Source organism: Notolepis coatsorum (genome assembly GCF_963971535.1).
Source record: "Notolepis coatsorum genome assembly, chromosome: 9".
NCBI lineage: Eukaryota > Metazoa > Chordata > Actinopteri > Aulopiformes > Paralepididae > Notolepis > Notolepis coatsorum.
This window is the reverse complement of record NC_140173.1, coordinates 110,118,317-110,262,495: the sequence shown is the minus strand read 5'-3', so window position 1 is coordinate 110,262,495 and position 144,179 is coordinate 110,118,317. Positions and strand designations below refer to the sequence as shown.

Sequence of the window (144,179 nt, the reverse complement as noted above, 5' to 3'; positions counted from 1 at the left end):
CGATAGCGGTACGACTCTGAGGCCTAATCTGGTCTTCGTGCCAAAGAATATCCGGAGCTCTTTTCGCTCCCGGGATATTGTGATTCAGGCGTTTCATCCTCCTCCTCACGCTAGTGGGTTGGAGTTGAGCCTCCACCTGTCGTGTCCTGTCCGTGCACTGAGGGTTTACCTTAGTCGCATGCAGGATCTCAGGGCTTCCGATCAACTGTTTGTTTGTTACGGTGGCCCTCGCGCGGGTGAGGCGCTGTCCAAGCAGTGCCTGTCACATTGGTTGTGCGAGGGCATTGCCCTTTGCTACACGTTGGCTGGATAGGTTCCCACCGGGGGCGTCAGGGCGCACTCCACTCGTGGTGTGGTGGCCTCTGCTGCCCTGTTGGGGGGGGCCTCGGTGGAGGACATCTGTGCTGCGGCCTCCTGGTCCTCCCCGAGTCCTTTTGTTGGTGGGTGCATTTGTTTTGTTTCCCAGAGCACACTAGGTGCTGGAGATAATGATATATCTAGTAGGCAGAGTGAGACACAGTGATGTAACATTCAGAATGAATGCTTTTGTTCCCGAAATACACTAGCCTGGTCTGCTAGCGTTAGCTGTTAGCAATGACAGCAGCCAGATAGCTCACTTGTTGGATTATCACACATTCCACGTAACGTGGAAGCTCAGACATTTCAAGCATCAACAATGTAAATTTAGGAAATTAATGCTTTTGTTCCTGGAAATAATGTTAGCCTGCTGCGACTCACACATGTCTAGCTGTTAGCAGCCAGCCAGCTAGCTCGCTTGTTTGATTAAGTCATGTTCGCTATTAAGTAAAAACGAAATCATATGTTAACATGGGACGATTTACGATTAGTAATCGAATAGTTTCCAGTGACTATCGATTAGTAGTACGTTTTTTGGCCCATCCCTGGTTGCTACCTCAGCTAACATTACATAAGTAAGTTACATACATTACTGTTCACAGCCCTCCAGGCGTTGCTGTCGTGGTAAGACCTGGTCGTCGTACAAACAAGGTTTGTTAGAAACTGCCAGAATTAGCTTCTCCATTATCGATTGGTTTGTTCAATCTTTTTGAGAAAAATCGTAGCTTCAGAAACGCAAAGTGTGTCATTTGGAGAAGACGCCTGTCGCAACAAAACCACTGGAGACCAGAGAAGAAAGGAGCAGGCGAGTTTAAAAAGACGTCCAATGAGGTTGGCGGCTGGGTGGCGCAGCGGACATTGCGCTCGTCACCAACGCAAGAGACACCGGGTTCGACTCCGGCTGTCAGCATTGCCTCCGGCTTGGGCCAGCCGTCATACTAACTCAATTGGCAGAGTTAGCGGGTGGAAGTCGATGGGTGGTAATCTGGACATTGTGGACAGCAACTCCTACAGGTCGGTTGGGGACGCCTGCACAGCAGAGACAGGAAATGGCGGGGGTAGTGTGAGCCTCCCACACGTTACACCTCGCCAATGAGAGTCCGCGCTGGCAGGTGAAAAGATATGACAGGCTGCCTCCACATGTATCGGAGGGGACATGTGATGCAAGGCTTCTATCCTCCCTACAACCGGCCAGTGGGGGGCATATGCGAGCAACGTTCAAGACAGGGGAGGGGAGAATTGGCACAGCGGAATTGGGATGGGAGAAAAATTGAAAAAGAGGAGAAAAAGTGGATAAAAAAAAGACGTCCAATGAGATCACAGCCTCAGATCACCTGTCCACCCAAATGTTTTGAACACTTAACTGACAATGAATAAGAAGAGTGGGTTCTGTTGCTGCTGGACACGGAGGTTTATGAAAAGCAGCGTCTCAGAATAAACTGTGTTGGAGACAAAAACCTCACCAGTTACTAAACTTGGGTTTAATCTTAAACTCTTATTATATTTTGTCATAATGGTTCTGTTTTAAAAGTAAATTTCTTGTATTTTGTATTGTATACAAAAAAGGATTTGTATTGATCATGTATCAATGTTGCTTTGCGTTGGAGTCTGAGGACCTACTCTGTTTTCAGTTGCTCTCATAAAAGTTACTGATTAATTGTGAAGTGCAGCTTAATTGGAAAACTGAATGATCACTGATCTTAAATGTGCTATATAGATAACATTTCTATGTAGAGTAATGCATTTATATTTAATCTTTTAATAATACATCTACAGAGCTTTTAGAATGGGCTTTTTTTTTATAAAAGTATTGCTTCCCCCCCCCCCCCCCCCCCCCCCCCCCCCCAAAAAAAAATGTATTAATGTATTTATCATTAATAAAAAACATTTGCAGGTCCAAAATTTATGTTTACATGTTGCATGTATCCACTCCCTACTTCCCATTTCCTTACATGGAATGCACCTGATGATAAATTACATGCTGGTGCTCTAGTGCGACATCTAGTGGCTGAATGTTATATATAGCACCGTTAAATCCAGTATTGATTTGCACGTTTCTTTTTCTTTCGCTACCTATGCAAACACTTTATTTCAGTTCTTCATAGCTGCAGTGTTTTGTATGAGGGATGTCTGACTCAGTTATTCTCATAGCTGCAGAGTTTTGCATGAGGAGGGATGTCTGACTCAGTTCTTCTCATAGCTGCAGAGTTTTGCATGAGGAGGGATGTCTGACTCAGTTCTTCATAGCTGCAGAGTTTTGCTTTGCATGAGGAGGGACATCTGACTCTGGCCTCATATTTGTTTATTCCAGGTGCTATTTATCTTTACTAATCATTAAAACTGCACTTACGTAAAAAAATAAAAATAAAAATACATACGTTTCTCTTTTACAGCCAAGTTGACCTTTTCACACTCAGGATCTATGCTCAGAAACTTCACTGTATAACGTACGGTTATGTATATAACCATAGTTATATGAGTGTAGTGACGCTCTGCGTCTATTGCAATACTCTTCATATACAGTATTGATACTGAATAAATTCTCACATGCACCTTTACATACCATCATCTGTCTGGCCACACCCCCATATGCCCCCTACATAAGCAGGGGTGTGGCCATACCATCAGCTCCTTCCCAAGTCTTTCACCACAAGGCAAGACCACGGGGTCCTCAGTGAGTCCGACGCAGAGCGTCACTACACTCATATAACTATGGTTATATAAATAACCGTACGTTATACATTGTGTAGCTCTATTGCAACACAGGAGCTGAGCAGAGCGGAGCCTGACAAATGCACCCGCTGAGGCCCCCCACGACCATCAGAACCGGGGAGGACCCGAGCCCCCAGACCCCCCTAGCGGAGGACGGGAGGGTGTCAGATCCGACTGCGCAAAGAGGAGACTTCAGCAACTCAACGCACAGGGTGAGCAGACCGTGGGGCGTACCCACGACTACACAAACGCGCAACCCGCATGCCACTAGGGAACGAACGGAAATGAATAAACCCCCGTTACCACACCTAACATCACGGGGTCAAGAACAAAAGCCCAACCCTGTGGCAAGGCCGTAGCAGCGGAGCGCGAAGGAGGACCCAGACCTAGGAAGGGCAGTCACCCATCCAAGTACAAACCAGGCCTGAACCTACACAGCTTCCGAAATTGAACGAGATCGGACGTGTTCAGGTTGGTATGGCTGTAAGCTCGAAGCACTCAAGAGGCTACACCCACAGCGGGAGCAGGCAGCGCACCGGGGAGACGACCCCCAAAAGAGGTCGATCCCTCAATCCAGGCAACAGGCCACTCGACCTGAGCCTGGAGCACTGCGGACTAGACAGGCGCCAATGGGGTCTGCTGAAACAGCACCCCGGCGGAAGGGGCGTATGCTGGCATTGTTGTGCACCATGTCACAGCCTCCACAAAAAACCCTCGACTCTCTAGAGCAGGGGTGTCAAACTCATTTTCACAGAGGGCCACATCAGCATTATGGTTGCCCTCAAAGGGCCAAAGACCGTATAAATGTTAATGTAATGTAAAATAAATGTAGCTATTCATTTACATATTGTTAAACATGTTGTTTCTGTATTTATTACTTATTCAAGTTATACATATTGCATATGCATTTGCATAGATGTAAAAATATATGTTAGCTTATGTTATTTTAACAAATAATTTTAGTTTATCAGAACCCCATATTACTCCATCAATCAATGATCAAACCATTCAAGTAAATAACAAAGAAGAATATCATCAAATACAAGCTATGACATTAAGTTTGTTCAAAACCTTTTTGTCACAGTCAAGAGGGGCAGAACTAACACCTGTGAGCTGCAAAGAACACGTGGGACAGATGTAGCAGATGTTACAAAAACAAATGGCTGCACACAACCTTGCAGAGGCCATACATCCAACTAATGGAAGATAGTTTAATTAACTTTAATTAACAGATTGCAGAATGGGTACAGTACAGTACAGCTCAATACACACAATTGTTAAGGGGATGCAGACCAGAGAAAGACTTTCGACTTGTTTACATCAGGGTCCCCCATTTTCAATTCGTAATGAAATTGCTATTATGTGTCTGCATGAACACACAACTGTAACTGTACTCAGGGACATGTTTGCGTCCCTACAGCTTCTTATTCAATTGAGCGAGATGCTCGGTTATGTCACACAGCCAGCTTGCATCTGACAGTTCAGACAATATTTCTTCAACCCTTTGTTACCTATTCCGCCTGGATCTTTTTTGTATTTTAGGCTGTAAAATTGTCAAAGAATGTCTGAGGAGTAAGTGCTTTTGGCTTTTTTCCTTTGTTACTTCATCAATACCTCAGATGTTCAACACACATGTATGTGTAAGAATGTGTAATAACTAAGGCTGTCAAAGCTTTATTAACGCATTAACCCACAATTATTTTAACACCGCTATTTTTTAACCCAAGATTAATGTAATTTTTTATTTTATTTTTTTTAACCAGAGCTCTTGGGGGGCCACATCAAATGACGTGGCGGGCCGCATTTGGCCCGCGGGCCGTGAGTTTGACACCTATGCTCTAGAGGGGCCGAGGCAGAGAAGGCTGACATTATTGGCAGACGCCATGAAAAGTGCGGGGGCACACTCACAGGTAGACGGCGCCAAACCCGGCCTACCCCGAGAGTTGACTCCGCTACCAACACACCAGGGAACCAACCACCCCCTTGGTTCTAACATGAGGCGGTTGTTCCGATAACCCCTCAAGAAAAAAATCCAAAACACAACTGCGGGTATACACTGGCTATACCGCAGTACAAGTGTTTCAGTTTTCAAAAAGGGGTTAACCCAGGCCTACGGGTCGACGAAAACAATTACGGACCGGGCCCGGCAGACCGGGACGTACACAGGGATGCCAGAGTTCTATAAGAATCACCTCAACAGCCCCCTCCCAGCCCTGCCTAAGCAGGAGAAGAGAGGGGCGAAAAATAATGGAGAAGGACCAGGCTCCCTTAGCGCAGCGCAAGGTACAACACAACATGGACCAAGCAACAATGAGGGGTAACACGTAGTAACACAACCACGAACATCTCCATAACGTCAAACCCTGCAACACACGGGGTACCCCCGAAAAAAGCACAAGTCCCTCAGGGTACCAGAACAGCAGATCTGCGTCCCCGGCGGACAACGGGTTAACTGACCTGGACCAGCGCGACCAGAATCAGTCCTGTGCCCTAATCACGCCGCCATCCCCAACCCTAGGAGGGGGGTACGCGTGTCGATCCAAAACATTATAGAGGGCGCCACCCAGACGGTCTCTTTCGTACCGCGCTCGGTGGCCCACCCCAAGGGCGTGAGACCCCTCTACCTATGCTTTGATCTATTCCGTTAACATCCCCCAGATATGAACGAGAACTCGTCGAGACAACACTGGCGCTCGGAAGAGACAAACTCCATCCCAGTTGCCCCATAAAAACGCTGTTTCAATGATGAGCAACCAAGGCGCGCAAGCCCATGCGTGGTTCCTATCAGAAGCACCCAGGGCCAGCACTATGTACACGTCGTGTTAACAGAATTCGGCTATAGGGCGACAATAATGTGGTCAAGAGGCATGGTTTCTATCTTGAGCCTGAACTGGCGTGGTTTCTTTTATTTACATGGAAAGAGCAGCAGTAACATACAGTTCTTCTCTCACTGAGAGACATGGGGGGAGAGAACGAAGTGGGAGGATATATTTGCTTTTATACTCGCCACAAGGTGGTGTACCTGGGTGGCTCCGCCTAGAGCGCCCTCTAGTGGGAACAGATATATATGCAACTAAACAGTTACTGGTGGAGACAGTTATATATGCAGGTAAACAGTTACTAGTGTAAACAGCCATATGTACAGTTAGACAGTTACTAACAATCCTACACAGAACCTCTGATCTCAACACGTCGAGACCCAAAACACATCAATGGATAGTCTAACAAGACACCAGATACCGTTCCTCCAAGCTGCCTGGGAGAACGACAAGAAGCAGTTTTTTTCACAGAAAAAAATACGGACATGGGTCCCATACGACGCGGCTGAGGGAAAAACAACACCCCGTCAACCATGCTCCATAAAAGAGGGGACGGGGAGCGACATACCCTATGACGGGGGGAAACCCATGACTCAACAGACCATTACCGGCGAGGAGTCAGGGAACTCCCTAAACAATACCCTGTCAACCTGCGAGACTTCCCACGTGAGCAATAGATTGAAAATACATATTGCAACATTGAGCTATGTAACAATTGGACTAGGACTCTCCGAGGAGGAGGCTCTGAAACTCTGAGGAGGCTCCCTCACTGAGAGGGAGGCTCTGAACTCCCTGAGGAGGAGACTCTGAAAACTCCCTGAGGAGGAGGCTCTGACCCAATACACACACTACTAGTAGGGAGCAGAGCAGAAGAACAAATCGTCTCTACTGCGTTGCCTCACCCACCAAGCTCAATACACATACAACAGAGCAGAACTTCTTTTTAAGTTCTACTCACCTTGACAATCTGAGGAGGAGGCTCTGAAACTCTGAGGAGGCTCCCTCACTGGGAGGGAGGGTCTGAACTCACAGGAGGCTCTGAAACTCCCTGAGGAGGAGGCTCTGAAAACTCCCTGAGGAGGAGGCTCTGAAACTCCCTGTAACAGAGGTCATGGAGCCTGAATAACCCACGGAAGTCTTACCAATAGAAACCAATGACGTACTCTATGGCGGGGGAATTTCCGTGGTCCACCGCCCAATATGGCGTGGGACCAGGAAACTCCCCCCCCTACCTTGTGACGCGCTGATCCAGCAACGTGACAGGAATCCCGAAGGACAGGGGGTTTTAACCCCTGACCAATCAGAAAAAGGGGAAGAAGGTTTTACCAGTTCACCCCCTTATGACCCCTCACCCCTGATACGATGTAATGACAAAGCAGAGCCATGACACCAGTCATAGCATGCTACATGAAGCGTTAACAGCTTCACATAGACTCATGTGCGAACCTGCCATCTGACATTTTCAAAGGAAGAAAAACAGACCCAGAGAGGGCCCCTTTAAGAGCCCCGGTACCAGAGCTAAGAGCTTACACATGCGACTTCTGTAGGCCAACACCTAACCCAGTTGTGGATCTTAACGACACACACAACCCTCCATCACAACAAAAAAGGCAAAAGTACACTCTCACTACCGTAAGAGAAACACCGTTTTTCATAACGAGAGAAGACACAAGTCCTTGATTAAGTACTGGCCACAGGCCTTGCTAAGTCCACATGATAGTGACCAAAACAATATTTTCCCTAGGAAAAAATTGCTTCCCCAAGCAGGAGCACAACCCCAGCAGAAGCTGAGGGATTACACCGTATCCCCACAAACATAGTGAAACAATATATTGTAAACAAAAACATGTTTGAGGGGAGGGGGGGGGGCCCAGGGAAACCGGGGGGATCACCCCTCACCACTTTACCCCTGATACGACTAGGTTGAACAGGTACCGCCCTGTTAATATGTGAACACGCCACATGTTTATTGTCATCACAGGCTGAGAGAAGGACTCACCCCTCCATCACATGTCACTAAGCATAGCTTTGCAGGGTTATTAACCCAGCTAGTTGTGAGCTCAACTACGTTGTCTAACGTTACATGAACACACAATTTCTCATCACAACCAAACCAGTTCATTTTTACTCACGTAAAAAACAACGCAGATTTTCTAGGTAGAGAGAAAGCTATACCAGCGACAAGACAATTCACACACAACACATGTCGCATCCCCAATGTAGTGAAGCAACATACGTTTTGGAAAAAAACATCGTTATTTACAAAACATTTAAAATGGAAGGAAGGAAGAGGCGTTAAGTGTCCAAAGGACCCTTACCTGCACCATGAATGCAGGCTGAGAGGACTGCAACACTGGTCTCCACGTTGACAAAAGTCCTCGCTGGCGGGGCAAAAGAAGCTAAGATGCCCCCCTCCAACAGCCGAACACGTTGTAGTCAGAGTGTTATGGCCTGCTATTCTCACGGCTAATGTTCAACGGTGTAGCATAAGCTAACAGCCAACTCCAGGCCGACTGGTAGCATCAAGCTAACGTTCCTAGCCTAGCGAACGTATCGAGCTAGCGCCGCAGCTAACTGGCTAACAGGTAGCTCACCCAGCTAGAACGCAAGCTAAGCAGCTATCACCAAACTGTACAACGAGGAGAACATAATATAGGACAACACTTCCCCCTCCTCATCCTAAGAGAGAAGAGAAAAAGAAGTTAAAACAGTTTTCAGAACGGTGATTAACAGATATACAGCGGTGCCGGCACAATTCCTATGGGCTGCAACCGACTTGGGCATGGAGAAATTCCGATAATGAAACACCAAACCCACTTTTCCTCGTGCTGGGTAACTTTCATCTTGAAAGATGGGGCCATTCACGTGACAGAGAGAAATCCGCTCGTCCAAAGATCCAGGGGTTTTAACCACAGATCTTGGTCACGGCCCACTAGTTTGACTACCGTGGGCGTCAAACCAGGACCCTCTCTCCGCCGTCTAAGGCAGAAAAAGGGTACCAGTCTGGGGCCGGCTTTCGTAAATCGTGCAGCTAATCCCCTCATAGCAACACAACTGGCGCTCGCGTATCAAAACCATCACTCACCCAGAGAGGTAGCTAGCTTCTCACAACAGCCGTCGCCCCTCCTGCACAGTCCAGCTGCAGAACCGGAGGTAATACCTGTCCAGCTGCAGCTTGGAGGACTGCAGGTGGGGATTAGGCCAGCGATGCGAGCCCCTAATACGAAAAAGCCGGTGGAGGTCAGAATGATCATCATCTTCTAGACACCCCAGTGGCGAAGACATTATCGCTGTATTTCCTCGAAAATAGTGAGAGAGAAAATAAAGGTATAATGTCAACGTAGCTCCTTCATGTCCTATTTTCTTCTTCAAAAATCCATCAAACTTCAAAGTGTGGTACATTGCAGGCACTTGACGTGGTGAAAACTGAAGGAGCTGATGGTATGGCCACGCCCCTGCTTATGTAGGGAGCGGATGGGGGTGTGGCCAGACAGATGATGGTATGTAAAGGTGCATGTGAGAATTTATTCAGTATCAATACTGGATATGAAGAGTATTGCAATAGACGCAGAGCGGAGCTACACAATGTATAACAGAACACCAGCTGAATGTGATGTAAATTAAACCGTTTATCTATGGTGGTGGTGGTGGTATCAGTATTTTTGTTCTTTCAAATGTAGCATTAACTTAAATTAGAGGTTCTCAACCGGTTCTGCCATGACCCCACGACACCTTCGAGTAAGCTGCTCAACCCACCAGTCGAGAAACCCTGATTTAAACCAGTTTTTTTTTCTGTAAACTGTTGTTATTTTTCGTATAGCTTTGAACTATGCTCTATTGGAACTGTCCCTTTAATCATATGCTATGATGAAAACTTTCAACCACATGCATGCTCCTAACCTGCCTGGCCACGCCCACATCCGCTCATACATAAGCGGGGCCATGGCCATACTACCAGCTCCTTCCCTACTTTCACCACCGCGAAGTCCGTGTATAGCACTTCTTCAAGTTCAGTGCTCTAAAGTAGTTAGTTAGTTATAAGGAGCTGTGTTGGCGTTGTCTTTTGTTTTTCCCTCTCTCACTAATTTACGGGAGAAAGAAAGGATAATGTCGTCACCACCGGAGAGTCTAGAGGATTATTCTGACCTCCACCGGCGCTTCACATTTGGGCTTCCTCGGGGCGTAGTGGGGCTTGCCTGCTCCACGTTGTGGCAGGCAGGTGAGCCTCAGAGGCGCCCGGAGGGGAGTGCGCGTCGCTGGGCAGTTCCCCCGCCAGCGTTGCACTCCGGCTGTACAGCTGGATACTATTGCCGCGAGAGGCAGTCGGCTGGCCGACGGTCTCTCTGGGTGGGTGGTGTCTTGCGACGCAGGCTCTCCGCTTCTGCTCGATCACGTCAATTGGCGGTGAGCGGCGGGGGCGGATGGTATAAACAGATGTGTCAGTTGTGCGGGGTCGGCTGCTCAGGCATACGGCCCCGCAGAACAGCCGGCTCCAGGCGAGGATTCCTCCGACCTCTCCATCACGTCCGAGATACAGGCCTGGCCGTTAGCTTGTAGCTAGCCGTTAGCCGGTAACGTCCTATGGACAATTGGGATTGCATGGAGAGGACGGGGGGTTCTTGTTTGACGCCCCACGAAAACAGAGGCTTTGTTTTCCTGGGAGCCCCGATTCTGGGTTCGAGTCCCAAGTCTCTGAGGAGGGATGCCCTCTGCCATCCGCACTGGACGTTGGCCCCCGCCTTTCAAAAAGAAAGTGGGTTGTGCTTCCCGGCACGAGGGGTGCGAGCTTGCATGTTTTTTAGCCCGAGCTCAAGGCGGCAGCAGCCCGCATAAAATGGGGCTTCGCTGCCGACGCCACTGTATCTCTGGCAACGCCGTCCTGTGAGGGAGGCGGGTGTTGTCTGCCCTTTTTTTCTTTGGGCTAAAGAAGAGGCACTCAGCAGTCTGAAGTGATCAGGCCTGCATCGCTATTCCTCACATTACACAGCTTCAGTAGTAGCCGGTAGCTAACAGTGGGCCTTTGAGAGCTAGCCGTTAGCTTACTGCTGCGTTAGCCGGTAGCTAACGGTAAGGGGCTAACCGTCAGCCTGGAGTTAGCCGTTAGCTTGTTGCTAACCGTTGGCATTAGCCGTGGGGAGGTAGCGGGCCCTGAACACTCTGATTCGGCGTCATCTCTGGCAGAAGATGTCGTCAGCCTGCACCATGGCCGGCCACAGGATGTGGGCGAAACGCCGGAGCGGGACTCCAGCCGTCGCCACTTCTGGCCCCGCCAGCAAGAGGCCTCGTCAACAAGGTGGACCAGCCATTGTTGCGGCCATTCGTCCTGCGTCCGGGGGTCAGGTAGGACACGTTACCGCTATGCCCCACTCTCCCTCCCCCCCCCCCCCCCCCCCCCCAACATGTTTTTGATTAATAACACAAAGTGGGGAATGTTTTTGTTTAACAAAACGTGTGTTTACTTCACTGTATTTTGGGGGATACGACGTGTGCTATATGAACCCACAGCTACAAATGCTGGGGGCGCCTTCTTGCTTGGAGTTTGTGCAGATTTCTCTGAAATATGCTTGGTTGCTGTTGTATAACTTGCAAGGCTGTGTTCTAGCACTTAGCCGGGGCTTATGTCCTTTCTCTACCTAAGCCAGTGTTTTTTCTTATGTGGTAAGAGTAAATTTGACGGCTTCATTGTATGATGAGGGTTGTCGTGTGTGTTTCATGAAATACGTTTTTAGGTTCAAACATAGCATTTGAGTCTGCAACTGGTGTGCTATTGTTAGCTTACAGAGTTATACGTATGCATGTGAACCAAGGACTTTTTGTCCCTCTCTTCATTCTGTAAATCTTTTCTTTGCTTAAGGGTAAAGGTAAAAAAAAATAGCAGGTGGCATGTTTTTTCGCACATAAGCAGAGCCGTGGATAAAGCCTGTTTTCTTACACAAACGAGGTTATCGGCTGAGGTTGGCGTGCATGATGTAAAGCTTGACAACAGGTAAGTATGTGCTTTCATGTAGCGCGCTATGCAACTGGTGTCACGGCTCTGCTTTTTTATGGCGTCGTATCAGGGGTGAGGTGTTGAGGGGGGTGGACAGAATAAACCTCCCCCCGGATATAGTTATATACTTTACGAAACTGATTGGCCGGGAGGTTGTGCCTTTCTGCCTATCAGTTTCCCTGACGAGGGTGTTCTCTCTCTCGGCACGGGGAAGGGGGGGGGGGATTTCCCTGTTTCCCACACAAAATTAGGATAGGTGGGACACGGGATTCCCTCGGCCATTTGAAGACGTCACAGCCGCTTTTTCTTGTTGGCCAAGAGACATGTCCGTGAGTTACAGGGCCCGCTGTCATTGTAAAGGATAGGGGATGCAATGCAGTCAAGACTATTGGTTCTTCTGCTCTGCTCCCTACCAGTAGTGTATATTGGGCCGTTTTGAGTTTTCAGAGCCTCCTCAGAGAGTTTCAGAGCCTACTCAGAGTTTCAGAGCCTCCTTCTTAGAGAGTTTCAGAGCCTCCTCATCAGGGAGTTTCAGAGCCTCCTCAGAGAGTTTCAGAGCTTCCTCCTCAGAGAGTTTCAGAGTCTCCTCCTCAAGGAGTTTCAGAGCCTCCTCAGAGAGTTTCAGAGCCTCCTCAGAGAGTTTCAGAGCCTCCTCCTCAGGGAGTTTCAGAGCCTCCTCAGAGAGTTTCAGAGCCTCCTCCTCAGAGAGTTTCAGAGCCTCTTCACAGAGTTTCAGAGCCTCCCTCTCAGTGAGAGAGCCTCCTCAGAGGAGCCTTCTCCTCAGAGAGTCTTAGTCTACTTAGTCCAATTGTTACATGAACCTTTTTCAATTGTTTTACTCATGTTGAGGTCTCTCTCGGAAAACCGCTGTCTTCCCCTCTTACATAAAGAGCAGAAGTGATGCGGTTGTTATTCCCAGGCTCGTCGTATGAGAGCCTGTGTCTGTGTCTCTAGTACCGGCTTCCTGCTGCTCGTCCCAGACAGCGAGGGGAAACATTGTGGGGCTATTTCTTGTTAGAAATTCGCCGTCACTGTTATCAGGTTCTTTACGAGCATACACGCTGTTTCATAAATCAGCGTTTGGTCTTACGAGACTGATCAGCGCTGGCCCAGGGTGTTTTTCAATGATTGAATCCGCTTTTTGGGACCGGCGCGCCTTGGTTGTCCAACATCATAAAAACGGCGTGTTTTATGCGGTCGGCTGGGAAGGAGATTTTTTTCTCTACCGAGCACCAGTGCACTAGGTTAGACTTGAGGACTCTCCGGGGGGAGATGACGGAGTAGATCAAACATCGACAGGGGGGTTTCACGCCCGTTAGGTGGGCCACCGGGAGCAGTGCGTTTGCGTACTGACCGTCTTGGTGGCGCCCTCTGTGATGTTTTGGATCGACACGCGTACCTACCCCCCTCTTAGGACTGGGGGCGGCGGCGTGACAAGGGCATGGGACTTGTCGTGGTTGCGCCGGACCGGATCAGTTTAACCCGTTCTGGTACCCCGAAGGACCCTGAGCTTTTCCGGGGGGGAAATGCCTGGGCGGGCCGGACGTCACAGGGGTTGATGTCATGAATGTGTGTGTCATATAGATGCCACTACGAGTTGCCCTTAACAGTGGTGTGCATTGGTCCATAATCCATACTATGTTGTACCTTTTTGCACAATGTTAGGTGGGTTGGTCCTTCTCCATTCATTTCACCATTCCCTCCCTGCTAAACCGGGATGGGAGGGGGCTGTCGGGGAGGCTGCTTCTGTCAACTCCTCTATGCATCCCTGTGTAGGTCCCGGTCCTCCAGGCCCAGGTCGGGCCTTGCCCTCGTTGACCTGTTGGCCTGGGTTAACCCTTTTTAAACCTGAAACGCCTTGAACTGCATTGTATAGCCTGTGTATATGCGCAGTTATGTTTCCGGGGTTTCTTAATGGGTTAAGGGAGCAACCATTTTCTGTTAATAAACATAGGGGGGTGGTTGTCTCCCCGGTGTGTTGGTAGCAGAGTCGACTCTCTGGTTGAGCCCGGGTCTGACCCCGGCTGCCCGAGAGTATGCCCCAGCATGTTTCGTGACGTCTGCCAATTGTGTCAAACTCTTTCTGTGTCAAACCTCAACCCCGCAGGATTAATAAATTGGCAGGGTAAGGGTTCGTGGTGGAATCTGTTCGCTGGCGGAGTTGGCTAACTCCGACTCCGCGAGGTTCGTGGCCCCATGAGATTGTGACATGGTACACGGCATACCGAACCCCCTTTCCGCCGGGATACTGTTCTTACAGTAAGCCCCTTAGGCGCCTGTCTAGTCCGCAGTGCTCCGGGCGCAGGTCAAGTTCTGCTCTTAAGACCTGTCGACCTGGATTGAGGGATCGACCTCCTTGGAGGGTTGTCTCCCCGGTGCGCCAGCTGGCCCCACGGCATTGTGGGGGGGAAGCCTCCTTGGGAGCGTTTCAGAGCGGCGTGCCAGGGGGAGAAGGGTCTTCACCTATTTTAGGCCCTGTCCGATACGCTGGCGATGTGGGGGGTGGTGTCACCAGTGACCGTCTGGTGGGGTCTCGATGCCGCAGCCTCGTTGACCTCACCAGGCCCCTTTTTCAGGGGGTCCTGGCCCCGGGATGTGGTCTGGGGCTGGGACCTCCTCCGCGCCCCGCTGCTACGGCCTTGCCACAGGGTTGGGGCTTTTTGACCCCGACCCCGCGATGTTGGGGGCTGTGACGTCCGTTCCCTGGTGGCGTGCGGGATGCCGGTCCGAGTAGTCACGGGCCCTTCTATACGAAGGTAAGTCCCACGGTCTGCTCACCCTGTGCGTTTGAGGTACTGAACCCTCTTCGCACAGTCGGGTCCGATCTCCCTCCCGTCCCTCACTAGGGGGGGCAGGGGGGCCCGGATCCTCCCCGGTATTCTGATGGTTGTAGGGGACCTCAGCGGGTACATCTGTCGGGCTTTCCGCTTTGCTCCACTCTTGTGTTCCAATAGAGCAGAGCGCAAAGCTATACGAAAAATAACGAAGGTTATCCTATAACCCTAGTTATTTGAGTATAGCGAGTGCTCTTGTTTTTTTTAATACTTAACAATATCGATAATTATGGCCAATCGCGTGATATGATATTGTTATCTATATCGTTATCGCAATATAATTTTTGGCCATATCGCCCAGCCCTACAAGTGGTTATAGTGTAACAGAGTATTTTCTGTTTCCCAAATAATAGATTCTTATCAAACTGGTGAACTACACGCCTGTAGCCCCTAATGCTGCTAAAATACACATTTTGTTCACTGTTTTGTTTCTAGAAGTAGAGCAGGTTGGAAACCCTAAGTATTACTCTCCCCAAAACCAAGACTTCTCCCCAAGCAGAAACAATTTATGAGTAACGCATACCTACTCCCATTATGGGCGGTAAGTGTGTACACAAAGTTAAAACACAGATATACACATTCTCTCCTCAAGTAGATGTTTTTTTTTGGGTTATCAATGAATAAAAAAATGTACATGTATTAACTCTAGAATTGCCACAGTTATCTACAATAGCAACAATAAAGAAGTGCCAACCACATATTATTATAATAATTCATCCAGTTTTATTTTAAGTGTTTTGGTTAATCAGACTGTTTACCAATCGTATATTATTGTTTTTTTTTGTTCCAAGTGTTATTTTTGATTACATCACTAACAAAATAATAAAAGAAAAAATACTAATTTAATCAGATTAATCACTTTATTCAAATTGAGGATTTAGTTTGAGGATATAATAAAAAAGAATTAAAAAAGAAATTTATAAAAGAAAATGAGAATCTTTTTTTATTTTTATTTTTTATTAAAAACGAAGGTTCGAACGTCCGTTCGAAAAATCCTGACGAAGTTTGAATAACTTTATTCAAATTGAGGATTTAGTTTGAGGATATATATGTAACGGTTGTGACAACGTCACCTCAAACTTCGATGCCCCGAGTTGGAGTCGAACCCCGGTCTCCCACACTGCAGGCAGCAACACAGACCGCTATACCAAGAGGTGAATCCACTACTTCGCAACGTCTCTATCTGTCTTTGAGGATGTGAGAGTGAGTTTAACCCATAGCACCGCTACTCACCCCAGCCCTTCTTGACTGCGCTTCACGATACCATCCGTTACATATATATATATTAAAAAAAAAAATTATAAATAATTTTTATTTTATTTTACCTTTTTAATTAATTAAAAACGAAGGTTCGAACGTCTGTTCGAAGAACCCTGACGAAGTTTGAATTCCAAAAACAGGCTTCGGGGACAGCCTTACCAAACATTATTTATATTATTCAAATGGCACTCAAACATGTTCCGTTGTGATGTCACAGTATGATGTCATAATAGACCATTCTAGAACATTTGTGGTCACAGTATGATGTCATAATAGAACATTCTAGAACATTTGTGATGTCACAGTATGATGTCATAATCAAACATTCTAGAACATTTGTGTATCTATTCAACAATTCTCTCAGATCTCATTGTGCATCTTGAAACAGTACTGAACAGTACTGAACAGATAGACTAAACAACATAGATTGAACTTTGAAGCCTGCATTTCTCAACCAAGGTGCCTTGCCTCCCATTTTGCTGTGGAAAGGTGAGTGTCCACAACGGCTAGCTAGCTGTTCTACTTGAATACTGAATGTTAATATTGAATCAGACAATATTGAATACTGAATGTTAATTCATGTTGACAGTTGACATCATTTGACAGTTGACAGGGGGGTGGAAAGTTGATTTAATAAAAGAAAAAATACTAATTTAATCAGATTAATCACGTTATTCAAATTGAGGATTTAGTTTGAGGATTAAAAAAAAAAAAGGATTTATAAAAAGAAAGTGAGAATAATTCTTTAATTAAATTGTTTTTATTAAAAAAAACTTCTGTTCGAAGAGCCCTGACGAAGTTTTAGTCACTTTATTCAAATTGAGGATTTAGTTTGAGGATATAAAAAAGAAGAAAAAAGAATTTATAAATTATTATTATTTAATTTTTTTTAATTAAAAACGAAGGTTCGAACGTCCGTTCGAAGAACCCTGACGAAGTTTGAATCCCAAAAACAGGCTTCGGGGACAGCCTTACCATACATATATTATTTATATTATTCAAATGATGTCATAATAGAACATTCTAGAACAGGGGTTCTCAACCTGTGGTACGCATACCACTAGTGGTACTTGGTGGTACTGCTGTGTATCTATTCTAATTATTATTATATATATTTTTTGCAGTCAGGCCACTGAACTTAGAAGCAGGCCAGTCAGTGGCGGCCGGTGGGTACTTCGCCACTAGGGGCGCTATACCAAATATTTTGTACAGTACAGTACTGTACCACGCAAGACTCATGGCAAGACGTGAGCGATTCGACTCACGCTCACGGCAATGAATCGGCTCTTATGAACGAGTCGCTCAGCTGTTACTACAACAACACACAACCAGTCAAATAAAGTATAGTCTAGACTCTAATTCACAACTTGAAACACAATATAAATAGAAAAGTTAGAAACAAAACTCGCCCGTCTCCAAACACAGGCAGATCTCTCCCTCTCTCCTTCTCTCTCTCACACACAGCGCGACGTGGAATCGATTCGTTACACAATCAGACCTATTATATACCAAGAATAACTTCAGTATGAGTACAGGGCTGTACACATATTTTGCATATTGTTAAACGAGCCAAGGCTAGCTATTAAACTATCGATATGAATCGAAAATCTGGGACCCTGATGTAAACAAGACAAACGTCTTTCTCTGGTCTGCATCCCCTTAACAATTGTGTGTATTGAGCCGTACTGTATTGTACCCATTCTGCAATCTGTTAATAAAGTTCTCATTCATTCATTCATTCAAACATAGACGATATTGAACAAGCCATAATCCACGTATTTTCAATCCGAGAGAGCTGCAGTAGTTAAATCAATGAGCCATCGACATAGTCAGTGTGGTAAGTAACGTTATTATTGCATCCAAGATTGATACACGGCTGGCTAGGCAGTTGGTAGTCATAGTCTTGTGTTATAAAATAAATAAACAATCAGCAATGTCTCGCTTCATGAATGGCCAGCAGTAGTACTGCTCCTAAAAAAAACTATTTACAAACGTTAACGTTAAGCACAGAGAGAGAGAGAGAGAGAGAGAGAGAGAGAGAGAGAGAGAGAGAGAGAGAGAGAGAGAGAGAGAGAGAGACTCACTGTTTAGTTGAAACGTCCAGGGCAGGAGAGCTTGATAAACGTGTATAATCCGCCATATAGCTTGTTAGCCAAGTGTTAGCTCAGCTGAGCTCGTTAGCACAACACTCAACAAGTACATTCCTTTGTCCATTTCCGCTCGAACAGACTGCAAACTACCTGGCGTTCTATCGCCATGCTCTAAGACAAACTCTAACCTTAACCAACTTTGAAAGAGTGCCTAAGCTTAACAGTCTAAAGAACTTGCAGTCACGGCACGGCACGCTCTAAGACAAACAACCGTCCTAGACCAACCTAGGAACCAAGCTAGAAGCTAGAATTGGAACATTAGAAATTGGATTCGGCCAATCAGAGATCGTCTCTGTGAAATTCTGCCATGGAAAAAAATACTGGCGTCGGCCAATCAGAGAGCGTCTCCGCGAAATGCGGCTATGGAAATTCTTCACGGAAGTTCACGCTGCTGCCCTAGACCGCTTCAAATCGCGCTCGGATTCCAACATAATAGTCATATTTCAACGCACAACGCCGTATGCACTGATTGGCTGTGACGGAGACAGCGATCAAACTGTGACGCGCACTCAGAGCGCTATCGCTTCTAGCCCGGGCGAGAAATACAAAAAAAAAAAAAAAAAACGTCACTTCCTGCTCATGAAAACGATGTTTTTTTAATTTAGATAATAACGTTATATTGTGCATTGGAAATACAAACATACTTAAAATGAGTAAATATTATTAATTTTAAACATGTTTATATTATTTATAGGGCTATAAAACACAAAAACGAAAAAGTTTTATTGTCTTCTTCTCTGATTTAACAGCAGCTGGCCAGCAGGTGGGTCGGCGCCCTAGCGCCCCTAGTGGTAGAGCCGCCACTGAGGCCAGTGTTTCTAGTTAGATAACCTAGGTGGGGAACAACCAGGAGATCACTGTGACAGAGATTAATGCAGTCTAAACAGTCATAAATCTTTTATTCAACTTCAGCCCTGATCATAACCATTTTTATTTTTAGATTTAGATTACTCCCACTTTTCTGAAAAGAGTTGTTGTTAAATCTAACATTACAAAAAACAAAAAATCCATCCAAATCTGTGTTGTTGCTAATCATTGACACATGCCTAGCCTGTAATAATCCCCCCCAGAAAAATTTACTTTGCATTTGATATATTGAAAATATTTAACTTTTTGCAGGTTTTTTTAACAATAATTTGTGATGCCATCACACAAACTGGCATTTAAAGGGTTACAATTCGAAAATGTATTGAATATGTGTTTTTTATTTATTTTTTTACAATAATTTGTGATGCCCATTACAAACACTGGCATTTAACACATTAACTGCCACGGAGTTTGCCCGTCTCATACCACTCTCTGCCACCACTCTAAACCTATGGAGATGTTTACCTTCTTTGCAGGGCTATAACTTTTTAAATTGTATTGTTAAATTGACATTACTATGGCCCATTCAACATCGATTATCTATCGTTCAGGATGTAGGAACGTTTTACTTTTTCATTCAAAGATTCATACGAAAATACCGTCTAGAATATAAATATGTTTTTATCGTTTTCTAATTCCTAGAACGTGAGTTATAGGCATAAATGCATCTATAGATTATCAATGATCAATTATCAGTTGCCAATACACGCTATATTAAAAATTTCAACTGTACATGATCCTAAACGTTATGCCTGATCATTCGCGTATGAACGGGGGGGGGGGGTCGTTTATAATTCCGTGATCTTCAGTAAATGCTTTATGTAGTATGGGTGATATATTGATCAGAGCAGTTTGCATTAATAATAATAAACAATCACGCTGAAAATGCCATCAGCGTCCTCTTACCGTTCGCCGATGAGACTGGAGGAAAAATATCCCACTTATTTGCCGTGGATCGCCTAGATCCATTTCCGGTTTGTATAATAATAATAAACGCCCAAATCATATCGATTATTGAGTTATGGCAGCGATCCATATGTACGGATGTGTGTCTAGAGTCCTGTAACAATATGTGAGTGCCGGACGCATTTCCCCGGTACACGGAGATCACCAGAAATCCATTTCCGGTTGTAACTCGCCCAATCACCACCAGGCGGCAGTATTGAAGCGTTGCAGAGTTGTGCAGGCTTCCACTGTATCAGCCGAGGCTGAGTGAGGGCATTCTGAATACCATGGCGAAAAAATTTAATATGATCTCAATAACGTTGTACACCGTAGAATGGCAGAATTAGCATGACCTTGAAACACAGACTGCAGACTGGACTCAAGTTTACTTGGTTGACATAGAGACGCTCATACATACTGGTGCACTCTTATATATCGTCCTGGTTGCACACCAGCATTATATGGTACCTACTGCATATCACTACATCCCCCCTGTTTAGCAGCATCGCCCCATATAATTAGCGGAACACTCTATGTCAATAGTCCACTGAAATCACATCACCAAGTGCAAATCCTCTCCCTTATTTAGGTTTACATTCACCCCCCAAGACCATAATGATAACAAAGCACCAGAGTCCCCATGATGACTTAGCCTTGTGCTCCTGGTGTTGTTCTGGCCCTCTGTAGTGGGCATCTTCCGTGCAAAATTGTGTGCTCATGTCACATAGTCTTTGTAATAATCTGGTCTGTTTACAACCCTCCCACATCTTGTGCGTGGTGCTGGGCTATTGGGCACCTGTGTGGTACAGGGTGACATCGTAGGTGTTTCCGGTGGGTCACTCTGCATTGTAGGTGTTTCCGGTGGGCCCTCATGGGTGTCCTCTTGAAGCTGTGGCACAGCAAAGTGTTGGACTTCTCTGCATCTGTGGGATATATAGCTCACGCAAGTGGCTCCTGCACCGCCTGACCTGGTTGCCATTTGGTGTCTGTACAACATAGCTTCTTACATTTACATTTACATTTAGTCATTTAGCTGACGCTTTTATCCAAAGCGACTTACAAGTTCTGTACGACAAGCCATCAGGAAGGGCACAACTCTATCAGCTGAGTAACAATGTTCGTCAAAGTGTTGAGTGCTACAGTGTAGGTTAGTTTATTAGGACAAGTGCATGACAGTATGGTTAGTTAGGGTTAGATAATTTTTTTTTTTTTTTTTTTTTTAGATAATGGTTGAAGAAGTGCGTCTTTAGTCGACGGCGAAAGATTGGACGTGTTTCGGCTGTCCTAACTGGGGTGGGTAGTTCATTCCACCATTGTGGGGCAAGGACTGAGAATAGGCGACTTCTCTTTGATGACACTCCCGGAGCTTGGATAGGAGTAGGTCTGAGGCGGCCAGAAGAAGCAGAGCGTAGGGGTCTTGAGGGTGTGTAGTTAGAGACCATTGACCGGAGGTAGGCGGGAGCAGTTCCCTTTGCCGCACGGTATGCTAGGTCGAGGGCCTTGAAGCGGATTCGTGCAGCAATGGGGAGCCAGTGCAGGTCCCTAAGAAGTGGGGTGACATGGGCCGACTTCGGTAGGTTTGAGGTTTGCTCATTGCATTTTTGTACAATGATAGCTGGATGCCATGTCCCTCTATCCTTGTTCAGCACAGTCACATGCTGTCCGGGGCAGAGTGGGGGTAATTCTCTGCGGCAGCTACGGTCGTGATGCTCTTTTAGGTCCGCTGTTCCATGTGAACCCTATGCTCCTCCCTGCCTGGCTCTGCCCGACTTGGCAGCAGGGTGGTGACAGGTCTCCCAAATATCAATTCTGCTGGTGATGGCAGTTTACTGTCGATGGGCGTCGCTCTGACTTGTAGTAATGCCGCCCTGTTCCAGGGTTTTGGTCACAATTGATTTGATGTGTCTCACGTGCCTTTCAATGAACCCATTGCTCTTTGGGTAATGGGGAGAGCTTGTGATGTGTTTGACTCCCCAGTCTGTTACAAACCTTTTGAAGGCCTGCCCTGTGTACTGTGGCCCATTATCTGTTAGGATCTCGTCTACTCGGCCAAACAGTGACAGGTACATCTGCATTTTTTGTGCGACTGCATGGCTAGACACATTAGGCATTTCATCCACCAGTGGATATTTGGAATACCTGTCCACAGTCAGAAGGAACTGGCGACCTTTGACCTCAAATAGGTCAGAAGCGATAGACTGCCATGGTTTGGATGGTATGTGGTGTGGGTGGAGAGGTTCTTTTGGGTTTGCATCTTGATGTTCCACACACACTCTGCAGGATCTGCACACCCTTTTGATGTCATCATTCATTTTGATCCAATAGACACTTTCTCTGGCAAGGCGACGCGTTTTCTCAATCCCTTGGTGGCCCACATGTAACTGTTTCAGGATGTCCTCAGTCATGGAGTCTGGGATGAGTACCTGTCTACCTTTGAATATGACTCCTGATTCCATTGCGAGCTCATCCCTGAAGCTCCAGTAAGCACGCAGGTCCTTCGGCAGGTCTTTGATGTGCTCTGGCCATCCTAGGTGAATGACTTCTTTGAGGGCATTAAGTTTGAGATCCCTCACTGTTTCTGTACGGAGAGCGTCCTGTTTCTCAGGGGAGAAGTTTATTAATGCAATGGTACTGTATATTGCTTCAGATCCTCGATCTCCATATCAACTCCATCAATGCGCTCATCTAGCTCTATGTCCCCATGGTTTTCTGGGTTTGGCAACCGGCTGAGGGTGTCTGCCAGGATCATTTGAGTACCAGGTCGGTACATGACTTCATTGCTGTATCTTGACTGGCAGTCAGTCAGTGTCTTTGAGCCAAAGGCGATGGGTCTGTTGTTCTGCACCAAAGCAATGCCCAATCCTTTCTGTGATGCATCCACTTCAAGGGTTAAAGGTGTGTTTGGGTCATAGTACTTCAGATACGCATGCTCTGTGACTGTTGACTTCAGGTCCTAGAAGCATTTCTGGTGGTCAGTGTCCCATATCCATGGAGCTTCGTTTTTTAGCAGCCTCCTCAAGATGTGAGCCTTATCTGCAAACTTTGGTATATAGGGGGACAGGTATGTTAGCATTCCCATGAATCTGTGCAGATCATCTTTGTTTTGGGGTGTTGGCATGTGTTGTATGTCCCTGATCTTATCTGGGTCTGGCATGATGCCTTTGCCTGTGTACAGGTTGCCGAAGAAGGAAATGCTGCTTTGTTTTATGGTGCACTTGTCGCTGTTGAAAACAACACCTGCCTCGCCAGCTCGTTGCATCAGGTTGATCAGGTTCTTGTCATGCTCTTCCTCGTTTTCTCCATATACTGCTATATCGTCAGCTATGCTGACAACACCTTGGAGCCCCTCTAGGATCGGGTCCATCTTGGCCTGGAAGAGGTCTTGAGAGACACTCAGACCGAATGGTAAGCGCTTCCAGCAGTACCGGCCAAATGGAGTCCAGAATGTTGTTAGGAGTTGTGAGTCTTTATCCAGGTGTATAGACCAATACCCTGCTTTTGCGTCAAGCTTGCTAAATATTTTGGCATTAGCAAATTCTGGGTTTAATTCCTCCACAGTTAGAATTTTGTGTGGGCATCTCCTAAGGCTGGCATTCAGTTTTTGAGGATCTAGGCATAGCCTAAGGGAGCCGTCTTTTTTCGTGCCGTACGTCAGACTGGAGCACCAGTCTGTGTGTTCTTCCACCTTTCTTATCACCTCTTGCTCCACCATTTTATCCAGCTCTGATTTTAGCTTGTCTTTGATGTGGATACTGCATTTCCGTGGTGGGTCAATGAAAGGTTCAGCATCCTTTTTCAAAAAGAGCTTAGCGGTTCCACTAAAATTGCCTAATTTATCAAACTGGTCTGGGTAAGCTTTCTTTAGCTCTGCAATGTTTGATATCCTTTTCAGTGGTCTCTGGCTGTTGTTAACCTTCTTGTTTACTGTATCAACATTGACAGTTACCAGGTTTAACAGCTCACTGGTTGGCAGTCCGACTACAGCTGGACCTGGCACATCCACAACATAGAACCTGGCGTTGATCCATTGTGAGTCTTTGTACTGGCATGGAATGTTGATAGTACCCATACAGGGAATCTGAATCTAGCCTCCTGTAATTTTTCCTCAGCTTTTCCTGCGCACACGCATCCTTGCCATACATCTGTCTGAAGGTGCGTAGTGGAAGAGTATTGCCTGATGCCCCTGTGTTTATTTTTAGACGGAGTGTATGTCTGTGGCCTGGTAGGTCAGGTGGTCTCACGTTCAGTGTTGTGTATGCCTCTTCTCTGGGTGGCTTGCTCTCAATGCTGTGCATGCACTTCTCACTGATGGTGATTGAGTAGAATTTTGTTTGGTACTCCCCTTCTTCATCAGCCTCTGTGCTATCTATAGCATTGATATGGGACTCACCCCGCTGTCTGTGGTAACTCCTGGAGGCCTGTTGTCTGTCCTGTCTTTGTGGTGGTGGGGGAGACTTGCTTCTTTGGCTTTGACCGAAGCGTTGTTGTCCCTGCCGCCTGCTTTTCCTGCAGCACTTCGCCCAGTGGCCTCTGGTACCACAGGCAGAGCATTCATCGTTGAATGCAGGACATTGACGGGGTTTGTGGCTCCTGCCACAGTTTTGGCATATTCGCCCTCTGTCCACTGCATGGATTTTCTCACCATGTGACATACCCAGTTGGTGTAACTGTTCATTGCCTGCTGATAGGGCTTCATATTTCCGCCCCTCTTGTAGTACCTCTTGTAGAGGATGGCCTTTGGGTTTGCTGTACAGGTCATTCCTCAGAGCATCGTGGGGTGTGCTGGCAATGATCAGCTCCATTAAACGTTCATTGAGCTCTTCATCAATAAACTGGCATTTTTGAGCTAATGTTCTGGCTCTGGTCACAAAATCATCAATGCTTTCGTCTGTTTTTTGTCTATATTGCATTAATTGGAGCCTATGGATTCTAAAGTTCACATTCAATTTTAACTGACCTTCATAGAATTCCCATAGTTTGGCTGGCTTTTTCTTGTCAGCCTCACTGAGTCCACTAGCATTCAGCCGTTTCAGTCCTTCATCTCCAATGCCACGACATATTTTTCGTGCCTGTTTAGCATCGCCAACTATTTCCTCATCTTCCAGGTAAAGAGAAATTTTTTGTTTAAACAATGAAATAGCCTCACCCTGATCCGGGTCGGCCCAATTCATTGTTGGCAAATGTGATGCCATGACGTCTTCTCATTCGGGTTGGGCTTCCAGCGTGTGAACTGCTGCTGTCAGTTGTCAGCTGTCAGATTGCTTCATTAGCGCCGAGTTAGCGCTGACGGAGTGACGGGTTTACTACGTGCCGATGCAGAATTATCCTTGGACAATCTCCCGTCCTGCTTGTAGGCAATCCACTACTGTTACCACTGTCACCATGAAGTGTTATCGAGACAATGAAGACAATGAGTTGCAGACTGGACTCAAGTTTACTTGGTTGACATAGAGACGCTCATACATACTGGTGCACTCTTATATATCGTCCAGGTTGCACACCGGCATTATATGGTACCTACTGCATATCACTACAGCGTTGTACGACGTTTTTGGCGCAGGATGTGTTAAAAGGTAAAAATTCTAAAATGCCTGCACCAGAATGCAAGAAATTAAGTCTTTGTAACTAAATAATTCCTGGTGGGGGACCCCCACTTAGAAAGTGGCCTGACTGGGGCTATATTTCACACTATATTTCCCAGCCTGAATTATTTCCTCAGTCCGGCCCTGCTTATGTGAGTTGTCAATAGACAACAACATGCTGTGTGTGTGTGCGTGTGTGTGTGTGCGCGTGTGTGCGTGCGTGTGTGTGTGCGTGCGCGCGTGTGTGTGTGTGTGTGTGTGTGAGAGAATGAAGGACACTTGCTTGCTGTGTGAGAGAGAGAGAGCGAGAGAGCGAGAGAGAGAAAAGGAATTAAGTACATTTGCTGAAATACAGTTGTTCTTAATTTTATCACTTGCTATGTGAGAATGTTAGTTATTATGTTCTCAATGCCCCTTTCATTGTATGAGTTGGGTGGAAGTTTGCTAGTTCTAGTGCTACCCCTTTGTACATTGTGGCTGTGTCTGACAAAAGTTAACGATAGGTTATGACTATAACCAAGTTCTGTGAGTAATGGTGACGCTCGGCGTCACTCTCTGCACTGTACCTCGCCTGTGCACGCGCACTGAATAAAAATTCCACAATGTACCTTTACATCCCAATATTCGTCTGACCACACCCCTATCAGCTTACCTTCATAAGCAGGTGTGTGGCCACCTACTCGCCTCCTTCCCAAGCTTTCACCACAAGGTGAGATCAAGGGCTGCAGCGGCGTCGGACGCCGAGCGTCACCATTACTCACAGAACTTGGTTATAGTCATAACCTATCGTTCTGTGTCGTATGGCTCTCGCTCGGCGTCACTCTCTGCACAAGGGAGGCCGAGCGAGAGCCATCGGACGACAAATACACCCCGCTGAGGCCCCCCACAACCATCAGATCAGGGAGGACCAAGCCCCCCCGACCCCCCCTAATGGAGGGCACCCCCCCTATTGGAGGTTCCCGGGGGGGCGACGGACCCGACCGTGCGAAGAGGCACTCAAGCAACTCAACGCACAGGGTGAGCAGACCGTGGCCTGACCCCACGACTACACACACGCACAACCCGCATGCCACCTGGGAACGAACGGAAGGAACAACCTCGTTACTGCCCCCAGAAATCACGGGGTCAAGAGCAAACCCAACCCCGTGGCAAGGCCGTAGCAGCGGAGCGCGAAGGAAGACCCAGACCCACCAAAGGGACTGGATCCCCTGGAAAACGGGGGCCCGGAGAGGTCAATGACGCCAGGCATCAAGACCCCACCAGGTGGTCACTTAGTGACACCGCCCCCCACATCGCCAGCGTATTCGGATAAGGCCCCTCTCAAGAGCGGGCCCTTTCCCCCCAATAGCACACCGCCTGGCACACTGACCCTGCAGCACAGGCAGTCAGCATGGCCGTAAGCACAAAAAAGGTTTACCAACGGAAGCAGGCAGCGCACCGGGGAAACCAGGCAACAGGCTGTAACCTGAGCCTGGAGCACTGCGGACGAGACAGGCGCCAGAGGGGTCAGCTGAAAACAGCTGCGCCGGCGGAAGGGGCGTATGCTGGCGTTGTTGATCACCATGACAAAGCCTCCTTTTAAAAAAAAAAAACCAGCGGGTATGAGGCAGCGAAGGCTGACACGATTGGCAGACGTCATGAACGTGCAGGGGCACACTCAACCGGGTAACCCGGGAGTTGACTCTGCTCCAACACACCAGAGAACCAACCACCCTGTCGTTACCCTATGCGGTGGTTGGTCCTATAACCCCTCAAGAAAAAACTCCAAAACATACCTGCGGGCATACTACCGCAGGACAAGTGTTTCAGTTTCCAACAGGGTTATCCCAGGCCTACGGGTCGACGAAACATTACTTCGGACCGGGCCCGGCGATACAGGAAGCACAGGGTCACCCGAGGAGGTCAAAGACCACCCCAACAGGCCCCTCTTCGCCATGCGTGAGAGAAGAGCGAAAATAATGGAGAACCAGCCCCAAGCACACCGTACTTGGTATTCCCAGGCGGTCTCCCAACCAAGTACTAACCAGGACCCACCTGCGTAGCGGCCGAGATCTGACGATCGGGCGTGTACAGGTTGGCATGGCCGTAAGCCATTACGACAGTGCAGAGTACAAAATGTACCCAACAAGGGTCTCCATAGCGCCTAACCCTGTGACACCCGGACCGACCTGGCATTTTTTCCCCCTGAAAAAAGCCCAAGTCCCTCAGGGTACCAGAACAGCAGATCTGCATCCCCGGTGGACAACAGGTTTAACTGATCCGGACCAGCGGACCAGAACCAGTCCCGTGCCCTAACCACGCCGACATGCCTACTCCAGGAGAAGGGGCAGATATGCGTGTTGATCTTAAAACATGAAAAGAAGGCGCCACCCAGCCGTTCGGTGCGAACCGCGCCCGGTGGCCCACCCCCAGGGCGTGAGACCCCTCTACATATGTTCAGATCCATTCCATCATCATCCCCCAGATATGAACGAGAATCCGTCAACAACCAACACAGGTCGTCGGAAGAGGAAAAACCTCCATCCCAGTTGCTTTATAAAAACGCTGTTTTAACCCCAAGCAACCAAGGCGCGCCAGTCAATCGCCTGATGTTCAACAGAACACCCCGAGCTAGCACTATGCGTGCGTCGGGACACAACCACATCAATAAACAGGCTAGTTAGACCTGTCATTGAATCCCCAAGGCGCCCAGGGGAACGACAAGAGGGGTGTGATGCTTCCTAACCCCAACTCTTTTTAATAAAAAAGAAGGAAGCACCCACAGCATGAATCCCAGTCTGCACAGCCGGGAGTAAAAACTATTTACATTTTTACATCCAGTCACCCCTTACTTAGAAGGTTTAGACCGAAATTCCCCAGAAAGCCTTCCCACATGAGTCGTAGCATGAAAAAGACATGGCAACTGCGAGTCACGTGACCAACTGACTCAAGTTACACATAAATCGAGCGTAGCAGACCCGTAAGCCCTACGCTCTAACCCGACACTTTGACACCACAGACCTTAAATTGTACCTAAATTGTACCTCATCCCATTTCTGCTTTGCACTAGATAGTACTGTACATTAGTACACTGCATAGTATTGTATATTATATGGTAACTCAGAACATTGTACATATGTCTATACCGAACACTGTGACCTCATTTTCTTCTTCTAAATTACATGCTATACTATGTTATTTGATACTATCTTGTCTAGCACAGTCTCTGGAGCGTAACAGTAAGAAGCATTTTGTATGAAAGTATTCTGTACTTCTGTATGACAACTATTAAAGAAACTTGAAAACTTACGTAAAGATCTAACTCACGGAAGCCGTCGTCATAGCAACGTACTCGTATGCTATGACGGGGGGAAACCCCGCACACAACTCCTGTTTGTAATAGGAGCCGCGTCAGGACAACCCTCCCCCCCCCCCCCCTCCCCAGCCAAGGCGTTGAACGGCTTGGCCCTGACTGGCCCAACAGGAGATGAGAAAACCCCCTTGACCAATCAAGTGGGAAGGAGGGGTTTATTCGGCACCCCCTCACAAAAACCCTTCCCCCTACACACAATAACAACTGTAGCATATGGGGCGGCTACGTGGCGTAGTGGGCAATGCGCTCGCCACGAATGACGGAGACGCTGGGCTTGCCTGTTCGAGCCCAGCGCTCCACATTGCTTTCAGTTTAGCTGGTCGTTCATACTAATACACATTGGCCGTATTAGGGGGTGGGTAAACTGATGGGTGGGGATCGGGCGTTGTGGACAGCGACTCCTACAGGTCGGTTGGTGCGCCTGCGCAGTAGAATCAGGAAGTGTCGGGGGCAGCGTGAGCCTCCCACACGTTACTCCTCGCCACTGAGAGATCGAGCTGCGCAGGTGAAAAGATGCGACTGCTGTTACCTCAAGTACCGGAGGGGACTTGTGCTATGTATGACTTAGTCCACATTGCAGCCGGCTTGTGGGAGGCAAGAAACAGCGTTCATGACAGGGGAGGGTTGAATTGGATGATACGAAATTGGGATGGGAGAAAAATATAGAAAATGGGAGAAAAAGTGGATAAAAAAAAGAAACTGTAGCATATGAGACCTTTGGTAGAATGCTAATGCATAGCGCAAGCTAATACAATGCACGCTACCCACAGACTGTGAACAGGGTTTTACAACAAAACCAAGTCGTATGTGTGTGTGAATCCTACACCCGCATCCCATGTTGTACATAGAAAAACACTGACAGAGAGTATAACGGCTAGGCCGTGGAACGTGTGTATACGAGTATTACTGCAACTAACACAACAGTGTTGTGGATCAACATTACTTTGCGTGTAAGCAACAGATCATACAACCAGCTTCTACCTGCATGTGGAGCGTCAGGCCAAGATAGAAACCTTTCTATAACTGAGTGTATGCTGCAGACCTTGCTTAATCTCATAACATGAACGTAACTCATCCCTCAATGTATACAATGCAGATTCACATTTCGCAACCTCATCATATGTTTTGGTGAAGAAACACACAGTTTGTTTAGCCAAAAAATACAGTCCCCCTTTTAGGGGACTTTTTATTTAGGCAACAAATTTATATGAGAGGGCCGGGGAGGGGTACAGAGGGGACCACAGGGGAAAAAGTCACTGTATTTAAGCGGCGTCTGCTGCCTCGAGCCGCTCTGGCTTTGCCACCCCGAGAAGCCCCGGAGGGACGGTAGGCAATCGGTTGCTGGTCTCGTCGATACCTACCTTCTCCTCCGGTCGTAGATGGGCCGGCTGCAGCAGTAGCACCGTCTCTCCTCCTGGCCTTCATTGACGGGCCAGCAGTGGCGGCGGAGGCAGTGGTAGGCACGGCGGAGGTAGCTCGACGTCGTGGAAGCCTTCTGACTCCACCGGCGAGGACGGGAGGCGGAAAATGGGGTTGGAGAACGGATCTCTCCTCTGCCATCTCTCTGCATGTTGAGGTCATCAGCTGCAGGGCCTTCCCGAACAGTCCAGCATCGGAGAGGGGTGCCGTCAGAAGAGGGGCTCTCTTCTTCTCTGGCACACAGGCCTGCTCCAGCCAAAGGTGGCGCTGGATCAGAGTAGCCAGGGCGCGCGCTTTCCCAGCGGCTATGGCCTGCACCTGAGTCAGATGCAGGACAGCTCCTGCCGCCTGGGTGAGCTGATCATGTTGTACCGCGGTCAGCTCCGCGCCGTCTGTCATTATCCCAGATACAAATCTAGCCAGCTGTGCGACATTAGACGCAGCAGCCAGCGACTGTGTACCCGCGACGAACGACTGGTCACTCCAATACGCCAATCGCCTAGCCGATTTTCCTTGGAGAACCGGCTTGCATAATGGTTCCCACACCACATCCGGACAGAGGAGAGCGGCCATCGGCCTATCAAGCCGTGGCACACCCTCTCTCATACCTTCAACCAACCCCGCCACCCGCGTAACTGGTACGTAGGCGGGAGTAAGGCCCATGATGTGAGACACCACCTGGCCCCGACGAACATAGGCCCCCATTGAGGGGAAAAATGGGTAGACAACGTCCACCCCTCTCACCGGGCGACGCTGCCAGAGATGACCTATGAGATCATCGGGGGCAGGAGCAGGCAATGGCTGCGGCAGCGGCACGCCGTTTGCAGCGGCCGCTACTGCCATGAGCTCGGGGAACAAAGCCTGCAGTTCCCCCTGCAGACCTTCCTCCACCGAACCCGCATCCCTCACATGCAGCAGGCTTTGACCGGTTGAGGAGCCACAGTCTGATGTGGCTGATAGCAGGGCATCCTGCCGATGAGGCCGAGGTGGTTCCCCGACATCCTCGAACAACGCGCCCCAAGGAGACATTTCACCCCCCTCCAGTGTTACCTGGACGGGTGGGATACTCGCCTCCACTGGGCCTTCAAACAAAAATCCGTCCGACTCTACCATGTAATCCTCAGTTTCCATAGGGCATGCAGAGACCGACGCATCCTCGCTGGTCTCCAGCAATTCCCCAAACCCAGGCCGTTCGCGTCTGCAGGACACCATCTTGCGACGTGAACGAGCAGACGCGTAAAGTTTGCGTCGCAAATCCTCTGGGACCAAAGGAACCGGCCGCTCAAGAACGGACGATTCCCCGGAAGCAGAGGAACCAGAGTCGGGACCAGGCCATCGCCGGGGCGACGGCACCGGTGCACCGGCTCCTCGGAGAGGCAAACTACCCATTGGCTGTCTCCCGGGCTTGGCTGGCAACCACGAAAGTGGCAACAGCCCCGCACCAGAATGCACAACGGAGGCGGGAATGGAGAACCGCTGGTGAAGAGTGGGTCTACGACTCTCCGAGGTAGACATTATGACTTAAGATTTTTCTCTTGAATATTTATGAGAGAAGAAAAAAATAAGCACAATGTAAACACGTCTCAACTTTCTTCAACTAGCAACCTCGTCAAGTGGGGATATACCAAGGCACTTCCTTGTGGTGAAAGCGAAGAAGGAGGCGAGTAGGTGGCCACACACCTGCTTATGAAGGTAAGCTGATAGGGGTGTGGTCAGATGAATATTGGGATGTAAAGGTACATTGTGGAATTTTTATTCAGTGCGCGTGCACAGGCGAGGTACAGTGCAGAGAGTGACGCCGAGCGAGAGCCATACGACACAGAACAATAAATAATGGTATTAATAGAACATTCTATATTGTTGAATTGTTGAATATATATAGAACACGTGTTCTATATTCAACAATTCTCTCAAGATCTCATTGTGCATCTTGAGACAAGATAGATAGACTGTCTATCCTACAACACATAGACTGAAACCTGCATTTCTCAACCAAGGTGCCTACCGTTTTGCTGTGGAAAGGTCAGTGTCCAAAGCTAGCTGTTCTACTTGAATACTGAATGTTAATATTGAATCAGACAATATTGAATACTGAATGTTAATATCAGACCATATTGAATACTGAATGTTAATTCAGGTTGACAGTTGACATCATTTCACAGTTGACAGGGGGCTGGAAAGTTGATTTAAAGGGGACATGCATTATAAATGCCTTTTTTCTGTTTAACATGGTTTTATTAATACAGGTTAGTATCAATGGGTCTGTGTCTCTAATTGCCATATTGACTCATCAGTCTAGTCTCAAGTTCACGAGATCTTCCCTCACTCAACTAAACTGTTCTGATTTGACGGTTTCTGTGACGTCGACATAGCATTGATCTGCAATAACGCCCCCTCTATGGTAGTGCAGTGTAACCCGACACTTCCTCAAACGGGTTTTCACAGGCAGAGAACGAGCGAGAGGGAGAGAGAGAGAGAGATAGAGAGAGAGGGGGACGGCAGGAGGGACTGCAGAAGTGTGTGTAATTTGTGTCTCATCTCTCCCTCGTCGGGGACACACACATACACAAACTTGACTGCGTGTGTGTCGGGGATGTATAGGCATAGTGTAACCCGACACTTCCTCAAACGGGGTTTGACAGACCAGAGAACTAGCGAGGAGGGGGAGGGTTTTTGATTTGATTTGATTTTATTAGGGATCCCCATTAGCTGGTGCGATAGCAACCAGCTAGTCTTCATGGGGTCCACACACAAAAAAACATACAAAAACAATCACTATTGCAAAAACAAAATGATTAAAAGTCAGTACACACAATGCATAATGAAACTACTGTAACAATTAAGATAGCTAAAATTACATTAGTGTAAAACAAAAACAAAAAATTACTTTAGTGTTCAAAACTATTTAAAAACAATTTAAGATTATTTTTAAAAGTGAATCTACTGTAAATGCAGCAGAGGTTCCGAGGCAGGCCATTCCAAAGAGTTAATGCTCTAAAAATAAAAGATCTCCCCAAAGCGCTGGTTCTAGGACCTGGCAATTCAAGCTGCCCACTACTGGAACCTCTAGTGTAATGCTCGTGCACAGTATTACTAAAAACAATCTGATTATGTATAAAAACAGGAGTTTTACTGCTCATGACCAACTTGAACAGCACAAGTATATTAAAAGACAATCTATTTTCAACGTTAAGCCAAGAGAGGCGGGCATGCATACGGCTCACATTAGACCTTAGTGAGCAGCCCAGTACCAACAGTGCTGCCCTGTTCTGGACCACCTGGAGCTTCCTGAAGTCACCACTGGCAGCAGATGACCACATCGCAGAGCAATAGTCAAGATGACATAAAACTAAACTTTGCACTATCTGACATAAAAGGGGACAGGCAACAAAAGAAGCACATTTCCTGGAAATACCAATTCCTCTTCCCATTTTTAAAACAATATAATTAATATGCTGAGCCCAAGACAGAGTGCAATCCAGCATCACTCCAAGGAGTTTAGTACTTTCAACTTTTTGAACTGCTGAATTACACAAGTTTAAAGGGGAACTATCTTATAAATGGCCTTTTTGAGTGTTTAGCATTGTTTCCTAGCTATGTGAACTTATATTAATATGATCTATGTCTCTAATTCTCATATTGGCGCATTCTTCCAATTCTCCTCTCACAATATTCACCCTCACTGAACTGAGTCATCTGAAAATGTGATGATTTGTGATGTCAGAGAGACACCGCTGCGGCGCTGCATGATAATGGCGAGGTACATGATGAGCTGCACACAGTGGTTGGAGCCCAGGCTCAAAACGGCTCGAGATCTTGAGGTAGAAAAATGCTGTTTTTGAGGACTTGATTAGAAATACAAAACAATGAATAAAAAAATAAAAAATATTACAGAGGTGTTCCATAGACTCACAGGAATTGTGTAAAAGTGCCAAAAATAGTGAAAGAAATAGTAAAATAGTTCCCCTTTAAATGAAGCTTTGGATTTGTAGATGACCTGTGCCTTGTTCCCAGCACAATACATTTAGTCTTGGAGATATTAAGGACAAGTCTATTACATACTACCCAGTCATACACAACTTTAAGTTCTCTACTCAAAACTTCATTAAGTACATTGCATGATGGTGCAGCGTAATACAATGTTGAATCATCTGCATAAAGAACTGTTGTAGCACATTTGGTAGCCCAAGATAGGTCATTAGTAAATACAGAGAAGAGCAAAGGTCCTAGGCAACTTCCTTGCGGCACACCACACTCTAGACCTCTGCTACTGGACAGGCTGCCATTTAGATACACCTTCTGTGATCTAGAGGACAAATAACTTAGTATCCACTTTAAAGCAGAAGAGTTAAAACCATAACATTTAAGTTTCTCAACCAGTAGAGAATGGTCCAGCACATCAAATGCAGCACTAAAATCTAACAGCACAGCTCCCACCAACATAGTTATCTATAGCTTTAAGCCAGTCATCAGTCATCTGTATCAAGGCAGTAGAAGTAGTGACCAGCTCTATAGGCATGTTGAGAATCTGTTGCAAGCTTGTTTGAAACAAAATACTCTTGAATTTGTGAATGCACCAACTTTTCCATGATTTTGCTCAAGACAGGTAAAATACTTATAGGTCTAGAATTTCCCTCATTAAAAGCAGCTTTGGTATCCTTAGGTAAAGGAAAAACCTTAGCCTCCTTCCACTTCTTTGGAAATAGGCCCACATCCAAACATCTATTCATAATATGACATATAGGAGATGCTATGATACCAGCAGTCATTCTCAGCACTTTACTATCCAGGTTATCTAGGCCTGCTAACTTACTATCAGGAAGAGGCGGAGTAACCGCTCCACCTCACTGACTTCAGCCTGATGAAATTCAAATTCACACATTTTGTCTTTCATTATAATATACTTAATAGTCATTTGTTTTAAGGTTGTTTGAAATATTCATAGCATGCCTTAGATTAGATACTTTACCCACATAATATTTATGCCTGTCATCAATTGAACCAGAACTAACTGAGGCTTTTTTGGCCATGTCTCTCTCTTTCATTAGGGTCCTGAGACTGCTGTTAAGCCATGGGGCAGATCTATTTTTGACCATACATTTTTTTAAAGGAGCATACTTCTTTACAACACTCATATCTTGACATAAATAAATCCAGGGCAGCTTCAGGGTCATCCTCACTACACACCATGTTCCAATCTATACTGGATATTTCATCAATAAATGAATCTTCATTAAAGGTGTCTCTCTCTCTCTCTCGCTCTCTCTTGCGCTCTCTCTCGCGCTCTCTCTCTCTCTCGCGCTCTCTCTCTCTCGCGCGCTCTCGCTCTCTCTCTCGCTCTCTCTCACGCTCTCTCTCGCGCTCTCTCTCTCTCTCTCTCTCTCTCTCTCTCTCTACCAGTCGCAGACTGTGTGGACTGACTGTCACTCAAGGTGCTTATGGGCGGAGCCAGGCCATAACAGCCTGAAATCTTGAAGCTGAAAAATGATGGTTTTGAGTACTTGATTAGAAATATAAAACAATGCATTTTTTTTGAAGAAAACGTACAGATGTCTTCAATACACTCACAGGAATTGTGTAAAGTTGCCCAAATAGTGCTAGGAATAGCAACACATTTAAATCTTTTATAAGACCGTGTTAAAATGATTTTAGCTTTAAGTTTTGGAACCTTTGTCTTTCTAGTGACAGCTATTATATTGTGGTCACTGAACCCTACAGGGACAGAGAGAGCCTTAGAGCATTGTTCAGAAACATTTGTATAAATATGGTCAATGCATGTCCCAGAAATAATACCATCACTGCCTAGACTTATTCTTGTTGGAGATGCAACAATTTGAGACAGATTACAAGCATTTAACAGAGAGCAACTTATTCTTGTTGGGACATGACTTCACCATCCAGTCTACATTCATATCACCTAACAAGAAGATTTCTCTATTTTCATCTGATATCTTGTCAAACATCTCACACAACCCATTCATATACATAGCATCTCCACTAGGAGGCCTGTAGAAACAACATACTAGAATTGGTTTTAAATAAGCCAAGTGGACTTGCAGTTTGCTTCAATGTCTTCCCTCATTAGATCATAACGTATTTTGGCAGGTAAATTATTTTGAACATAAATAGCCACTCCACCTCCAAACTTATTTCTATCTTTTCTAAAAACTGAGAAACCCTCAATAGCTACATTTGAATCAGAGAAGGACTCATCAAGGTAGGTCTCAGAAATAGCAATGATGTTAATACAGTTATCTCTGACAATACACTCTACCTCCTGATGCTTATAACGCAGACTACATACATTCACATGAGCTAAAACCAGGCCCTTGTGAAGGCCTAACTTAATGCAGGGTATATCAGTATTGGATGTATAGTCATAGCAATTTATAGAAAACAAAAACAAATACAAATACAAAAATGAAATGAAAACACAACATCCTCCATCTAAAAGAGCCAGATAGGGGGAGAGAGAGAGAGAGGGACAGCGGGAGGGACTGCAGAAGTGTGTGTAATGTCTGAAAATGTGAGTCTCTCTCGAACGCAGTGAGCGCTCCGTAATATGATCATGATCATTATGATCGACTGTAATAAAAAAATTAAAAAAAGGTTTACTACTTACATACTGTAGTTGTCTCCTTAATACTGTAGTTGTTCATTAATGTTACCTAAATGTCATAAGTGAATTATATAGAAACAACTCACCAAAATTGACTATTGCACAAATGATTTGACAAAAAATATCCACCAAGGGGGGGGGGGACCACCCCTTTACCCCCCGCCCCTGCACCCTCCCTTGCCTGACCATGGCATTTAGTGAAATTATGCTACTGCTCTAGGGGCTGAGCCCCCCTAAAGGTCTGGTGCTAGAACCGCCCCTGATGAACGCTCTATAGCAGCAGTCTGGATGAACGCTCTATAGTAGCAGTCTGGATGAACGCTCTATAGCAGCAGTCTGGATGAACGGTCTGTCTTTCTGAGTATCATGCACTGTCCACACATTAAGCCATTGTGTACCGAAGGAGATTACCTTTTTATTTTATACATTCTAGTTCTGTTCTCTGCCGTTTCCTTTACTGCAAGAGCTAATAAGCTAATCGCTACGTCTCTCTCTGAGATATTTTTTAACAGGTTCGTTCCAACATGGCACCAGCGTCCCGTCCCGAGAAAGGCCGTTGTGTCCATAGAGACTAGATGAATCGCCCACGCTGCCGGCCAGCGGAGACCAACGTTGCCACATGGTGGCCATCTTGCTACAGGGTAGTGCATGTACTATTGAAATAAGCATAGCATGCTCAATTTTCAACCGTTTGGTTTGTTAAAAACGTCAGAGATGTAGTTATCATACTGCATACTTATAATGGACTTTCATATGAAAATAAAAAATTATTAATAAAAATGCTTCCAAGAAAGAATCATAGCCACGTTAATAACGTTTGTAATAAACCAAACCGTTTGTAAGTCTGTCAAGATTTCAACGAGTTAAGAGTATTTTTGTTTGTGCAGATCACTAACCTTAAAGCAGTAGTTAACTGTAGCAAGATGGCCGCCAGTGAACTATACAGGAGACTCCGCCTTGTGCCATCTAGTCTTTATATATCTATGGTTGTCTCCACCTCAAATGTCGACCAAAGGTCTCTAGCTGGCTAATAATTTAATGCGTAGTAATTTTTTTACTTTGTCATCCTATCAGTCAGAGCAGGGGTCTCCTCTACAACGGCCAACGTGTCATTTTGGAATGAAGCTCTTCACATGTTTTGGTTTCTTCCTCTTGGAGGAGGCGTGTCCTCCAGGCCACTCAGGAGAAGGGGCGGAGCTCTTTTGACATTGATACCTCTTCATGTTAAGGTTGTTCTGCAGCTGTGTAGCACGCCCTCCTGTCTTGTCAGTGGTTGGACCTCTAGATCAGTGGTTCCCAAAGTCGGGGTCGCGACCCAAAGGTGGGCCGCGAGCAGCCACGGGTGGGCCGCGAGATGATTAAAAATTTTTTTTTTTTTTTTTTTTTTTTGTCAGGCCACTGAACTTAGAAGCAGGCCAGGACAGTGTTTCTAGTTGTATTCTAAAATTCTATTCTATTGTATTCTAAAATGTGACTATATGGTTTTATATTAACTTAATAAATAAACAAAAACGAAAAATCTACTTATTTCAACGAACATTTCAAACTAAATAACAGATTATGCACATAAAACGCTGAAAACAACCGAAGCAACAATAGTATTTTAATGAGGCTATGATTATTATGATTATTATTTTGCAACAAGTTAGCCCTCTCATAAATAGCACATATAAATGAATAACTAACTTGAACTAACTTAATAGGATTGAAGTGATATTTGGCTTAAAAAATCGGTCGACTGGCAAAAAAAAAAAAAAAAGAGCCTGACGATGTGCATTGGGCCGCGGCTCTCTGACGCCTTATTTTCTGGGCCCTGGCCTGAAAAGTTTGGGAACCCCTGCTCTAGATCACTCTGTCGCATACCTGTCAACCATCCCGTTTTTCCCGGGATTGTCCCGTATTTCAACCTTCCTTCCCGCCGTCATCCCGGTAAAATATTTTCCCGTATTTTTCCAGTTTTTTTACATTTTATTTTATTTTTACAAGATGGCTGCAATTCCCCTCCGTGACGACAGGTGGCAGCAGTGTAGATTAGAACATTAGCACAGGAAGTCATACCGGAGGACGGTTGCAACCCGAAGAAGAAGAACAGCGACCGGATAAAGGAGGGGTTAGTGCGAAAGGCAGGGAAGCTTATTCTTCTTGTGAATTTCCGGCAGTCTAGACACCTTTCGGCGTATTGCTGCCTAACTACAATCTAGTTTACACTCTTCTTCTTCTCATCTTCAAAACACATTACTATCGTCTCTGTCTCCTTCTTCTCTGCTCCTCTTGTCTGTCTCCTTCTTCTCTGCTCCTCTTGTCATACAATCACAATCCAAGTGTCGTCTCGTCTCTCGGGGTGCCCCCCGGTGGGGGGAGCCCTCTTCTCTACAATCCTCTTCTCTCCTTCTCTTCCAATCAGCAATTCTCTCCGGCAAAGTGGTGTTGTTTCCGGAGAGCTCACTCTCGGCCGTGGTTTCTCAGTGTATACTGTATGGTGCTCCCTAGTAGGGTGAGACAACACCATTCTTTAGTCCAAATAATACCCTAAATACTATATTATTGTCATTCGTTTAATGTAAAGTCAGTCTTACATTGGCACTGCTTTAACGTTGCATTTACCCATAATCCATTGCTGTATTAGACCCATGTGCCAGTATAACTTTTGTAAAGTAATGAAGAGCAAATGTAAAGTTAATCAATACACAATGAAACAATATCTTTATCTATATCACATGTCAAAACTACTTTAATAAAAGAAGATTTCCGTTTTTCATTTCTACTCATTCATCCAAAACAAGACAGCAATTCTACTTCTGCATGCACCAGGAGAATTGAGCTCATAGCACAGATTTGGAGTTGATAGAATGAAAAAAGCAGGAGGAAGCCGGACCAGGGCCCTCATTTATCAATGGTGCGTACGCACAGATATGTACGTATAACCCGTGCGTACGATCATTTCTAAGCAAAGTGTGTGACTTATCAATTTGAACGTGTGCTTGACTTTGTGCGTATATATACGCACAGCTCAGGGCATGCGTACCTGGCGCCCAGCGGTAGAATATGAATATTGCAATTTGCAACGCAGAAATAAGCTTCCGTGCATTAGTTTCAACACTGGCGTGTTCTGTATGACCCGTAATTCCTTATAGTTAATTGTAAAATAGCGAGAGTAGTGTAATTATAACCAGTGGCGGCTGGTGAATTCTTCTCCAGGGGGGGCGCTATACCAACAATTTTGCAAACATGTACAGAGGACGTATCACAATGTCACACACACACAAACACGCGCGTGCACGCATTGGCGAAACCACACACTGAGTATAGCCTACTATCACCATTTCCATCAATCAATATATGATCAGTCAATGCAGCCACGTTTCCAATAGCGCCTACACAAACACGCACGCACGTACGCACGCTCTCTCTCTCTCTTCCAGTCGGGAGCACTACTATCTTTGTGCATGCTCCCAGTCGCGCACGCCTGTATTCCGATCCGTACAATAATAATCACTAGGGATGCTCGATATTGGCTTTTTTACCGATACCGATATACCGATATTGTCCAACTCTTAATTTCCGATACCGATATCAACTGATATCAACCGATACCGATATATGCAGGGTTACCCCCCCCCCCAAAAAATTGAATAATTTCAGGTAATTAACATTACATATCTCTTGTTGTGGAATTAACACAACATTATGCATACTTTTGACAATAAATAAAATCAGAATTTGTTCTTACTTGCTTGCCTGGGTAAATAAAGGTTATAGAAATGTAAAAAAAATTAAAATAAAAAATATAAAAAATATTTTCCGATATCACATTTTAATGCCGATATCGGCCGATAATATCGGACATCCCTAATAATCACAGATGTATATATTGTCATTTGAGACAAGTTACCAATGCATTGTCCCGTGGATTATGCCCCCCTGCCGTGCTCTCACCTCTGGCTGCACGGTGTGGGGCGGTGTGGAGCCCAGGTCAAATACCGCCCGCGCCCCTGCGGACAGACCAAAAAATCCATCTGTGGAGAGGGGAGCCCTGAGGAGCGGAAGTCTCCTCTCCTTCCCAAGGGGAGATTGCTCCAACCAAAGATGCCTGTGAACAAGCGTTGACAGCATCCTAGCCCTCCCTGCGGTTATAGCTTGCGGCTGGGTCAAAAGCTGAATAACCTCAAAAACCTGTGCAATGTTTTTGACGTCGGCTGGCCCTAAGGCCCCACCACCCGACACCATTTTGGACAGAAAAGCAGCCAGTTGAGCAATGTTATTGGTTGCTGCTAAATTCTGTCCCGCGGAGGTATAAGCTTCATCAGCCCACTCAGCCACCTGCCGGGCCGACTCGCCCTCCGGCGTCAGCTTCCGGGTGGGATACCGTTCAACCATGCCAGGGCAAAGGGCCGATGCTACCTGCTCCTCTAAGCACGGCACACCTGTCCTGGGCCCCGTCGTCAGCCCATCCACCCGTGTAAAGGGTAAATAAGCCTCAGCTAAACCCCCAACATTAGACCCCGATTGACCTTCAGCAATGAAACGGTTAAGAGGAGGGAAGAGTGGCGACAACCCCGGCGGAGCACATGGGAACGGCGCCCCAAACATCTTAGCATTAGCATCAGCTGCGCGCTAGGATACTTGGAAAAACATCCAACAGTGAGTCATGATGACCACGTTTATCCAAATATCCCGCCCCCTGCGCCAATACATCGCCCGGTCGTCTCACGAGACAACGAGCAGTATTACACATGCCAGTACCAACGACTGCCAGCGCAGGTCCTACCTGAGCGCGACGTGGCTCGACTGCCAATCTCCGCGCGTAGTCCATCGGTCCGCTGTCATGCGACGAGGAAAACACAGGATAGGACCGCCGTGCTGTCTGGACGTGCCGAGAAGGTTCCGGGGGCTGGCGTACTTCTGGCGAAAGCCCAATATTGCGTAATTTCTCCCTACGCTTCATAACAAAATTCCACCTGTTCGCAAGTGCATATATGAGCTGCTTCCGCGTTTGGAAAAGAATGAGAAGGGGGTGTAAGCGTGAATACTTCCTGCCTAATGTAGAGGCACGCATGGGAGTGGCGTGGTCACGTGCAAGTGGGTGCATGTGTTTTTGTTTCCATGGGCACACTAGGTGCTGGAGATAATGATATCTCAGAGGGCAGAGCGAGACGCGATTGCCAGTATGATATATAACCGCTGTTTCTTCCAACATGGAAGGAAAATGGGCATTCTAAAGATGAATGCTTTTTACAATATATTTCAAACCAATATCTTTATGCTAAAGTTGTTCATTGGGCTACTTTTCCGTAAAAGTATTGTTGCAAAGTGTATGTGTAAATCATTGAACTAGGGGGTGGATCCCAAAATCTTCTCCGACTCTTCTTCTTCTTCTTGTGAATTTCCGGCAGTCTAGACACCTTCCGGCGTATTGCTGCCTAACTGTTCAATCTTCTTACAAGTTCTCTTCTCCTTCTACTTTACCGCCATCTACTGGAATCCTTCATCCCCTACATTGTCCAATGGAGTGCAGCTAATGCTGCTACTTCCTGACTGAGCTCCCCTCTGCGAGACACTCCTTGCCCCCTGCGGCCTTGTTCTGGACTCCTTGGTCCCTCACAACCCCCCTTATCCAATTCCCTAACCACCTCCTCCCATTTTAGACCTTCCATTCCCAAATGTTGAACCGCTATCCTAACAATCATCTTTACTCTATCTGTTCTACCCTTAATCTCTGCCGTAACATTAACTACCCCTGCCACGAAGGCCACAATACTACATTTCTCCTCCCATACCCTCTCTCTATCCTCCTGCTCTACCCTCTCTGCCAAATGTCCTTCTCCAAACCCCTGCACCCTATCTTGACTTCCCTGTCCTACCCTCCTAGCCGCCTCTGCATACGATAACTTACCCTCCCTTCTCACTCTCTGAACCACAACCTCCCTCTTCATCACCTCACAACCCCTAAAGGCTACACTATATGCTCCCCACCACAACTACAACACTTCCGCTTCACTCCCTCTCCACACTTCCCATAGTCATGCTCCCCGCCACACCTAGCACACCTCTGTCCCTTCCTACATGAAATGGCTATATGGCCAAACTCCTGACACCTGTAACACCTCAGAGGACTCAGAACAAACTCCCTAACCCTATACACCATATACCCTACAAACACCTCACTTGGAACAACCTCACCTTCAAACTTAATCACTACCGTCTCTGTCTCTATCCTATCTGCACTCTTAACTTTCCCATTACGCACGTCTCTCCTTAAATCTCCCAGCTGCTCTACGCTAACCTCAATTGGAATCCCAGAAATCACCCCCTTACACCCACCATCCCTTTTCTCCCCTACTCTCAGGGACGTGCACAGGACTTCAGAGGGGCAGGTGCTCAAAGGCAGAAAAGGGCACTATACTTGTGTGTATATATTAACCAAGCGCGCGTAGCGCGCAAGCCCGATTTTTAAGGGTGATCAAATATTGAATATTGAACTATAATAATCAGTGCAGGAGCTCACTTATCCTTGAAAGACACTTTTATCACTGACTTAAAAGGCCCATACATCTCCATAAATGTTCAGGGGGGAGGGAATAAGTGCTTACTACAGACCCCAAGAAGTGCTGTATATTCTGTATTGTTTAATATAAATGCATTTTTTATTCCAATCCCGATTTGTATTTGAGATTCCCAAATCCCATCGGACTTGACTTCTTCGTGTCCCTCAATGAGTGTAATACCAGCATTCAACTGTATGCGCCACAGCGGTTTCTATCATCATCATCATCACCACCCACGCTATGCATAAAATATATGTCCGCGGAGAGGCACACTGAGGAGGCTGTGCAAACTGCAATGGAATATGGGGCATCTCTCTCTCTTTACCTAATATTTTTATTCTATCCTGACATTTTTCAGTTGGAAGGGCAGTCTATATGCGTAACCCAAAAAAAAAATATATATATATATATATATATATATATATATATATATATATATATATTTTTTTTTTCAAAAAGGGCACTTTTTTGATGAGGCTCAAAAAGGCAGGTGCTCAAGCACCCCTTGGCCTCTATATATACATTCACTTTGCCAATGCTCTTCATTCCCCTTGCCTTCTCTACCTGCTCTAAACTCACACACCCTATAAACAAATTCCCATCCCCCAACACCCTTCCGTACCTCACCTAACTGTGCTTCAATGAGTTTGGACAGCTGACCCTGCTCTACATCCCTAACTCCCACTCCTCCCTCAAACCGCACCATACATTGATTCAACCCTTCTGCAAAACCCTTTCCTCTACCCTCATCCTCTGACCCACTCAAGCTATCTCCCCTCTCTTTCTTCCTCTTACTCCCCTTCCCCTCACTTGCCTCACTCTTCTTCTCCACCTTCGTCCACCCTTCTCCCCCACTCTCTTCCCCACTACACTCCATATCGTCACCACCCGACCCCTTACCCTTGCCCTGGCTATTCTCACCCCCATCGCTGTCGTTCCTCTCCTCCTCGAGATATCTCTCCATGAGCAATGCCCACTCCTTGAAACTCCACTTGTGTATCAAGTCCTCACTGAACTTGTTCAAATTTTCGTCAATCCAAAACCCCGGATTCTCTTCCATGGGCCGGGGCCAATCACTACATGTAAAGGTTTCATACTGTGATCTGTACGCCTCCCACCACCGCTCACTCCCCTTCGAGTCATTGATTGATTGATTGAAAACTTTATTAACAGATTGCAGAATGGGTACAGTACAGTACAGCTCAATACATACAATTGTTAAGGGGATGCAGACCAGAGAAAGACTTTCGTCTTCGATCAATCTCCTAATCCTAAACGACTCTGACTCTATCTCCAATGAAGTCTTCTTCTTTTTCTTTAGGCATCTTGTTTCGAGTCAGCTTTCCAGTTAAATCAACGCAGCTCCGCCCTTCTCCGACTCAACTCGCGGGAAATAATAATAAGATGGATTTCAGACATAATTATATCTGGGGGATATTTTTGTATTTGAATTGTTTAACGTATTCCTGAAATATAGGATTGTTTCCTTCTAATTTTAATCTTATTTTTTTTTTATGAAAGGACCATAGAAACATTTAATATAGTATATGCAGTTTCTTACAAAATACGACAATATCTACACTCTGAAGTAACGCACCCCTATTTTATACGAGTAGTGGTTTCGTCCAAATGGCGCGAAATCGAGAAAGTCCTCCCACAACAGCACGCGTTGATTCTTGCAGGCTTGCCGTTGCAGAGACTAGTGTGTTTTCTCCATGTATAAAAAAATATTTTAAAAGTCAGTGTCTTGCATTCATGGTCCATTGCTTGGGAACATTTGTTTTGCGTAACAACGTGCTAACATTACTGTAAAACAACTTAGTGTAGTGTCTCCGGGAAAGTATTTTTTCTTTGAAGTTAAACCGAAACTCAACTGAACGACTGGTAACTATGAGTTGGTGAGTTGAATTGTTAGATTACAAGACTAATTTCCATTTTTAAAATATATACATTTAACTAACTCATTGTATGTTTAAAATGATGCACTATAGCGTTAACGTTACCCCGTTATGTTGTATCCCACAGCATTTGGTCGAGTATATTGTAGAGGAGCTGCACGTTGCAGCAGGGATAGGATTATGTTTATATTAACCAGGAATACATATACAGACAGTATACCACCTTTGGCAGAACATGGTTCACTTCTGTGCAGTGGTAGGTTACCGGTACGTAAGGTATATAACACTGGACAATCACGATATTCCTGTCCCGTCTGTAACATGTTTGCAAGGTCGAGTCGAGTAATACACAAAATAATGCTTTCTAAAATGACCAATACAACGAATTATTTGTTTGTCACCACATGACAAGTTGACAACCGTTGTTTTGCACATAGCAACGGCTGTTTTTGGTCAAACAAGGACGACAAAATGGGCATTATAAACGGTATGTGTATTATTGTAAACATGTGGTTTTATGACTGGGGATTCTAGCTGTGCGTCCTTGGCAAGGGTGATGGCCCCAGACAAAGCGATGTACAACGGAGCATAATGTATACAAATGCAGTTTAGGTTCGTGTTTGTGTTTTCAATGACTTGTCGGTCGGTGGCCATAACGTTACGTTACGTGGTAAGTGTTCGAATCGATACTATGACCACTGCACTTCCGCGTTACATTGAGCTCATCATGGGGGAGAGAGCGGGGCGAGAAAATGAATGCATGTGGATGAGAGCCTTGACATTAAGTTATTGCAATTGGTCGCTCCGTGTTCAGGAGACTCGGGCGTATAAAAGTATATTGGATCATGTCTCCCGCAGACGGCACCCCCATAGCCGTAGCTATGGGGAGCCTTAATACCAAGGCTCTCATCCACACATTCATGCATTTCTCCCCCCCCCGCTCTCTGCCGCGATTTCAAAATACCGGAAGTGTTGCGGTGGTCTATACATTCATCCCCACTAGGGGGCAGAGCATGCAAGTGACTAATCCAGCACCGACACAGAAGAAGACACACAGAACATTTCCTTGCCAGACGATATAAAATCAATGTAAGATAGTCTTTGATATAAAAAAAATTGCCCACAATTATTAAACGGTGTGCCGAGCATTTCCGCACCTCCATTTATATACTTGGTTCTTTCTAACTAATCGTGACGAGAACGGGAGGATACACGAAACCCGTGGCTGATGCCGGGATGATGCTATTGCTAACATAATGTTACCTGATGATGATGCAGTAACGTTACAGAATAGGGTTTCTGAGAGAGCTAACATAATAAACGGTCAATTAGAAAATGCGATGACCTCAGCCTAAGGGGATATTCTTGAGATGGGGGTATACTTTCTCCTTCAATGTCGATACGATTACTGGGGAAGAAAGCTCATTTCAAACTGGCATTCTCTGGTTGTCACCCATTTGGTGTTTGTATACACATTCATGACATCTGGTTTTGATAGTTGTTCATGTTCACACTTCACAGTATTGGACTGTCCAAGACCACAGAAATCAAATGGATTCTAAAAAGTAGGTAGTATTACACTCTTACTGCTTGCACGAGTTTCAACAATTCGTCTAAAGTAGTCTTGTTTTGTTTGTGAAAGCATAAAGGAAGAACCTCGAAGTACATCCCCCAATTGTCCCAAGCCAGACGAATCCGAGGAACCACTTGGTACCACCATGGAGACTGCTTCTGCAAATGGTATAGTCACTTCAGCAAGCTAATGAATTGTGTTGATGTGAAAGGTGTTCTTGCATGTGTTCTTACAAGTCTGTGCATATTTGCTCAAACTTGCAACATGTAATCACACACCTACTTGATTGTTGTAATATACTCCGGTAAGAAAGACTATTTATATACAAGAGAACTATATTTCCTGTCAACCATTTCATTAGCAAACATTGCAACAGGAAATAAACTTGGGTCTTTTTACAATGTTACTGTTGTAATTTTTTTTAACAATCTATAGCTGTAATTTAAAACACTTGTCACTATCATCATCCTTGGGTGAATTTTCAACAGATGCGTTACCATGGAAATGCCATCTACCTCTCCACAGCAGCTTTATCAAATAAGAGAAGAGCACACAAGTAAATGTTTTATGAAAGTGAATTTTTTTCTGAATTGGGGCCAGTTTTCTTGTTCGTCTTTCTCACCAGACTGTATAATAATATTACTATGAAAATCAAGGAGGTTTGCTTGTTGTGAGTGGAGGTTGCGAAAATACGAGCAAACTCGTACCTAAGGAAATTGTATGGCATTGCGGTATATGCTCCGGCTTATTTCCACCTAGTTTTTGGCACACGGCAAGTTGACCGTCACACTCTTTATTTATGTTTGCAGGTGCCAGTGTGAAGACTGAGGATGAGGTGTCGGGAGTTATCATCACTAAAGAGATGGAAGAAGAGGAGAAGCAGTTGATGGAGGAAGGGGAGAGAAAAGAGAAGGAGATGCTGGACATGGTAGTTTCCCCTCAGAATCACTTTATTCACCAAATACAACCCCTCCTCAGAATCACTTTATTCACCAAATACAACCCGTCCTCAGAATCACTTTATTCACCAAATACAACCCCTCCTCAGAATCACTTTTATTCACCAAATACAACCCCTGAATCACTTCATTCACCAAATACAATACGTTAACATAAGAACTTACAACAACACACATTTCAAGAAATACCATAAATTCACAGGACCATGAGAACGTACAACAACCCACATATTTTCAAAACGGGACAACTCGACACTACAGCGCACAGGGACTGCACACAGACACCGTATAGACTACTGTATATTCATCACACTTGATACATTCGGTGATGTGTACAACAGAATCTGTAATCACTTCTCAAAATAGCTGCTTATGCAATTTTCCCGGCCGACGTATTGGATACGCGAATCTTTTCATTGTAGTGTAAGGACAGTAATTTTATGTCTGTAAAATTTGCTTCCCTCACCACCAGGCGCGAGAGTCTTGGGAGAGGGAATCTCATGAGATGCGGTTCAAGAGGTTGCAACACCTGCTTGAGAAGAGCAACATCTACTCTAAATTCCTGTTGACTAAAATGGAGCAGCAGCAACAGGAGGTATGTCTGTGTACCAAATAGTTAATCTTAATGATTTATTTATTTATCTTTTTGACCATCGGTTTTCCTCAAATGCTTCTTTACAGGCCACAGAACGGTCTCTTGCTAGTCTGGTGCATTGATTTGAAATGAGTGTAGGCATTTTGGGAATGGGTCAAATGTTAATTTGGTAATGGATTTTGTTATCTGGTTTGATTGTGCTTGTAAAATAAACTAAAACATTAAAGGTATAGGTCGGACAACAAGGAAACTAATTTTGTGATTGTGTCAACACTTTCAGGAAAAAGTCAGGAAAGAGAGACTGGAGAAGAGAGTCAATAAGGTGGGGGAAGTTTCCAATGATTACAAAAATATATTGTGCTTTCAATTTAGGCTTTACTCACTGGCTAACCTTATTTAATCAACCTTCATTATTTTATGAATTGCAGGAGACTGGTGGCAAATCACCTGGGAAAGGTAAGCATGCCATAGATTAGGGAAGGGTATTAGAAAAGGTAAGCATGTCATGGAGTAGGGTACGGTATTAGAAAGGTAAGCATGCCATAGATTAGGGTACGGTATTAGAAAGGTAAGCATGCCATAGATTAGGGTACGGTATTAGAAAGGTAAGCATGCTATATATTAGGGTACGGTATTAGAAAGGTAAGCATGCCATATATTAGGGTATTAGAATACAGGTGGGTAGTGCAGAGTGTGGTCTGTGGTTACCGTAATTCCTCCAATAGTAACCCCGGCTTGTATTTGTTTCAACTGTAGCGGGTACCAGGCTTGTATTAGGAGGAGGCCTGTATAAGAGGGAGGCCTATATTTCAAATTTTCAAACGGATCATAATGAATAAATCAACGTTTTGTGTCAGTTTGAACCCAGTAAAATGTACTGGGTTCATTTATTGAAACCAAGTACTGTATGAAATAGTAAACAGTGCAATTACAGGTGGTCACTGGTAATTTCAACGTTTTCAAAGTGAAATCAAGTAACTAGCTCAGTATGCAGCTCAGTATTAGTAACCCGGCTTGTATTAGGAGGCCGGCTTATAATTGCTTAGCTCAAGAGCGCACCCGGCCATTAATAGAGACCCGGCTTGTATTTGAGACCCGGTTACTATTAGAGGAATTACGGTATGTCATTGGGGTTATCAGAATATACCGTATACGTTTGCCATTTTCAAATATTTATTGGACTGTGTGATCACTATTGCCAACATGTTTCAGTTAAAATATTTATTGGACTATGTGATCAGTATCACCAACATCTCTTAGTTAAAATATTTATTGAACTATGTGATCAGTTATTGGACTATGATTGGACCAACATGTTCAGCATTTGCCTTCATCAGGGTGTGATGTATGATTCTTAGAAAATGCATGATTTTTCAATTCGCAGAGTTTATATTTTTGCCATGCTCTTAATCGAACAAGGATACACAGCGTCATAGATGCAAAACCTATGCAGAGCTCCTAGTGAATGAGTTGGTGACATCACTGGTCATATACATACACCTTTGCATCTAAGAATCATGCACATTCCTAGAATACCCCATAGTCAATCATAATGCAGTATTTGACCGATCCATGCCATATCAATTTATATGCTCACCCCATCCCTTTTTTCCTGCTCCATTATTTTCCAGCAGAGAGAAAGAAACGAGGGAGGGAGGAGGACTACAAAATAGCTGACGTCATTTCTAGAGAAGTAAGTCCTTGTGTCTATAGAAGTAAGTCCATGTGTCTATAGAACAGTGTTTCCCCTACCATTGCCTTAATCACAGTAACGTTGGCGAGCTAGCTAAATTATACATAAATCGGTTTTCATATAAATCAATCTTCACTAAGACAATAAAATGGTGGTGCGGCACGGTCTACGGAGACGCAGAAAAAACCTACCAAATCCATTCCGAGACTGACTAGCGTTGCGTGTGTGCGTGCCTGTCCCAACTCTGGTCTTTGGAAAGTTTGATAGTATTTACTGAGGTTGGCCAGATAATGTTGATATTTAAACTTAAAAAATAATTATACAGAGAGAAGCTTCAGCAAGTAGAAAACGCTGCTGACCGACAAAAGAGAATCCCTCATTGAGGAAAACAAAGGCCTATCCATCATGTATCACAATGGTGATGTCAGCCAGAGATGGGGAGAAGCATGAACCTTTAAAGGACATTTCTTTGAAATAAATTACATTCTTTTAAACAAATTATTTCGTATTTAATTATTATTTAGTTATTGCACTGCACTGGCAGTTGAACTGCATTGAACTGAACTTAATTGAAAAAAAGAAACCTCATCATAACCTAACTGGCACTGAACATTGAACTACACTGGCACTGTTTGCAGATGTACTATTATTCAAGTTAGTTAAAACATAATTTTGTATTTTCTTTTGTTAAATCCAAAGGAAAAAATATTAAATCAGAGAAATCCGAAAACGGGAAAATTAAAAACGGAGAAACCTGAAAACAGGAAAATTCATATCCGAAAACAGGAAAAGATAAAACAGATTTCATAGGGCCCTAGTTAAGGTGAGTTAACTGAAAATCTGCTCCGCTCTGATAAACTGACTCTTTGGTCAGAGCGTCCAGTGTGCACTCAGAATTTCCGAACAACTTGAGTGCACTCGCTCTGACACTGGTTGTAAATAGTTATGAGTGTATGTGCCTCCCTCAGTGTTTCCCATTAATGACCTAGACTGATACATTGCCAATAGGGATGTATCAGTAGTATTGGCAGTGGTAGTAGTCGTAATAGTAATCCAGTATATTTTTATATTTTCTAAAAAATAAACCAGTTCAACACAGGTAACCACTTTTGCTTAATTTCTTTGATGGCTCAAATGTATGCTCTAGTCCAGTGGTTCTCAAACCTCTCCTCGAGGCACCCCAGCCGTTCCATATATTTGTTAAATTCCATCACCAGCACACCTGATTCAACTAATAAAGGGCTTGTTAAGTTGAATCAGGTGTGCTGGTGGTGGAATTTAACAAATGCATGGAATGGCTGGGGTGCTCCGAGGAGAGGATTGGGAAGCACTGCAATCTAGTCGATTTTGTGTTTTGAGCACAAAGTTCATCATAGATCTGGCCTCTTTATTCTCAAAGTGCACCAGATTGATGCATTTAACTTACATTTTTTTTAAGTTAAATTTAACCCCCCCCCCCTGAAAATAGTCCTAGGGGAAACACTGGAATTAAGTCCTTGTGTCTATAAAAGTAAGTCCTTGTGTCTATAGAAGTAAGTCTTCGTGTCTATAGAAGTAAGTCCTTGTGTCTATAGAAGTAAGTCCTTGTGTCTATAGAAGTAAGTCTTCGTGTCTATAGGAGTAAGTCCTAGAATCTAATATCTTGTGCTTCTAAATCTTCTCAGGAAATCATGTCTAAGGCAAAGAAAGCTAAAGTGGAGGAAGAGGTAAATGAGAATTTTTTCTAATGTTTATTTCATATTGATGATGATGGGCAACTATTAGACTAAAGACGGATGCAGCACATCATCTCACATCACTGTTCATATTCAGACAACTTTATTGATCCCACGTGGGGCAATTCATTTGTACCTTTGCACAAGTAACAAAACATTTGAATGACAACAACATTCCATGATGTACACAGTCCAGTTCACAGGAGGATCTGCCCGACTCCAAGAAGCTTGAGTCGGAGGACATCGAGAAGATGAGCGACTCCAACACAGACATCAAGGGCCGTCTGACGGAGGCCGTGCGGGACAGTGGCAAGCGCCTGCTGCACCCTACCAGGACGTTCAACGGCCAGCCTGTCCCTGCCCAGCAGCCCAGGCTCTTCACCGGGGGCATCATGAGGTGGTACCAGATCGAGGGCATCGAGTGGTTGAGGGTGAGGCTTCCATTTAGACTAGGGGTGTAACGATCTTAGTTTTTTTCAGTTTTAACAGGTGGTATGGCTACTGCTATTAGCATACTGTTTAAAGAGGCAGTTCATGTTTTCCCCCTTAAAGGAACTCTAACATTTTGGGAAATTAGCTTAGTTAGACAAGAAGATGCATACCTTTTTTGTCTCTCTGCATGCATTAGACTTAGGGAACGCCTGGACCGTTAGCCTAGCTTAGCTTCATCACTGGAAGTGGGTCATACATTTACCCGAGTTCCCAAACGGTCACAAATACACTCCAAATACAACTACAAAACGTTCCTGTAAACATGTTGTGACTGTTTATTTACCACGTGGAGAGAAAAAAAAAATTGTATTAGACATTTCCGTTTTCTAAGCAGATATACTCTGAAATCTTTTTTGCCTAACCACTCCTGTCTGGGTGCAGTGATTTCACGTCACCAGTGCTAGGGCTGGGTGATAAAAGATAACGTTAATTATCGTGATAAATTATTTCCTCTAAATAAACACGTGGTCGCAAATTTTAGATATATCTATTTTCCATGCTTGGATATCATGCACACGCACTAACAACCAATCAGGAATAGAGCTACATTACGTGATGACGCGCTCACGCACCACAGCAGTCCATGTGCTACTGTTTTGTTTCGTTATCATTCTGAGGAGATTAGCTTAGTTAGGAAAATGAACGAAAATTCGAGCAACAGTGAAGGAGACGACAACCCTATGGCCACCGCAAGCCTTAGCTCAAATGTAGAAGAAATTGTAAATAAGAGGTGTTTCAACGTCAGCAGTATGGACACATTTTGTGTTTCTAAAGTCAGACTAGTATCGGCAGTGTTCGGTGCAAAATGTGTCGAAGACCGGTGCTAACCAAAACGCGTCTATTCGAATCCTAACGCATGTATGTTTCCACGTTCGCGTTTTGCGCTCTGATTGGCCACTGCCGTTTCTGGTCGCGCCAATCGTGTGACTGCAAGTTCTTTCGCCGGTTAAGCTTAGGCACTCTTTCGTAGTTGGTTAAGGTTAGAGGTTGGCGATAGAACGCCAGCCCTGATTCCAAACTCCAAACTCTAACCTTAACCAACTAGGCGTTAGGTAGTTTGCTGCTGGTCGAGGCGGAAATGGGCGCGTCACGCGATTGGGCGCACGCGTCACATGACCAGAAACGTCAGTGGCCAATCAGATCGCACCAGAAACGGCAGTGGCCAATTCGCAAAACGCGAAAACCGGAAGCATACATGCGTTAGGATTCGAATAGACGCAACCAAAACGGGTAACACGACAAACATGTTCCAGCAGGGGTTCCCAAACTTTTTAGGCCGCGACCCCCAAATAACGGTGTCAGAGAGCCGCGACCCCCACTATTATAGGAGGTAAAAAATAAATTATAAATGGAAATGTATGGTTGAAACATGCAAACGTTCAAACGCACACACTAATAAGCATTGGAGGCTTTTAACCAGGGCCGGACTGCGGAAATCATTCAGGCCATGAAATATAGTGCAAAATATAGCCCCAGTCAGGCCACTTTTTAAGCAGGGGGTCTGGGGGTCCCCCACCAGGACATGTTTTGTTACAAAGACTTCATTTCCTGCATTCTGGTGCAGGAATCTTTTTATTTGTACCCTTTAAATGCCAGTGTTTGTGATGGCATCACAAATTATTGTTAAAAAACAGGCTAGCATATATATGTATGATTAGCAACAACACTGATTTTGATGGATTTTCAGTTTTTTTGTAATGTCAGATTGAAAAAAATACAATCTTTTAATTCAACTTCAGCCCTGATCATAACACCACATATTCATTTTATAATTCTAACCCTTTAAATGCCAGTGTGTGTGATGGCATATATTTGCAATATATCAAATGCAAAGTAGATTTTTTTGGGGGGTATTATTACAGGCTAGCATGTGTCATGCGCCTCCACCAATCACATGCGGCTCCCTTTGTGTGTGAGAGCAAGAGAGATTTTTATTTTATTTAACCTTTATTTTACCAGGTAGTCACTTGAGATCAAATTGTGAGTTGCAGTGATCTCCTGGTTGTTCCCCACCTAGGTTATCTAACTATTGCGCTGCTGCAACTAGAAACACTGGCCTGGCCTGCTTCTAAGTTCAGTGGCCTGACTGCATACATATATTTTTTTTTTGATTTTTCTTTCTTTTTTTTAATCATCTGGCGACATACAAAAATGTGAAAAGTGAAAGTAACATAAAACAAAATACCCTATACTTACTATATCTAACAAAAGTGGCAAAAGGGAAAACAAAGAAAACAAAACGCAATATACTTACTACTTAACACTACACAATGTCTAAATATGCAAATGCTTACTACTTCCACTACAAGCAATCCCAACACGTTTTCAAAAGGATTCCCGTTACCTTCACTGTAACTCCGCCAACTCAAGACTGACTTCCCTGGGCCAAAGCAGCTCTCTTGTATCCCATAGCCCCTCCCACTAGGCTTCAAACAGGATGTACATAACAAACACATTAACAAATTCCTACACACAAAATATATAGCCCCCACTATATCACACATACTTTCCAACTGTTTTAATTAAAGATAATCAAGTAAATGGTACAATACCAAATGATACAATAATGTCGCTCACGCGACCCTGGTCTCGCGCCAACCCCTCATTTAACCTGGCGGAAATGTGCGCCTCTGTTTGGCCAACACGTCAGCCTAGGAAGTGCCGGAGAAGCGCAGAGGCGAATGCATCGTGAGTGAATAAATGTGTATGTGATGTGATTAATGAACGTAGCACTCCCAAGCTGTCATTCTGCTATGACAATGGAAAAGGAATGGATGATTGTGAGAATTCTGACATTTGGACATACTAAGAAAGGAGGAAATGACAGGAGGGAATGTTTGGTGTGTGTATGCGTTGCTCCGCGGCGTGTGTTTTCATGTGCGCTGTCCGCACTCATTGTATGTCATTCCATGGTATAATGTGGTGCGTGTGTTGTATGTTTGTATGTGCACTGCCCGCAGTCAGTGACTGAGCCGCTTCGTCACAGTGTCTGTTCCTTTTCTTTGTATTTCTAGATGCTGTGGGAGAATGGGATCAATGGGATCCTGGCAGACGAGATGGGCCTGGGAAAGACCATCCAGTGCATCGCCCACATCACCCTGATGATAGACAGGAAGGTGACTGGACCCTTCCTAGTGGTGGCCCCCCTCTCCACTCTGCCCAACTGGGTCAAAGAGTTTGAGCGCTTCGCCCCAGAGGTACTGTATAAAGACCCCTATTGTTATTATAAACCCTTATTTAAACTCGAAAGGCAACTGGGGTTTCCCCCATTTACAGACGTGTTGAGTGTACATACAGACATTTATTTTTTAAATCATAACAATAAGACCAAACAAAATTTGGAGATCAAGGTTTTAAACTGCAACAGAGGGGAGAATCTCCAGCTTTAACTTTTTGAGCGCCACAAGCTTTCCCCATCTGCACTGGCTAGCGCCAGCTTTTCTTGACCATTTTCACGATCTTTGCGGAGCTATTGTATATTATAGCTATGGAGACAATAGTACGGCTCATTTGACACACTATTTCTAGTCCAACATGTAAGTTTGTTTCTACATTCGTTCGTTCACAATTCCAAGCTAAACATTGCCCCGTTTCAATCAAATCCAGGCTGGTTCCCTAGATCGTGAGATAAAGTGTGTTTTGTGCAGTGTAGGGCTGGGCGATTCTTGCTAAAATGTGAATAACGATTTTTCTCTCTAAGAATTGAGATCACGATTCTCTCACGATTCTAATTTTTTTCAATAAAATAATTTAAAAAGTAAAATTTTTTAAGAAAATCGTCATAACTTAGAAATGAGATTGCATTGGTCTATGGATCGTGATTTTTTTTTTTTATTAATTGCCCAGCCCTAGTGCAGCGTATGTGCAAATCTCGTGGCTGCTCGCTTGACACCTATATTATTGCCAGGTCAAAGGTAAACAAACACATGACCTTGTTTCTTCACAAAGCTGGGGGGTGGGCGGGTCGTTTATCCGACGCTGCGTGCATACAAATGCATGTTTTATGATGGAGTTTCGGTAAAGTACACGTAAAACAGACTTTAGCTTTGGTTTAGAGGTACTGCATTTCTCACTTTGAGTCCAAAAGTGTCTTGAATCAGAACAGATCATACATATAACTAGAGCTGCCGCGGTATTGATCTTTTCCTTACCGCACAAATTTGCGAAATATTAATTTTTTTAGTCTACTCTTTATAGCATATAGCCTGCCTCTAGTCTAATGCCGCTTTTCCACTGCATAGTACCTACTCGACTCAACCCGCTTTAGGTACCTGGTACTTCGTTCCTTTTCCACTGCAGGTACTACTCCGTTTGTCTCCGTGGGGATGCAGGCGGGGCCGCTTGTGTACACTGAAAGCTCCGTGAGCATAGCTATGTCCGAGGGCTTGCAGCAAGCCAGAGTTTAACCAATCAATCAGCAAGCCAGAGTTTCAATCAATCAATAACAACATTAACCAGACTCTCGTTGTGTCTATTCTGCTAAAGCTAACGTTACCTCTCATTGTGTCTATTCTACCAAGCAACCCGGGTTTAACCTTACCTCTTGTGTCTGCTGACGTTAGCGTTAGTATTAGGCTAACAACAACAAGCTTAACACGTCAGCGATCTTGTTGTGACACTAAACTCTCCGCTCGGTGGTAAATTGGGTTGATGTCTGTTTTCTTTCATCAATAAATGAGGCAGAATACACAGTGAATCCATCCTTTTTTGTTTATTGCACTTGGTGCTGTTGCAAACAAATCCTGAATGAAATGCATCCTTAGCGAGGCAGTAAAGATGGCGGCTTTCTGCTTTTGTGCAGGAGGCTCCAACTTGTGACGCGTCTCTCTTCTGACCAGTGGTCTGCAGTGTTTCACGTGACTTTTCTGGTACCACTTCTACCCAATAGGGTCGCTTGGAACAGAGTAGGGTATATCTGCAGAGCCGCAAGCCCAACGTCTGGGCGCTACTTTATTATTATTATAAAAAACAGCAGTGATGCGGTATTCAGCCTAACTCTGCGGTGGGCGTGATGCAACAGCGATACCGCGGTAATGCGGTTATCACGGCAGCTCTACATATAACGTTACATTTATAGTCTGCTCGGGCCAGACTAGACGGAGCCGAATAGGTTTCCTCATCGGTCTTTGATTATAGTCCAACATAGTTCATAGTCTGGTGGAAACGCACCTTATCGTCCATAATCATCATCCATATAATCCATTTTGTCCTTTTCATAATATCCAATAGTTCGCTCTAGGCGATCACATTGTCGAACGTGTCCTGCTCAGTGCTGCTCGCAAAGAGTCCCCAGTTGTCTGGGGGCTGTGGCGCTAATGGCCCATGCATGTTCATAAGGTAGGCGATACTGCCACCTGGTGATATTCGATCGGCATTGCAATTCCAACGTAGGTAGCTGTACCAGAATAACTCTTGAGGGCTCCGGCCGAGTGTGTAGAACGGGGATCAAAGGAAAAATATCAAATGATCTAAAAACGGCGGTCAGGTGGCGCTGCGCCGCGCCGGTTTAAACCACATTGCATGCGTGCACGAGTAAAGATAATAATGATGATCTAGCGTGTTTATTGAATTACACAAACGCTGTTTTCGCGTCTTTTCCCTGGAATTACTCGGAAGCAACCAAACTATATTCATATTCAAAACAGAAATGTATGGATGAAAAAAAGAATCTGTTTTTGCACATTGACCAGAAGCAACTCACAGACTCGACGGCGTTATTAGACCCATAGCTATACTATAAAATATAGCTTTATCTCTACAAACTACAACTACGTTTACATGGGGTTAATGGATGGCAAGGAAGGGGTCACTTCCCGGAAGGGGTGTGGCACTCAATGTGTTAAAAGGCATACTGGGACCTGAGGGTGCAGTACCGGCCAGATCCTGCCAGGTGGCAGTATCGAGAGTGCAGTAAACCCTGTTCCAGACCCTGTGTTAAACTCAAATGTCTCCGGGCGCTATATTTAGATGGAGCAGAGTGAATCGCTTCATCCGACCGCTTCGAAACGCATCTGCCACACTCTATCCATAAATTGTGCCAAATTATGTCCGGGACCAGATGGACACCAATACTGGAAATCGCCATCAGACAATTGGAATATTCTTTTTGGAATACCCCCGACCAGAGGTAAGGACTATCTGACATCAATTTCAGCTTGATCCAACAATGTTTTCATATCGATCCAGCTGATCGGCTTCTGTAGTGTTCAACACGAATGCCGTTACTGGCCATCAAAGCATACAAAAACAACCCCCCCTCCCTTCATGCATGCATGATGAAACATTATACCTATTATATACATTTGATTTGGAAATGGTAGCGTGTCCAGGCAAGAAACGCCAACGCTTATAGTAGAATAGCATAGCGCCCTATAACTCAGCGTTTCATGAATTATCCCGGATCACTCCTAAACTATACTTGTATTCACCACGGGATAATGCGCGAACGTATGCATGAAAAAAATATCTCTTTTTTGCATGTTCGACGGAAGAAAGTCGGTGTCAAATGACCATAGTATTGTCTCCATAGCTAGAATATAGATATAACTCTACAAACAATTTTTTTTTCTTTCTTCCCCTCCTTTTTTCCCGATTTCTCTCCCATCCCACCCTTCCTGGTTGTTGCGTACTTTCCCCTACTGTTGGTCCGGGAGACCGGAGACTGTCACATGCTTTCCTCCGACGCATGTGCAGCCTGGGGCAGGCCAACCTGGCCGCGCAGGTTCTCACCGGGGAGAGTGTAGCGTGTGGGAGGCCACACTATCTCTCCTCAGATCCAACCCTCGCTGAGCAGGCGCCCCGACCGAACTGTAGGGGTCGCTGTCCACAACGCCCAGGACCCACCCTTCAGCTTTCCCACCCTCTGATACGGCCAATTGTATCAGTGTGAGGGGCCAGCCAAGCTGATAGCAACGCCCGGAGCTGGATTCGAACAGGCGAATCCTAGTGTCTCCCGGTGTTGGTGACGAACGTAATCTCCGTGCGCCACCTGCCCCCCACAAACGATCTTTAAAGCGTGGCATAGCTACAACGGCACCCGGCTAATCTCTGGCGCTGAATGAGTTAACAAACATGTACTCCTTGCTGTTTGAACAGGCTTTGAGGTCTTCGGATTAACAAACATGTACTCCTTGCTGTTTGAACAGGGTCGAGGTCTTCAGATTAACAAACATGTACTCCTTGCTGTTTGAACAGGCTTTGAGGTCTTCAGATTAACAAACATGTACTCCTTGCTGTTTGAACAGGGTTTGAGGTCTTCAGATTAACAAACATGTACTCCTTGCTGTTTGAACAGGGTTTGAGGTCTTCAGATTAACAAACATGTACTCCTTGCTGTTTGAACAGGGTCGAGGTCTTCAGATTAACAAACATGTACTCCTTGCTGTTTGAACAGGGTTTGAGGTCTTCAGATTAACAAACATGTACTCCTTGCTGTTTGAACAGGGTCGAGGTCTTCAGATTAACAAACATGTACTCCTTGCTGTTTGAACAGGCTTTGAGGTCTTCAGATTAACAAACATGTACTCCTTGCTGTTTGAACAGGGTTTGAAGTCTTCAGATTAAACCTATACAGGCTTTTCCCAATTATTGCCCTTGGTGATGTCACAAGTCATACACACGCAATGGCTTTTCTTGTATTAATCAATTAGCTCTGCTTTTTGGAGCCAGGAACACTGCTTATCTAATGTACTGCCCAGTTTGTGAATGTTATTTTCTCTTGGGTGTGGGGTAGCTAGACAGGGATGGGAATAATTACAATAGAATAGAAGTACTTCTTTACACTTTTGGTGTTGCTACATCCACCAAAAATTATAAGGGAAGAAAGAGGTGCTGCCGTGCTGGAAAATAAATAAATAATAAATTAATTAATTCAAATGAAGTAATAAATATACACTAGAACGTATGTTCCTCAGATTCAAGGTAGAGTATAAAATGTCTGAAAAGATGCATAATGGGTCTCCTTTTCTAAAAGATGTCTTAAATTCACTTTTTCACACTTGCAATTAGTTTAAAAGCAATAGTTGACTTCACTATTTTTGGTTTTTCCTCTTAGCCAATTGGCATCGACTTTGTGTATATTGAGGGGGAATGTATTTGGGAAAGCCTTTGCTTAACCCATTCCATCCCAACTCTGCTGATGCGCAACACGTCATCTTTACTTGACTGTGTCCGACTTGTTCTGGTCTCCAGGTGCCGGTGATTCTGTACCACGGGCCTGACAGGTCCACCAAGCTGCAGAAGATGCGGAGGCTCCAAGGGTCCCTGAAAGTGTGTCCTGTCGTCATCACCTCCTATGAGATAGCCATGATCGACAGAAAGTTCTTACAGGTAGGCCCCTTTTCTCTGTTGTGGGCCGGACTTGAGTGGACTAGCCTACATGCCAGAGAACCCATTCATGTCATCGCATGGTGTTTATTTTATTTATTTTTTTTAATCCTCTTTTTCTCCGCCTGATTTTTCTGTGCTTTTTCCTCCCATCCCAATTTAGTCGTTATGCCAATTCCCCCCTCCCCTACCTGGTCGTTGTGCGCATGTGCCCCCTACTGGTCGGTCAAGGGAGCCCTGAGGTCTACCACATGCTTCCTCCGATACATGCGGAGACAGCCAGCGGCTCTCTTTTCACCTGACAGCGCGGACTCTCATTGGTGAAGTGTAACGCGTGGGAGGTCACGCTGCCTTCACCACTTCCTGTCTTTTGCTGTGCAGGCGCCCTGACCTGTAGGAGTCGCTGTCCACAACGCCAGATTACCACCCCATCGACTTCCCTCCTGCTAACTCAGCCAAACGAGTTAGTATGACGGCTGGCCCAAGCCGGAGGCAATGCTGACACCCGGATTCGAGACCGTAGTCTCTCGCATTGGTGACAAGCGCAATCTCCACTGCGCCACCCAGCCGCTCATTGTGTTTATTTTTAATACTTTTTTATAAAAACCACGCTGGCATGGACGTCATACGACCGCCAGTCACTTATGGACTTAAACTAAATGATACTTTTTGCCAATATTTGCCATCGGAGATAAGATGAGACGAGAACAAAGGGAAAGACGGCGGCGCAATCGAACGTAAGCACAGAGGAAGGAGAAGTGGAATCAGAATCGGGCTAAAAAGTTCTGCTTACCGGCCCGCGATCCCATCGATTCTGTTGGCGAATGTCCGTTCGCTGGAGAATAAGATGGATGATCTCAGAGCAAGGATTAGATTCAAACGGGACGTGAGTGACTGTAATATCCTATATTTCACTGAGACGTGTTTGAAGCCATAAACACAGGATCAAAACATCATCCCATCTGATTCCTTATGTCTTCCGTGCTGATCGTTCTGAAGAGTCGGGAAAGTCTATAGGTGGAGGGGTCTGCTTCTTGACAAACAATGGCTGGTGTAGCCCCGGGCCAAGGAGGTAAAGATTATTTCCCGCTCCTGTTCGCCGGACCTTGAACATTTATTTACATTTAGTCATTTAGCTGACGCTTTTATCCAAAGCGACTTACAAGTTCTGTACGACAAGTCATCAGGAAGGGTGCATCAGCTGAGTAACAATGTTCATCAAAGTTTTGAGTGCTACAGTGTAGGTTAGTTTATTAGGACAAGTGCATGACAGTAAGGTTAGTTAGGGTTAGATTTTTTTAGATTTTTTTTTGAATTTCAGATAATGGTTGAAGAAATGAGTCTTTAGTCGACGGCGAAATATTGGACGGGTTTTGGCTGTCCTAACTGGGGTGGGCAGTTCATTCCACCATTGTGGGGCAAGGACTGAGAAAAGGCGTCTTCTCCTTGATGACCCTCCCGGAGCTCTGATAGGAGTGGGACTGAGATGGCTAGAAGATGCAGAGCGTAGGGGTCTTGAGGGTGTGTAGTTAGAGACCATTGACCGGAGGTAGGCAGGAGCGCTTCCCTTTGCCGCATGGTATGCCAGGTCGAGGGCCTTGAAGCGGATTCGTGCAGCAATGGGGAGCCAGTGCAGGTCCCTAAGAAGTGGGGTGACATGGGCTGACTTCGGTAGGTTTTATCCATCCTATGTCGCCCGTTTTATCTCCCCCGGGAATTCACAGCCATAATAGTCACGGCAGTATACATCCCACCGCAAGCAGATACCGCCTAAGCTCTGGCAGACCTACAGGACTCTTTGAACCAGCACCAAAACAAACATCCAGACATGGCTATAATCGTAGCCGGCGATATCAACAAAGCCATCTTTCTTTTGCCTGGCTACAAACAAAGAGCCTGTGAGGCTGTTGTCGCGAGAGGTGAAGCAGTGGTCCGAGAGCTCAGAGGCCACGCTACAAGACTCACTGGAGGACGTCGACTGGGGCATGCTCCGGTCAGTGAATATGCGGATGTTGTAGTCGGCTTTATAGCAACGTTAGCTGACACTATTGTCCCCACGAAGAAGCTGTAGGTTTTCCCAAACCAGAAACCGTGGGTTGACAACTCCATCAGAGTGGCCCTGAATGCTCGTACCGCTGCTTACAACTCGGGCCGAGCATCGGGAAGTATGGAAGAGTACAAGGTAGCAGTTTATATGCTACACAAAGAGGTGCGGGCTGCTAAACGGCAATATGCGAACAAAATGGAGACACAGATGGCACAGAACGACACGAGAGGCTTATGGCGTGGAGTACAAACGATAACCGATTATAAAGTCAGCCCCCCCCTCAATAGTGAGTGCCGATGCCTCTCTCGCGGATGAACTCTATCTACTCCTTTTATGCCAGGTTTGGGGCGAGCAGTGGCGACGTTAGCTCACCGGCTGCCGCGGGGAAGCGGGGTTCATCCGCAGGGGGACACACACACTCTCATTGACGGAACACAGCGTGAGAATAGCGTTTATGGGAGTAAATACTAGGAAATCTGCAGGCCCAGATGGGATAACGGGACGAATACTAAAGTCCTGTGCAAATCAGCTGGCCCCAGTGTTTACAACCATATTCAATCTATCCCTGGCTGAGTCCGTGGTCCCTGCCTGCGTCAAAGTGTCCACTATAATCCCTGTACCAAAAAACAACTCTCCAGCAGGCCTAAATGACTACAGACCGGTCGCACTCACCTCTGTGGTCATGACATGCTTTGAGAGGCTGGTCAAGGACCACATCTGTGCCCCTCTCCCTAGTAGTGTTGTCAAAAATATCGAAGTATCGATACATATCTATACTGAATATTTAAAATGGTTTCGATACTAATTTCCCGAAATACCGATACTTTCCCGAAATACCGATACCTGCAGTATCGGTACCAGCTGGCGAGTGTTCTACCTCAAGTTGTTGACGCGCTGTTCAGAGCATGCCTGCTCCGAGTCCAGCCCTCCCCCTCAGAGCCGTCTTCAGTTTGTAAATAAACATTTCAGAGCCTCCGCAACTTGTGCTTGTGGATAAAGAAAACAGCAGAAGTGCTGTTTGGAGGTACTTCGGGTTTGAGTAAACGACGATGGACAAGCTAAAGCTGCCCCAATGCTATTTGCAAGCGGTGTTAGAGCAGTGCCAACGAGGATCCCCATAAAGAAATGAGAGGTTCGTGACAGCTGCTCTTTCAACGTCACTGACTGAAGCATTAAACCATTAACTCTAGTTTAATACATGATACGTTGTCTACTGATGGCGCATAATATCAACAGCTGATTCGTTGTAACGTTAGAGCTAGCTACTGCTAGCCGTTAGCTCCGTTAGCTTAGCTGGCCACTTTTACAATTACTGCATGGAAACGGAGTAACGTTAACGTTTAAACGTTATGTCGAGGTCATACAATACTACAGTCGACATAAGGTTAACGTTACCCTGTTGTATCCATGAAGTGTTTAAATAGCAGCAATCTTGTTGAAAATGTAACGTTACTAAAATGCTCCGAGCATAGCCTCCCTCTCTCTCTCGTTATCTTTAAATAAAAATCGAAACTGTTACTAACTGTAATACAAACAGTTCAGTTTGTCAGGTACATGCAACACAGATTACAGTGTTTACATCTGTCTGCTTGGGAAAATACCATGTTCTGCATCTGCAATTAAAATGATTGAAGTGAGATGAACAGTTATTTTTAAATGTGTGATCTAAAGATAAACAAAGGGTTTTATACGTGTTATATTTATCTTCTCTTATAGTACCAGAGAGAAGCTGAGGAGAATCAACCAGCAACAAAAGCTAAATTTGTTTAAAAAAAAAAAGAGAAAAAAAATATATATATATTTTTTTTCTTTATATCGAAATGGTATCGAAGTATCGATACTTTTCAAGGTATCGTGTCGAAATTCCAGTATCGTGACAACACTACTCCCTAGTAACATGGACCCACTGCAGTTCGCATATAGGACAAACAGGTCCACTGACGACGCGGTCTCCCAAGTACTACACAACACCATATCTCACCTTGACAGACAGAAGGGGGGCTATGTGAGATTGCTGTTCATTGACTATAGTTCAGCTTTCAACACATAGTCCCCACCAGGCTGGTTGACAAGCTGATCGATCTGGGTCTGAGCTCTGCCATGGGCGCCTGGATCCTGGACTTTCTAAGTGACAGGCCCCAGGCGGTCAGGGTGGGGGGTCATACCTCCAGCACAATCACCCTGAGTATCGGGTCCCCCCAGGGCTGCGTTCTGAGCCCCCTGCTGTATTCACTGTACACATGACTGTGGCCAGGTTCAGCTCCAACTCCATAGTGAAGTTTGCGGACGACACGGTGGTGGTGGGGCTAATCTCTAACAATGACTAAGGCCTATTGGGAGGAGGTTGATGAACTGGCGCGCTGGTGCCGGGATAACGGCCTACTCCTGAACATTGGTAAAACCAAAGAGCTGATCGTGTATTTTAGGAGAATACAGCAGGGGACACACACGCCACTGTTGATAACAGGGTGAGCAGTTTCAAGTACCTGGGAGTCCACATTACAGAGGACCTGACATGGTCAACACACATAGATTCTGTGGTGTAAAAGGTCCATCACCTGAGACAATTAAGGAAGTTCAGAGTATCGGGGAAGATACTCCACTCCTTCTATTCCGGGGCTGTAGAGAGCATTCTGACTTGAAACATCACTGCCTGTTTTGGAAACTGCACAGGACAGGAAGGCACTCCAGAGAGTGGTGCACTCAGCAGAGCGTACTATGGGAACTGCACTACCACCCCTGCAGGACTTCTATAACAGGAGGTGCAAATCCAGAGCCTGCAGAATAATGAAAGACCCCCACCACCCCAACAACAAGCATGTTCAAGCTGCTGCGGGCAGGCAGCGTACACACGCTACGAGAACAGAGCGACTCCGACTCAGCTTCTTTCCCCAGGCCATCAGAACACTGAACTCTCCACTCAGAAGTACACACGAGCACACACACACACAACACATGCTCCAACCGCTTTAAACAATCACTTTAAACAAAATGTCACTTTAAATAATTGAAAAGTCATTTTAAAGGAATGAGGTATATAAAGTCACTTTAAGGAAAGAACAGATGTGGCTCTTGTATAGTTTAGATACATTAAGTACTGAGTTCAAATTGTATAGTAGTGTACATAGGAACCAGTGCCTTCTCAGGAATTTAGCATGTCTATTTTTATCATGCACATCTTATGTCTTACCTGTTCTTTTTTTTTTCTGTCTATTTTATTATTGTATTATTGCACAATCGATGCAGGCATGACCACCTGCATTTCACTGTATGCCCTGGTATGTATGTGACAAATAAACCTCTTGATTCAGTCATCATAGTGTATATTTTCAGCAATGTTTGTTTACCAATAGGTTAAAGCAGGGCTGTACGTAAACTTTTTTTTTCACATGGCACTGGTGCTACAGAGGTTGATCGTTTTGTAGCACAGGCCAAAATCTTGTAGCACAAGTATAAAACGTGTTATATTTGTAACAGTCACATGTGCCTATTGTATTTGTGTTATTTAGTTGCAGTGCCATGTTTGGCTGTCATTTTCATGCTGACAAGTTGACGTCACACAGCCAGACATGTTACGTGTAAGGAATTATGGGATTTGGTGTTGGATGTATGGACTCTACTAGGGGTGGGAATCACCAGTTTCATCGCGATACGATATCGATTCTTTGGACAAAGATACAATATTTGCCGATATCTGCCACGATACGATGCAGGTGCCTGCAATCGATGAGATGATATAATAAGCCCATTTAACACAATCAGTAACATTTAGATCAACTCAAAAAAGGTAACTTAAATATAATTTGAAATTACCTCTTCCAGACGTTTAAAGGAAAAACGATCTATTGTTTTTAATACAAATAGACCTCCTGTTCACTGTAAAGTCCACGTTTTGATATATTGAGCTTTAAACTTCCTCTCCCAAACCGTTCCTGCAATTGTTTTATGTTGCATGATCATGAATACATTTATGTGTTGTATTTTTTTATGTTTAAATATCAACATTATCTGTCCACCCTCAGTACATTTACTATCAATATAATATACTCGTCTGACTTCATCTGATCTTTTCAAACGCACACACACACAGAAGGGAGAATGCCTGCCCCCCCCCCCCTCCTCACACTGCCCATCTGCTGTTCTCTCTATGGCTCTGAAGAGAGTTAGCTTGTTGTTAGCTAATGGTCTTTCGGTCTTTAACACGACGCGGTCATAAAGGAATGGCAAGGATTGCAAAGCATGTTGGATGCATTTGACCCATTGCGGAATAAAACAGCAGGGATTTGTTTTGGGTCGCTAAATAGGCACACTAGCCTTGCTCGGTTTCAATGTCCGCGTTCCAGACGCTACTGCTGTGCTGTGGAGCCGAGCGGATACGAGTCGACTCCACAGGATTTTCAAAATCGTTATGAACCGAACGTTGTTAGCTGCCGGAGCCATAGATATTATGGCTGGAGCTTGGGACTTTTGCGACAGGATTTTCAAAATAAGAGTATCTATATGAACCGAATGCCTATCGCAACAGTGCTACTGAAGTAAATCCATTCATCGCACAGACCTATGTTGCTGTAGCACGTGCAACATATATCTCTCACTGTTCAGCCCTGGGTTAAAGTGTTATTAGTGAGATTTTAGTTTTTGAAATGTGGTGTTGTGATCGCGGATATCCGCCATTTTGAATTAGCGGCCGTCGCTGGATGATGGATATTGTAGTCATTTTGAGAAGACTACATCCAGAGCTTTCAATGAGCGTTGGAATTTTTTTAAACTACACTTCCCAAAGGCTTCTAGCTGCCTTCAAGCAAATTACTCTGGATTATATACCACAAAACCGAACGTTATTGGCATATATTCAAATATTATTGGAGCGCAGTTAGTTTGTCTCCCCTATTTTGAGCATTTAGCAACCATCCGATTCATCAGTTTCAAAATGGCGGAGCTGTTGCAAGAATAAAAAACCTACTGTACATACAGTAGATTTCATTCTGTTCTTCATGCACGCCTGGTGATACTAAATCCAAATTGAACTCTGCCATTGGAAAGAGTAGATTTGGCCTGATCCATAGTGTGCAAGTTAGCTATAATAAGGTCATTTATACTTATAGGCCTCATATTCTATATTCTATAATAATATTTCAAATTGCATGGGTCCCGATGGCAGAATTCAGTACTGTATCTACAAAACCTTCTGTTTAATCATCTTCCCTTTATTAATTTCCTTCGATTTTGTGTACATGTGATCTCAAGAAGGTACTGAACGAGCTCAGTGGCAGTTTATGTCTGGTCATTTCTAGCATGGTGTTATTCACTGTCAAATATGCAAAGAAAAATTAGAATAATTCATATTCTCCTTGTTTCATCACAATTTAAGCAAGCCTAGTAATAGACACAATACTTCTGATAATGGGAATACATTCACTGAGGTCCATAGATGTCCCTAGATACCAAGAACATCCAAATGGACCTTGTAGAAGTGGAGCAATATTCCATTTATTTAGGCATGTATTTTAGGCTGACTTTCAGAAAATAGGGCTCCGGGCTTAAAGGAAAACTCCAACATTTTGGGAAATTAGCTTATCTACCCTGGAGTTAGACAAGAAGATGCATACCTTTTTCTTCTCTGTGCATGCAGTAGGAGTAGGAAGATGTTGGGAACTAGGCTAATGGAGGAACCTACTTCCAGTGACTGACGCTAAGCTAGGCTAACGGTGCGCGTCTTCCTACTCCTACTGCATGCACAGAGAAGAGAAATGTATGTAACACCAACATTTTGGGAACCCTGGAGTTGGACAAGAAGATACATGCCTTTTTCTTCTCTATGCATGCAGTAGGAGTAGGAAGACGTTTGGAACTAGGCTAATGGAGGAACCTACTTCCAGTGACTGACGCTAAGCTAGGCTAACGGTGCGTGTCTTCCTACTCCTACTGCATGCACAGAGAAGAAAAAGGGTATGTATCTTCTTGTCTAACTCCAGGGTAGATGCCAAATAAGCTAATTTCCCAAAATGTTGGAGTTTTCCTTTTTAAGAGGTTAAATTAGATTCATGCCAGTGTTAGATTTATTGACGGACATGAGAATCGCCTGACGGAAGCTTACCATTCCTGACCAACCCTACGTTAATATCATGTTGAGGCTTACCTACTATATTCTTGTATTAGAATCTGTATTCATATGAGCATTGCAGGCTGTTTCACAAAACATGACAAACGGCAGTCTGGCTGCATCGGTTCCAGGTAAAATGCTTTCTTCTTGTGGCTGTCTTTGCTCCATCAAGGGCAGAATCTCCACTGCCCAAATGAAAGATGGCTGCCAATGGGATTTGTAAATATAAAGGAAGGGAGCATTTACATTCCCTCAATGTTTTTCCTCCCTTCCACAAAATGCAACCTTCAGGTCACTGAATCCACGCAAAATCAAATAAAGGTACAACAGCCAAGAATCGTACATATAAATGCGTAGCCTATATTGGTGACTTCCATTTTGGATGCTTTAGTTTCTATGTTGGATCCGAATGCAGACCCTGTCATCACTGAATCCCCTCCCGCTCTCTCTCCTTGTCCAGAAGTTGCAGTGGAAGTATTTGATTGTGGACGAGGGCCACAGGATCAAGAACATGAACTGCAGACTGATCCGGGAGCTCAAGATGCTTCCCACTGACAACAAACTGCTGCTGACCGGAACCCCACTGCAGAACAACCTGTCCGAGCTCTGGTCCCTGCTCAACTTCCTCCTGCCAGAAGTCTTTGATGACCTCAAGAGGTACAGGCCTTCCCTATGTGATTAGTTTAAATTCTTTATGCTTTACCCGTGAAAGCTCTCTCGACTGATGAAATTTAATAGTGTAGATATTACAACTAATGGTAGAATGTTTTATCTTTCTCCAGCTTTGAGTCGTGGTTTGATGTCGAAACCATTCGTGATGATGCTGAGAATGTGATGGCCAATGAGCGGGAACAGAACATCCTGAGCATGCTACATCAAGTAAGAACCTATTTTGTAATGGTTACACCCCCATTCCTTACATCTGTAGTGCTCAACCTTTTTAACACTTTGAGTGCCAGCGATGAGAATTCTCGTTAGTTCATGTCAACCGGTGAGTGCCAACCGACGAGAAATCTCATTTTTAATCGTTATTTTTTTTATTATCGATTTCCATTCATTTTTCATCAATCTAGCCTCACGTTACCAGTGGGGATCTGTCTGAGCTTGAACAGGGAAAATACCGCCCCCTATCGTCTCTCTGGATGGTATTGCACCCCATTGGATTGGACTGAATGAAATGGTTGGGGAAAAAAGAGTCCGGATTCCACATTTTACTTGTCAGGCATGTAATCCGAGCCTATTGCAGTCATCGCCCACCATCAGAACCGCGTGGAATATGTCTTTCGACCACCCAGCGTTGGATCAATAAACGCGATCGATATTTGGAATGGCGATCAGGAATTGGAATAATATTTTTGGAGAACATCTGATCTGAGGTAAGGAATCTATTTTACCAGTCTTGGGATAATCTGAGCTGTTTTCACTATCAACGTGTCCCATATGTGTGTGTGGCTGTGAGTGCGTGCGTGCTGATCAGGAAATAATAATCGATTTTTCAGCCCGCTTCTATAGCGTGCATAAGTACACATATACTATCGATAATCTAGCGTTTATTTGAAAACGATTCATAAATAGGCAGAAAAATTACGATGTGTTTTGTGTATTACAGTAAAGCCGAATTCCTGCAGAAACTTAATTTTTTCTGAAAGTTTCAAAAAACGAGCGTTTTCCAAAATGGTTTAAAATGGAAATGAACAGATTAAAAAAAGAAAAAAAAAACTATACGTTTCGACAATGTTGACTGCAAACAAGTCATTGATAAGCGACGGTCGTATTAGACACATAGCCATAATTTAAGATATAGTTTATGCGTTCACAAATGTGAGCGCTCCGTCATTGAATAGATCGTTGGCACTCAACGGGGTATCTAGGACTGGCACGGAAAGTGTTAATGTGCCACCCCTAAAAACATGGGAATACCTTCTCATGACCTGCAAGCATAGACAAAAAAGTAAATTGACGCCACATGATTATTACGCGAGTAATCATTGCAGGAGGGCAAAGACTTCAAAAATATTCCTTATTACAATTCCTTAACCTGTTGATTCCTACCCATATTTTCAGAAAATGTGCCTAAAAGTACATACCCAAGTAAATGGAAGATTGCTCCACTTCTACATGCTTACAATGACTAAAAGCTAAACGATGCCACTGAGCTCAGCTCATTCATCTACTTCTTGAGATCAAGTCTAGTAAAAAGCTAGGCAAATTAACAAAGGGCTGATCATTTACAGGGGTTTTTGTAGATGCAGTACTGAATTTTGCCATCCGGACAAATGCAATATGAAATATTAATATAGAATATCGGGCCTATAAATGGCTTTATATGGTCAAAGATCTCCTGTCGGATCCCAGTTGTAGTTTCCAAAACACGTTAATGCCATAAGCTTTGGACGCTCTCTAACTTCGATTCTCCCATTCCACATCCATATGCAAGAAAGCCACTGACCACAACGTAGTATTAACTGTTTAATGTCCAATTCGGGTTTAACACTTTCACGTTTCCTAATTATATCGAGCGAGATTAATAAAGTTATCCTAGGTAAAGAGAGGGGTCTGAAAACTGTCTGGCTCCACTCATCACTCGGCCTGACTGCCGCTACAATCTACGTTATTTATAGCTCCGTCACATTAACCGAGGAGCTGAACCATTTCTATGCCCGGTTCGACAGAGCAAACGGGGACCAAGTAGTGCAGCCCCTCCCCCCCCCCCCCCCCCCCAGCGGCACAGCCCCCGTCCTGAGCCACCATGACGTCAGGTGTTGCCTCCGGAATACCAACCCAAGGAAGGCAGCGGGACCTGATGGAGTGGTAGGCCGCATACTGAAGGAGTGTGCGGATCGCGTGTACCACTTCCGCAACGTATTTTATTTCCGGGGTTGGCCTGATTGGCCGCGACGGCCACGTGGCACGCCCCCACGGCAGCCGCAGCGGCAAGCGTGCTGCCGTTGGCGAAAGCAGGATGAGAGCGTAGATTTCGCTGTATCATTTAACATTTGAAAGGCATACATTGTTGTCATACAGAAGTACAGAATACTTTCATCCAAAATGCTTCTTACTGTGACACTGTTAGAGACTGTGCTAGACAAATTAATGACTAATTCGCTCAGAAGTAACGTTAGTAAGCACTGCTTATATGCTTATGTCTGCAGGGTACAGTAAACGTTTCTCCCGGTACATTCTGAAGAGCACACCGCTGTATGTTGGAGAACCAGCGGTCTTCCGCTCCTCCTCACTCGAGTGAGAGTAAAGCCGTGCGGCACCTCGGCACAGCTCAGCCCTGTGTGAGACGCGAGCAGGAAGGAGGAGATGGGAGTCCTTCCAATCGGAATATGTTGTTTCTTTACACATATGTTGGATTATGAATATGTCTTTATAGCTACAAATGAATGACTAATTCGGTCAGAAAGCAGTAACAACAGTTGCAATGTTGTGTTACTGCTTCTCGTCATAAGCCCCAATAAGACCGTCACCAGAGCTCAGCGATGCCGCTCGCGTGAGCATATTCTCCCCGCTGGTGATCGCAGCACGGAGGGTCGCGGACCAGCCTGGCAGCATAGCTATAAAGTAGAGCTGGGCCGTTAACGGCGTTAACGTGCTGCGTTATCGCGAGACTAGTGTCGCGCGATAATATAATTGACGCCGTTAATCTTTTTCTCAACGTTGGGTCTGTATTGTCCTTAAATACTTGCCGTAGTTCCCAGCTGTGGTACCAGGAAGTGATTGCACTACCGGAGCTGTAGTCAGAATAATGTGTTAAACTAAAGTAGTGGTCCGGTAATCATTGTTATACAGGTGAGGTTAAGAAGTCCTCAGGATATAACACAATTCGGCGATGAGGACGTCTGAATCTGCGCAATGCAAGAAAAAAGAAGTCCGTTGCAAGCCTTGTTTACATTATTAACGTTAGCGAGTTAGCATGTTAGCTCACGTTGATTACGGGCGGCACTGGGAAACATCTACAAGAGGAGGAAATCCACTTTACACACTAAAGGAAGGATCGACTGGACTATCGTGAGTGTTTACAACAGAAATGGCTTGGGTTATTGGAAATATTGGACCGTTTGATGACAATGTAGCCCCTTTCGTGACTGTGATGCACGGAGTGAATCCAGTCACTTGCTCCTCAATAGGAAACTAACCTAGATTTACCATGAAGGACTGGTTCTGGCTGAACCGTTCGTTATACAAGAATCACAGACGTTTCAAAGGTGCTCACAGTTGCACAAGGGTTTCGGACAAAGATACCGGATGGTTTGAAAGCTCTGCGTTGCTAATAAACATTTTAAATAATTTTTATAACCTGCTCAAAACGGCATTATTTCCGCCGTTGGGTGATCACAGCTAGCGCATGCGCACCATCCCTTATCTCTGTCCGAAATCCTCGTGCAACTGTGAGTACCTTTGTAATTTCTCTGTGATTCTTGTATAACGAACGGTTCGGCCAGAACCAGTCCTTCATGGTAAATCTAGGTTGGTTTCCTATTGAGGAGCAAGTGACTGTGGATTCACTCAGTGCATCAGTCACGAAAGGGGCTAATGACAATGTGGAGCAAATAAATGAAAATGGGGGACCCTGATGTAAACAAGACAAACGTCTTTCTCTGGTCTGCATCCCCTTAACAATTGTATGTATTGAGCCGTACTGTATTGTACCCATTCTGCAATCTGTTAAATAACGTTTTCATTCATTCATGGAACTGTTACACTGAGCTTGCACTGAATTTGTTGAGAAACCTGCTTCTGCAGCAGTCTGTGTGTGAGCAACCAGTCAGCAGCATTGTGAATTTAGAGATTCACTAAAAGACACATTGAGAGACAGGTTTGTCTGTGGATTAAGAAATGAAGGTTCACAGAAGAAACTACTGACAGAGTGATTTGACACTGGAGAGAGCTGTCAATATCAGTGTAACAATGTTAATGGCATCAAAGGAAGGGCACAGAAAATTACGATAAATCTGGTTTTAAAAGAAACACTGGAAATTACAAAAAGAAGAGACATGTTCATGCTGTTGAACAAGGAGATAGAACAGCTAGTGACTCCTCGGTGACTCCTCGGATGAAGAGGAGAGGATAAATCTCCTCTGGTAATTATTTGGGTAGAACACACCTATTTTGAACACCTTCGGCAGATATTTTTTTTGAGCCATTTTAATCTAGATTAATTCCAGGATTGCAGGTAGATTAATCTAGATTAAAAAAATTAATCTATGCCCAGCTCTACTATAAAGACATTCATAATCCAACATATGTGTAAAGAAACAACATATTCCAGCCTGGCAGCATAGCTATAAAGACATATTCATAATCCAACATATGTGTAAAGAAACAACATATTCCGATTGGAAGGACTCCCATCTCCTCCTTCCTGCTCGCGTCTCACACAGGGCTGAGCTGTGCCGAGGTGCCGCACCCCTCGCACGGCTTTGCTCTCACTCGAGTGAGGAGGAGCGGAAGACCGCTGGTTCTCCAACATACAGCGGTGTGCTCTTCAGAATGTACCGGGAGAAACGTTTACTGTACCCCGCAGACATAATAAGCATATAAGCAGTGCTTACTAACGTTATTTCTGAACGAATTAGTCATTCATTTGTCTAGCACAGTCTCTAACAGTGTAACAGTAGGAAGCATTTTGGATAAAAGTATTCTGTACTTCTGTACGACAACAATGTATGCCTTTCAAATGTTAAATTATTAAATGATACACAGCGAAATCTACGCTCTCTCATCCTGCTTTCGCCAACGTGCGTGGCTTGCCGCTGCGGCTGCCGCGGGGGCGTGCCACGCACGTCACGTGGCCGTCGCGGCCAATCAGGCCAACCCCGGAAATCAAATACGTTGCGGAAGTGGTACACGCCCCCGGATCAGCTGACTGAGGTTTTTAGATATATTTAATCTTTCCCTGCTATTATCATATGTCCCAGCAGCATGCTTCAAAACATCCACAATTATACCAGTAACTGTATCAAGTCAACTGAAAATGTGAATAGTATGAAAAAAATTAAAAATGTTCTAAATTTTTTTTTAAATCTCCTGCGCAATAAGCTGTGACCTGTTTTGACCTGCACCTGCACCTCAAATAATCGGAATCGAGAATAGTTTAGAACAGGAATCGATATGGAGAATCGGAACCGGAATCGTTCAAATCCAAACGATGCTCAACCCTAGTACCCAAGCAGTCAGTTGTCACGTGCCTGAACGACTACAGACCTGTGGCACTCACCCCCCTCCCTGCTAAGTGTCTAGAAAGACTGGTCAGGAAACGCATCACATCCATCATCCCGGCCTCCTTTGACCAATACCAGTTTGCTTATAGGCAGAACAGATCAACTGAAGATGCTATAGCCATTGTGCTTCATACCGCCCTAGAACATCTGGAGAAGAAAAACACCTACGTAAGAATGCTCTTTGTCGACTATAGCTCTGCCTTCAACACTATACTCTCCCGTAAACTCATCAGCAAACTCCAAAACCCTGTGTCTGTGTAATATACTGTGTAACTGGGTGCTGGACTTCCTCACAAACCGCACACAAGCCGTCAGGCTGGGGCAACTACACCTCGTCCACCCTGTCTCTCAGCACTGGCGCCCCGCAGGGTTGCATACTCAGCCCATTACTGTACACCCTGCTCAAACATGACTGTTCCCCCTCCTACCCCTCCAATTACATCAAGTTCGCAGACGATACCACAGTTGTGGGTCTCATAACAAACGACTGAGTCTGCCTACAGGAGGGAGGTGGAAGACCTTACAGCCTGGTGTGACCACAACAACCTGGCGCTCAACATAAAGAAAACAAGAGAGATCATAGTGGATTTCAGACGATCAAGGCCTGACCACTCCCCTCTGCTCATCAACAACGAGGTAGTGGAGAGGGTCACTGAGTTCAAGTTCCTGGGTCTCAGTGTGAGTGAGACCCTGTCCTGGAGCACCAACACCGCCTCAGTGATCGGGAAAGCTCAGCAACGCCTATACTACCTAAGGAAGCTGAAGCAGGCTGGCCTGCCACGAAATCTCCTTGTCAACTTTTATCATTGTGCGGTTGAGAGTGTGCTGACCTACGGTGTGTCTGTGTGGTTCTCCAGCTGCACAAAGGCAGAGCAAGAGGCTCTACAGAGGGTGGTGAAGGCGGCAGGCAGGATCGTCGGGACTCCTCTACCAAACATCACCTCAGTCTTCACCTCCCGCTGCCTCCACCGCTCCAAGTGTATTATCAAGGACCAGTCTCACCCAGCACATCACCTCTTTCAGCTCCTTCCCTCAGGGAGGAGCTACCGGTCCATACATGCGAAGAGTTCAAGACTTATGAACAGCTTTTTCCCCCAAGCAGTCAGACTGTTAAACTCTCATTGACTGTCCCCTCACGTGCACCATGCACTTACCTGGACTTGATAACCACTGTTACCGCCCATCATGCACTTTATTATTTAAAATATTCTGTTATATTATTTAAAATATTCTGTTATATGTACAGTTATGTGTTTCATGTATGTATATATTGTACTACGGTCTGTGGGAGCTCCCCTGAAATTTCATTGTATACTTGTGTGCAATGACAATTAAAAGTCTATTCTATTAAAAGTCTATTCTATTCTATTTCCTTCTAAACTAATTCGCCACCATACCGCGCCTGACGGTAATCATGACATCACGGTTATCACGTCAAAATAAAAGTCCCTCTGCCTATCAGCCAAATATCACGTAAAATACTAACACTGTAACAAAAAGCATTCTTATTAATAAACATGAATTGTCTTAACATTTTAACTTCTTTACTGTAAATAATATCTATCTATTTATTCATCTATTTAAACACCATGAAATAAATGGTAAATACTTTCTATGAACTGAAATTACTCTTATTTACCAGACTAGGCATTTAGGCACCTACACCAGTGTTAAATCTGGATGTAGTACCACCAGGCGCCCGATAGAGGGCAGCAAAGACCGTGAATGAAATCTACTGTAAGTACAGTTATTTTTGTATAATGGCGGATCACCGGATTGAGACCCGTTTATTTTCCTAGACAGTCACAGAAATGTAAAACAATATACGCTGTGTTTTATGGCAATAACGTTGAGGTTTGTTCGACCCGTGAGATATAAACACGGTATTCCAGTCAATGCTTGTAAGAAAAAAAGATTTAAATACATTTTGGGAAACTTCTATGATTTCCCCTGTGACTTCAGATTCTGGCTCCGTTCCTGCTGAGGAGGCTGAAGTCGGACGTGACGTTGGAGGTACCACCGAAGAAGGAGATCCTCGTTTACGCCCCTCTGACGGACAAGCAGGCGACCTTCTACACCGCGGTGGTCAACAAGACCATCGCCAAGATGCTGGGCCAAGTGAAGGTAAGGTTAACCTAAGAGATTGATTGATTGATTGATTGAAAACTTTATTAACAGATTGCAGAATGGGTACAATACAGTACAGCTCAATACACACAATTGTTAAGGGGATGCAGACCAGAGAAAGACTTTAGTCTTGTTTACATCAGGGTCCCCCATTTTCAATTCATCAGGAGACTAGAAGGACGAGAGTTCCCAAACGTTAGCCGTAACACCATTGGAATGTACTGGGGAAATAAATCGCATTCATTGTCTTACATAGTCATGGGAAGTAATTAGGGGTGTAGCGGTACACAAAAACCACGGTTCGGTGAGTAACTCGATTTTGAAGTCACTGTTTGATAAGATTTTGGTATGGTGGGGGAAAGTTTGCAGAGCGTCTGCTTTCCATGTTCCATTCAGGGGTGATGTAGTGTGCACTTACTGTTAAGTAGGGCTGTCAATTAATATTTAATAATAAATAATAAACAAGAAGAAAACATACATTCGATTGTGAAAATGAATATTAGATTGTGGTAAAACGAAACAGCCCCTGGCTGTCTTCCCCTCAACTTCTCGCATGGGCCTGAATGCGCTGCACGACGGATAGGAGACACGCAGTGTCACTTTCATTGAGCTGAAGAACGTGCAAATAGTAACAGCCGCATGGCGTGATGGTAGACATCAGAACCCAACAGGTCGTGAAGACAGTGATTTGCACTCTTGAGCAATCTAAAAGCCCTGTTTGGAAATACTTCGGATTTTGATCAACTTTCGACAAAGTTGTATGCAAGCTATGTAAACTACACCTTGCCTACCTTATTTTCTTTTGTTTTGCGAACACAATTTTTGTGAGTTCTAGTAGGGCTGGGCGATATGGAAAAAAATCATATCGCGATAACGATATGATAATTTTATTTTATTTCTCGATATCGATAATTATCGAATTGTTATAAGTATTAAAAAAAAATATATTTTTTTTTTAACAACAGATGTATGTTTATTTTGCAGCAATTCTTTGTCATTGCCGCCATCTTTAGTGTTACATCCCCTCACACTCCAGTTCTCAGGCTGCAGCTGGTTTAAAAGCTAAAGTAAACCGGCTTCTCTGCTGGCTGTGGCTCCAGAGGAGTTGAACAGTTCTGGCTCTGCTAGTTTATTTTCGATCTTTTGGCGCTTTTTTGGTGGACAAACCACCGCACATGTGACTCGTGACTGGAGTCTAGTTCTGCTAGCACACATAGCCTACTGTGTACAGACGGTTTCAAAATGTATTTTAAATTAGAAAGCAAACAAAATAAATGGACAAGAGAAAAAGAAATCTGAATTTGGTCAGTATTGTCATTTGGACAAGCAAAGCCATTACTTTAAGTTGCAGGCAAGAAAGACAAGTCTGTCCACTGCCCTGTTGCAGGAAAAAAAAAAAACGATTTTTCGATTTTTCTTTTTTTTATTTCGATATCGATTATTAAAATATATCGCGATATTTATCGTTATCGTTATATCGCCCAGCCCTAAGTTCTAGCCTACTTTTCAGTTTTTAGCACTTGCCACTTTATTGTAAATCACCCCTCAGGGTAAAACTTGTAGATATTGAAATAAGGTGGTAGGGGGGGGGGGGGGGGGGGGGGTAGGTTGGTAGGTATGAACTTGTGTCCCGTTACACCCCTAGAAGGAATGTTAAAGGGGCAGTTCACCCAGAATTCATAAATTAATTTCCTCTTATCCAGAGTGCTGTATATACTGTACGTCCAGATGATTTTGGTGTGATTTGCCTAGTTTTGGGTATATCTGCTGTAGAGTCGTCTGCCGTCACTCCCAATGCAATGGAGCTGAATATCACTCGGTTTGTGATGCTCAAAATGAAAAGAAAATGCATTTGAAAAACTGTCTCTTTCCAAAAATCATGACCCAGTTACTTAAAGGTCCCATGCATTATAAATGGCCTTTTCCAGTGTTGAGCATTATTTCCTAGCAATTGGGGATTATATCAATGTGGTCTGTGTCGTTAATTATCATATTGACTCATCAGTGTCTAGTCTCGAGTTCACGAGATCTTCCCTCACTCAACTAAGCCGTTCTGATTTGACTGTATTGCTGACGTGAATAAGGTACTGATTTGCAGTAACGCCCCCTCTATGGTTGTAGCGCATAGTGTAACCCGACACTTCCCCAAAGGGGTTTTGACAGGCAGAGAAAGAACGAGAGGGAGAGAGAGAGGGACCGTGCAGAAGTGTGTGTAAAAATGTGTGTGCGCCATCTCTCTCCCTCGTCGGAGCATTTACACACAAACTTGACTGCGTGTGTGTCGGGGACGCATCTCTCCTCTCCCTCTCCCTCGTCGGAGCATTTACACACAAACTTGACTGTCGGGGATGCGTCTCTTCTCTCTCTTGCTCGTTCTCTCTCTCGTGTGTATCACGCTGTGTGGGTGACTGTCAAAGCGCTTATGGGCGGAGCCCATCCAATAACAGCCTGAAATCCTGAGGCTGAAAAATAGTTAAAAAAATAAAAAAAATATAAAAGTACTTCATTAGAAATATAAAACAATGAATTTTTTGGAAACAAAACTTATAGATGTCTTCCATAGACTCACAGGAATTGTGTAAAGTTGCCCAAATAGTGCAAGGAATAGCAATGCATGTCCCCTTTAACACATTCAGCGCCAGAGGTCGCTGTGGGCCGTGTGCCAGCGCTTTAATGAATGGGGGTACATGCCGGTGCAGGGCTAAAACTATATTAAATATCATAGCTATGGATATAAAACGATTGCCCATTTGACATGAGTATCTATCGTTCAATTTGTGAAAAAGAAATAATTTCTTCATCCATACATTCCCGTTTTATACCGTGGTGAATATGAGTATAGTTTTAGAGTAATTCTGTGTAATCCCAGGAAACGCTGCTAAGCAGCGTTTAGTGCATTTCACTAGAAACCGTGCCATTCCTCGCTTGGATCAACAATCAATCTGAAATCAATGCTATATTATCGGTATTATGTTTCATCATGCATGCATGAAAGGGTGGGGGGCGGGGTTTCTATGCTTCGATCGTCACCAACGGAATACATTACACAGTACATTACAGACCCGCTCCGATCGCGGGGAAGGAATTATTGGATCAACGCAAGATTGATACCATATAGCCCTTACCTTGACTAGATTGTACTGCAAAAAGAATATTCCAATTATCTGATCGCCATTCCAAGTATTGATGTCGATCGTGTTGCCAACATAATCCACCAAAGAACATGAACCGGCGGTGCTTTATTCTCCTCAATCCATGTGTTATAAACGTTACTCCTGCCAGAGTAGGAAAACCCGCACCGGACTTTTTAGATCCGACGGACGGACCAAGCTAGAGAGTTTCCAAGGATGTGCAATACCGGCCGCTTTAGGCGGCGGTATTGGACGTTTGCGATCTCAGACCCATTCAGGACAGCCTGCACAGGCTCCCTCGATGGATTATGAATAAAAGAAATAACGATCCAGAAACGTGTTAAAGCGTCATTGGCACTCAACGGTCGGGCGTCAGAAACGTGTAAATCAGTGAATGGCACTGGAAGTGTTAAGATAATCCAGAGACCATGTTGTCATGTAGGAACTATTTTCTACCAAAGTATATTTGAGTTTCTCAAATGTATTTTCTTGCCGTTTTGAATCTCACAAACGGGAGTGTCATTCAGTTCCATTGGAGTGACGACGGATGTCTCCAGAACTAATCAAATCACAACAAAACCTGTTTGGATTAGGGATGCACCGAAATTTCGGCCACCGAAAGTTTTCGGCCAAAAATGGCCTTTCGGCTTTCGGCCGAAAGAGTTTTTTCACCGAAAATATATCACCGAAACAGAAACAACCTGTAACCTAACGCGTGTTGTTGTGATGATGTCATCAAAACGCGGCTTCAGTCATTACATGCGCAACGTGAGCTCTTCAGTCCTGCGTTCTGCAGCCTGTGATAACTCCTCTTGGGACTCGGGAGTCGCGCTGTTTCTATGTAAACTCCGCGCGCAACATAGGGCTGGGCAATATAACGATAAATATCGCGATATATTTTAATAATCAATATCGAATATCGAAAAAAAATATATAGAAAAATCTTTTTTTTTTGTGACCTGCAACAGGGCAGTTTTAAAACCAGAGACGGTGGACAGACTTGTCTTTCTTGCCTGCAACTTAAAGTAATGGCTTTGCTTGTCTAAATGACAATACTGACCAAATTGAGATTTATTTTTCTCTTGTCCATTTATTTTGTTAGCTTTCTAATTTAAAATACAGTTTGAAACCGTCTGTACACAGTAGGCTATGTGTGCTAGCAGAGCTAGACTCCAGTCACGAGTCACGGTGCACATGTGCTGTGGTTTGTCCACCAAAAAAGCGCCAAAAGATCGAAAATAAACTAGCAGAACCAGAACTGTTCAACTCCCCTGGAGCCACAGCCAGCAGAGAAGCCGGTTTACTTTTGCTTTTAAACCAGCTGCAGCCTGAGAACTGGAGTGTGAGGGGATGTAACACTAAAGATGGCAGCAACGACAAAGAATTGCTGCAAAATAAACATACATCTGTTGTTTAAAAAAATGTTATAATTTTTTTTTATACTTATAACAATTTCGATAATTATCGATATCGAGAAATATGATAACATTATCATATCGTTATCGCGATATGATTTTTTGCCATATCGCCCAGCCCTAGCGCAACGCGTCCAATAAATGCGTCTTTAACATGCTTTATATCCTTATTTACTATATGCCCGTCGCGGTTAATCACTGAGTGATCTAATATGCATATTCTTCAGAGCGAGAGGGGGAGGGATTGTGTTTCTCACATTGACGCTGTCTGTCGTTGATAATATAATCTGAAGAGTATTATTATCATTCTCGAGAATACACGTTGCGCGTCTACTGTGCCAAAGTCAAGAGAGCACATTCATCTGGGGACTAGAAAGGTGCGCTCAGTAGAGCACAGATGTCCGCCATGGCGGCAGCCACACGTCTTCTCTCTCTTATCTATCTATCTATCTACCTCTCTCTCTCTTTCTTTCTCTCTGATTGATTGATTGAAAACTTTATTAACAGATTGCAGAATGGGTACAATACAGTACAGCTCAATACACACAATTGTTAAGGGGATGGAGACCAGAGAAAGACTTTCGTCTTGTTTACATCAGGGTCCCCCATTTTCAATTAATCAGGACATATGACATACAGATAGACAGTACTGCTACATCTATACATTTATGACATACGAGATTTGCAAATACAGTACTGTACAGTACAGTAACATCATTAAGTCTGCTATAAGCTATTCTCCCTCTCATGTGTGCAGATCTTTATGCAGTTTTAAAGTACATTGGCTTTGTTCTGAATGCACTTTGTAGTTATCCTACAGAGAAAAGAAAATGCACTTGACTTGGAATTAATGTACTGTATGCATTCAGAAGTGCTGAATAAATGTTTTATGGACCCATAATAGTGATTATTTATTATTTAAGTTAAGTTTTGCCATAATCATACATTTTTCCATAATCGGGTAGCTGAACAACATTGGTTAAAAAAAATCATTTTCGGCATTCGGTTTTCGGCCAACTGTTTCCTATTTTCGGTATCGGTTTCGGCCAAGAATTTCCCATTCAGTGCATCCCTAATTTGGATTGATAGATGCCACTCCAGGGTAAACAGGAAAAATGCACAAAAAAATTGGTTGAACTGCCCCTTTTTAAACCAATTCATGTTAATTTTTATATCCTAATAATGGTTCCGGACGGCTCTAGCTAATTTTCTGCATTTTTCTATTTCCAAAAGTCTTCATTCACAGTTGCACCGTCTACCTGTCCTATCATTCTAGTTTCTCAAAACTGGATTGGCCATCATATAAACGATTGCAAGTTATTTAAATCTGGTGTTTGTTCTTGGCTCATTTAGGAAGATGCTCCGGTGAGATTCACAGCCGCCGGCAGGCCAAAGCGCGGACGACCAAAGCTTGTGAACTACAATGAATTGCATGAAGAGACTCCGGATGACCTGGAGAAATACCTGGAGCGCATCCAGAAGGAGGCTGAGGAGAGGTCAGCAGCTGCTCCTTAGTTACAATTAAACTGCTTTTTTTAATATATATATATATATATATATATATATATATATATATATATATATATATTGTTTATGGGTTAATACTTAAAACATAAAAGCCCACTCTGTACTCATGCCTGCGTCATCAAAGTAATCTCGCCAGGCAGTTCACGAAATTACAGCAAAATTGAAACTTAAAATACATATTCAATAATGCGCAGAGCACCATTTCCTGGGAGATGAGACGCTTCTAACCTAGGGCAGGTATATCTTATGTTTATGGGTTTTCCAGTGTAATGGATTTTTGTGAGCGTATGCTGGAAAGTGAACGGTGCAGACAGTGGACCCATTCTGGTCTCTTCCTACACCATAAAAGACATGCATGAAAAACCTCTCTTAATACCATTGTCCCTGGTAACCAAATTCTGAATAAATAGGACCGATCGACACATTTGTAACACATCCACCGTTTCGTCCCCAGCGCCACCCCACTGGTGCATGTCCAGGCCCCGCTGGACGCCCAGATCAACCTGAAGCTGCGGAACATCCTCATGCTGCTGAAGAAGACCTGCAACCACCCCTACCTTATTGAGTATCCTCTGGACCCTGCCACACAGGAGTTCAAGGTAGACTAGCCTGAGTATCCTCTGGACCCTGCCACACAGGAGTTCAAGGTAGACTAGCCTGAGTATCCTCTGGACCCTGCCACACAGGAGTTCAAGGTAGACTAGCCTGAGTGTCCTCTGGACCCTGCCACACAGGAGTTCAAGGTAGACTAGCCTGAGTGTCCTCTGGACCCTGTCACACAGGAGTTCAAGGTAGACTAGCCTGAGTATCCTCTGGACCCTGCCACACAGGAGTTCAAGGTAGACTAGCCTGAGTGTCCTCTGGACCCTGCCACACAGGAGTTCAAGGTAGACTAGCCTGAGTGTCCTCTGGACCCTGCCACACAGGAGTTCAAGGTAGACTAGCCTGAGTATCCTCTGGACCCTGCCACACAGGAGTTCAAGGTAGACTAGCCTGAGTATCCTCTGGACCCTGCCACACAGGAGTTCAAGGTAGACTAGCCTGAGTATCCTCTGGACCCTGCCACACAGGAGTTCAAGGTAGACTAGCCTGAGTATCCTCTGGACCCTGTCACACAGGAGTTCAAGGTAGACTAGCCTGAGTATCCTCTGTACCCTGCCACACAGGAGTTCAAGGTAGACTAGCCTGAGTATCCTCTGGACCCTGCCACACAGGAGTTCAAGGTAGACTAGCCTGAGTGTCCTCTGGACCCTGCCACACAGGAGTTCAAGGTAGACTAGCCTGAGTGTCCTCTGGACCCTGCCACACAGGATATTTTATTTTTTTAAGCATTCATGTTTTATGAGGTGTACTTCCATTTTTAATATGTGATGAGTCTGTTAACAATGACTTGCCTCTCTGTAGATTGATGAAGAGCTGGTGACTTGCTCGGGGAAGTTCCTCATACTTGACAGAATGCTGCCTGAACTGAAGAAGAGGGGGCACAAGGTATGAGGGCGCTTCACTCTGTGGTCATGATACCAGTTTTATACACTGTAGATTCTCAGTAACGGGCATTAACACATTCAGTGCCGTTCACGAGAATTCTCGTTTCTGGGCCCCAACCGTTTGTGCCATAAATGAAGGGTCTTTTTTTCCTTTTTTTCGAGGAAGTGTAGCGGTTATAATGCTCTGATTGAGAAGAAACAATTACTCCAGTGGTGGATTCTGTGTTGGATTATGTTGGCGAAACGATGGACATCAATACTTGGAATGGCGATCCGATAATTGGAATATTCTTTTTGGGGTACATCCTAGTCAAGGTAATATGATATCAATCTTGCATTGATCCAAGAATGTTTTCATTGCGATCCGAGCGTATGTGTGTAACGCTAGTCCATAACGTATTCCGTTGGTGACGATCAAAGCATCGAAAAACGACCCCGCCCCCCCCCCCCCCCCCCACCCACCCTTTCATGCATTCATGATGGAACATAATACCGATCATATGCATTTGATTTTTTTTATTGTAGCGTGTGTAGGGACAAAACGGCAATGGATTTAGTATACCGGTAATACACATTGCGGCTTATAACCAGCCTCTCAGGAATTGGCCCGGATAATTCCGAAATAACACTCATATTCACCATGGTATAAAACGGGAATGTATGGATGGATGGATTTTTTTTTTTTTTTTTTTTTTTGCATCTTGACCGGAAGAAACTCTGTCAAATGACTATAGTATTGTATCTATAGCTATAATATAGAATATAGTTATAGCTCTACGAACAAGGTGACGGACTCCATTAGTTTAATGGGTGGCCTCGCATAGCCGTTTCCTGGAAACAGCGTGGCACAGAATGTGTTAAGGCTGTTTGATTCATGACCACATCTTTAAAATTTGCTGAAATGAGGCAAATATTATTATTACCACATCAAAGCAGGCATACAATGCTTACAATTAACAAGTTCATTGTCTGTTCTATTTGCTATTATGGGTAGTATCGATAGGAAACTATCATTAGGCATTGGGCTGTGCTTTTGTGCTCATTTATTGGCAATTTTCTTCCAAAATCACAAAAAAGTGCCAAGAACCAGTGATGCGTTTTCAGTTCACCTCATATCAATAATGTCATTGTTTTTGTGTTTTTCTTTATATTTATATTCGACAGGCAGTTTGGTATAACATTTTTGTAATGTTTTATATTGAAATTGAATTATTTTGACAGCCCTATTGCATTTAGTCCCTGGTTGTGGCTTGATGATTGTGTGGTTTGGATTGTGGTCCAGATATTGATCTTCAGTCAGATGACATCCATCCTCGACATCCTGGAGGACTACTGTTACCTGCGGAAGTACCAGTTCAGCCGGCTGGACGGCACCATGTCCTACACTGACCGAGAGGAGAACGTAAGTCCTATATGAGACTAGATGCAGCTATTCTACCCTACAAAGGCAAAAAGCCTTAACTTCACTTACTGTAGTTTTTGCCTTTGTAGGGCAGTACAGATATAATAGTATTAGTACATGCGTATTAATATTTTTATAAAATGTTCCCCCTAATATTTGAAACAAGCAGTTATAGTGTATATTGGGGCTGGGTATAATGTCTTAACGTACTGTAAATTAAAATGGCCTTCTTACCCCTATAATCCATATGTCACGCTATCAATATTTAATACAATACTATTTAATATAGTAGGCAGATTAATTGGTGCCTCGCCATATTATATTACCGTGTCTTTGCTACATGAATCCCATTTATGACTAGTCTGCAAGTTCAAAAACAAACCAACAATAAAAAGTGCCCGGTTACATCATCCCATGTTTATTCTCTCCCCAGATGACCAAGTTCTCCTCTGACCCAGACGTCTTCCTGTTCCTGTTGAGCACCAGGGCAGGTGGACTCGGCATCAACTTGACGGCTGCTGACACGGTCATCATCTTCGACAGTGACTGGGTATGTGCTGTGTGCACATTCAGAATGATATCTCTTTCGATGTGGATCTTGTTTTTATCGTGTCTGTTCGCTGCTTCATACTGGTAAACGACTCCTTCTCCCCTCCGCGCTCAGAACCCCCAGGCGGACCTGCAGGCTCAGGACCGGTGTCACCGTATCGGACAGACCAAACCTGTGGTGGTGTACCGTCTGATCACAGCCAACACCATCGACCAGAAGATCCTGGAGAGGGCCTCGGCCAAGAGGAAGCTGGAGAAGATGGTCATCCACAAGCGTGAGCATCTCTGCTTAAAAGGGGAATGCGTTGTGTGTTATTTCCATGGCCTAAGAACATTGAATCAATATTTGTTAGTATGAGCTACTCCTGAAGCCAGAGTCCAGAGGGGTAAAACTCAAACATATGATGCCATCAGGTATAAAGTCTGGAACTGATCCATAGATGATGAATGGAGACTGATTTTGGGGGACCCACAGAATGTTCGTTTGAACCTTTTATACTAACCTGAATGAGCTTTAGTTTACAGTAGTCTCAGTTCTGAAACAGGAAATGTACCAATATACTCGAACACATTGCCAGGGTGCTCTGTGTCATCAGAAGATGCAAGGCTAGCAGAGCTACTAGCGAAACGCAGAGCTAACGAAGCGCCGAGACGGCGAGATAAACGGAGCTGCTAGCGAAACGGCTAGCAAACACTACCCAGCCTGAGCTAGTGGCTAACAGTGAAGAGACTATTCTGCACAGAGGAGCGTCACAGGATTGTCGCGGTAGCCAATGTCGAAGGTACGAGGTTAGCGCTAGCAGGACAGCTATTGAGACGGCTAGCGAGGCTATTGCAACAAGGCCACAGGACTGTTGTGAGAGCTGACAGACTAGGCCTAATGCTAAAACAAACGGCCCCAAAACAAACTGCCCCAGAACTGTTGGAAAGAAGAATGATAACTTCACACAGAAAACAGACTGCATATTGATTGGAGATTCCACAACAAGGTATGTGGAAATGGCAAACAGAAAATCTATGTCTAGACAACACATCTGTGAAGGAGCTGTCCGAAATACTTCCAACACTCATCGGACCAGACGGAACAAAAATTGTCATTCACTCTGGATCTTTTGACATCCTGTGAAAGAAAACCGGCACAGAAACACTGAAAGAGGATTTCACCCGTTTAATGAACACACTAGACAAATATCAAAATGTATCCATCAGTGGACCAATTGCATGCTTTCGCAGAGGACAAGAACCCTTTAGTTAGAGCCATATGAAATCTGCGTTCACGGAATCGCAGACTGAATTGCGGAATTTACCAATAAAAATGGAATCGACTGCAAAACGTGGAATATTGCAGAATTTGGCCTAATCTGGACTGAAATTCCGTTTTTGGGTGGAACGTTTGGTGCAAAGCAAACATGACCGGGGACCGCTGCGTGTTACACAACACAGCAGTGTCCAAGCGTCTGCCGTCTGGCTGCTTCTGTGTTAACGTCGTCAAGAAGCTAAGAAATTCCGCAATAAGCCCTCAATTCAGAGCAGAGCAGTATCCTAATGACTTTTATGCCTCCGGTGATGAGGTGTTTTGCTAATTCTGTCAACGTTCCGTGGACTGGACCCGCAAAAACATGTGCGACACTATTGTGATTAAATAGCTAACGTTACAGTACATAGGACTATAGATGGAAATGATAGCTTCTTGCTAAATCTGGTGCACCCATCCATTTGTTTAATGCAAATGATTGTCATTACACACAGTCCTTTATAAACTAAAGGTGCCTAAATTATGCATTACTATATTTCATCACAATATAATAGATATAGCTAGGCTACTGACATTGTCATTGTGATAATGTCAGTAGTAGCTAGCTGTATCTATTGTTTACACTTGAAATGTGTGTTTTTATTTTGTCACAATATTATTATATTAAAATATTGTGTAAAATTGAACTATTTCTGACTTGCAGCACTTAAAAACATTAAATGGACTGTTATATCTTATTCAATTGTGGACATTTATTCATTCCCACTTATTAGACTTATAAGCAAAATACAGAATTCTGAAATATTAAAACGGTATTTGGGGGAAAAAATTATGGAATTTGGAAAATAATAAAACTGATTTCATATGGCTCTACCTTTATAGTTCTGGAATAATCCTGAACGCTTTCAAAGAAATGTTTTTTTCCCAAATCACCTCGGATCGAGGCTTCTTCCAGCAAACATACATCATGCCTTAGTGACCTCCAAGGACATCAAACTCATACAAGCACGAGAGATTATCACGAAGGACACACCACGAGGTGCAGCACAAGGTGTCCTGACCCCCGTATCACACAGGGCCATCTCACACAGGGCCACCCGCAACTCTTCTGATCAAATGTCCCCGAAAGAGCTAATCAAATCAGCCCATCATGCACTAGAGGAGATGGACAGTCTGCTAGCACCAAAAAAGGTATTAAATTAATAGTACAAACGCCATGCCATCTCTCAGAACATACCGGTAATCTTAACCAACCAATGGCATGGTAAAAGCTATACACAATCAATGTGTACACCTGCTGTTAACCTCAAAGCTATCAAGGTCCAGCCAAAGCAGATCTCCTCATGAAGTCCAACAAATAAAATTAGCCCTCCTAAATGTCAGATCACTGAACAATAAAACATTTTTAGTAAATTATCTGATTAAAGAAAATAACTTGGACTGCATCTGCTTAGTAGAGACATGTCTCAATAACTACACAGCTACATCAATAATGATAGAGACCTGCCCACCAGACTATAGTTTTCAAGGAGGGGTTGCAGCAATTTTCTCCTCAAAACTCAACTGCCATTGAACTCAAAACAGAATCAACCATTATCGTCACAATATACCGCCCGCCTAGACACTCCAATATTTATACAGGAGTTCTCTGAACTCATTTCAAGGTGATCCTAAATGGAGACTTGAACATTTATTTTAATGAGAAAACAAACTCAAACTAGAGCTAAAGAATCTACCGTATAGCTTTGATCCAACACAGCATATAACAAATGCAACTCACCGGCTTGGAAATACATTAGACTTAGTCATAACAACAACTGGGCTAAGCATTAAAAAATGCTGTAACTGAATTACCGCTCTCCGACCATCACTGTATATTCTTTGATGCTCAAATAACCCTTACTAAAACGAAAAAATAAATCATAGTTCAAAAGAGGCTCCTAAACTACAAGGCTGAATCAAAGTTCATACATTTTATCAGACTACATGGACCACACAATCATGACGGCTCTCTAAATGAAATGGTAGAAAATCTCAATGATTCACTGTCATCTGTATTAAATTCTGTCGCCCCACTAAAAATGAAAAAAGAACCAGAGCCTCCCCCTGGTTGAACTATAATGCGGTGAACAGAGAAAAAAGGAAATGGAGAAAAACAAAAACGCTGTGATATATACAAAGATGCTTTAACTGCCTATAATAAAAGTGTTTGCTTAGCAAGGAAATACTACTTCTCTAAAATCATTACAAAAAATTACATTTATCATTACATTATTTTCCCACATGCCTTTAAAACAGCAGTTACATTTTTTTTAACTAACTTTGATAGTAATGGCAAACTATCGACCAATATCTAAACTACTTGAAAAGATAGTTTCAGTTCAAATTAATTCCTTTCTTGAAGAAAACATCTTTCAAATTCAGAATTTCAATCTGGATTCAGAAAATATAGCACTGAAACTGCCCTCACCATATAGCACTGAAACTGCCCTCACCAAAATAATCAGTGACCTCAGACTAAACTCTGACGAGAATAAGGTCTCCATCCTTATCCTGCTAGATCTCAGTGCAGCATTCGATACAATTGATCACGATATTCTAATCGATCGTCTTGAAAACCTTGTCGGTTTCTCATAACATGTGCTAAGCTGGTTTAAAACATACATCAGAGGGAGGAAATTCTATGTTAAACTAGGAGGCCACATGTCTGAGATATATGACAAACTATGGAGTTGCACAACGGAGTTGCTTAGGTCCTTTACTGTTACAGCTGGGTGATATCATCAGATAACATAATGTAGGTTTCCATAGCTATGCGGATGATGCACAACTGTACATATCTGCTGAACCAAATGATACAGCTATTAACTCCATTACAGACTGCTTATTGGCAACAAATAAATGGATGAGTAAGAACTTCCTGAAAATTCTAATTATCGGCCCAAAAACAAATAGAAACGTTAATAAAGAAACTGGGAGGACTAACCCCTTGGATCAAATCTGAGGTCACAAGTCTTGGGGTTATCATAGATTCAGAACTGAACTTCAATTCTCATATTAACAAAGTGACAAACATTGTTCTTCCATCTCAGAAATATAGCAAAAGTACGACCATTTATTAATCAAAACGATGCTGAGAAGCGAATTCATGCATTCATATCTAGCCGGTTAGACTGTAATGCACTTTTCACAGGTCTCCCTAAGAGAACCACAGAGGCTTCAGCTAATCCAAAACTCTGCAGCCCGACTGCTAACTAGAACCAAAAGGAGGGAGCACATTAGTCCAGTCTTAGCTTCTTTACACTGGCTTCCTGTAACATTTAGAATTGATTTTAAGGTCCTTCTCCTTACATACAAAGCTCTAAATGGACAGGGACCTAGCTACATCACCACCACATAAATGACAGGCCAGCAAGAACGCTACGACGGTCATTTCATGTATGTACGACGAGACATAATAATGATAATCTAGCGTTGATTTCAGGATGATTAGATAATCGGCCGAAAAATTACAACGTGATGACTGGATTACAGTAAAATGCCTTTTTCTCGTCTTTTTCCTGGAATTACTGAAAAGCACCCAAACCATACTCTATTCAAAACGGTATAAAAACGGAAATGTATGGATGAAAAAACAATCTGTCTCGGGCATGTTGACTGGAAGCAACTCACTGAGACTCGACGGCGTTATTAGACCCATAGATATAATATAAGATATATTTTAAGCACTCGCAAATGTCGCAGTCTAAATCTATATCCATTGAATAAAGACCTGGCGAACAATTTTATTACACTTTTTACTGTCCATTCTATATTATTATTTTTAAACTGAATCAAACTCCACTTTTTTACTCTTATCTAATCTATTCTATTTTATTATTTGTATTACTGAAAATCTGTGATTTACCTTTCCTTGCTACCTCTATCTTTTTTTTATCTTTTTTTTATGCTCTCTTATGCCTGTATTTTTTTTACTGTTGTGAAGCACTTTGAACTGCAATTTCTGTATGAAAAGTGCTATACAAAGTTATCATTCCCAATTCATTGTCTATAGAGCAGCGTTGGACTTTATACCTGATGACATTACAAATTTGAGTTTTATCACTAGTTTTTAGGGATGTTTTGGAATGTCTTGTATGCCAATAATGCGTATGAATTCTGAAATATGAGTGTAGTTCCCCTTTTTAAAATGTGCCATGGTGACCCAAATTGCAGTTTGAGACCCTTTTGTTTTACTATACATTAATATTACAGGTGCACCGATACGAAAATATTTACCATATTAAATATGTATCATCGAAGGCCAAAGATGACAAGAAATTAGTACAAGCACAATGGTATTTGATGGTTACATTAGAAAATATAATGATTGGTTGGGATTTGATTGGATGAAAAGTATATAACTACCGGTACGTATAAGAATGTTTGCCTGTACAATTTAACAGAATATAGAAGCAGTCAAAACTGATCAATATCAAGCAAAATACTCATTTCAACACTTTGTATTGGCAAGTAAAACAAAATACTTGTTCTTGTCAGCAAAAAATCTGTTGAATGGAGCCTGTTTTTATACTTGTGGCCTTTTCATTTCTCAGACAAGTTTAAGGGAAAGAAGGCTGATCTGAAAGGAAGCTGTATTGATCTGGATGATCTGAAGGAGATGCTCCAAGCCAGAGACGCTGAAAAGTAAGACTATTTTCTACATTCATGCTTATTATTATTATTAGGGGTGTCAAGTTTCTCCAAACACAGGCGGCTGGGTGGCGCAGCGGACTAAGCGCTCGTCACCAACGCAAGAGACACTGGTATCGAATCCGGCTCTCAGCGTTTCCTCCGGCTTGGCCGGCCGTCATACTGGCTCGATTGGCAGTCAGCGGGAGGGAAGCCGGTGGGTGGGTGGGTCCGGGTCGTTGTAAACAGCGGCTCCTACAGTTCGGTCGGGGCGCCTGCACAGCGAGGGAAGGATCTGGAGGGAGGTAGTGTGACCTTCCACACGTTACACTCTCCCAGTGAGAGTCCGTGCTGCCAGGTGAAAAGAAGTGGTGGGCTGGGTACACATGTGTCGGTGTATTAACTTAGTGCAAATTAAATAATTAAATCTTTTCTATTTTTGTGGCCACATTATAGACAAATGCCATCAACTTAAAGTATGTATATGCTCAACCAGCACTAGACTTTCTTATCAAAAAGGAAAAGTCACTGTTATTTAAAATAAATAAATCATGTGTACTAAATATATATTTACTTTTTAATTGCATGAAACATTTTGAAGTATTCTCTTATGCCCCTTTTCACTGCATGGTACCTAATCGACTCGACTCGCTCTTGCTTTTTGAGTGTCTTGGTAGCCGTATTTGAAGTGACGTCACACGAGGAAGTAAATACCGTACTTTTCGCACTATAAGCCGCACCTGACTATAAGCCGCAGCAGCTAAATTGAATGATGTGTACATATATAAGCCGCACTGGACTATAAGCCGCAGGTGTTTTAATGTTTAATTAGCATTGGGACACAATACTGTCAGACAAATAACAAGAATGAACTCATTTACAAGTTGTATTAAGTTTAGCAAATAAGGGAACAGATAAATAACATTTCAATGCAGTCAAAAAAGCAATATTTTGATTTTAACATTTTCGGGTTTGGTCACGTCCAGTCACATATAAGCTGCACCGTTATATAAGCCGCAGGGTCGAAAAATGGGGGAAAAAGCCGCGGCTTATAGTCCGAAAAGTACGGTAGTCAACAGTAACACTGCGTTGGAAGGAGAAGCCCTGATGATATAATATAAACCAACAGCCAATAAATGTGAAGTTATCTTTGAACCTCTGTTGTCAAGCCTCTTCAATATACCACCCCTTCCCCACTAATGGACTGGTGTCGTGGAGTCACTTCGCTGTGAGCGTTTCCACGGTTAGCTTGCGGCTAACGTTATAACCGAACAATACACGCATGCCCCGAACCGTGGAGGTCGTACCGAATGGTGTACGGTTCGAATGCGTACCGTTCCACCCCTAGTATCTAGGGACATCTATTGACCTTAGGGAATGTATTCCCAGTGTCGGAAATATTGGGTGTCTACTAGGCTTGAGTAAATTGTAATGAACCAAAGGAGAATATCAATTATTATTATTTTATTGTTTATTCGACCTGCGAAATATAATCACGATTTTCACATCAAGCGGCTGCAGCTTTAACTGCGGCTGGTGTGAGCTGGGTAGTGTAGTTTTATGAAATGTCGACGTCTATCGAAAGCCCCGTGTCATCTTTCTTAGGACTACAAGGATTTCTTGATGTCCTTGCGTCTAAATCATCCGGTTTCCGATGCAATGCACAGATTTTTATAAGCTCATATTTCGCTAATAACACTTAAAAATGTAATCATTGCTAAACGTAAATGTAATGCTGAAAATATATACTTTGACTGCTGTTTTTATTGGGTTAGGGTCTTCACTCTTGGCTACATTTGAAAAAGAAACTCGACATCACTTAATACGGACTGTATTGATCTATTTGTGATGTGAAATAAATCTCATACTGGGCCGATTGGGTTTAAGAGGTTAAACTAGCAGCTAAGCTGTGTTTGAAAAGTAATGCAGGCTACCAGTAAGCTTGTTAACTAGCAGCTAATTTGTGTGTCCTTGGAAATGTTTTTTCTTTTATTTGACGCACGCAAGTAGGCGGGTGGAGAGATGAAAAGATACTGGGGGAATCGCGAACTTGCTTGTTGTTTTGGAGGTCAAAATCGAACACTCATTTCGATTTGATTTTTGACACCCCTTTGAAAATCATGACACTCATTATTATTTGTATAGTAACAAACCAGCATTCTAATAACAATGCTTTAATTGTTGAGTCATGATTTGGTATATGAACTAATATTTAGGCTACAAAAATGGGGAAAATTGCTTTTCCAAATTCAAGTACTTTATTATATCATCAGGTTTGGGGGGGTGGAGGCGGGTCAGCAATTTACTTTCAGTTCAATCAAGTTTGTTGTTTTGTTGTTGACCTCCTGGATTCATTTAAATGATTCCAACCCTGATGTGTCGGTAACATTCAGGACTTTGTCTGTTTTTCTCTCAGGGAGGTGAAGGGAACGAAGGGGACGTTAATTAGTGACCAGGACCTGGAAACTCTTCTCGACCGCAGTGACTTGATGGGTGAGTAAGCCCATGGTTGGAGTATGACTCTACATGGGCCCCTGGGTGGGCCCCCCTTACCCCCAAGGGACGAATGCTATGCCCGTATATGGTCATATGGTATACTCGTACTCAGTCAGTAATCCAGGCATGAGTAAACCAACTGACTACTTTCACATCTGCTTTCAACTCAGAATTGGGTATGGTGTGTGTGGGCTGAACGAACAACATCCGTCCCTTTGCGCTAGTTATATTATATTTTGGCGGGGGGGGGGGGGGGGGGTGGCGACTTTTGAATTACAAAGAAACAAAGTTGCGCACGTGCTTTCCGTTAGTGGTTAAACTAACGTTGCATTTGTTCAGTACATAGCGTGTACTTAACCCGAAAGTCCTGTAACGAAATATGTGTATATATAATATATATATATATATATATATGTGTGTATATAATTGCAAAAGGCTTTACTTTGCTTCTACATATTTTATGTATCTTACATATTTATTCTATAACTCAAAAGATGTGACGATATTCATTGTGTGTAATCATATATATTTATTTCCATCCTCTCCAGACAAAAACAAGCGATCCAGACAGGAGAATGTGGGAGTCTTTCGAGTGATTAAAGCCGACGACTCTTTGGACATCAGCCTGATCTAAGAAGAAGGGTGATGTCTGAATCAAAAGGCACTCTTCTCCTGCAGACTTTTCCTCACAAATAAAAAGCTGAAGCTATAGTTGGATTGTAGTTAAGAGACTGAAAACACAAGGGGACTTGACCAACTGTCCTGGTACTGCTGTTTGATATGCTATAAGAAAAACCTGTATTTTTCACTTATTTCTTTGTTTTTACTTTCTTAAACTTCCTTTCTTGGAAAACAAAATATATTTTCCCCTGCTGCCAGTGAATGCACAAAGGGTTATTTGAGGTACTTACAGGTCTCAAGTGTCCCAAAACATTTGAAGGCACAAAATGAATGGCTTGGGGATGCTATGTGGATGCACGCACGCACGCACGCACGCAAGGGCCGGGAAAGAATATAGAAAACAAATCTATATTGATTTGAATCCCAAGATCAATCTTTTAATATGTGCATTTTTTCAGTGGATGCCTGTCCTGCAGATGTTTCTAATTTGCCTTGCACAGAGTTTCTGCTGTACTACGAAACTCAGTTGACCAAATTACATCTTTTGACTACAATGGCTTGTGCTGGCCCCATGAAACCAGCAACATTGATTCGATATTGTATCAAAATCGAATCGGGACCTTGTAAATCAAAATTGAAGCGGGTAATCCACACTGTTTCTTCTGGAAGGCTTCCTCGGGTATAGAAGAAGAACCTGAAGCTTTACAGACAAAACATGTCTGTGTATCTACGTAGCATCCCCAAGCCATTCATTGTGTTCCTCCTATGCTCTGGGACACCAAGCTTGCGAAGTGTCCAAATAAACCTTTTGTTTTTTTTTCACCGGCAGCTCACTTCTCCTGTACAGTATGTTCTTTTTGGAGTCGGCCAGGTGCTGTTTGGGCCTTTCTTCTGTGATATGTTGGATCAAAGCTCCAAGCACTTTTATTCAAGTGTAACACTGTTCTGTGTTTTATGGTATTATGTTCATCAGAGTTGCCGTAAGGCAGGAAAGCGGTTGCCGAACTTCCGCCATTTTGTATAAATAAAGGAAAAAGGTGTGGCTGTACAGCATCACGTCCCCTTTATTAAAGTTACACAGTTGGGCAAACCCACGACACTCGGTTACATTGGTGTGATCGTGTTCTTCTATGAGCTGTTAGTGCTTTTCCATAGTTTAACTCTGGCAGGAGGAGCCCAGAAAGTGCGTTGTAAGTTTCCTGTCACAACAAGCGGGACACCGACAGCAGCCACCAGGGAAATGGTTGGTATCTGGTGTTGAGGTCCAAACACCAGCCTGTCTGACTGACGGCCCCAAACAGCATGGCATTTCTGAGGACATGGCTAATATGGACAGTGATGACCACCCTATGTCTTACATTAGGGATGTGTGGTGGAAGGCACTAAAGGATCCATATTATTGGACTCGGGAGACTGCAGACTTCCCTATGTCAGTTCCCGCCCTGCACAACCGGCCCCTGAGAGACCTGTTGACTCCGGGGTAGTAAATGGCCAAATGTTGAGCATACATTGAGCAGCATTGAGATTACCTTCCCTTGGGCCCCGCCTGCTGGCAGCACACTTTCCATGTGTTGAGGGAATCCACCTAGTGTTCTGCTCGCCCTGGACTTTCTAAACAAGAGCTGTGCACTGCTGGACTTGAGGTGGGGTGTGTTAACATCACTGCTGGACGTGAGTCCGGTGTGTTACATCACTGCTGGACTTGAATGGGGTGTGTTAACGTCACTGCTGCAGTGGGTTGTGTTAACATCACTGCTGGACTTGAATGAGGTGTGTTAACATCACTGCTGCAGTGGGGTGTGTTAACATCACTGCTGGACTTGAATGGGGTGTGTTAACATCACTGCTGCAGTGGGGTGTGTTAACATCACTGCTGGACTTGAGGTGGGGTGTGTTTGTGGAGCATCACTGTGCTCCTGCTTCGGCTTGGTGAGTTGGTTCTGGAACGCTGTAACGTGTCTCTGATGTTCTAACCATTCCCCCTCTCTCTCGGTGAAGCCCTGGTGGTGCCGCGGGGCATCTGGAACCTTCTGGAGACGACTGGACTGGTGGCTGCTCACACCGTGAATAGCCACAGTAGGGGCGGTCAAGCTGGAACGGGTTGCCCCTGGGTGAATTTTACCCAGTTGGAGAAGCTGACGTTATCAGGTTCAGGCACATGGCCATTGATGAGGACCCCACTGGATGAAGATGCTGCCGGACCTGTTTGACTTGGTCATGATTCATAAGCATTCATAAAAATGCTGATTCCCTGTTCCGCCTGCCTGCCTGTTTCCATGTATTGAAGCTTATGCAAAACATGAAACATTCATAAACTGAATTTATATTGTAGAAAATAATAAAATAGGCTCTGTACAGTCGGTGTAATTTGCTACTAGGATGCTTCTGATGGCAATGTATGAAGACAGGATTTCCAATTGTTTGGTTTACTTGTCAGTTTGGACATCTGAGCTTTAGATGAACAAGGTTCACATTTCTTCAGAGTGAATGTTTTACTGAAGATAAAGAGGTGGTCAGAATTGACCAGATGATGTGATCTCCCTCCAAAAAAAGAACCGAAGAAATTTAGATCCTTGTTGCTCTTTTGGATACACCCTGTCACCCTATGCTCAAAGAGGCTCGATATATGAAGAGTGAAGATGGGTGGGAAAATTAATCGGAGGCAATGGCCTCACTGAAAACTTGATGCACGTCATTCACGAAACTGACTCATGCAATAGCAATCAGGAATGTATTTCAATATTGTAAATAAAATATGTTCTCAATTTGATGTAAAAATGATCCGATAAGCATTTAAACTATAAGATTAAATGCGTCATCAGTCAAATATGTCAATGTCGATATGTTTTAAGACTAAACATGGCCAATATGCTCAATAAGCCTTCTCTACCTTTACTGGTATAAACAATTTTATGTCTCACTCCATTAATTTGGTAGTCTCTCGTCTGCTTATTCTCCCAGCGCTCAGAGTTGCCTGTCGGTTCCTCCCTGTCTCTGTAATCCTTACCTGAGTCACTGTGGGACACCTGGCCCTCCATCAGCTGAGACACCAGTCCACAGCCCCCTAGCCACTCTGAGCTCTCCATCAGCTGAGACACCAGTCCACAGCCCCCTAGCCACTCTGAGCTCTCCATCAGCTGAGACACCAGTCCACAGCCCCCTAGCCACTCTGAGCTCTCGTCAGCTGAGACACCAGTCCACAGCCCCCTGGCCACTCTGAGCTCTCAATCAGCTGAGACACCATATGTATAAACAGTGTAGGGGATTAACTACATTTGACAGTAGTTTGGTGGTAGTTGAATTACGCTAAACATCTCAGTTGAGCATTTTCCTGATGCCACCTCAACAACTGCTCCCTGTCCTTGAATTTAAGTCAATGAGAAAAGTAGCATGTATGGTGCTTTTATTTATCCTATTTTTATATAAACCTTTCATTAACTCTTATAATGCATTGCATTACATTTCGAACCACTTACGGTGTCTTACTGAATTACATTTTCTACAGATGAGCTAACATGGAAGTACAACTTAAATGCATTTGTTTTTACCACAATATTTTTGCCACTTTCTTAGGTAAACATAATAGGCTATTTGGTTTGTCCCTAGTTATTGGATTTGCTAAGTGACCAAGATAATGACATGTTGTTTTGGAGCTGGACATGTTTCCAATGACATTCTCTTTAGGGGTAAACTAGAAAGTGCAAAATAGCTCAAGAAAATACATTACATTATAAAATAAAAAAAATGTCTAAATTGAGCAGTTTTCTTTTTTTTATGTTTCTCTCACTGCTTTAGTTTAAATCAAGAATACTGGTTATGGAGATGATTTAGGAGTAGTTTACCCAGATGGCAGCATTTTATCCTACTCCATTTAGTAGTTTTATTGTGGATCCCCATTAGTCTACACCAAAGTGAGACTACTCTTCCTGGGGTCCAAACATAAAAAAGAACGCACAAAAAAGTTACTTAAAAATATAAAACCACAAACATTGAAGTACTCACAAGAAAACATCACAACAAACAAAACAGTGAATCAAGGCTCACTCAATACTCAGATATCACAATTCTCCAACCATAAAATACAAATTACATAGTCCATAAGAACAAAACAGATCAAAATCATTTATATGATTTTAACTCATAATATAGCATAACTTTTCTCAAGTCACCAATCACCTTTATATTTCCATACTAATTTCCATAATAAGTCAATGACCAAACTAACTCATTATTCATGAGCGTAATTAAAAAAAAAATGAAACATAAATTTGTTCCTTACCATAGTTATATTTCTCGGTATATTATTCCTATAAGCAACTGCTCTATACATTACCCTCTTTTTCAGAGCATTCGTTTTTGGTAGAGGTAAAGTAAAGCATGAATCTAATGCTTGCCTTGTGTTATATCCATGTCTCATATTAGTTGTGTACAGTTGTGAGTGCAAACCCTCCGGTTTCCCAGTATTACAGATATTAAACTAAAAAGTTACCAGGCTACATGCCATCCTCTGTTCCACTCAGGGGCGGACCTAGCACATTTGGCGCCCTAGGTGAGCTTCACCACTGCGCCCCCCCCCCCCCCCCCCAAATCAAAACATCTTAACCCTTTCACTGCCGCGCTACAAAACGGTTAACCCTTTTCACTGTGACAATACCACCGTCGGTTGTGTGATAGTAAAGGGTTAACCCTCTGTCGTCTGGCAGTGAAAGGGTTAACAGTTATACAGTAAAGTACTGCACCTTTATTTTTTACAAGCAAGAACAAGAGCTAAGAATAAATGTAAAGTGCACACTAAAGAATTAAAACAAATAAACAACTTAGCTAACACACAATAATAATAATAACAAACAATAAAAATTTGCAAATTTGCTTTCAAAGAAAATTAAGAAGAAATGTAAAGTGCACACTAAAGAATTTTAACAAACAACTTAGCTAACAATCAATAATAATAATAACAATAACAAACAATAAAATAACGTGCACATTTGCTTTAAAAGAAAATTATGTATTGTAAAATATGTTACACATATATAATCAAAATATAATATGCTAAATAAATAAAAATTATAAATTCACTTTGTCTGAAGAACTATTTACATTCCACTCCCTATCATCACACTTCAAGGTTAGCCTGTAGCGTTTCCATTTACAGTGCAATCCTTCTGGCCTTCCTCGCTGCAAAGTTATCAATCACATCATCATATGAAATCTGACCACCAACCTCATGGTTAATACTGATTACAGCCAGACCACTGAGGCGTTCTTGAGCCATGGTTGACCTCAGGTATGTTTTCAAGAGTTTTAATTTGGAAAAACTCCTCTCGGCTGAAGCTACTGGTAGCCAGTGGCGAATCCTTGTGGAAGCCAACGGAAGCCATGCCTCCCTATAAATTTCATATCAAATTATGAAATATGAAATATGAAAAAAAAAAAAAAAATTAAAATATAAAATTTTTTTAATATGGTTTACATTCATCTGTGCATCTGTGTTTTTATTTTTTTTTTAATGTCTCCCTCTTCTCCTTCTCACTCCCTCTAACACACTGTCAGACTGTGCTCACTACTGCAGCTAGTATAGGAGAGAAGCAGTGGGTAGGTCTCTTTCTCCAGGCTTCCAGCATTATAGAGTGAGTCCAAACTCCAAATCCGATCCTAGCCAATCAGATTCGAGCTGACTGCCACTGGCCACACCCTAAAAGTTTAAAACGGAGCTGGGAGGAAGACGTTCAGCATAATATTCCACCTGGAGGCGGGGCAGGTGCCATATTTTCCCCTCTGCACTCTGAACATTGTATTAACCCGTAACTGTTCCCACGGGCCGAATATTGCCCCGATCCTCGCGAGATTAAATCCACGGGGACCTCTCGGCGTGCCGAAGCTTTTCCTAAATCACTTCCATCGTCGAAAACGAGGGGAAAAGGTCGGCTCGCGACCCTGAAAATGTCGCGTGATTTTAAAAACGCTGTATTAAGTGAGCCTATTATGGGATCCACGCAAGCTTTCTATCGTGGAAACATCTGGGCGTCCCGCAACTTTTACTGATTCACATGTAGCCCCTAAAATGCTTAGAAAAGGAAAACAGAAAGCGTGGAATAAACTCGCCGAAACGGAAAAGTGTCCCACGGGCGCGCCGTGATTCCGATCCGCGTGAAAATATTCACGGCCATAGAGGAGACCGTGGGACACCTTTTTGCAACCGAATATGTGTCTCGAATTTGCTCCCACGCGGCGCGCAAAATCGCGCAAGGAAAAATCGGACCAAAAATTAACCAATGCTCCAGCAGTATTAATGACCCTGATGTAAACAAGACAAACGTCTTTCTCTGGTCTGCATCCCCTTATACAATTGTGTGTGAATGAATGAAAACTTTATTAACAGATTGCAGAATGGGTACAGTACAGTACAGCTCAATACATACAATTGTTAAGGGGATGCAGACCAGAGAAAGACTTTCGTCTTGTTTACATCAGGGTCCCCCATTTTCAATTCATCGTAAATGTGTATTGAGCCGTACTGTATTGTACCCATTCTGCAATCTGTTAAATAAATAAAAATAACGTTTGACTGGCCGCCGAGCCATACTGTAGTGTACATGGTGACTGCTTGACTTAAAAAAAAAAAAAAAAAAAAAAAAAAAAAAAAAAATTATTAATACAAATATTGAATAATTTTTTTTTAAGAATTTTTTTTTGGCTTCCCCTGTTATTTTACCCACGCGACGCCACTGCTGGTAGCGTTGCACTGATCCGCAGAGCAATACACAAGTTGGGATATATTTCTGTGAGCTGCTTTGTGTGTATGAATTTCAACAACTCAAGAGTTGTCATGCTCGATGGCAAGTCAGGTACATTTTCCAACTCCTGAGCCAGCTCCTTCTCATCCAAATCCGATTTCCCTCCATGGTTTAAGGTGTGTACAAGTGCCTCTGCTTGCTTCATCAGCTCTTGGTGTGGCAGGTCTTGGAAGTTGTACAAAATTGCATACCTTTCACCTTGGCACGTTTCTCTTCTTCTTCTTTTCTTCTCTTTTTATACTGCGACCCGGATGGCTTTTGTCTCTTCATAGTTCTCTAACATTAGTCTTTCTTTCCTCAACGCTCAATTCTTTTTTTTATCCACTTTTTCTCCTCATTTTTCTCCCATACCAATTTAGCCGTGCCAATTCTCCCTCCCGTCTTGAACGTTGCTCGCATGTGCCCCCCACTGGCCGATTGTAGGGAGGATAGAAGCCCGTCACATGTCCCCTCCGATCAGGGGTGCAGTCGTGCACACACGCGGTTACACGCCGTGTTATTAGATCACTGAGGCAGAACTAAGTACGCGCGATCGCGCACGGATTTGTACTCGCATGTACGCGCACACAAAAATGCGCTGTATCCATTCGTTGTGACTTAAGTACCCGGCGGCCACCGTTTTACATAACAAGCGCAGGTAGACTATAGGTGTCTGGGTGTTGGCTATCTGAATGCATCTCCCCCTTCATTCTGTGTGACGGCAGTGGAGGTGAATACTAATGTGGCTCGGAATTCGTGATGGGGGTCTACCTGCTTATGATTGAATCAAGCATCTGCTGTGCTGCGCGCCAGCTTTCCAATTGCTCTCGCACGCGCACATTCACACAAATAGAGAGCAAGAACAGCGTGTATGATAGAAAGATTGCACTTGCATATATGCGGTGTGTGTGTGTGCGTGCGTGTGTGTATAACTGCGTGCGCGAGTGGGTGTGAGCGCACCACAGGTTCATCACCAAACCTCCCTTGCTGTGCACTAGGAGTCATGCACACACAAACTTCAAGTAAACACAAGTTGTCTGATTATTTTAAGTTTGCTTTTGTGTTTGTGTGTAAAACAATTTCTTTAATTGAATTAACTTAAACTAAAAGTAAATACAAACTAAATTAACAATGTAACTTACATTGTTAATTTAGTTTGTATTTACTTTTCTAGTTTAAGTTGATTCAATTAAAGAAATTGTAACTACTATTACATTTAAAACATTGTTTGTTTTTCAACCATATCTGTTGACAATATAATTTCTTTATATATTGAAGGCTACATACATCCTGCTACCTTTTTCAGCTTCTCTATTTCAAAAAGAAAAAATCTGTTCTGTGCGCATGCACGTGGCGTGGCGTGTTACCAGTTCCCATATTACGACTGCACCACTGCCTCCGATACATGTGGAGGCAGCCTGTCACATCTTTTCACCTGCCAGCGCAAACTCATTTTGGCGAGGACTAACGTGTAGGAGGCTCACACTGCCCCCGCCATTTTCCTGTCTCTGCTGTGCAGGCACCCCAACAAAGTAGGAGTCGCTGTTTACAACGTCCAGATTACCACCCATCGACTACTCACCCGCTAACTCTGCCAATTGAGTTAGTATGACGGCCGGCCCAAGCCAGAGGCAACGCCGACAGCCGGATTCGAACCCGGTGTATCTTGCGTTGGTGACGAGCGCAATGTCCGCTGCGCCACCCAGCCGCCCTCAACGCTCAATTCTATAAACACTTGACCGATAACCATCAATGCACAGCGCTCTAGCATGTTCTGACTGTGAACACCTAAAGCTGAGGCTCAGACCGACTGACCGTTTTAGATTTTTGGCTCATTTCCCCTTATGTTAGAATTTTTTTTTAATGTCAAAATAATGGTTGCAGATATAGAGGGGGGCGCCAAAACTGGGGCAAGCAAAAAAAATTAAATATTAAAAAAAAGAAATAATATAAAAAAATAATATATCTATATCGCCTGTAGGAAGCTCCGCCCCTGGTTCCACTGTCATCCAGGTCAGTGTGGCATGTATGGAAGCAAATGAGTGACAGAAGTATTTGAATTTTATCAGACACCGAATTTATAGCATTGAAAATAATTACTTTGAAAACATGTATCTGAATTTTTTTCAGACACCGAATTTATAGCATTTAAAATAATTACTTTGAAAATCATGTATCTGAATTTTTTTGCTCCGAATTTACCTTACGTGAAATAAAAATTCAGTGTTTAAAATTCAATGTAAAAAATTCGAATGCATAATAAAATTCAATGTAAAAAATTCGATGCGTAATTGCAGTGTATAAAATTCAATGTAAAAAATTCAATGCATAATTGCGGTGTATAGAATTCGATGTCAAAAACCATCATCCGGGCTGCGTGTACCGGTTCCGCAACAGTAAGTGACTTCCGGGTAGGCCTGATTGGCCCCGACAGGCACGTGACGCGGCAAACTCAGGACGCGCAACGAGGCTGCTGAGAGCTGTCGCGCGGAAATAGGCTGTCTATTGCCATTCTCTAACACAAACTCTAACCTTAACCAGCTCCTTAACAGCGCCTAAACTTAACCGTTCTAACCTTAACCAACTCCGAAACAATGCCTAACCTTAACCTTAACCATGCCTAACCTTAACCATAGAAAGAATATTGCCATTCTCTAACACAAACTCTAACCTTAACCAGCTCCTTAACAGCGCCTAAACTTAACCGTTCTAACCTTAACCAACTCCGAAACAATGCCTAACCTTAACCTTAACCTTAACCATGCCTAACCTTAACCGGCGAAAGAATACACGTTAAAAAAAAATCACGTTAAAAAAAAAAGATTTGATGGGATTCGAACTCACCAACAACGGACCGCAGGATCGCAGGACCGCTGCTCTGCGAGGTGAGCTATAGCGCCGAATGAGAGTCATGGCGTATTTGGACGGTTACGTAATTCCGTAAGGGCTCCGCGGAGCGTGCCGCGCGGCAGAGAAAGTTGCGCGTCACGTGCCTGTCGGGGCCAATCAGGCCTACCCCGGAAGTCACTTACTGTTGCGAAACAGCTACACGCATCCGGCGTACCCAGACAGGATAAGCAATCGAGCCTGGATGCAATCGAACTAACTCCTGGCCTATCACTGCACGGCTTTGTCAGTCATGTGATCACACCAACCCGGGAGAAAGATGGCGGTATATATACATACGGTGGGGAGAGAATATATACATACGGTGGGGAGGACTGGAGACTGTACAATGTACATTAGGAGGGGGTAGGTGGGTGGGAGAGAAATATACATATGGTGGGGAGAGAATATATACATATGGTGGGGAGGAGACTGTACATTAGGAGGGGGTGGGTGGGAGAGAAATATACATATGGCGGGGAGAGAATATATACATACGGTGGGGAGGAGACTGTACATTAGGAGGGGGTGGGACGTGGGTGGGAGAGAAATATACATATGGCGGGGAGAGAATATATACATACGGTGGGGAGGAGACTGTACATTAGGAGGGGGTGGGTGGGTGGGAGAGAAATATACATATGGTGGGGAGAGAATATATACATACGGTGGGGAGGAGACTGTCTATTATATGTATATTTCTCTCCCACCCACCCACCCCCTCCTAATGTACAGTCTCCTCCCCACCGTATGTATATATTCCTCCCCACCGTATGTATATTTCTCTCCCACCATATGTATATTTCTCTCCCACCCCCTCCTAATGTACAGTCTCCTCCCCACCGTATGTGTAACTGAGGGGTACAATTCCCTGACTGTATTAATCAAGTACTGATATCATTGAATCACTACCGACTTGTACATTGCTGGCCAACACCGTACAAAGGTATTCTAGATGACGACACTCGCACAATAACAGGTTTTCCACACAGAATACTCGGTTAGAATATTTATTACATAAAAGGGATTGTTTACAGTATTTAGATTGCGCTTATAAGGCAAAGAATGTGCAGTCAAATCAATAGTGAATATTAAGGTAATTAGATCTGGTTATTCTGGGAAAGGGTGTACTACCGGTTGTAAGCCAGCAGAGGGGGCCAAAGCTCTATGCAAGTCAATGGTTCAGGGGGGCAATATCACCCCTGGAGCAGTGGGGATAGGCAACCTGGTCCCAGGATGCGCGCCGTGTAGGTGAGAGCCGGGGAGTCTCTGCTCCGACAGAGACAGGCTTGAGTGATGGTCTCACGGGCAGGTGTAGATCCCACAGTAGCAGTGGGGTAGGCGGTTCTCTGTTCCAGCAGCTTGGTCAAAGCAATGAAGAAGAATAATCCTTGCCCGGAGAGTGGCACTGCCGGTGGGGTGTAAGTCCTCCGTGGTGCTGCTGCTCCGGTGTAGATATCCTCTCCGGTGCGGTAGTGCACGGCTGAACTTGACGTTACTGTACTATTAGCACGCGGCAATAAGTGCTCTATTATAGACACACAATTACTCACTTCACGTGGTCTTTGACTCGTAATGAAGGTTTACTAATGAATAGAGAACGATACGACAAACAGACGTATTTAGGATAACACGAGGCTATATTTGAGGCAATGCGAGCCCTGCTATACCGCACGTTGCGTAGTGGGTAAGGCTTTACTGGGTAACTGAACCAGACTGAACTGAAGGCGAACTGAAGAGGAACTGCAAGGGGGGTTCTGTATTCTTGCGCCATATTTATATCCACGGTGGACAAATAGTGCCTATCTCATTTCTGTCGCCTCTAGGTCTCGTAGCCGTGGGCGAAAGCGGGCATGTTTGGGCGAGTCCGAGGCGGTAGCTTTCAAGTCCGCTCGAGGGGGCAAGGCTTTACTCGGTACCTGGCGCCATGGGATCGCTTCCAATAGAGGAATGAATATTATGGTCTGTCCTGCTAGACTAAAGGGATATTCAGTGCATATTGTACAAGGAATATACAGGGGATATCAAACGACATACAAATATTATACATGGGATCTCAGGCAATAAATATATATATTCGGTTTAGTCTGACCCTTTGTAACAGCCGCCCCCTAATTAGTCCCACCTAATTAGCTAAGCAGGGGCAGATTAACCGCACTGTCCACTACTCAATGTCTGTGAGGGGTCGGTCAGTTCACAAAGTCAGGGGTCATGGTCGTCATTAGGCGAGTCGGGGACTCTATCAGCCTCGCCACGGGTCGGTTGTAGATCCGCCCTTGGCCGAGCACTTCTGCCACTCTGACCTTTCCGTCGGCACCAGTGGTCACTTTGCTTACGCAGCCGGCCGGCCACGCAGCTCGGGGTAGTGACTGGTCTATGGTCATGACGACTGGACGGGATGAAGGGGGGCTTAGGAGGAAGCGGGCCTGAGACTGCTTTGATCTGGGCTTGGCTGTGCTTTCTCCTCCTCCGTCTGTTTCTCTTGTTCGCTCTGTACCCCGTGTGAGGAGGGGCCGGTCCCGGCCGCCCCGTCAAGGAGTCGCTTGGGGTGCTGGGTTCGAGGTCAGCTACGTCTGAAGCGCAGCTGAGGGGGGTGGAGTTCCGAACTCCCTCTGGTACCCACGGTTCTCTCACGGGCCTCTCGCTTAATGTCAGTAGCCTCTGCTGTATGGGGGAGAGGCCGGTGTCTTCTTCTGTCTCTCTGGAGTGGAGGCAACTAGTGGCTGCTGTTCGGTTGAGAGATTTAGCGAGGGGGCCTTGCAATGTCCATCCTAGGCGGGTCTCGACTGCTGCAGGACAGCCTCGGGTTCCGGTATGGACCCGGTCTATCGGGACGATGAGGTCTGCATGGTCGGAGCCTATCAGCAGGGTCGGAGTGGCGCCGTCTATGAGCGGGATAGGTAGTTGACGCAGGTGCGCACACTTATCCATCAGCTGTGGGATGGGGTAGGTGTACTGTGATAGTCCTATTTCTTGGCTGGTGAAAGCATTTGTTATCTTGTACCGTCGCTCTGGCTGCCCGCTTGCTGCGATAGTGAAGGAGACATTCTCGCCCTTTATCGTCTTTAAATCTCTTCTTATTGTCCGAATCGTCATTTGGTTCTCGCTCCCCCGCAGTCCCAGCTGGGCCGCAGCGGACGCGAGCAGAAGGGTCTTCTCTGACCCGTCATCAAGGACGGCGTAAGTGTCCATGACTTTGTCCCCGTGGCTCAGGAGCACTCTGACCACTTTGAGGAGCACACGGGGGGTCCCGCTGTGCTGGTCAATGTGGAGCACTCCTGCTGGTTGGTTGTCTTGGACCTTCTGGTGGGCTCCGCACCGTGCTGCGCGGTAAACGGCGCCCGCCTGGGCCGCCTGGCGCCACTGGTTCACTTGGACGGGGTTCAGTGTCTTATATTCGGCGCACTGTGCCAGCCAGTGTCCGCCGTCGCAGTAGGTACAGTAGGGAGCGGTCTGGTGGAACTTTGGTTCTGGTGCCACCGCCTCGGCGTGGTACATGACCGCGACGGGCCCACTCTGTTGTCCTGGGTGACGCTTGTTGATGTCGTGCAGGACCTCCAGGTGGGTGCCACCGCACCTGCTGCACTTTTTCTTCAGGTGGCACTCAGCTGCTAGGTGGCTGCGCGCGCAGCGGAAGCAGCGGCGGTGGTCCTTGACCCACTGGCTCACATCATCCGTGGTCAGCTTCTTGAAATCCTCGCACTGGTGGAGCCGATGTTCTCCCCCACAGTACTGGCACTCAATCTTCCACTGGTCCTCTTTCGTCGAGGGGGTGTTGTGGTTGGAGTGCTGCGGTACTGACTCTGATTGGTGCATGACAGTCACCGATCTTCTTCCATCATTTAGTCTCCTGGTTCCTTCTCTGGAGCCAGGGGTGCTCCGTCCGAATGTATCTAGCCGTAAGCTGCTGACTTCTCTCGCCAGGAAGTCGGCTAGATCGAGGAGGTTCGGTTCGGGGCCATTAGGGTCTCGGTGGTCTCTCTGCCGCCTAAAGCGCTCCTGTCGGGCGGGCGGTAGCTTCTCCAAGATCCTCTCTACATTTGAGTTGGCGTATAGTTCATGCCTACCCTTTTCCCTCTGCGCTCCCAGCATCCCTACCAGGGACTGCACTCTGATAGACAGGTCGTCCAGTGCTCGATTGTCTGTGGCTGGGGGTAGGCGGTCAATATGCCTTATCTCTTCTATCACGTAATCCCATATACGTCCATATCTCTGGTCCAGCGCTGCAAGGGCCGCTGTGTATGGTGTCGAAGAGGAGGCGTAGGCCAGCGCTATATTGTGCGCTCGCGGTACTTTCAGGTGCTTCAGTAATATTGCATACTTGTGGCGTTCATCAGCGACATCCACCATCATTGTCTCTAGGCACATCCGGAGCTCCGTGTACTGTGCTCGATTCTCATAGACGAAGTCTGGGATTGACGGCGTGGCAATGTATGACGCTGTGGGTGACTGATACATCGGTGAGCGTTGGGGGAGAGGCCTCCTAGGCGAGTCTCCTCTTGCGTGTCGTCTTGGGCTGGTACTTGGTGGGTACCGAAGGTCGGGTACCCAGGTGCTGTTCCTCGGGGCTGGCGGTGCGTCAAACTCACCCGTGAGTTGAGTCGGGGGTTTGTAGCGCAGGGCCTCGGGGCTGACTTCTGGGCTGTACTGGACCTCCTGGTCCTGAGTACGTGGCTGCGGGTCGGGGCTGTACTGGGCCTCCTGGGCCAGAGCACGTTGCTGCTGGTCGGCTTGACACCCCTCCTCTTCCTCCTCCTCTTCCTCTGCTAGGACCTGGAGTCGTCTGCTCAGTCTCTCGGCGTGGTCCGGTTCCGTTACCCGGTTGCTGGGTCTCGTATGGACCGGCTGGGGAGGGGGTTCGGAGACGTGGACAGGCTCCTCCTGTAGGCGGGGTTCGGAGACGTGGACAGGATCCTCCTGTAGGCGGGGTCCCGGGTCGCTTCGTCGGGTAGGGGAATGTGTCCTAGACCCATGTCTTGACGACCTCTGAGAGCTCCGTGCGGAGTGAGGGGGTGTCGCCATGGCAACCAGTTTGTCCATCAGCTCCGCCTGCATCCGGTCGCGCTCTGCCTCGCGCCGGGCATGGGCTGCGTCGCGCGCTGCTTCGCGCTGGGCATTGGCGGCGTCGCGCTGCGCATTGGCGCTGGTCTGGGCAGCGTCGCGCTGTGCGTTGGCGACGTCGCGCTGGGCATTGGCGCTGGCATGGGCGGCGTGGAGCTGTGCATTTGCGACGTCGGCGCGGCTTCGCTCGATGTTCTCTTCTGTCTGGAGGCGTCTGGTCTCCAGTCTTATTCGGTCGTCTTCGCTCCTTTGTTGCGCCTGGAAGCGCTCTCGCTCGCCTGCATAATGTTTGCGCTCGCACGTCTGTTGCGCTTGAAGTCGATCGCGTTCGGTGGAGGCTGCCAGGGTGGCGATGAGTGCCTGCGCCAGCATCTTGTCCGCCTCGCTGGGGGAAGACGCCGTTCGGGGCGATCGGCTCCCGGCAGTACTGGTTGGAGATCCGTTCTCCGGTTGCGTACCGCGGAGATCCGTCTCCTGGGTGCGCGTCTCTTTAGGGTTGTCTTCCTCCCGGGGCTGGTCGGGGACTACTTCTTGGGTAGTGTCTGGGGGTAAAGTCATGTCAGTTCCCTCCTGGTCCCCACCGTGAGCTTGGTCAGTTACATTAGCACCCACTAGGGCCTCTGTGGTCGGGGTAACCTGGTTGTTAAGGTCAGACATAATTTTACTTTCTACTTTTTCCGCGTTTAACTTCCCTTTAAAGCTAGGTATTGGACTGACAGAGTATGCCTCTAGGTAGGGAGGTGGCTGTCGTCTGCGCTGCGGGCGATCTAGCTTAGGAGAACCGTTTGTGGAGTGTTCGTCATCGGCCAATTCCATATTAATATTATATTAATATTACGCTAATTATTATCTCGGCTATCGAAGGACCAATTGTAACTGAGGGGTACAATTCCCTGACTGTATTAATCAAGTACTGATATCATTGAATCACTACCGACTTGTACATTGCTGGCCAACACCGTACAAAGGTATTCTAGATGACGACACTCGCACAATAACAGGTTTTCCACACAGAATACTCGGTTAGAATATTTATTACATAAAAGGGATTGTTTACAGTATTTAGATTGCGCTTATAAGGCAAAGAATGTGCAGTCAAATCAATAGTGAATATTAAGGTAATTAGATCTGGTTATTCTGGGAAAGGGTGTACTACCGGTTGTAAGCCAGCAGAGGGGGCCAAAGCTCTATGCAAGTCAATGGTTCAGGGGGGCAATATCACCCCTGGAGCAGTGGGGATAGGCAACCTGGTCCCAGGATGCGCGCCGTGTAGGTGAGAGCCGGGGAGTCTCTGCTCCGACAGAGACAGGCTTGAGTGATGGTCTCACGGGCAGGTGTAAATCCCACAGTAGCAGTGGGGTAGGCGGTTCTCTGTTCCAGCAGCTTGGTCAAAGCAATGAAGAAGAATAATCCTTGCCCGGAGAGTGGCACTGCCGGTGGGGTGTAAGTCCTCCGTGGTGCTGCTGCTCCGGTGTAGATATCCTCTCCGGTGCGGTAGTGCACGGCTGAACTTGACGTTACTGTACTATTAGCACGCGGCAATAAGTGCTCTATTATAGACACACAATTTGTTATGGTTTGTAACCGACCCCAATCGCACAACACAAGACAGGAATGATGGTTTGCCAAGAAACAGATATTTATTTAGAACAGGGAAAAAGGGCACTGTCCCTTTAAGGGAGAAAACACAAAACACTGGAATAACACAAGAGGGGAAGGTAAAGTGCCTTTAAGAGGCGGGCAGGAAAAGGGAACACTATGGGAAAGTAAGGGAACGCCTAAGGGAAGGTTAAGGGAACGCCTTGGGACAGAGGAACTAGAGACTAGGTAAACCAGGGACAAGGAGAGCTAGGGAACAGGAGAAACGGGAACTAGGGGAACTAGGGAAGGAACTAGGTGGAACTAGAAGGGGAGAACTTGGGACAAGGAACTAGGTGGAACTAGAAAGGGGAGAACTAGGGAACAGAGGGGACTGAGGCCCGCGGAGGCGGGCTGGGGAACAGGGAGGAACTGGGGACAGAGGACCGCGGAGGCGGGCTGGGGACAGGGAGGAACTGGGGACTGGTGGGAAAACATCTGGGCCGCTCTGCAGAACAGAGGAGAGGGTTAATATTCAAAGGGAACAAACAGAGCAGATGCAGAACAGTCCAAATAACAAAGTAACAAAGTAAATACTATCTTCGTGTGAACAAACACACAGTGGGAGATGAAATGTCCAAAATAATATCCACGAGAGAACAAAACAGAGTGGGAGATGAAATGTCCAAACTAATAACTAAGAGAGAACTAACGGAGGCAATACGCTGGGTGAGTGACATCACAATCAAAACTCACCCAGGCGTATGCGTAATGGTACAGGAACAGCAGCGGGACGAGGGCAAGGGGCATTACGCTGAGTGAGTGACATCACAATCAAAACTCACCCAGGCGTATGCGTAAAGGTCCAGGGACAGCAGCGGGAACGGGGGCAAGAGGCATTACGCTGAGTGAGTGACATCACAATCAAAACTCACCCAGGCGTATGCGTAAAGGTACAGGGACAGCAGCGGGAACGGGGGCAAGGGCACTACGCTGAGTGAGTGACATCACAATCAAAACTCACCCAGGCGTATGCGTAAAGGTACAGGGACAGCAGCGGGAACGGGGGCAAGGGCACTACGCTGAGTGAGTGACATCACAATCAAAACTCACCCAGGCGTATGCGTAAAGGTACAGGGACAGCAGCGGGAACGGGGGCAAGGGCACTACGCTGGGTGAGTGACATCACAATCAAAACTCACCCAGACGTATGCGTAATGGTACAGGGACAGCAGCGGGGCGAGGGCATCGCCACCGGGTGGCTGGCTGTCCGAGCCGAGGGACAGAGTGCTGGAACAGTGGCGGTGGCGAGGGTGTCGTCCACCGGGTAGCCGACTGTCGGAGCCGAGGAACAGAGTGCTGGAACAGTGGCGGTGGCGAGGGTGTCGTCCACCGGGTAGCCGACTGTCGGAGCCGAGGAACAGAGTGCGCGCCACACCTTGGTGTGCGCGTCGGAACAGTGGCGGTGGCGAGGGTGTCGTCCACCGGGTAGCCGCTGTCGGAGCCGAGGAACAGAGTGCGCGCCACACCTTGGTGTGCGCGTCGGAACAGAGAGCAGGAACAGTGGCGGTGGCGAGGGTGTCGTCCACCGGGTAGCCGACTGTCGGAGCCGAGGAACAGAGTGCGCGCCACACCTTGGTGTGCGCGTCGGAACAGTGGCGGTGGCGAGGGTGTCGTCCACCGGGTAGCCGCTGTCGGAGCCGAGGAACAGAGTGCGCGCCACACCTTGGTGTGCGCGTCGGAACAGAGAGCTGGAACAGTGGCGGTGGCGAGGGTGTCGTCCACCGGGTAGCCGCTGTCGGAGCCGAGGAACAGAGTGGCGCGCCACACCTTGGTGTGCGCGTCGGAACAGAGAGACGCCTCGGGGTGCGTCTGCGAGGAGGAGTGTGCCAAGCACGAAGGTCTGGAAGATGCGCGTCGGCGCGCTGAGGTCTGGAGAGCGTGCCAAGCTCGAAGGTCTGGAAGATGCGCGTCTGTGCGCTGGTACGGAGGAGCGTGCCAAGCTCGAAGGTCTGGAAGATGCGCGTCAGTGCGCTGGTACGGAGGAGCGTGCCAAGCTCGAAGGTCTGGAAGATGCGCGTCTGTGCGCTGGTACGGAGGAGCGTGCCAAGCTCGAAGGTCTGAAGTGGAACACTGGAATACCTCCCGTAGAGGATTAGAGAGCGCAGTACAGTGTCTCCCTCCAGGCAAACGGCGGCAGGTGGCGAAGGCTTGAGCGCATCTGGCGCGCTGGTCTGGAGTGGAACACTGGAATACCTCCCGTAGAGAATTAGAGAGCGCAGTACAATGTCTCCCTCCAGGCAAACGGCGACAGGTGGCCAAAGCCCTTGAAGATGCGCGTTGCGCGCTGGTGACTGGAGAGCGTGCCAAGCCCGAGGGTCCGGGAGATGCGCGTTGGTCTAGATGTGCGTCAGGACGAACAGCTGCGCTGGGGTCTGCAGTGGAGCGCTGGGGTGCCTCCCGTGGAAGTTACAGGGAGCGCAGAACAGTCTCCTCCACAGGCTACGGCGACAGCAGACGAAGGCTGGAGCAAACATCTCAAGGCTGGAGAGATCCATCTTACAGCATTGGTAGACCAGAGGATCTCCCGAAAGAGTCTAGATGTTAGAGAATATGACTCAGCATGAATACAACACGACCCCACGCCGAAACGAGGGGAAGAGCCCTCGTATTTAAAGCCCACAGGGGAACTAATTAGCCTGCCACCACAGGTGCGAGAGGTAATTGATAATAGTCCAGGTGTGGCCACTGAGAGTAAACGAGAGTAAAGAACGAGAGGGTGGGGGCTAGAGAGAGTGAGTGAGAAGGGAATTTCTAACAGTAGGCTTAAAGAAAACAGAGAAAAGGTGGTGAGCAGCGGGCAAAACCTCACACAATTACTCACTTCACGTGGTCTTTGACTCGTAATGAAGGTTTACTAATGAATAGAGAACGATACGACAAACAGACGTATTTAGGATAACACGAGGCTATATTTGAGGCAATGCGAGCCCTGCTATACCGCACGTTGCGTAGTGGGTAAGGCTTTACTGGGTAACTGAACCAGACTGAACTGAAGGCGAACTGAAGAGGAACTGCAAGGGGGGTTCTGTATTCTTGCGCCATATTTATATCCACGGTGGACAAATAGTGCCTATCTCATTTCTGTCGCCTCTAGGTCTCGTAGCCGTGGGCGAAAGCGGGCATGTTTGGGCGAGTCCGAGGCGGTAGCTTTCAAGTCCGCTCGAGGGGGCAAGGCTTTACTCGGTACCTGGCGCCATGGGATCGCTTCCATGAATAGAGGAATGAATATTATGGGCTGTCCTGCTAGACTAAAGGGATATTCAGTGCATATTGTACAAGGAATATACAGGGGATATCAAACGACATACAAATATTATACATGGGATCTCAGGCAATAAATATATATATTCGGTTTAGTCTGACCCTTTGTAACAGTATGTATATATTCTCTCCCACCCACCCCCTCCTAATGTACAGTCTCCTCCCCACCGTATGTATATATTCTCTCCCCACCATATGTATATTTCTCTCCCACCCCCTCCTAATGTACAGTCTCCTCCCCACCGTATGTATATATTCTCTCCCCGCCATATGTATATTTCTCTCCCACCCACCCCCTCCTAATGTACAGTCTCCTCCCCACCGTATATATTCTCTCCCCACCATGTGTATTTCTCTCCCACCCACCCACCCCCTCCTATAATGTACAGTCTCCTCCCCACCGTATGTATATATTCTCTCCCCACCGTATGTATATATACTGCCATCTTTCTCCCGGGTTGGTGTGATCACATGACTGACAAAGCCATGCAGTGATAGGCCAGAAGTCAGTTCGATTGCATCCAGGCTCGATTGCTTATCCTGTCTGGGTAGCCTGGATGATGTTTTTTTTACATCGAATTCTATACACCGCAATTATGCATCGAATTTTTTACATTGAATTTTATACACCGCAATTATGCATCGAATTTTTTACATTAAATTTTAAACACTGCGTTTTTTTCACAAATTCGGAGCAAAAAATTTCAGATACATGATTTTCAAAGTAATTGTTTTCAATTCTATAAATTCGGTGTCTGAAAGAATTCAGATACATGTTTTCAAAGTAATTATTTTCAATGCTATAAATTCGGTGTCTGATAAAATTCTAATACTTCTGTCACTCATTTGCTTCCATAGGCATGCATCCCTCCAACACTACTCACAGAGCGAGGCGTGCCACCCTCTTCTGAGCGAGCTGGAGTTTGTTCAGATCAAGCCTATAGGCGTTAGACCATAATAGTAGGACAGTAGTCCAGGCGGGATAAGACCAAAGATTGTAGTACAAGCTTTGCTGTACCATTAGTAAACAGATTTCTACACCTTCTGATCATTGAAGTACCACAGCTCATCTTAGCCACCATATTGCTAATGTGTTTGTAAGTGTAAGTGTTTCATCTATTACAACACCCAGCAGTTTTGCCTCTCTGACCCGTTCGATATCAGCACAGTTCAGAACTATTTAATTTAGGATTTGATGTATATTTTGAGGCTATCATTATACTCTTGGTTTTTGCAACATTTAACTTTCATTTATTTTCACTTACCCAGTTGGAAATTAGCACTATCTCATCTTGCAATAACCTATTAACAGACTCAGATTTTTCTGCCGCTACGTACTCCATCAGCAGCGATATCTCCTCTATAGTTCTATTATGGATGGCCAGCTAATATGCTCCAATACATCTACTCACTGGGATCATCACGAGACAGCCCTGCCACAGAGGGTCGAAAGTAATCCCAACCTGGGCATGACAAGAGCAAAATGGCTGCCATGTCAATATCATGTCACCCTTGCCCTGCCCAAATGTCCTGCCACACTGTTTTACTGAATTTGAAATTTGTTTTTAGGCACATTTCTCCATCAGTATACTGAAAATGCCTACTGTACTGTTTTCCCGGTTAGTAGACACTGGAAAAATACTGACCGGATAATGGTTAAATAAAAAGAAAATATGCGGTTGACATTTTGCACATATACTATAGTATTTTGCACATATACTATAGTATACATTCTAGTTAGTGTGAATAGCACTTGCAGTTAGGATTGTGTGTGTACTGTAGGATTGTGTGTACTGAACATTATTTCGAAGCACAGCACCGGTTGCACCTGCAAGAGTAGAAGTCTTGCCTGCATGTCAACACACCCTCCATTCTCTCTCAAAGCTTGTGATGTCAGTGTCCTGAATCAGGGTGTGGTCAGACAGCACACCTGTCACCTGGCTAATGTATTTTCAGCCCAGGGTATGGATCAAACTGAGTGTCGTCTTTCTCAAAATGCTCCAGATATTTACCTTTTGACTCAAGTGTGGATTTGAGGCTATTCAATGAAGGATTACTTTATGGTAGGATGAAAATAATCTTTCTGATTGAGGTCATGTAAGTGTATCTATTCATATATCCAATGTGTGTATTGAAACCAGATTTAACTCCTTGCAAATCCTTTTCTTTTTCTTACATTTTTGTATAAAATTTTTCAGTTTTTTGGCAGATTTTTTTTATTTGTTTGTTTAGCTATTGCTACTTCTGTCCTGTTAGAGTTAACCTATAGAACGTCTGAAGTTACTTCTGTCCTGCTAAGAGTTAAACTATGGAACGTCTGAAGTTAGTCTTGCAGTACTTTCAGTCCAACTCGGAGTCCATTTCCAACGGAGTCTGTATCATCCTGGCCTTGGTGAGTGTCAAGCTCTACACCAGCTTTGATTTCAACTGTCCCTGCATTCCTCAGTACAACAAGTTCTACGCTCTGGGAGTGATGTTTGTCCCACCCGTTATATTCTTTTTCCTCGGGATCTTGGTGAACCGACACACCGGTGTTATGATGGACGAATGGATGAGACCTGTGGGGAAGAGGTCCAAGAACCCTGCTGTGGTGAAGTGAGTCCACTGTTTATTTTTACACTTAAAACCTCAAAATAGTTCTACCATGTAATACAAAGTTAAAACATGGTAAGACAAACTGAGTAAAACAAAAACAGCCACAGCAGGCAGGCAGATACAGCTGCTAGTTTAGGAGCAGTTGCAAGTGTCAGTATAAATGTCCGTGATGGTTTCCTTGAAAGCTGATTTGGAGATGAAATTGTCAAATTTTAAACCTTTTTGTAAATTGTGCAGTCTCTGGGCAGACTGAAATGCTGATTGACCAATTACTGAGTGTGTTTTGAGGATTTTCAGCAGGATGAGATTTGTAGAACGGGTGTTCTAGAAGGCAGGTGCAAATTTCAACAAACTACACAGGTAGGGGACAGACCAAGGCGTTTTATAGATGAACATAAACCAGTGTATTTCATGACGGATGTGTAGGGATGGCCAGTTTATAGAGCTCAGACATGCAACTAGAGAACATGCCTCCATTCCTACTACTTTTTGTGGAGGGGCTGCCCATTTGTTGACCATTGGGGGCCGCCTCAGGGGGTGTGCGAGCAGTGCGGTCGCACAGGGCCTCGCGGGAAGGGGGGCCTCGCACAAAAAAAAGAAATAATATTTTTTTTTTTTTTTTTTTTTATTAAAAAAAAAAAAAATTGCGAGGCCCCCCTTCCCGCGAGGCCCTTTTTCATCACAGACCTAAAATCTAGTTTTGCTTATATGCTTATATATTTCACATTAGACACGTTTGTAGAATGTGTCAGACTTGTTCCTGGCTCTGAGGCTCTGCAGGCAGCAGAATTGGTTTCAATGAGGGGAGGGGTTACAGGTAAGGTAGCGTCTGTTGAGTTCATTGTGTGTGTCTGTGTGCGTGCCGGGGGGGGGGGGGGGGATGTGCAATACAGTGGTACAACATATAATAGAATCCAATAAAATACAGTGGTACAACATATTAATAGAATCCAATAAAACAGTGCAATAAACAGGTACATGGTGTGCCATCTCGGTATCTGTACATTAGTATTTACAGAGCATATAGGACATGCTAGGTAGCTTTAGTAGTGCAATACACTGTTCCTGATGTTATACTACTTTAAGTGGCCTTTCCTCTGGCCATAAGTGTGCGTGTGTGCGGCATGAGTGTTAAAGTGGCTGCTAGTGTGTGAGCGTGCTCAGCGTGCGTGTCGTGTATGTGCTTGTGTGTGGATAGTTCAGTTTCTGTGTCTCTCAATGTTCATTGTTCAAGGCTCTGATGGCCTGGGGGAAGAAGCTTAGCCTAAGCCTCTCCGTCCTAGTAGCTGGAGTTCGCAGGCGTCTGCCTGACCTCAGCAGCTGGAACAGGCTGTTATTGGGGTGGTGGGGGTCTTTCATTATCCTGCAGGCTCTGGATTTGCACCTCTTGTTGTATAGAGCCTGCAGGGGAGGTAGCGCAATACCCGTGGTACGCTCGGCTGAGCGCACCACTCTCTGTAGGGCCTTCTTGTCCTGTGCCGTGCTGTTCCCATACCAGGCAGTGATGTTTCCGGTCAAGATGCTCTCTACAGCTCCTGAGTAGAAGGACTGGAGTATCTTCCCCGATACTCGGAACTTCCTTAACTGTCTCAGGTGGTAGAGGCGCTGCTTCGCTTTCTTTACTACTGTGTCTATGTGTGTTGACCATGTCAGGTCCTCTGAGATGTGGACCCCCAGGTACTTGAAGCTGCTCACCCTGTCCACGGTAGCCCCGTTAATCATCAGTGGTGTGTGTGTCTCCTGCTGTCCTCTCCTATAATCCACGATCAGCTCCTTGGTTTTACCAATGTTCAGGAGCAGGCTGTTGTCCTGGCACCAACGTTCCAGTACCTCAACCTCCTCTCGGTAGGCCTTCTCGTCGTTGTCCGAGATCAGCCCCACCACCACTGTGTCGTCGGCGAACTTCACAATGGAGTTGGAGCTGAACTTGGCCGCACAGTCGTGTGTGTAGAGTGAGTACAGCAGGGGGCTTAGAACACAGCCCTGGGGGGACCCGATGCTCAGGGTGATGGTGTTGGAGGTCTGACCCCCCACCCTGACCGCCTGGGGTCTTTCACTCAGAAAGTCCAGTACCCAGGCGCTCAGGGCGGAGCTCAGGCCTAGCTCGATCAGCTTGTCCACCAGTCTGGTGGGGACTATGGTGTTGAACGCTGAGCTGTAGTCAATGAACAACAGTCTCACATAGCCCCCCTTCTGACGGTCAAGGTGGGAGAGAGATGGACTGAAGATGGAAGTTGTTGCATGTTAGACAGTTCAGTCAGGCTAGCCATCCCGGCTAAAGACAGGGACAGCTAGTTAGCTTTAGCTACGTTATAATATTGAGTGCTAACGTGTGGTTCAGTCGGGATATAGCCATGATAATGTCGGCTAGTAGCTAGCTTAGCTAAAGGCTAACTAGCGTTAGCTAACCTAGAGACAGCGCGTGCAGCATTGTTATGCCAAGATGAAGAGGATGGTCGTTCGGCAGATGAACTTCGTCAACTCCACGCGGTTGTCTCCATCCTCTTGGACGTTTGGTGAGTTTTTAATGCACTCTATTCTATTCCCGCCGTGGATATCTCTCTCTCTCTCTCTCTCTCTCGGGAGCCAACCGGGCCGACTAGCTGTTGTAGTACTAGTAGCTAACGGTGTGTGGCCTGGACTTGTTGCCGGCTGTCTGAAGTGTTGGCCTGTATTGCTTTTCTCACGTTGTACAGTTTTTCAGTGGTAGCCGCATAGCTTGCTTCTGCGTTAGCTAATGGTTAGCGATAGCCGGGTTGAGCTAACTGTTAGCCAGTTAGCTGTTTAGCTACGACGTTAGCTGCCGGCTGCGCTCGGCTGGGAACGTTAGTTTGATGCTATCAGTTAGCCTAGAGTTAGCTGTTAGCTTGTGCTACGACCATTGACATTAGCCGTGAGAATAGCAGGGGGCCCTGGCACTCTGACTACGACATCATCTTTGACAGAAGATGTAGTCGGGCCTGCACCATGACAAGGCTCCGGCCATAGCTTCTTTTTGTCCGGCCAGCGAGAGGCCTTTCGTCAACGTGGAGACCTGTGTTGTGGCCTTTCGCCCTGCGTTCCTTGGTGCAGGTAAGATGTCCATTGGACATTACCCCACTCTTCCTTCCTTCCCCTCCCGAATGTTTTGTTAATAATGATGTTTTTTTCCAGGCAAAACATATGTTACTTCACAACATTTGGAGATACGACATGTGCTGTGTGTGAATTGTCTTGGTCGTTTGTGTAGCTTGGGTAGCGTTGGCCAAAGCTGTGTGTGGCCTGGTGTCAGTACCTGGCTACTCTATTTGCAGTTAGCCTATTTAGCTGATGTCGGCCCTTGGCTCCTTGCTACTTTGTTTTCTCTGGTATAGACCCTCTTCTCTTTGGATTTAAGTGTTGATCTTTGTCCTTTTGGATCTATGTATATTCATGTAGCCTTTGTGAAGTTATCTTTTCCTTCTGTTTTGTTCTTCCATTAAAAGTTGAATATCCTTTAGGGGCTCATCTTTGCTTATCTCTCTCTCATACATGCTCTCTCTCTAACACACACACACGACACACAGACATGCTCTCTCTCTCTAACACACAAACACACACTCTCTCTCTCTCTCTCTTTCTAACACACACAGTCTGCCTATGGCGGCCTTTCTCGATGGCTAGGCTGTGCTCGCTGAGTCTGTACCTAGTCAAGGATCTTCAGTCACAGTGCTCAGGTATTCTGCCACTGTGTACTCTCTGTTTAGGGCCAAATAGCATTTCAATTTCTTTCCAATGTGTGTGTCTCTCTCTCTCTCTCTGTACACTGTATATTGACTGTAGAACAGGAGCTCTCTCTCGCTCTCTCTCTTGCTATATGTTGACTGTATCATGCCCAGCCTCGGGCAGCGCTATTATTTAAGAATATGTTGACTGTATGAAAGAAAAAAAAAAGAAAAATTACCTTTTGGGGGGGGGGGGGGGGGGGGGGCCTCGCGTTTAAATCTCGCACAGGGCCTCGCATTTCTCCCAGGCGGCCCTGGACCTGTTAACAGAATTCGACTATAGGGCGACAATAATGTGGTCAAGAGGCATGGTTTCTATCTTGAGCCTTTAATTGGCGTGGTTTTTTTATTCACATGGCAGAGCAGTTACTATACAGATCTTCTCTCACTGAGAGACTAGGGGGAAGAGAAAGAAAAACATTTTACAAAGGAAATAATATAATCCCAAAAACACCAACAGGGTATGACAGTCAATATCTTCACATTAAACATGACCCTTGCAAATCCCTTCAATTTAAATTTTAAACAGGTTTCCTCATAGTGTCTGCTACTCTGTCGTCCATTGGACAGTAAACCGGTGTCATTCTTTCTTCTCTGATGACATACCTGATGAGATGATATTTTCTATAATGGCATGTTTACATCTATGTTGACACATTGGGTTCCTAGCAATCACAATGGTCCCCTGGTTGTCCTCATAAACAACAGTCTCCATATATACACAATGTCCATCATTTTTAAACAGTGTTGACAGAACGCCCATCATCTACAAAAGCACCATATTCAGCATAGAGGGTACATTTCAATTACCTACTACATTTTTGAGCAATATATTCATAATCTTTTCTCACTTCGAACAGTTGTTCTAGATAAACACATTTTGCATTGACATAGCTAGAAACATATACTCAGCTTCACAGGCTGATAGTATCACTGTGGGCTTTAAGCCTTAAACCTTTGCTGTCTTTCATGAAACACTGCTGTCCGTCTGCTGCACCTCTGGGATAACGAAAAACATATTTTTGACGTAGTTCAATGCTTCTCTGTGGGGTCAGCAAAAACACTGACACTCTTACTCACTACAAAAACATAAGTCAGGGCGAGTACCGGTGGTCTAACAAAATGAAGCTACCCACAGTTTATCTATACATCTCTTACTTCAGTCAAAACATCTCAGGAGCTTTTCCACATATCTCCTCTGGGATACCTCCACACAATTTTCAGTATTTTAAACATGGTAACTCATCCACCTCTGTACTTAAACATGGGACCCATTTCTGTATTTTAACATGGAATTAAACATAGGATTCCTTTCAGTATTCAAACGTGGAATTAAACATAGGATTAATTTCAGTATTCAAACATGGTCTTTAGTCAGACATTCAAACCTGTATTCTACTCCTCCCGTATTTAAACCTGGAGTATCCTCCTTCAGCATTTAAGCAATTTGTCACCCTTCTTCATTATTTATACATGGGGTACCCTCCTTCAGCATTTAAGCAATTTTCTATTAACCATACTTTGTATTTGCCGTGGCCTTAAATACCCTCCTGGATTGAATACATCCATTTTCCTCCCACTGTCTGTCTGCCCTCTGGTAACTTGGTTGAATACACCCATTTCCCTCCCGCTGTCTGTCTGCCCTCTTCGGGGGACAATGTGGCCTCTTTAAAGGTCGGGTTTACCCCACTGACTACCCTGTAGTAGTACTCAACAGGGGTAGGTGTATTGTCCTCCTCGTCACTCCCTTTCCTGGCATAGTCTGTCAGATATTTTGGGGGTTTGTGTTCCCTTGAGGGATACCTCCCACTGCTTGGGGCACTTGACGTCACCCTCGGGTGCTCCTCGTCATCGCCGTCTGGAGGTTGCTGACTGTCTGTCTGCACGACTGTACTAAGTACACTGGGTTGATGTGTCTCTGTTTCTACACACCTTGCTCTGGAGTCCAGCTCTGGCTCCTCTGTCTGTGTCTCGCTCTCACAGGTTGTTTTCGTGACAAACTTGACTAGCATGTGTTTCTGCACTCTCCCGTTACCGGGATGATAAACTAGGAAAGCAGGGCTTCCTTTGTCGTGTCCTACGAAAAATCCTTTTACACCCTTGGACTTGGGTTTTCCCCTGTCCTACAGGTACGCATAACACACTGATCCAAATCGGTGCATTCTGGCTAGATTACACTTCTTTCCTGTCAGTGCTGTATATGGGGTGGTGCCCAAGTGCTTATTAAAGCTTCTGTTTCTGGTGTAAGCGGCTTCTTGCACCGCATAATGCCATAGGCTCTTAGGTAAGTTACTATCTGCTAGCTTACTCTTAGCCATTTCGAAAAGGGTATGCCATTCCCTCTCTGCCACCCCATTCTGGTGTGGGGGATATGGACGTGACGTCTCGTGTCTTATCTTATACCTTCTCAACAGTCTGTTTGTGGGATTTCTGTATCTCGATTGAGTAAACTTCCCCGTTTTGCACACTGCATAATTTTTGTCAAGTCTACGCTTTTCTCCTTCAATGTGCATGCCTTCTGACACTACTTGCAGTTTCAGTAAATCCTCGTAATTACAATGACCCATAATCTCGTGCCATGTCTGAATATCGTGACTGGCCGTCCCGCTACACATATCATTATTATCATTACACTTGTCGTTGTCATTACACTCCGTTTTCAGATAATATATTCTCTGGTACATCTTTATGTCAAACCGGGTACCGTCAGGTTCTACAAGAACATTTTTACCTTTATCGAAGAATACCTTGGCACCGCTTGCAGTAGCAGCTATTACAGAGAATAGTCCTTGTGGGAACGATGGTACGTAGAGAGCGTTCTTTAACGTCACCGTACGCCGGCGCCCCTTACTGTCCGTGAGGCATACCTGTGCGTCTCCCCTCTCTTGCGCCAATCCGTAGGTGCGTCTCCCGTCCGCCAGCTCCATGCTGTGCCTCTCCGGGTGGAAAGTGTCGTCAAAGTTCTTGAACCGACTCCTGTCGTTGATGATATGGGACGACGCACCTGTGTCAACGATCAGTCCCCTCCTCTGGACTCGCTGCAGCTGGGCCGTTCCGGCGGTGCACGCCGTCCGCACCCCGAAAGCGCAGTCTTCTTGTCCCGTTATTCTCCGGGCGTCGTCTCGATCCGTCTCACGTCGACCACCGCCGCCATCGTGTCCGCTGTCGTCATCCTGTCCACAGCCGTCTTCTTGTCCGTAGCCGCCATCTTGTCCGTAGCCGCCATTTTTTCCGTGGCCTCCGTCTCGTCCATGGCCGCCGCCTCGTCCGTAACCGCCATTTCGTCTGTAGCCGCCATTTTGTCCGTGGCCTCCGTCTCGTCCATGGCCGTCATCTTGCTCTGGTCGTGTTTCTTCATGCACGCTCTGTCTGTGTGCCCCGTGGATTTGCAGAAGCTACACCAGGCAGTCTTTGTGCAGTCGCTTCTCCGATGGCCTTTATCTCCGCATCGCCAACACGCCAGTTCCGTCGTGGTCCTGGTTCTCTCCCTTGGCGTCGCTCAGGCCTTTAGCACCCTCTCCCCCTCCTCTGCGGCGGCTGGGTGGGTGTCTTCTGAGGCCTCGAAGTTCCTTAACTTAGCCTTGAACTGTCCCAACGTCATGTCCGTTGAACCGTGTGTTACCAGGAGTGTGAACGGTTTGTACAGCTCCGGTAGTCCTCTCATTATCATCGCCATCATTAGCCCATCGCTTGGTGCTTCTCCGGCACTCCTCAATGGCGTCGTGATCTGCTCCGCTCTGTTGACGTATTCGGTCACGGTCTCGTTGGTCCCCTTCCTCAGGCCCGTTAGTGCTATGTAGAGGGCCACGACTCTGGGTCTTCCTCTATATGTAATGCTCTCTCAACACCTCCAGGCTTTCTCGGCCTCGGTCTTTAGTGTCGCGGAATATCAGCCCCAAGCTGGTGTCGTCGAGCATCGGCGCTAACTCACAGTACGCGTTTGCGTTACGCTGGTCGTCCAGGGCTTGCTCTTCCGCCGTCAGTTCTCCCGTGGGGGCCGCCAGGATCGTCTCCTTCAGCCCCGCACTGTGCATGCAGCACAGCATGCGCTTTTCCCAGAGCTCATAGTTCTCTGCTTTCCCATTGAATGATGGCCATTTGCCCCTTTTCTTGTTTTCCATCCTCTTCATTAGTGGTAGGCTTAGCTTTAGCTCTTGTTGGCCTAGCGTCTAGCCACGCGGTGCTCCCGGCGCTAACCTAGCCTATACTTCAGCTAAGCTTGCTACAGTACCCTTATTATTTCGCCCCGGCGTTATCTGGGCCCATAACCTGTTAACAGAATTCGGCTATAGGGCGACAATAATGTGGTCAAGAGGCATGGTTTCTATCTTGAGCCTTTAATCGGCGTGGTTTATTATTCACATGGCAGAGCAGTTACTATACAGATCATCTCTCACTGAGAGACTAGGGGGAAGAGAAAGAAGTGGGAGGAGACATAGCTACTTATACTCGCCACCTGGTAGTACTCCTGAGTGTCTCCGCCTAGGGCGCCCTCTAGTGGACACAGTTATATATGCAGGTAGACAGTTACTAGTGTGAACAGTTATATATGCAGTTAGACAGTTACTAACAATCCTACACAGAACCTCTGCCTTCAACAGGACCTCTAATCTTCAGTAGCATTCTTATTTGTAATCTTCTCAGGTTTTCTGTCCAATAGAGTTGGCTCTTGTTACAAAGTTGACATATAATAACCTTACTGTATCCCACCTGTCTAATCCTTAAAACAAGAATGGTGGGGAAGAGTTTTCCCATCTTTATAAACTGAATTTCAAATTGAATTCGTGGTATAGATTAAAGTAAGTGTATTACATGAATAATATGGTATTATTCAGGAAATAGCACAAAATAAAACGAATTTGAAAATATCGCTTAATTTTTTTTTAAATATATATTGCTGTGATCAGAAACGAGTGCATTACTTTCAGAAAGGTACAGGTTACATTGATCCCGTCTCCCTGTAGGTATTTGTTCTCTGCAATGCTCCAGAGAGCTCTGCTAGCACCCATGGTGTGGATGTTGGTGACTCTGCTAGATGGAAAGATCTTCATCTGTGCCTTCAGTATGAGTGTAGACCCTAAGCCATTTTCAGGTAAGCAAGATTTTGGTCCTCCGTTTCATAGATATGTCTTTTATAGTAATCCATACTTACAAAGCCTCTGACGGGAGTATATTTTTCTCAGCGGCCATTTTGACGTGTCATAGCAGGGTAAATACAAGTGTAACTAATAATGTGAATTATGGTTCCATTCCATTTAGTTGTGCCATTCCATTCAGCCAGCATACATAATTCCATGGCACTGGAACACCTATATAGAATGGAATCATATGTAATGTTATTGGTTACAGCAGTGTTGACCTCACACTCTACTATTCAGCTTTAATATGTATTTTATTATGAATGTTAGATAACGGTTATTGGTGTTGTTAAGTGTACAAATAAATGTGTGTTTGTACTAATGTATTATTTACAATGATCAAAATGGCTGCTGTGAAAAAGGTCTATTGATTCAGTGAGAGTTATAGAATCCACATCAGTCTGTTAGACCCCATTTACACCTGGTATAACTAAAAGTAGTATTAAAACGCACTCACTTGACTTGACACTGGGTGCTGTAACCTCTGATACTATACATGAAAAAAATAGGGAAACAGGTCCAGGCACGCACTCGAGTTTTTTGTTCAAATTTATTGGCAGCCTGAAATCATGACATTTCGGTGTGAACACACCTTCTTCAGAAATGGCTTGCAATGAAGCATGAAAGGTAAGTGACCAAATCATACTAATCCAATAAGTGACAATATAAAATGAAGCAATACATCACGTGAAATAGTGTGTTATGAGAATTAGATCATGCCTAGGGGTGGTTGTTAGGCCTAGAAGCAGCTCGGAGGTGCGCTGTTTCAAGGCATGCCATCTAAGAATGAAGTGAGCGTGTGTTATTGGATTGATTGATTGATTGAAAATTTTATTACAGATAGACAGTGCTTACATCTTTATACAATTGCCGAATTCATCCAACCTTATTGCTATACAATAAACACACATTAATTGAAGCATAATGGAGATTTATTCACAAAACCATCTGCAGAAAAAGTAGGTTAAAAAACAGAGAGAATTTGCCTCCCTATAGGGAGGCAACTTCTCTTTTCTTTTTTTTTAACCTACTTTCTATAGAAGCAGCTCGGAGGTGCGCTGTTTCAAAGCATGCCATCTAAGAATGAAGTGAGCGTGTGTTATTGGAATGATTGATTGATTGATTGAACATTTTATTAATGTCCACCTTGTTTCGAACTGGTTATGCTTTGGCCCTCTTTCGAAGTCGGTTATGCTTAGAGTTTGGAATCAGGGCTGGTGGTCTATCGCCCTGCTCTAAAGATAAACTCTAAGCATAACCGACTTCGAAAGAGGGCCAAAGCATAACTAGTTAGAAACAACAAGGCTTCAAAGCATGCTGTCTAACAGTGAAGTGAGCGTGTGTTATTGGAATGATTGATTGATTGATTGAAAATGTGTCCTTTTGACGAATGGCATCTAACAACACACTTCGTGCAATTTATATTTTGTTTAACAATGAGTCATGACCAACCAATTACATAATCCAACATTGTGTAAGCAACTAACACATTCCACATGACAGAATAGTTTTTGAATGAGTCGTTATGACGCTATCAATACATCCATTCATAAAGATTATTGTCCGCCATCTTGGTTTCATTCCTAAAACCATGAACGGCGGAGTGATTGTAATTCGGTTGTGGGCGGGTTCTGGGATCACGAGCGTGTGTTATGAATAACAACGTCTAACTTGACTGTTTAATCAGAATCGAGAAATTATAAGAAGTAACAACACATTCGAACAAGACAACACATTACAAAGTACAACCCCTTCAGAAGCATGAAAAACACAAAAAGCAGAAAGATATAAATGTATACAGAGTAGGCCTACATCTGAAACTACTGAAATATAAACATGACCCATAGCAGCAGTCTTTAAATGATAAATATAAATATAAATTAAAATAATAATTAAAATAATAATAATAATAATAATAATACTAATAAAATAATAATGTATCAATGTAATCAATCAAATGAAACGGGTCAAACAAAATTCCTCATTGAGGCATCTAGGCTCTAAACAATCCAGAAAATGAATATAGAAGCTTTCCCTTTGTAGCAAGAGCCTGTCTCTATCTTGGCGGTCTCAAGACTTGCTCCAAACCCATGTATTTTAAGTCAGAAATATCATATCCTAACTTATTAAAATGCCTTGCAAGGGAAGACTTCTCGTAATTTCTTCTTATAGAACATTTGCTCAGAAATACGATTTTTAAAACGACTTCTTGTTTTTCCAACATATAAAGGTTGCAAAGACATTTGAGCAAGTAAACCACAAGATCAGAATTACAGGTGATCCAGCCTCTAACAGCGATACTCCTACCTGTACTTGGTTGTAAATAAAATGTCTCTTTAACCTCTTAACAGACACCCAGAAAAGTGGACATTTATTTACTTGAACTTGAGGACTGCATACTCTTTTTGCAAAACTTAGCTTTATACTTTATACTTATAGTACATGCATGGGCCTGGTCTCTTTTGAAAGATAAGGTTCTAAAGTTACTAATGAAAATCACTTTTAGTGCTAATATGAAATAGAGTAACAGAGGTCTGAACTTGAGTTGAACTTGAACTTGTGTACTCACATTTTTCTCTAGTGGTTGCAAGATTCCATATTCCAATATTCCAGCATAGAGGTATGAGCTTCAAAACACTGCGGTTCAATAGCCTGAAGTCTTATGTAGTACAGGTCCAAATTTTATAAAGATTTGTTCATAAATAGGTCTTTGAGAGAGGTCTGGGTAAACCGTGCGCCAAAGAAAAAAGCTTTCCAAAATCCATCCAAGATTGATTGATTGATTGATTGATTGATTGAAAATGTTATTAATAGATTGCAGAATGGGTACAATACAGTATAGCTCAATACACACAATTGTTAAGGGATGCAGACCAGAGAAAGACTTTCGTCTTGTTTACATCAGGGTCCCTCATTTTAAATTCATCATATATTACAGTACATACATGACATACAGATACAGTACTGCTACATCTATACATTTATGACATACCAGATCTACAAATATACAGTACTGTTTGTGAGTACAAAAAAGAGTCTAAAAAGAGAGTATATACATTTGAGGGGGAAGAAACTGTACATTGGAGGAGGTTGGGTAGGTGGGGTGGGGGGGGGCGTTGGGTAGGTTGGGAAGTGTGATTCACTTCTCATTTTCGCTTGTCAACTTTCACCTACTTCCTGTATTTGTTAATCAAGCCATGACATTGGGTACAAGACAAACATCGAAAATTGCCATTTGGAATATTAGCCACAAAATGGGTCAAATTTCACCTGGTATAACTTGCAATCTGTATCTGGATATCTTATCTTGGTGATTTAATCTTGATACTTTAATCAAGATCTTTTATATCAGATTATCTTCTTATTGGGGGTTGAGATGACAGGGACCAACTCGTGAATGTTTGGATTCCTCAGGCATGCCCAACAACACAGGACTGGATGTGATCAAACTTATGGCCAAGATACCCTGCAAGGAAGACATCATCTTCAGAAACAGCACCTTCCGCAAAGCAGTCTCTCGTTATGTCCGCTGCTATTCCCAGGTAAGATCCCTCCCAACACACACACACACACACACACACACACACACACACACACACACACACACACACACACACACACACACACACACACACACACACACACACACACACACACACACAGTGTCCCCCTAAACATCTGAGTATAAGGTCTTTCCATTGTGGTCCTCCCAGGTGACGCACACCCTGGGTCTGTGGGCTACCTTGGTGACATCCAGCTCTGGCTTACAGATTTAGATTTTAGTCTAAATGTGGTCAGTCCAAAAGAACCCATGGGCAAGGCCAGATTAAGACTTCAGAGGCCCCTGGGCCAGATTCTTGTGGAGGCCCCCCCACACACACATACACGTGCACGCACGCACAGTGGCGTTTTTATATGTCACTTTAAAAAATATATAGAATATTTAGAAGTGGTGGGCTCTGAGGGCCAAGCTAAAAGGACTTTGATCACCCCTGCCAACTTTGACAACCTAGGATGGCTTAGAGTAGACGACAGAGTACAGCAACTTGCAATGGGCTTCGTCTACAAGATACACTACACGACCAAGGTACCCATGTACATGTCAAAATACTTCCCAAAGGTCAGTGAATACCACGATCACAACACCAGAGGGAGCTCCACAAATCATGTTAAACCCAGATTCGGCTCAAACAAGGGACTAAACACGTTTCGCAATTATGCCACATCAATGTGGAACGCCCTACCCAAAGCTGTAAAGGAATGTGACCCACTTTCAAAAACACTCTCAAAGAACACTTACGGGAGACTGCAATTCGAAACTGGCCCCTGTAAATGTCCTAACACAACCCCCTCCAATGTACAGTAAATGACCAAGTATGGTTTTGTCAATATTACAATGTACAGTTTTGCTTGTACAGTTGTACAGTGTTCCTCACCCACCCACCGAACCACCTCCAATGTACAGTCCCCCCCACCCCCCCAACCCCACCCCACCTACCCCACCCCACCTACCCAACCTCCTCCAATGTACAGTTTCTACGTCAAATGTATATACTCTCTTTTCTGGACTCTTTTCGTATCACAAACAGTACTGTATTTGCAAATCTGGTATGTCATAAATGTATAGATGTAGCAGTACTATCTATCTGTATGTCATGTATGTCATATATGTTATGATGAATTGAAAATGGGGGACCCTGGTGTAAACAAGACAAAAGTCTTTCTCTGGTCTGCATCCCCTTAACAATTATTGAGCTGTACGGCTCAATACACACAATTGTTAAGGGGATGCAGACCAGAGAAAGACGTTTGTCTTGTTTACATCAGGGTCCCCCATTTTCAATTCATAGTGACATGTATGACATGCACAACATATATGACATCATGACATTTATGGCATAGGGACATACATGACATACAGGTATATAGTACTGTTACATTTGTGACATATATGATATGCAAATATACAGTACTGTTACCCATAGATCCTGACAGAGAGTATATACATATGATGGGGAGGGGAGTGTACATTAGGAGGGGGTGGGTGGGTGGGAGAGAAATATACATACGGTGGGGAGAGAATATATACATTATATACGGTGGGGAGGGGACTGTCTATTAGGTGGGGGTGGGGCTGTATGTATGTACCGTACTTTTCGCACTATAAGCCGCACCTGACTATAAGCCGCAGCAGCTAAATTGAATGATGTGTACATATATAAGCCGCACTGGACTATAAGCCGCAGGTGTTTTAATGTTTAATTACCATATGTAATTACCATTGGGACACAATACTGTCGGACAAATAACAAGAATTAACTCATTTACAAGTTGTATTAAGTTTAGCAAATAAGGGAACAGATAAATAACATTTCAATGCAGTCAAAAAAGCAATATTTTGATTTTAACATTTTCGGGTTTGGTCACGTCGAGTCACATATAAGCTGCACCGTTATATAAGCCGCAGGGTCGAAAAATGGGGGAAAAAGCCGCGGCTTATAGTCCGAAAAGTACGGTATGTATGTATGTATGTATGTATGTATGTATGTATGTATGTATGTATGTATGTATGTATGTATGTATGTATGTATAAAAGAAAAAAAATACAATAGAAATATTGACTGACGTTTCTTAGGCGACTCTTTCGAAGTTGGTTAAGGTTAGAGTATGGAATCAGGGCTGGTGTTCTATCGCCCTGCTCTAAGACAAACTCTAACCTTAACCAACTTCGAAAGAGTGCCTAAGCTTAACCGGTGAAAGAAAGAGGCGTCACACGATTGGCGCTACCAGAAACGTCAGTGGCCAATCAGAGCGCAGAACGCGAACGCGGAACTGGAAATCCGTTGGTAAAAGTATTCAGGCGTCGGGGCTGGGATGTGGAGATGCAAGTTATGACTTTTTATTGCTGTTTTTACCTCAAACGGAAAACCTCAAACTCTTATGAAGAGGAGAAAAAATACTCAAGATTAGCCACTTGCAGACGGCAGGGTGTGACGTACTGTATATTTTAGTTGATGAAATATTTTTGTTGACTAAATACTTTTGTTGATGAAATATGTTTTCATTTCAGTGTCACAGTATGACATCGATCTCCAAAATAAAATAAAAAAAAAAAATTTGGGGCCTCTAGTGACGGGGGCCTCCAAAAAAATTTAAAATTAAAGTTAAAAAAAAATAAACAAATATTTGGGGCCTCTAGTGACGAGGGGCCTCAAAAAAATAAAAAATAAAATAAAAAATTATAATAATTTGGGGCCTCTAGTGACGAGGGGCCTCCAAAAGGCCTCTAGTGACGAGGGGCCTCCAAAAGGCCTCGAGTGACGAGGGGCCTCCAAAAAAATTTTAAATAAAAGTTACAAAAATAATAATACTAATTTGGGGCCTCTTGTGACGAGGGGCCTTCAAAAAAAATTTAAATTAAAGTTACATTTAATTTTTTTTAAATTAAAAAAATGTTGGGGCCTCTAGTGACGAGGGGCCTCCAAAAAAAAATTTTTTTTTGGAGGCCCCTCATCACTAGAGGCCCACGGGCCGCGGCCCGGACGGCCCGGTCGTTAATCCGGCCCTGCCCATGGGTCTGCCCCTTGTTTATCAGTTAGTCATTAGTCATGAATCAATGGATCAACTAGTAAGCTGGAGTTTTGCAGCAGTGGATCGAATCTTCTCTTCAAGAAAACAAAGTGCGACCGAACCATTGTGTCCGATAGGGACATTCCAGGCCGGGTTTGCAATTGACAGTTGGAATAATTGGCGATCAATATGCCTATATTCTATTGAGATTGAAGATGTTGAGGATCTATATCTCCTCGTCATCTTCCTGATCGGTTGGGGAGCGATCGCAATTTGGATTTGGATTTGCTGCCTTCAAGTAGTAGCAAGATTGGAAAATGCCCACATTGAATTGACAAAGCGGCTCGCTCAACATACAGCCGATGAACAATGTAGGGGTCAAGTAATGTTGGGGGTCGCGCAGGACATTAGGACCGCGACAAAGAAGATGAAAGATCTGGATTAAATTAAATTAAAGCATTACAGGAATCATTGTAACCTGTTGCAACCCACCCACCCCCCCCCCCCCCCCCCCCCCGCCACGTAACTCAAGTCTGTGGAAGAAAAGAAGGAATGTTTCGAGGTCAATGAAAGAGGCCGAGGAGAAGAAGTCAAGATAAGACCTGGTTTATGACGTCCGTACCCATCGCAACTAAGGACGGGACAGTATCTGACTGTCTGAAGATAAGATGGATGGCCCCCCCCCCCCCCCCCCTCCCCATCCTCACGCAAACCTCCCCCCCACGAGCACGACTGGCGACGTGCACGGAAGGAGGGGCGGATCCCTCGACTGCCTCACACGCCCAAAACCCTAAGCCACTACCCTCTCCTTAACTCCCACCCCCCACTCTCCGCCCTCCCTCCCATCCCCCAAATTCCCTCCCCCGAGGGTGCTTCCTGAAGCTCACTGACTTTCGACATAAATGAACATTGTATCAACAAATGTGCTTTGTTTTGTATTAATTTAGGGTTGTGCCATTATTATTATGCAAAGATAATAATTGTGATTAATTCTGTAATGAGTTGTGTGTTTCTAGCATCCTTGACACCCAAGGACAACGATGGAAATAAGTCAAGAGGCTTTTACGTTACTATCCTTGACAGCAATGTAAGCTGGATTAATGATCTGTTTATGTTGTGGAGTCTAAATAAAAACCTGAAACCTGATGAGGAACTTAGTCAGTTAAGCCTTTCATAAGTCACTTCTTCATTGTTAATCATGTTGTATGTATGATTTATTGCTGGAATATTACTTTCGTCTTGTTTACATCAGTGTCCCCCATTTTCAATTCATAATGCACCATGCAATCCATTCTTTGTGGATCCCGCCCATTGTATGTGAGCGCATATCGTGTCCATTAGTCCATCTCCATCGCTTCCTCAATCCCTGGAGGTGAGCTCCATGTAATGTGAACTACCAGTATGCAAAACTAGCCAGCCGGAATCCCAGCATATTCAAATTCTTCTCCCAGCAAGACTTGCCGTATCTAGACATAAACACAAAGAATCAACATGAAAGATTCCCATTACCTCTACTCTACCACACTGTATGTCTAAATCCCTCACACATAAAGATATAGAAATATACATGTGCATGCAGCCATGCACATTGAACAAATGTTACTGTCACACACACACACACACACACACACACACACACACACACACACACACACACAGACACACAGACACACACACATAAGATAAGATATTCCTGTATTGATCCCCTTGGGGAAATTCAGGCATCATAGCAGCATGGGGGAGGGGGGAGGGGAGGTACAGGTAGTAGAAGACATGATACAGGTCGTAAAATTATGTACAGTGGAGAAGTAAAAATAAAAATTGAATAAAAAATAGGCAGTGTAAACAATATAATAATATAATTAACTCTGGGCATGCGCATAAGGGCAAGTAGACAGTGTAAAAAGGTCAAGGTGCAAGATGAGGGTATGTCCCCTCACCGACGCCCCTATCTGCTCCAGGCTGCCCTTGGGGGGAAGGACGACGGGATGGGTCAAGTGCAGAGACTCAATCACATCGGCGACCCAACAATTGCATGTGTGTGCGTTTCCCTGTGTGTGTGCCGCCCATCGCATGTGTGTCACTGCATGCCAAATGAAGACTTCTCCAAAGTCCTGCATTATTATTATTATGTATGGCCTCTCTAATTATATTTGCCCTACAATAAATATAGTTACAATTTTGATTTGATTGACGTTTCTTTCAAATATGCAACATAACAAACATCAAGTACATATATAGCCTTAAGCCGTTCAAATAATAAATGTATATAAAAAATTTAAAAGAACAAAGAACAAACAAAAAAGTCAATTTGTCAAGGAAGAAGCATACACTTATTTAATCCCACCCCTATTTACTCATCAGAACATACTATATTTTATTTACTAATTCATACATTACTAGACTTATATTGAAAAATGAACTTAGTTAACAATAAAAAAAATTATAATATCTTATTAATATTTACCCTGTAAAGTTCCTCTAGCCATTTTCTGTACATATATGCACACATATATACATTTATATATACATACATACACATACATACTGCCAGTTATCAAACCACTTCTTCATCTCTGTACCTCTGTAAAACCATTTGACTGTATTTTATTTTAAATTGTTTTATGTTTTGACATTGTTTTAACTCCACAATCAGACCGTTCCATAATTTTACTCTGCATATTGTTAGGGTTTGTAACCGACCTCAAACGCAACGGCACAGAGAGGAAGTTCAGAGTTAGCCAAAGCAAGGGCGTATTTATTTACAGAGTCACAAGATGGAATGAAGTACAGCAATCGAACAAACGGGGAATCTGGCATGTGAAGATTGTTGCGGCTCTGCAGATTCTCCCAGTAGGTAGTGGTGAGGAATTGGCTAGTGACGTTGAAGCGGCTCTGCAGATCCTCCCAGCTTTCACTCCCGGTGGAAACGGAGAGAGAGAGAAATCAGAGTTAGCCCAACGCACCCACAGAGGCAGAGAGGTGACTGATCCAGTATAAATCCAAGTGACTTGATCTTCGGTGTACCACACATAAGTTAGCAGAGTCCAGAGAAAAAACAATACGGTATCTTCAGTGTTAATCTAACACAAAAATTAGGTGAGTCCAGTACAAACAAAAACGGGATCTCTTCGGTGTTCACCAAACACACAAAAAACTGATAATCCAAAAGACAGTTTCCAAAAACTCACCAGAGCGCAACGCGAGAAGCGGGCAGATTACGAGGCGTAGCTCCGAACGGGGAACCAGGTTCTCCACAGCAGTTCTCCACAAAAGATCCTGGAGAGCAAAAAGACAGAAACAGCGACGGGGAAGGCAGGTATATGCAGGTGTAATTCAAAACGACCCAACATCGATAGTAAGGGGGTCTGAGCATATAAAGCCTTCAGGGGCGCTAATTACAAGCTGTGACAGCTGCGGGATGAGATTGATACTTGCTCCAAAAGCGTGTGGCGGGGAAAGCACCAATCAAACACGGCACCTTAAAGGAACGGAGCGCGTGGCGGGGAATGCATTAATCACATAGTACCTTAAAGGAACGGAGCGTGTGGCAGGGAGCGGACCAAAACCTCACACATATTGAAATACAAAGACTCTTCATAGTCGTTCAAAAACTGTATCTTTTGAAATTAAATGTTCCCATTAAATTGTAACCCCCATCTTGCACGTTGAACAGTCTTTAAATATTTCCTAGGAGTTTAGAATTTTTTGCTTTTTTTTACATTATTTATGCAGTTTGATACATTACAATATCAGTAAATTTGAATAATTTTGACTGTAAGAAAAGTGAATGAGTATGTTCCAGATATCCAACCTTGTGAATGATGCGCACAGCTCTTTTCTGTAGGATGGTTAATGTGTGTAATGAGCATTTCCCCAGACTTCAACGCAGTAAGTTAAATATGGTGAAACTAGTGAACAGTAGAGAATGTGAAGTGATTTGTGATCCAGGACCTGCTTTGCTTTGTTTATTACTGAAATGCTCCTTGCCAATATATATAATCGAATCTAAAATCGAATCTAATATATATAATCTAAAAATGCTAAATAAAATGCTAAATATATGCTCTGATGAAGTAAGTAAGTACTGGGCAGGCCTTTGTTAGCTGTTGGTGTGTCTAAAGCCATCCTCCAACGTGAGATCCTCTGGGACAATAGAGCCTTTTCACAGACGTAGCAGGGTAAACACAAAATCAAGCAGAGCCATTATTAATATTACCAGCTGCAGCTGTTTACTGTTGTGTATTTGAAAAGGGTCCACTGGCCCAGTGACTGATACCCTTTGTAAGCTTTGTGTAACTCATCCCTGTCTCCAGGCTATGGGCTGGTCCATCCTCCTCTGCCTGATTCTGCTGGGGGTGCTGGGGCGTCTGATAAAGCCCTGCTTCGACGACCACGCCACCTTCCTACAGACCCGCTACTGGAGTAACTACCTGGACGTGGAGCAGAAACTCTTCGACGAGACCTGTGCGCTGCATGCCCGCGACTTCGCCCGCAAGTGCGTGGTGCAGTTCTTCGAGGGCATGGGGGAGGATGCCGTGCTCCGTCTCCCCCACCCACCGCACATCAGGTACAGCAGGCGGGAGGAGGAGGAGGAGGAGGAGGAGGAGGAGGAGAGGCTGCATGGGATTACTAAACAGGAGCAGATGGATCAGCTGTTGAACAAGTGGTATTACTGTAAGCCAGAGCTGGATGTCACCAAGGTAGCCCACAGACCCAGGGTGTGCGTCACCTGGGAGGACCACAATGGAAAGACCTTATACTCAGATGTTTAGGGGGACACTGTGTGTGTTTTGAAAGCATTAATGGAATTAAGAGTCTCTCTTATTTCATACACGGATGTTTCACATCATAGGCCGGGGTCAAATGCAAGCTGGAATGCAGAGTTAGCATAATGTTTTGCGTGCCTACACGTCATCAGTGTGGGCGAGCTTCAATGTTTGAATATTTCAACTTTGATGGCTTCTTTACATGCTTGGTTTTTCTCTCGCTTGTGTGTGTGTGTGTGTGTGTGTGTGTGTGTGTGTGTGTGTGTGTGTGTGTGTGTGTGTGTGTGTGTGTGTGTGTGTGTGTGTGTGTGTGTGTGTGTGTGTGTGTGTGTGTGTGTGTGTGTGTGTGTGTGAGACAGTAACATTTGTTCAATGTGCATGGCTGCATGCACAATGTATATTTCTATATCTTTATGTGTGAGGGATTTAGACATACAGTGTGGTAGAGGTAATGGGGATCTTTCACGTTGATTCTTTGTGTTTATGTCTAGATAAGGCAAGTCTTGCTGGGAGAAGAATTTGAATATGCTGGGATTCCGGCTGGCTAGTTTTGCATACTGGTAGTTCACTTTACATGGAGCTCACCTCCAGGGATTGAGGAAGCGATGCAGATGGACTAATGGACACACGATATGCGCTCACATACGGGGATCCACAAAGAATGGATTGCACGGTGCTAATTGCACCCGTACTTACAATTCATTATTAATTGAAAATGGGGGACACTGATGTAAACAAGACGAAAGTAATATTCCAGCAATAAATCATACATACAACATGATTAAAAATGAAGAAGTGATGGGGCGGCTACGTGGCGTAGTGGGCAAGGCGCTCGCCACGAATGTTGAGATGCTGGGCTTGCCTGTTCGAGCCCAGCGCTCCACATTGCTTTCAGTTTAGCTGGTCGTTCATACTAATACACATTGGCCGTATTAGGGGGTGGGAAACTGATGGGTGGGGATCGGTCGTTGTGGACAGCGACTCCTACAGGTCGGTTGGTGCGCCTGCGCAGTAGAATAAGGAAGTGTCGGGGGCAGCGTGAGCCTCCCACGCGTTACTCCTCGCCACTGAGAGATCGAGCTGCGCAGGTGAAAAGATGCGACTGCTGTTACCTCAAGTACCGGAGGGGACTTGTGCTATGTATGACTTAGTCCACATTGCAGCCGGCTTGTGGGAGGCAAGAAACAGCGTTCGTGACAGGGGAGGGTTGAATTGGATGATACGAAATTGGGATGGGAGAAAAATATAGAAAAATGGGAGAAAAAGTGGATACAAAAAAATAAAAATGAAGTGACTTATGAAAGGCTTAACTGACTAAGTTCCTCATGACTAATGACTAACTGATAAACAAGGGGCAGACCCATGGGTTCTTTTGGACTGACCACATTTAGAATCAAATCTCTTTCATGTAATTTCTTCTGAATTACTCGATTTAATAAATGTATAATTTCAAGGATAAAAACATTCTGATGGATCAACTGATGTCTTCCATAACAGGCGAATTCCATGGTCTTCAAGATTTCAAACCCTGCCCTCTTTTCTTGACCCTCCAAGAAAACTGGAAGCAGCAGTTGTGATTGGAGGATCAAGAAAAGAGGACAGGGTTTGAGATAGGTAAATTCCTGGTTTTCCTGGTCACATGAATGAATGAATAGTTTATTTCGAACAATATAAAATAATTTAAAGAAAATAACAATGAAAAGATATAATACTTTGTTATAATACTGTACATCTGAACTCTGTTTTGTCCCAGGGTTTGGTGTTATCCAAAGTGATGTTAATAGATCTCTAACTCATAAATCCTAAACCAAATAAATGTATGCAAGACCGTTTACAGTTTGGGGATATGTGTGAGATTACAGTATGTGCATAATAAATTGCCTATACAAGGAAGCTGAATCCATTCAGTGGTAAAGCTGGCATGCACAGCTGAGATTGTGGGAGTTGTTGAAGCCTGCAGGACTTTCCTTTTCAATAATTTGATCAATGTCTTAGTGAAGTAAATGTATTATTTCAATAATAAACATTCTTATTTCTCGGATGAAGCATCATGAATGTTAATGTTGTAATACTGTTGATCTGTATGATCAAATCAACAGTAATGTGATCTGTATGTTTTTGTTTGTATGTTTTTTTTGCTCACATCAAGAACACAATCGCTGATTCATTCCTCATTCATTCTCTCTCAGTCTGTTGCTTAGTTGCTGTGAGCTTCAGTGATGCCCTGCCTGCTGCCATGTTGCCCTGTGATCTCCACCACATGCTTCCAATAAAAAAAATGTAAAAAAGGGAAAAAAAAAGAATTTCCACAAGAGAGGAAACTGGAAGGCAGTTCCTGCCTGTGACTCATTCCCGGTGTCAGGCTACATCTACATTCATACTCACACTCGGAGGGAGCTCGCAAGAAGTTTACATGTTCAGGAATTAAGAGCCTCCTACCCCGTTCTCCTTAAAGCTCATTTTAACTCTTAAGCTTAAAGATATTGATCTTATTTGGTTTCGCATACGGAGTGGAACACACACGTCTCAAATCACAACTATACTAGAACGTAAGTTTGCATGACTTCATCGCCTAGGGATCCCTTGTATTCATTCCCGTTGCATGCGTTACTATTGAGGCTCAAACATAATATTAGATGTGATTTCAACTTTCTACAGTAGTCTTCTGCTGTGTTTTAGTTTATGTTGAAAGTGTGCCTTAATGTTCTGCAAGAAAACAATCTCTTCATTCATAAAGCAGGCCTTCATTGAGATACTAGCTAACCAACAAAGCCCTACACAGTATCTTGCTTTTAAAATGCCAATTTCCTTGACCAATCCATCCTAAACACTGCCTTCTCTCTCTCTCTCTCTCTCTCTCTCTCTCTCTCTCTCTCTCTCTCTCTCTCTCTCTCTCTCTCTCTCTCTCTCTCTCTCTCTCCAAGCCTGACATTGCTGTAAACAAACCATTCAAAGAAAATCTCACAGCTCCAGTCTTCCAAGATGGCTGCGTATGCCATCGTCACGGAGAACTTGAAGTTTGTCTCCCTCTTCTTCAAGAGCAAAGACGTAATGATCTTCAACGGCCTGATTGCCCTGAGCACCGTGGCCAGCCAGACCATGTACAACATCTTTGCCTTCAACTGTCCGTGTTCCTCTGGACGGAACTACTGCTACGGCCTGGCGGCCATCGGTGTTCCCGCACTGGTGCTTTTCCTCATAGGCATCATGATGAACAGGAGCACCTGGGACCTGGTGTCGGAGTGGCGCCTCCGGTGGTGCCGGAAGCTGTCGGGGGCGGCGGCCTTCGCCCTCATAGGGACTATCGTGGGCAGGGCAGCAGTGGCCCCGGTGACATGGGTGGTCTTCTCTCTGCTGCAGGGTGTGGCCTACACATGTGCCCTCAGTGAGTTTGTCGACCCCAGGACATTGGCAGGCTTCCCATTAGGTAATAACGATACAGAGGTCATGGCGAGGTTCCCCTGTCAGGGTCCCGTCCTGGCAGAGCGGCAAGACTTCTGGGCGGAGATTGATCGGCGGCTGAAATATGAATCTCAGGTACGGGAGCGTTTTGTTGAACTGCATGACTGTTTGGGTTCATTGTGTATGATAGATATGAAGGCATTGTCAGAGTTGGTACAGAGGCACACACTAAATAGGTAGCACTTCATATTACAGTGACAAATTACAGAGTAATTACTGTGTAATACAAAATAACCATTCTCTACTATATCTAGAGGCTCATCTTCATAGAGTTTAATTTAGTGTTCAGGATATTCCCTTGGTTCTTTTCTCACCTTATCAAATCCAGAGTATACATGTTTTTATTTTCCTAAGACAAGCCATGCTCAGTGCTTCAAATCACAGTCAGAGACCCTCGTGGACGAAGAGCATAGGGATGGAAGCCTCCCAGATTGACATCATGCGGCCCTCCCAGCCACACTCACAGTCCAACATGCATCAAGCATTGCTGAGCAGGTTAAAGTGGATTTGGGCAATTTGCTCTCTTTGCATTGTGGGCTCAGTTACTGATGTCAAGCTAGAAGGTTGCCATCTCTTTATACTCATGGTATCTTCGAGCCATGGAACCTGCAGAAGCTGAGTGGATTGATGACTGCCATTCCTTTCAGCTGATAGGCTGGCTGCTGGTAGGGGGCATGGCCGTGACGGTGTTCCTGATGCTGTGTGTGAAGCGCTGCTGCTCTCCGCTCGGCTACCAGCAGGAAGCCTACTGGTCCCAGTTCCGCTCAAACGAAGAGGACCTCTTCAAGCGCACAGCCGAAGTGCACTCTCGTATCCTGGCCGGAGAGAGCGTCAAGAGCTTCTTTGGCTTCGTGGCGTTGGACAAGGCAGAGCAGGAAGCCGCAGCAGAGTACCAGAATCCCAGCCCGATCACCAACACGGACTGGAACAGGGTGACCGGCGTCTACCTCTACAGAGAGAAGAACGGACTCCCCCTGTACAGCCGGCTCAACAAGTGGGGCCAATACGGTGTGGAGAATAACATCGTGACCATGGAGAAAGAGATGGACACGCTCAGCTGACTGTCGCTGGACAGCCCCGTCTTCTTCAGCTCTGGCTCTGGGGAGCCGAGTGCCAGGGTGCAGGCTTTTGTTCCGGTCCAGTGTTAACACACACGTCTGACACACAAAGCCAGTGCCTCGATGGCACGGTGGCTTGTTGTTGACCACGCTGGATTGGTCAAGATGCCGGGATATTGGAAAGTAATGACACTTGCAATCAACTGTGTTGGTCCCTGGAACCAGAACTGAAAGGGATATTTCACTTTAGTAGAAGAAATCAGCAGTCGTGCGTACCTCTATCTAAACTAAAGTGATCTACTAGTAAGCTGACAGCTACTGCTGTCCCTGTCGTCTGCTGTCACCACCACCATTCCTCCCAGGTGTCAGGGTCCTCATTCACTTCCATTCATTTTGGGAACTGAGTCTAAATATTATACTTATGAAGTATAAACAAGCTATTACTGTGCAGATTTCAATAAAACAAGACAATTCTGAGTCAAAGGTACTTTAAGATAAGACTGCTAAAAGTGAAATATCCCCTGAAGACGTGAGGAATGGTAAAAACATAATTTCCTCATAAGCATTTGTAACGCACAATAAAATATGGTTGTAATGGTAAATGGATTGCATTCATATAGCGCTTTTATTCAAAGCGCTTTACAACGTATACCTCACATTCACCCATTCACACCGACAGTGGAGGCAGGGGTTAAGTGTCTTGCTCAAGGACACTTTGATACGCGCTGCCACAGAATCAAACCGGGAATCAACCACTCTACCTCCTGAGCCACTGTTGCCCACAGATAACAATTACAATTACAAGATTAATTGTTACTTCCTTTATTTTTTTTACTGTTGCATAAAACTATTTGACTGGTTTATTTCGAAATGTTCTTTTTTTTTTATCCACTTTTTCTCCCATTTTCTATATTTTCTCCCATCCCAATTTCGTATCATCCAATTCAACCCTCCCCTGTCACAAACGCTGTTTCTTGCCTCCCACAAGCCGGCTGCAATGTGGACTAAGTCATACATAGCACAAGTCCCCTCCGGTACTTGAGGTAACAGCAGTCGCATCTTTTCACCTGCGCAGCTCGACCTCTCAGTGGCGAGGAGTAACGCGTGGGAGGCTCACGCTGCCCCCGACACTTCCTGATTCTACTGCGCAGGCGCACCAACCGACCTGTAGGAGTCGCTGTCCACAACGCCCGATCCCCACCCATCAGTTTCCCACCCCCTAATACGGCCAATGTGTATTAGTACGGACGACCAGCTAAACTGAAAGCAAATGTGAAGCGCTGGGCTCGAACAGGCAAGCCCAGCGTCTCCAGATTTCGTGGCGAGCGCCTTGCCCACTACGCCACGTAGCCGCCCATTTCGAAATGTTCTTAAAAGGACCTTTACTTCAAAGACTGACAGTCAAAAAGTCTCCTCACTGACTATATATTTGTCTTGTGTACTTTCAGTGTAAATGCATATGTG

General features: G+C 44.7%; 3 protein-coding genes across 5 annotated transcripts; all 3 read left to right on the top strand.

The window, feature by feature from the left end:
• The first annotated feature begins 45,149 nt into the window (after positions 1 to 45,149).
• hells (helicase, lymphoid specific) lies at positions 45,150 to 96,811 on the top strand. Of its 3 annotated transcripts, XM_084321649.1 has the most exons (24): positions 46,394 to 46,437; positions 46,870 to 46,913; positions 46,991 to 47,088; positions 47,731 to 47,849; positions 48,353 to 48,475; positions 48,756 to 48,797; positions 48,904 to 48,931; positions 50,107 to 50,168; positions 51,833 to 51,874; positions 52,075 to 52,314; positions 55,390 to 55,572; positions 60,566 to 60,703; positions 69,311 to 69,507; positions 69,633 to 69,729; positions 77,040 to 77,201; positions 83,104 to 83,246; positions 83,732 to 83,876; positions 84,682 to 84,765; positions 86,047 to 86,166; positions 86,600 to 86,716; positions 86,831 to 86,990; positions 92,566 to 92,656; positions 95,058 to 95,134; positions 95,686 to 96,811. In XM_084321649.1, exons 2-24 carry the CDS (start codon positions 46,900 to 46,902, stop codon positions 95,769 to 95,771), a joined length of 2,568 nt encoding a protein of 855 aa, XP_084177775.1. In that variant the 5' UTR covers positions 46,394 to 46,437; positions 46,870 to 46,899; the 3' UTR covers positions 95,772 to 96,811. The 3 variants fall into 3 exon arrangements, with proteins under 3 accessions (XP_084177776.1, XP_084177777.1, XP_084177775.1); XM_084321650.1 differs by lacking the exons at positions 46,394 to 46,437; positions 46,870 to 46,913 and adding an exon at positions 45,150 to 45,348; XM_084321651.1 differs by lacking the exon at positions 46,870 to 46,913 and having other exon boundaries at positions 46,374 to 46,437.
• A 20,877-nt stretch (positions 96,812 to 117,688) lies between these two features.
• On the top strand, positions 117,689 to 138,201 carry calhm3 (calcium homeostasis modulator 3; the record flags this gene model as incomplete). The annotated part of the gene is made up of 4 exons (XM_084321665.1): positions 117,689 to 117,975; positions 126,683 to 126,810; positions 130,271 to 130,398; positions 137,743 to 138,201. The coding sequence occupies 4 exons, from the start codon at positions 117,689 to 117,691 to the stop codon at positions 138,199 to 138,201; spliced, it is 1,002 nt and encodes a 333-aa protein (XP_084177791.1).
• A 2,514-nt stretch (positions 138,202 to 140,715) lies between these two features.
• Positions 140,716 to 143,183, top strand: calhm2.1 (calcium homeostasis modulator family member 2, tandem duplicate 1). The gene is made up of 3 exons (XM_084321663.1): positions 140,716 to 140,744; positions 141,120 to 141,732; positions 142,305 to 143,183. The coding sequence occupies exons 2-3, from the start codon at positions 141,178 to 141,180 to the stop codon at positions 142,716 to 142,718; spliced, it is 969 nt and encodes a 322-aa protein (XP_084177789.1). The 5' UTR covers positions 140,716 to 140,744; positions 141,120 to 141,177; the 3' UTR covers positions 142,719 to 143,183.
• Positions 143,184 to 144,179: the final 996 nt, after the last annotated feature.

What these genes read in the sequence shown, in the direction of transcription:
- calhm2.1 (XM_084321663.1), top strand. Translation starts at nt 141,178, where the DNA reads ATGGCTGCGTATGCCATCGTCACGGAGAACTTGAAGTTTGTCTCCCTC. An exon ending in GGCTGAAATATGAATCTCAG is followed by an intron (nt 141,733 to 142,304) that starts GTACGGGAGCGT and finishes CATTCCTTTCAG; the next exon opens with CTGATAGGCTGGCTGCTGGT.
- hells (XM_084321649.1), top strand. An exon ending in AGGGCATCGAGTGGTTGAGG is followed by an intron (nt 52,315 to 55,389) that starts GTGAGGCTTCCA and finishes TTGTATTTCTAG; the next exon opens with ATGCTGTGGGAGAATGGGAT. An exon ending in CAGAAGGAGGCTGAGGAGAG is followed by an intron (nt 83,247 to 83,731) that starts GTCAGCAGCTGC and finishes TTTCGTCCCCAG; the next exon opens with CGCCACCCCACTGGTGCATG.